Source organism: Cupressus sempervirens, chromosome 9 (genome assembly GCF_028749045.1).
Source record: "Cupressus sempervirens isolate cs-2001-9-10 chromosome 9, ASM2874904v1, whole genome shotgun sequence".
Lineage (NCBI taxonomy): Eukaryota > Viridiplantae > Streptophyta > Pinopsida > Cupressales > Cupressaceae > Cupressus > Cupressus sempervirens.
Window position 1 is genome coordinate 566038553 of NC_143126.1, and position 144179 is coordinate 566182731.

A 144179-nucleotide genomic window follows, 5' to 3' on the forward strand; every position below is an offset into this window, starting at 1 on the left:
TTACCAAAAAAAATTGGAAATTCTTTTTCTGAATACTTCTTTATAAATTCATGTGTGTATAAATGTATTATCATGGATTGAATATAATTTTATGCAAATTATAACGGACGAATATAACATTTTTTTATCAATAAAAGGGAAGCCAATTCTTATATACTGGTGACTAAATAAAATTATCATAAGTTATAGTCAATTGATAATAATAAATGTCTAAAAATTCTGCAAACACTTAACCATATGCTTTAAACTACTTCGTTGTCATACAAAGATCTCAAGTCTATCAAACTGTGCAAATAAATCCCTTCTGAACATAATATATTGAATGAGATACAAATGCGATTATATTATTCATGAATTTATTTTGTCTTGCATGATCTTTGATCTCATCTCTTATATAATAAGCTTTAATAAATCGAGGTTGTTGCAAATTGTCATGATTCATACCAATGGTTATTTTATCAGAGTTCTTTCCGTTTATAGTTTAGTGATGCAAGGCAAAGACGGCGTGGAGAAGGATCTCAAAAATAAATAAATTTAAAGACGTCAAATCTCACTTTTACAATGGAGATTTGCGCCAGTACAAGAACACTTACAGGCATGCACTCATAATTCTGTGTCTGTATTTGTATTTTGATCGATTATTGAATGGAAAACGTTTACTAGCGAATGATGAAAACGTTTACTAGTGAATGATTTTGAAAAAAATTAAAATTTCTTCCTTTTGACTGTGATATGATAATATATGAAAAAGAGTCTTTTAGTTTGTAAAATTTATATATTAATATAGGGAAAAATCAAGTTAAAAAAATATTAATTTTGATTATTTAATACTTTTATATAGAAATCAAGTCTTATGTATAATGTTTAAATCATTTCTCATTAGACAAAACAAACAAATATAAATATTTCTACTTCTCCAACATTTGTTGCTTGTATTCAATTTTGAGTAGATCTCTTGTTACAGTGCCAATTAACAATTAAAATGCGTAAATATTTGATCACAATTCCATCAAAATAAAAATAAAATAGAAAATAAAGTAGCAGAATTCATTTTCTAAAACCCTCTTAACTTCATATTGATACAAAGTTGGGCAAATGGACTAGTGAACTAGAATCTCATTTGAATGGAAACTTTATATTATTCACAAGTTTATTTTATTTCTTAATATAAAAATAAATCTATATGAAAAATATTGTAAAGGAGTGGTGTTAATAAACAAACAAGTGACATGTATTTGTCAGTCTTAAAATTATTAGTCCCGCGAAAACTTATATTTGTTTGAGTGCACTAGAAAAATATTAAGTTATATTTGTAAAGTTTTATAATGTATTATTTTTATTTCTTATTTTGTAAAAATAGTTTCTTGTTTCTTGTTGGCTGGTGATATTTTTGCTAGTGGTTTTTTTCATTTTTCCTTATCAAAAATTTAAAATATTCCTACATTAAACACTTTATATGTTCTCTATGGATTATTTTTCTTGAATACAAAATTTTATGTTTTTATAAAACTTCAATTTAACATACAACTATATTGCGATGTCTATATATCATCAACTATAATAAAATTACACTTTAGAAAATCAACATTTTATTTACTATTTATTGATAAAAATATATCCAAACTTTATATTAAACATTTTATCAAAGTCATAAGAATTTTTTTCATTTCAATCTTAATTTATAATTGCATTAGGCGAGACTCTTATTGTATCACAACTCTTGTTGATAATATAATTGTAGGTTTTATTTGATATAATGAAATTTGTGAGGTTAGAAATAAGAATATTACACATTAATTGTATTCATATAGTTGATAATAATAATATTATTATCTAATTGAATTAGAGACATTTGATTCAATAATAATAGTTTGATTTAATAATAATTTAAATAATTAGATTTAATAGTTGATAATAATGTATACATTTGAATTGATTTAAAATATGATGTGTTAATAGAATTGCAAAATGTCACAATAGTTAGAAAATGAAATTATTGTCATTTATAGGTTAAAATTTGTTTATTTTTATAAATTCAATCTTTCATAAACTCTTTAACTAAAAATATTGCGAAAATAGAAATCAATTATTTGTTGAATCATAAATTAAATATTTATTTGTTCAATCTTAAATATTTATTTTTAACATTTAAAACTAGAAATAATATACCTTTAAGAGGAAATTTAAACATTCAAAATTTAAAAATGATAATTAAAAATTACAATATTTAAAATTCAATTAACTTCAATTTAAATATATGATTATTTCGCATTTGTGAAAGTGGAGAAAATAGTTTTTAAAACCTAATTAATATTAGTTTAAAAGTTAATATTAATATTTTCTAGGATAGCTCCGCTAAAAAAATGTAACATGGAAATAGATTCCACAAAAGAGGTCCTTTTAATATAATTAATTATACAAACATAAACATCTAACTAGCAAGTGCCACATAGTGGCATGTACTTGTCGTTTCATTATAGTTAATAGAATAAATAAATATTATACATAGTACAAGTTATAGAATACATATGTATATGCATTATATGTAGTCATAGATAATATAATAGATTTTTATATTTTACATTTCATGGAGTTATAAGTGAGCTATTGTTGGAAATTTTCAAACTTCATTAATCAATTTGATATTGTGTATTATATAGATAGGTAAATTAATGAAATAGAATTAAGATATAAAAGTTCATAGATATATGATATTAATTAAATAAAATTAAAGGGTGAACTCACAATAATGGATTCCACTTTAGTGGGATGAAGAAACTTGAAAAAAATGGCAAATTTTCGCATCTCAATTTCTCATACGTTCACGCGAACACCCTAGACATGTTCGCGCGAACATGCATTGACCAAATTTCTGGCACCTTAAAACGTCTTTTTCACTTTTCGAAATTCATTTTTACGGCGAGCACTGTTGGTTGAGCGTTCGGGCGAACGTGTGGCTTGAGCAACTTTCGTCCACGTCATCCTCTCGTTTTCGTTCTCATTTTCATTATCAGGTATGTCAAAATAATATTAATTTAATGTTTTCAACGTTTTTGAAGTATTTTTTTATATTATCAAAATAGATTTTAATGTTTCCAATGCATTTTTTTTAATGTTTTTAAAACATATTTGAATGTTATTTATGTTTTTAATAGTTTTGAAAACATATTTGAATGTTATTTATGTTTTTAATAGTTTATAAAACATATCTAAATGTTAATTTAATATTTTTATTGTTTATTTATATTAATTTAGAAAACGGAAAAATATTATATAGAAAACATTAGAAAACATTAGAAAAAATAGTAAAAAATATATAATATAAAATTTAGGAAAAACATTAGAAAACAAATTTAGAAAAAACATTACGAAAACATTAGAGAATTTATAATTTAATATAAAATTTATAAAAAAATTATTAAAAAATATTATAAAAACATTAGAAAATTTATAATTTAATATAAAATTTAGAAAACAAATAGTTAAAAATTAGAAAATTTTTTAAAAATATTTTAAAAAATTGAAAATTTAGAAAAAACATTTTAAAAAATTAGAAAATTTAGGAAAAAAATATTGCAAAAACATTACAAAATTTAGAAAAAAAATTACAAAAATATTAGAGAATTTATAATTTAATATAAAAAAAATTTTAAATATTAAAAATAAATTTTAAAAATATTAGAAAAATTATAATTTAATATAAAATTTAGAAAACAATTTTTAAAAAAAAATTGCAAAAACAATAGAAAATTTAGAATTTAATATAAAATTTAGAAAATAAACTTAGAAAAAACATTACAAAAATATTAGAAAATCTATAATTTAATATAAATTTTAAAAAAAAAATTTAGAAAAAACATTAGAAAAATGTTAGAAAATTTATAATAATATAAATTTTAGAAAACAAATTTAAAAAAAATTAGAAAATTTATAGTTTTCAAATATTTTGAAAATAAATTTAGAAAAACATTAGAAATTTTTTTTTTAAAAAATTTAAAAAAACATTACAAAATTTTAGAAAACAAATTATATATATATATATATATATATATATGTTAAATGTAAATATGTCAAATTCACTTTAATGTCTTAATCTTAGAAGTTTAATTAAATGACATATCTTAAGGGTCTAGATCCTAAATTGTACATGTAAAAATATAGATTAAAATGTATAATTTTTTATTTTGAACATAGATGTACATGTATATTTGTTCATGGTTAAAAGTAGATGTATGTACATATTTTTAATAAATTCACATTTTTATATGTATAATTTGTGTATATGTTTTCAATATACATGTTTAAATGTACATATGTTATTATTTTTAATGTCTTAATAATTAGAAATATATAATTAACTATATAACTCAATGACATGTCTTAAGGGGAGATCCTAAATTATACATATATAAGAATGTAGATTAATTTGCATTTCTACCTGTATGAATATAACATACATGTACATCCAAACCCTAACCCTAACCTAACCAAACCCTAACCTTAACCATTATCCAAACCCTAACCCTAACCTTGACCTTAAAATTTAATTTCTAAACCCAATATTATAAATGATAATAAATACCCTAAATCATAATCTTGAACCAAATCATAAACTTCATATGCTAAGTTCCCTTATCCTAAATTCTTAACCATGGACTTTAATATTAACCCCTAAATTTAATGCTAGAAATTATGTCAGTTCGTGTAAACCCTGGTAGTGTCATAAGGTCTTAAATCTTACCCTAAAATTGAGCCTAATTACACTAAAACCCTATTTGAAAACCTAATTGAAGCCTAATTTACATAAAATTAAAACAAGTTGACCCTAATCCTAAATTGTTAAAAATTACATTTGAGATACATGCACATACATTCAAACACATGTACATACATGAAGTATGACCCTTGTTTTAAATGATATATATATATATATATATATATATATATATATAACCCTTGTTTTAAATGATATATATATATATAACCCTATATATATATATATATATATATATATATATATATATATATATATATATATATATATATATATATATATATATATATATATATATATATATATATATATATATATATATATATATATGTAACCCAACTTGAAACCTAAACCTCAAAACATTATCTTTTTTTAATTTTTTTAAAAAGGGGTAAAAATTTATTCAAATAAAACCATATTACAGAAGGCCTCAGGCCCAACCAACCAAAACACCAACCCAAAACCAATTACATTCTGTCCTTTTCCACTAATTGCTCGAAAGTCCTAGCAAGATCAGCAGGAAGATCATTCCTAACAGAAATATCCCAACCAACACCTTTCTCTGATGCCCATTTTGCCAAGACATCAGCCACTCTATTCCATTCCCTAGGAATATGACAGAAAGAGATCCCATCCACAAAGCTACTCAAGTGGAGAATCTCTCTAACAATAAAGGCAATTTACCAGCTAGATTCATCCACTCTCCAGTTATTTATCATATCCACAACAATCTGAGAGTCAGACTCACACACCATTCTCCTCCAACCAAGAGAACAAGCCCGCTCCATAGCCACCTTAATGGCCAAAGCCTCCATCACGTTATTGGATTGAACTCCTTTGTGAATAGAGAATATGAAAATAACATTGCCATCTACATCTCTCCCAATCCCCCCCACTCCAGCTAGTCCAGGATTCCCACGAGAGGAGCCATCAGTGTTAATCTTTAGGACTGCATCAAGAGGAAAACTCCATCTCCCCACTCTACAAACCTTCCTCTTTCGTGGCTGAGATCTCTTACTACTACTAGTTCCAAATCCTTTATCCATTAATCCTAAATTCTTGACAGTACGAGAATCACCAGGATCCACCGGCTTTGACATATCACATTTAGCAGAGATAGTCTCTTGAAGCCTGGTTAGGATCAATTGCCATAGTTTAGTGGCTCCCAAGCTAGAATTACAGAAGATCCGATAGTTACGCTCCAACCAAAGATTCCACAAAATGAAAGAAGGTCCAATAACTGAGGCCACCTGAAGGAATTAAGTTTTCGTAGGGGGTCTGTCAAGGTTGTCCCAAAATTCAATAAGAGATTCGACATGAATACAGCTATGGCACCACGCCTCCCACCACTTATGCCAGATCTCTCTAGAGAGAGGACATAAGAAGAAAACATGAGAAGCATCTTCCCCATCCAACATACATAGGGGACAGAAAGAGGGTCCCTGAAACCCTCTTCGTTGGAGATTATCCCAAGTAAGACACTTATTTTACGCAACCAACCATAGAAAAAAATTACATTTCGGCAAAGAAAATTTATTCCAGACCTTCCTCCACCAGGGAACCACCTGAACTACATTACATTGGCTATCCAGCCGAGCATATCCCTGGGCCACACTGAACTTACCTTTTGGGCAAGGACCCCAAGCCAGGATGTCTTTGTCTTTAGAAGAGTTGCAAAGCCTAGTAGAGAGAAGATGCGCTAGTTCAACCCGAATCTCTGAGGAGCCCCCTGTGGGCCAAATCTGTGGATCCTTCCAACTAGCCACCTCCATCAATCCACACCTCTGAACAGTCTTGAAGTGAGCTACCGTGGTCCAACCTACAGAAGAAAAAACCTGAAACAAAGGCAAAAGGTGGGGAAAACTGGAGAGAATAGGAAGGTGGCCATCCCAAGAGTCCTGCCAAAATAACACACTTGACCCCTCATTATAGATCTAGAAAAGGCCATCCTTGATAAGAGGAGCACCCCTTTTAAGGGTGTCCCAAATAAAGGACCCCTTACCATCAAGCTCAAGTCTAGGAATATCCTAGACCTCCACTCTTGAGAAATACTTATGGGTCAGAATCTTGGCCCAATCCCGATCTTGATTCTTGCACCATCTCCAATATAACTTTGCAGCAAGAGCTTTAACATCGAGAGCCATACATTTAAGGCCTAGACCCCCAGCAAAATTAGGCAAATAAATGGTGTCCCAGTTGACTAAGCTCCATTTAGAGGATTGGAGATTGCCTGACCAAAGGAATTGTCGTGACAAAGCATCAAAATCTTTCAAAACTCCCACGGGAGGTGTTTGCACTAAACACTTGTAAATAGGAAGAGTCTAAATCACAGTCTTGAGCAAGGTAACCCTCCCAGTAGATGAGAGCCACCAATGAGTCCAGTGACTCACTCTGCTAATAATATCAATCAAGAATTTCAAACTTCGAAACATTATCATTTAAGAGTAATATAAATAATTTAAAAAGGTACCCTTTAATTGAATTCTCTAATAATACCCCCCAAAATATAATAAAATCTTAGAATAAAAAATTAACTCTAACCATAACCAAACTCTCAACTTTAAAGTTATCTTATACTTATATGCAAATTAATCTAGGTCCATGATCTGTGATGTATGTTTAATTACTTGTGTATAATTTTTAATGTTAAAAATAAAAAAGTATGTGCAACAGGCAATTTAGCTCTTCATACATTTTTACGGATATGGCTTCACATGATATGGTTGATGCGGCTTCTAGTGCGACACCTGATGTAGTTCCTACTACGGCTCCTACTATGGCACAGGTTGATGCGGTTCCTGTTGCAACACCTGATGCAGTTCTTGATATGGCTCCTCATGCAGCTCGTGGTGGGGCTCGTGCTATAGCTTCTAGTGGGGCTCCTCATGTACCTCGACGTAGGGCTCATCGTGCAGCTCATGTTCCAGCTCCTGGTGCAGCTCATGTTCTAGGTCAGGCTACACCTATAGCTCCTACTGGAGGTCCTGCTGCACCACCTCCACGCATCGATATCAATGCATTATTTGCATTTTCAGAGCACGAGGTTGCTAGACTGTAGCACTCTATATTGACCTCTGATGATGGTCTTTATAGAGACATATGTACTATGATATGTAGGAGTTTACAAGATTTGACAGCTAGATTTAGAGGTCACCATTCATTTGCTCCTACCATATTAGCTTCCATATCTAGGGAGCTTAGGGCTGAGGTTTCAGGAGATGCATCATTCGATGATGTCAAGAGGTTAGCCCCCAAAGACGTCATCCAGAGAGAGCTATTTCCATCTTATGAGGGGACACAGGGTAGGGTGAGAGGCTATAGAGTCACACAATGCAAAGACCCTATTATTGCTAGCATGATCTATCCACAATTTTTAGTTGCATATGGTCGTTATCCTAATAATGACCAAATACCCCTTTATTTTGCACAACAGTTGTACGTTGAGTTCCGTATAGGGCTCAACGTCAACTACTTGGATATTCTTGATTATTATGGACAGGGGCGTGGTCGAATCGCAGATCGTGACCAGTACCATAGTGTAGATCGTCTGCCACCTGCAAATCTTAGACAGTTTGTTGGACCTAGGATGCCTCCTATGATTCCTACACATGCGCCTATTGCAGATAGAGTCGTCATTGCTTCCCAAAGGGAAGCAATTGACACTATTGGGCACATTGCATCTGCGGCAGCTAGTATCACATCAGATTCTATTGGTCGTTATCTTCATAGTCAACGTCCTCGTCCACTTGGTCGACTATCTTCACAGGCATCTAGTAACACTTCAGGTGCCTCCTCTGATGATGCATATAGAGCTGCTGGGCTACCACTACCGAGTGATATTCGTGGTCTTTCATAACAGCAGACACATATGGATATGGCACTGTATTTTTTGGAGGATATGTTGCACTTTATTAGCTATATTTCTGATACACAGAGGATTCCAGTACACGCGGTGATGGATGTTGTTAGACAGCATTAGAGCCCCGACACAGTTCCACAGACACAGGCCGCCACACCAGTGACAGATGATACACTTGTGCGTAGCTCACATCATTCGGCACCAGACTCATGACACTCTATAGATGACTCGAGCATATGAGTTGGAGATGTCCATATCACAGTTGAGGGCCTTGATGATTTTGGTGAGCAGTTGCGAGGCCTATCTGAGATTGATACTAGTTCGACCCTAGGTCTTTCATCAGACATGGATATTTTATTCGGACCTGGTAGCACTAATTCTACACCAGATGTACCCAGCTAGTTACACAGTCCACTTCACTCAGATTTACTAGCAGTTGGACATGGAGTTTCAGGCTCAGGTGCATCAGTAGATGATATGATGGAGTCTGCTGATCATCCTCCACCTCTGGAGACCCAGGTACATATATAATTTAATTTTAATTTTAAATATATATGAAATTAAAAAATATGTTCATTTATTGAAAAATTTAGTTCAGATATATATGTAGATATTTAATTTAATCTTTAACTCGTAATAAATCATGTAGGCACAGGTCATTGAGCACATGGTTACACATACTATTGGTTCAGGGCATCATATACATGAGAGAGATGATTCTATTGAGGCACCTGGTAGTGCTCAGGTACTTGAGTTTTAAATAGTTTGTTTAAAGTTATTTAAAAATTTTGAAAACTAGATATATATCTATATATGTGCAAATTTGTATTTAATTTGAATGTATATGTACATGATGCACGTATGTATATATATGTTTTAAAGATAGAACTCTAACACATGTATGTATATATGTATATATATTTGCAGGGCTTGGTTGATGCGCCTCGGCGAGAGGATGTATAGGAGACTCGATCAGAGGGTCATTCTGTTCATATGCGTCTTGAGGGGTCCTTCTAGTAGTAGATCAGATTTATATATTTTTTGATGCATATATATTGGAGGTCCAGTTTACATGTACACATGGGTATTTCAGTTCCTTGATGACATCCATGTACTTTCACTATTTATTTGATTATTGAGTATTTCAGTGTTAGATACCATCACATGTACGACGTATATATGACTTTTTATATTTTGCTACATACGTATATTTATTCGAGATTTACAGTTTGCATTTTAGATACATAGAGATATATTAGATCTGTAGATGTTTATTCTTGAGACGTGTATATGTGTACAAGTTGATAAATGAATTTAAATTATTAAATTCATCCATGGTACAATTAATTTAAATTATTAAATTATATAATTTTTTAATAAACTAAATTTGATAATTAAGAACTTATGATCGTACAATTAAAACACATTTAATTCAAGATGAAATTCAATAGTTTGAAAAAAAGTTGATATTTAAGAATTGTAACATAGATAATGAAATTGTGTAAGTTCAAAATTGTAACATAGATAATGAAAGTGTTGAAGTATAAAAAATACATAGAGGGTATGCAAGACAAGCAAGCAATGTTTGAAGTATGTGATGCAATCCCTAATTTGTGTCCCAAGGAACTAATTGGTTTTGGAGTTCCCGAGAAACCTATTGGCCAGCGTTCAAAGGAAATCAATGTGTTCATGCAAGGGCCACCTTTCTTCTACTATGAGAATGATGCTTTTGCATCGAAGGATATTTGCAAGACAATATCCGAACAATTTAATAGTGTTGAACCAGAGTTGGTGGACTCAATGTTCTTTTCAGTTTCTAGAAGAGCAAGAGGGTATGTGCATAACCTTCCAATAGAAGAGCAATTTCAAGCAGAACCACTCCCCCCATGACTATTCAGGAAGCACTTCCACAAATAAAAAAGTATTGGCCTTCATGGGATCAAACAACAAAAAAAAATTCCATAGATTCAAGACGATGTGGCATTGTCCTTATTGATCAACTGAGAGTTATGATTCAGAATGCACGAGGGCAACTGCAAGATAGTGCACAGAAATATATACTTCAAAAGTGTGAAGAGTGGAATTTGGTATGGATGGGGCCAGGTGACCTCATCCCTCTAGAGATCCATGAGATAGAGCTTATATTAAAATTTGATAGAGATCACACTCGTAGAACTTCTTGTCCGATTGACCGCTTGTGTTGTATGGGTAATTCATTCCAAACAAATACAGTTGCATATCATTTATCAGTCTTGAAAGCATTATATCCTGATGGCGTCAGAGTACTTTCTCTGTTTTCTGGTATTGGTGGATTTGGAATACATTTAAGTTGTGTTGTATTTGTTTTAAATTATGAGTTTCCTCGCATTGTGATGGAAGTGAGAGAAATAATGCACTTAAAAACCTCAGCTAGTAATTTTTCCTGATCAATGTGTAGGTTCATTTTTTTTGTAAATAACTCAACATTAATAGACTACCTAAAAAATAGAAAATGATTTTAACCAAAACAAAATGTTCTCTATTGATTTTAAATTGTCAAATCAAAGGATTACATACCCTAACTAAGAATAGTAATTTTTTTTGTTTTCAAATTAATTTTATAAAGCTCTACAATCATAAAATACTTTTTTTTAATGAGAGTTCAATTTATAGTCGTCCAACAAATTTTTTTAAACTGACTCTAAAGTGGTTTGTCGTGGAAGCTTATCGTAATAATAATGTTTCTGATCTTCTTTAACAGATGGTTTTTAATTATAATTTTTGGAGGACCTCCGTGGGCTTAGAAAGTATGCGTTTTGTTTTACAATGATACAAAATCACCATATTTATTGTTTACAACTACTTGAATTTCCTTGGAACTTTTTAAGGTGGAGTATTATTAAATTCATCCATGGTACAATTAATTTAAATTATTAAATTATATAATTTTTTAATAAATTAATGAAAATTAAGAACTTATGATTGTACAATTAATCTAAACACATTTAATTCAAGATGAAATTCAATAGTTTGAAAAGAAGTTGATATTTAAGAATTGTAACATAGATAATGAAATTATGTAAGTTCGAACTAACTTCTAGCCTATTTACATCGAGTTGTTAAATTATTAAATTCATCCATAGTACAATTAATATTATAATTTTTAAATAAACTAATGATAACTGAAACTCAGATATTCAGATTAAAAACACAATTTTACTATAGTACAATTGAAAACACATTTCACCAAAGTTGATATTCAGATTATTATAAAATAAATCTCAAAGGTCTAATAAACCATGATGTACACTTATGACATCCAATATTTTTTCATGATCTTCACTGTCTAGTCTCCACTTGCGACATACACGCTTAAGTTTGACTGGATGCAGACAAAGCCCTGTAGCAACGACTAGGTGGCTATATTGTAAAACTTTGTTGTCAGGTTGATAATCAACAAAGTGTATTCCATGTTGGACTATTTTCTCTTGCTTCAAATATGTTCCCTCTATCACAACAGAACCTATACCACAAATTTAAGTGTTTTAAAATTTGACAGATATGAAGTTACCTAAATATATATATTTATTTAAATATATATGTGCATGTACATGTATATGTATAATTTACCTATGGGGAACAACAGTCCATCACTTTCTTTAGGGTCATATAACTTTGTCCTCTCTGTAGTACATCGCAATAAATAATAACTGACACATTCATGATTTCCAGGCTCAGCAATCACTGCAAAGACATCTCCTGCATAACAAGTATACATGAATGCATGTGTACAATATATATAAGACAATTGAAATTGATAATTAAATAAAAAGTTGAGATTAATTTTTATGATACTCACCCACTTTTACCAATCCAGAGATATGATTATAATCATCAGAAATCAATGGAATATCATCAAAATTTTCATCTTCTTTATCAAAAGTATCGGTAACATCAAGTGGTACCGAAATCCATGCACCTATATATCCATGTGTCTGATTGATGCATTCTTCATAGTTTTCATCAATGCAACTGTCACAAAAACATGAGTATTCTCTTGTCTTTAATGTCCAATTGAAATTATCTGTACTCATGACTAAATGTAAGGAATGTGTCTTTTCTATCCTCTTGCAACCATGCATGTTTTTTCTATTGACACCTAAAAGTTCATTAAATTGAAAATATAGAAAAATTAAATTTAAACTTCAATGAATTCAAAAATAAAACCTAACAATAAAATTTTATAATTTAATTGTGCATAAAAGTTAAATAGACGTACACATCCATACCTGTTATCTCCCATAAGACTCTATATGGTGTCTGTTGACTCATTGTTGATGATGTCCCGACCTCATCTAATGCGAAATGAGTCTTACACCACTCAACAAAATCATGTGCATCATTTACACGAACTCCCTGATAATTCATTTGATACTTTCGCAAAGCACATTTGATGCAAGCTCCAGCACCATCATGTTCACCTTTTCCATGGCCACTCTCAAAGAAATTCCATATGTGTTTTATATTCTCATTGCGATGATATCTACACAATGCATAAAATGGTCTAGATGATTTAAACTGCGCGGCACATCCATCAGACCAAACATAATGTTTATCAACATTTATGTTTCTTTCTTTCAAATAAGAAAAGAACGTATTGAAGCAATGTTCTACATAGTGAATGTCATGTTCTTTATCATCACTTATATAAAAATGATATTCCTTTATAATTACTTGTGCTTGAACTGTACTCTAAACACCATCCAAATCTAACTGTGCATGTCTATAAAAAACATGTACCATAATAGTGACCTTCTTATTAAAGTAATAATCTGATTGAATTGCTTTCTGATGAACAAATGAATAGTTTTCTGCAAAATCAACAACTGATACAATTGTTCCAAGTGGAAAATTATCCCTCGGAGTTTGAAACTGTTGTTCTTGCCACTTTGCAAAAAATGGATGACAAATATAAGGTTGAATCAATTTCTTAAATATGTCCATAAATGTTAGAACAGGCAACTAATCTTCAACATATTCCAACCTTTTTGTTTCTTTCCCCAACTTTGTTTCATTCTTGACATACTTGTAACTTTTGCAATTCAATATTTTTGTTACATCAATATTTTCAGTTTTCGAAGGAAATAGAGCCAATTCACCACATGTTTCACATAATCCTTTGATGCAATTTATTTGACCAGCTGGATCATCTATGTTGTCACACAAAATGGATGATATAAACTCACTTCTCCTACTAGGAGGAGTAGCATGAAAACCATATGTGTCTTCTACAAACTTTCGAAATACCTGATAATGGAGATCAAACTCAATATGATGACGACAACAACACGTTTCAAACACTTTGTTTGACCTCACAAAGTATGGCTTCAATTTTTCAAACAATGTTTGCCCAACTTTTACATTAGGATGTTGACTACAAAACGATACATATAACTCATGTTGTGTTGTGTCCAACTAACGTTTTGTATGATGTTCATATTGACCAGGTGCAATCCTATGCCTGATAACATCTCTACTATTTGATGAAGGACAAGTGTTATCAATCCAAAATGATATGATTCATTTTTTTTATAACTCTTCAATCCTATCAGAACGAGGTGCTCTACACATGATTGCCCAATTGCCCTCCATAGTACTGTCATCCACAATTAATCTTCTCTTAAAATATTCTCTCATTGTTTTCCTACTAAAACCCATTTCAGACGAAATTGAAGATATTTGTCTATTTTGGGTCATATTCTTACTTACAACAGACATCAACATCACTTTTCTTGCCGCAGACTTATCTTTAGTTCGAGAGTATTTTCCTATGTTTCTCAAACCTTGTTTAACGTTTTCAATCAAATCAGTTTGCATGTTAGAAAATCTTCTCTTCTTTGATGTTGTGTTTACACCTAACAATTTCAATGCCTCTTGCAACTTTTTTTGTGTAAGCAAAAGTGAAAGCAACTGAGCTTGTTCAAGTGTTTCAGTATTATCAAATTGAGTCATAATTTCTCTTATCTTCTTCTTCATTGACCTTCTCTTAGACAAACTTAATGGTTGAACACTAGCTGCAAGTTTTCTCAATTTATCTACATCCATTTTAAGTAAATGATCTAAATTCTTATGAGAAATACCATACTTTACAGATTGGACAATGTTTAAGAGTTCATCCATACCAGTTCCTGCACCTGATCTCGACCCTTCTCTGATTTCTGTTACTAGAATTTCTACAGGGACCGATCTTGAGCCTTCTCCAACATCCATTATTTGAGATTCAACAAGGAAATATTCTGACCCTTCTCCGACTTCTGTTATTTGAACCTCTGTAGGGACTGATCTTGAACCTTCTTCAACATTCATTGTTTGAGATTTTGTAGGGAGTGTTCCTGACCTCTCTCCCACAGGCACTACTTCTACTTCTGTTGAGCCTTCTTCAACATTTCCTTCACCTTGTTTAATTCGATGATAACGTGCCGCAGTCTTCTAAATATTTCTTTGTTCTGCTTCATCAGATCTTTTCCTTGCATATTTGTTTTGCCTTCCTCTCTTGTTTCCCATTATAAAATCAAAAAAAAAAAAAATTATCCCTTGCCTCAAGATAAATTTCGCGCAATAACCAGATAAAAAAATCACTGTACGGATTTGTCTGTCGCTGTCAGTACTTTTAAATTATTTGATAGAAATCAATAGAATGCAGTCATCTACAACAAGGCATAAATATTCTTCATTATATGACTAAAATCTGTGAGTCGCATTCTTTACAAGTAGCAAAGCACCAAATCCTTCTTAAGCCATCATTGAATCACAAACAAATAACATGGTATGAATACTAGAATGTTTCTCCTAAAAAATAAATTTTTCTTTCTTATAAAATATATAATTGTTTTGTCTCTTTAATTTTTTCGTTCTTATTGTAGGACTAGAAAAATGGGTTAAATGCATAACATACTATGAGAATCACAAAACTCAATCAACATACATTAGCACCCACTAGTCTACCATGAAAGCCAAACTAATCAAAAGAAGCAAACACAAGGTTAGAAACCCCCTCTTTCATTTGTAGCTCCCATGTCCTTCTTTCTTCTACAAATGATGTAGCTCCAAAGTTTCCTAAAATGCAAATTTTGAGTGTTTTGAGTGATTTAGAGTGTTTCCTAAGGTCTTGGGATGCAATGCAAGGTGTGGAAGTGCAAATTAGGGTTTTGGAACCTAGAATGAAACACTTAATTACCAAGTGCACCCTAAAACTACCAAGTGCACCCTGAAACTACCAACTGCACCCATGAAGTGTGCAATTGGTAAAATAGGGTTGCAGTTGATAAAAGAGGTCAAAACTTGATAATTAAGATGTGGGTATGCAAGATATGAGTGTTTTTTATATTTTTAAGTGTTTAGGGATGTTATGCAATGTGAGAAAATGTTAAATGACCTAGGGTTTTGATATGCAAAGTACAAATTTCCTAGGGATGTTATGCAAGTGCAAATGCAAGGTGTCGTTTTGAAGGTATGCAAGATGAAGATTATGATGTGCAAAATGAAGGTTAGGGTTATGTTTTGGACTTGGTAAGGATGTTAAAGGTAGGTGTACGCAAAGTGGACTATGCAAGCAATGGTTTCCTAGGGTTGATAATGACGTTTAGGCTATGCAAAATGAGGATAGGTGATCAAGAAGACAAGTTGGTTGATGGACAAGTTGATAGGGTTTGATAGTGAAAATGATGCTAGGGTTTGAAAAATGCAATATGAGGGGGATATACCACTAGGGTAAGTCAAAAATGACATTTAGGAATATGATTATGCTAATGATAGCTCGGTATACATAAGGTTTTTTAAACTTAGGTGAAATCTTTACAAGGTATTAACCTAAGAGTTTAATGTTATGACAATAAACTTTGGATCTTGACCAAAAAAATGAAAAAAAAAGATAAGATCAAAATGACAAAGACAAATCTACCTTGACATAGGTAGTAGTTGGGAAGCTAGGCTGAAACTAAGGCAATTCTAAGAGCTATGTTTTCCAAATTTTTTGTTGAAAAATGGGTCAAACTTTACTAGTGCCTCTATAGAGAGATCCGTAAAGGCCCAAATGCTGAAACCTTAGCCTTAAGCTTTTGAGTCACCTATGGAGGTACACCAAAAAATTAACATAATTCAACTTACTATTTAGGAGATCTAGGTACCCGAAGTTAGCCTAAGCGACTACTAGGTCTCTTTCCCAAATTGGTGTCGTTGTTGGTGAATGCATTGATAGGCTCCACGAAAGGACTGAGATTGTTTTGGCCTAGTCATTTGAATTGTTTTTTATTTCAATAAAAATAGCTTTTCACATTTCTAACAAAATAAAAGTTTATCATTTAAATGCATTATTCATCTTCTTCTATTTTAAAATATATTATTTAATATATATTTAACCAAAAAAAAGGTATCTATGTAAATATGTATATGTATCATTATTACTATTTAATATAATTATACCTAATCTATTTAATCTATTATTAATTTTTACTTGAAAATAATAAATAAAATATATTACTCTTAAAATACATCTAAAATAAAACATGTCTTATAATATATTTTTTCTTATTGAAACATAAATATTTTCTTATTATGTTGATATTCACTCAAAAGGAGATTTAAATTTGAAATATTAGTAATATAACAATGTTGTAAAAGCTTCAAAAATAATTGAAATTCTTAAATATAAATTTATTCAATTAAATAGGTTGCATTAATTCTTATGTTTATAATAATTTAATGAAAAAATAATTTACAATTAAAATGTATACTTATTAATTATATTATAATGAATGTAAATATTTACAATAGTTATATATAGATCACTACTCCAAATGATAATTAAAAGATAATATAGATAAAAAAATGTCATCTAACAAACTTAAACTCGTAATATTAAATGATTCATAATAACATATTTTTTAATTTAAATATATAATTATTTGATATGTTATAATTGACATAAAGAAAAAATAATAATTAGAGAGAGAGAGAGAGAGAGAGAGAGAGAGAGAGAGAGAGAGAGAGAGAGAGAGAGAGAGAGAGAGAGAGAGAGAGAGAGATGTGGTTTGGTAGGGTGGGGGGTGGAAAGGAGATAGAAAGAGAGAATATGCAAAGGGAAGAGAAAGAGAGAGTAAGGGATTGAGAAGAAGAGGGATATGGAGATGAAAGGAAGAGATAAACAAAGATAGTGAGAATGAAATATATAACTAAGAGAAGGTAGAGAGGGAGATATAGGGATAGAGATGGATAAAGGGAGAGATGGAGAAGAAATATGGATATAGAGGAGAGGTGTATGTGGAGAAGAAAAGGGATAGGTGATGAGAGAAGTGAAAGGGGTAGACAGAGATGGAGGGATGAATATAAAAATGAGACACAAGTAAATAGTGTTTGTGTGTGTGTGGGAGAGGGAGAGAGCGGTGAGGGAGAGACACATTCAAGGAGATAATTCGAAATGAATGCTCAAAATGATGTGTAGGACATCCGAAATGATGGTTAAAGTAGTCAAGATGAGGGTTGGGTATGCAAAGATGCAAGATGGAAGATGCAAAGTGATAATTTTTGAGGTGAAATGCAAAGGATGCAAGCTTAAATGCTAATGATTGCAATGTGAATATGAGGGATACTAAAAAGGTGCTATATGAAGTCTATATGATGCAAGTATGAGGCTCAAACTATGAAGAATGCAAGTGGATGCTATGCAAGAGTGAAATCTATGTTTTGCCAAGCGCGTTTAGGAGCACAAGTTGCCATGTTTTTCAAGGTTTGAATGTATTGAACCAAAGTTTGTGATGTTTTGACAATGTTTTGACAATGTTTGATATTTTGACAAGGTTTTGCAAGTTTCCAAGGTGTAAATTTGAATGTTGGCTTTTATCTTGATTATGTTTTACACACACGCAAGACACATTAAGACAAGAATAGCTGTTGTTAAAAGTGAACAGTCACACCACAACCTAGGCTTTAGGACTATATCCACTAAATTCCTACTTGAACCAAAGTTCAGCCACACTTATCTAGAGCGGACAACTTAGGACCTTGGCACCATAGGCTCCCCCTTACAACGCACTCACTTCTCGTGGCTACCAAGATCCGCTTCCCAAGGGGCATGACTTCCCAAGGGACTATTGTCTCTACTAAGGACCACAAGAATGTAGGATGTCTTCACGGGCATGGGTGACCCCTTGAGCCAATGGATAGAAAGGATTTTGGCCACTAAAACATGGTTTTTGGTAAGGGCGTTCCGTTTAGCAAGTGAGTGGTAAACTTCCTCAGAAGGTCTCCCAGCCTCGAGAACCGGGGTTTGACGCACCATAAGGGTATTGGAGGAGAGCTATCACTCAGCAATACCGCCGACACGGCTTTCATCGTAATCGAGTTTTATAGAGCGGCTGGAACGTTGACCTGGCTTTTGGCCTGTTACCGCTCTGAGGTCGTCCCCTGGCATACCCAATATCGAGTATCTTGGTCCAAGGCAAGCCTCTTATAGAAGTTACATGGATTTCTCTTACACCCAAGATCCACGAATGGCGAGGGGAGAGGATACGTCCAATGCAACTCCTAGGGATTTAAACACTGTAAACACGCCAGGCAGAAAATTAAAAGTTCATTTTAAGCACCAAACAAACTGTTATTTAATCTAATAAATCCACACACATGGTTTTGACAAACACACAATGGTCTTCGACAACGTCCTGCAAAGCAAACATTAGGAGTTTACAGTTATGATCATGTCTTCATCCCACAATTGCCACATGCTGCAAGGAGACCATTAGTAACACAAAATCATCTAATCTATGTTCTAGAAGGAAATGAAAACCTTAGATTATTTCTTTATAGAAATTGAGAATTCATAAAGAGTTATGGCACATTTATTTTTATTGAATGAATTTGATTTGAAAATAAAATTAAATATTTTTCATTAATTCAAGTTATAAATTAAAAAATTCAATTAAATGTAACTGCCGAGATAATTAAAGTGAGATAAGTAAAACTAACATGTAACCACACTTTAAAAGTATCTAGTTTGAATCTATTTAACTTCAATGTATCATTTAAACAACTTCACTAATGAAAGAAAGAAAGAAATAATTTAGATGTTCAATTTTTTTTAACAAATTTAATATTTTAAAAATGAAAAAATCAATAAGAATATACATTTCTTAACACCATGAATGTGTTACTAATTTTTAATTTAACTTCAATGCATCTGTTAAACAACTTCATTAATGAAAGAAATAAATAAATAATTTAGATATACAATTTTTTTAATCAAATTGTGAACGAAGATACAAAATATTGATGAAAGCATGAACGAAGATAGGAAGAACATTAATTTGCAAATATTGAGAAATCTCTCACCTGCCTTCGATTTATCTGTGGACAAAATTCGTGGCAAAGACAGGCTTGCAATGCACTATCAGGTTGATGTCAAATACAGAGATTGATGGCACAAAATGATGTCTATGATGGAAATTTGCAGTCAATGATTGAAATGCGAGACATGGTGGTTTTTGTTTTGTGGATAGAATGATGTTTCATGCATGTAGACGCAGGTCCCATTTCTGATTTTTTTTGGTTTTTTCGACTGTTCGCACGAACACAAAAAATTTAGGCATGTTCGCACAAACATGGTCACTTAATTTTTTGACCGCTGTGAAATTGCAATGGGCATGTTCGCCTGAACATGTGTTCGTGCGAACATGCTTTCGCTCGAACATGCTTAATATGTTCGGGTGAACACCATGTTCGGGCGAACACCCAAAATTAAGAAAATTTCAACCCATTTTTCATAATTTTTTAAATTTTTTGCTCTTTTGACTCCCATAATTGCAGGAGAATGATCTCCTACTGTAAAATAAAAAATATCAAAATGTGCTTCTCGGAGCAAGCTTTCCAACGACTATAATTTTAATACATATTTTAGTCATTAAGACTTTCAAATATGAGTTTAACTCATTATAGGTTCATTACCGGTTCATTACCGATTGAACATCAACCAACTTCGACACCTCGGGAAAATTAGTAAGTTAGGTAAAAAAAATTTTGAAAAATATGTAGGCACTAGCTTATTGAGATACCTTACTATTCAAAAAAAAAATTAGGTTTATGATAAATTGACTTCAAATTATCTGTGTCAAACAGAACGTATGTCTAAATTACGATTCGTGTCACTTCAAAACTTCATAAACTATACAATATTCAACAAAAATAAATCAAACCAAATGCAGACACTGGATATTGATGTTACAAATCCAACGCCGAAAGAATTACTTCATTATCATTTTTAGAAAAAAAAAGTTATGTGTGTCAAACGGATTGTCACTCTTTAAAATATTGAATTTTATTATGTACCACTTTTTGGAGGAGATAACAAAATTTTATAAAGATTTTTGTTATTCAAAAATAAATAATTAAATAATTAAATATGAAATATATAATTAAATAACAAAATTTTATAAAGATTTTTGTTATTCAAAAATAAATATATTTGATTGGCTAAAACTAATAGAATTTGTGGAGTAACTGAATACAATAGTAGTTGCCTATGGCAAGTACAATAATATAATCCTCAAAAATTAGCAACGATCAATTTACAATTTAGAGGAGCTTCTAAGATAGGAATGGTCTCTACTATAAATCTTGTTGGTTTAGATTAAACCATGCATGCTGAATATCTAGATAGAGATAGATATATCATGATTTACCCATTTAATCCTTGATGCTTTAGATTAAACTAGATATTTAACAATTTTTACAAAATTTTAATGTAACAGAAATAAAATTGCCAATAAAATTATTATTTTCCTAGTTTGAAAAAAATAATTGCCAATAGAAATTTTTTTTTTCCACCTAAAAGAATGTGGGATTTGCCATGATTTTATTTTATTTTTCCAGAGGGGGGTTTCTTAAAGTTATCCTTGGTGCAAAGGGATGGCTATATTAACAATATTGTTAGCATTAGAGTAAGAATAACTGTCTTCTCATTATTACTTCTATATATGTTATAGTCATATTATGGTCTTTTAGAAAATTGATTATTGTAAAAGGAAAACAAAGGCTGACATTGAGGTTCAACCCTTCACATTGTCATAATGAATTTACATGCTTGAGGAATCCAAGTCATTGTTTCATTCAAAACATAAACAAACCACCTTACCTTTCTCTGTTATGCATTGTTAGAGAAGGGTTAAATTGTTCTAACTTTATAATCAATACAACCATATCTACCTTGAAATGTTCAACAACTAGCCATGATTCAAAAGCTGAAAATAGAAGCCAGCCATGACTGAAAGGATGAAAATAGAAGAGATGTAGAAAATCCTCCTAGAATGTGACCAAGCATTATGAATGTGTAATCAGGAAAATACTTTGTAAATCAACCTAAGATATGTGCCTTTCTTGGCTTCCATAGCCTTTATAACAATAAGCCCCAAAGCATGGACTATTTTCTCTTGTTTAAAATTATTTTACTTCATAAAACTTTGCTTCTTTAGACAATGTATTCGTTCTGTGATCAAGGATGTACTCTTTTATTTTTTAACTACATTTCTCCTTAATTTTAAAGTAACACTTAGACACTGTATTCATTTTATACCCCCATGGCTGGCCACTCCAGATTAGTGAGATATTGCACCAAGTTTACTCTTATTCTTCATCGACACCACTCTCGCAATTAGTAGCAACAGATCATAGTTTCTTGTTGCCCAAAATTGTCTCATTCGGTGTTGGATTTCTTTTAGCGGAGGAAGGATCCCTAGTTCTAGCCTCTTTGTTGGCTCCTTTGTTGCTTTGTTTCTTTTGTTTCTTGCTTGCTCTTTCCCAGACACCATTTGGTGTCTTGTTGTCTACTACTTCTTTGGATGTATGCTCTCAGTCCCTTAGACCCTTGGTGGTCTTTTGTTGGGCATTAATAGATTTATCTTATCTTATCTTATCTATGATCAAGGATGCACTCTCTTTTATTTTTGAACTACATTTCTCCTTAATTTTAAAATAACACTTCTCATGTTTTACTATGCCTCCTTCATGGTGTGCATTGGCAATCTGTTGGTGATCTATGCACTCAAGTGCCCACTTTTCCAATGTCATTTGTAGAACTTTATTCATTGTTATTATTCTAAATAGCCACACCCTTTTGGTCAAATAGCTTGGATGCTTACAATCATTTGCTAGTCTCAACCCACTCTTTACTGTTTACATTTCTATAAATTTGTATTACCTGTTTCATTATTTTAGAATGCTTATGTAATTTATTTTCTCACATCTCTTTCACGTAAAAGTTCAGAATAAAAAATGGTCAAGTTTGTTTGGGATTCAACCTATTGGAAAGTCTGCTTCCTTGCTGGTCAAAGACATCTCTATGAAGGATAAAGGTAAGTTTTCTATTGAAATTCTTGATCAGATCATTGATAGAAATATCTCTTGTATGGATTCCACCTTGGTAGGGCGCTTCATTGGAGCGCGACCTAATATTGAAGATGTCCATGCTTTTGTCTGGAGAAAATGGTGTTTGAAGGGTCAAGTGGATATTTTTGCTATGGCTAAAGGCTGTCTTTCTTTTTGTTTCTCTTGTGATGAGGATAAGAGAGATATCCTGTATAGTAGCCCTTGGGTTATGGGGAAGCATACCCTACTGTTACAAAAATGGGCCCCTAATCTTTATTCTTCGAATGATTCAACTATTCAAGTCCCTGCGTAGGTGAAGCTTCATGGTCTCCCTCTTGAGTTTTGGGTGGAAGATGTATTAAAGGGCATTGCCAATACTTTCGGGGAACTCCTCTCTTTAGATCTGGTTACTATTTCTAGGAGGAGACTGAATTGTGCTAGGTTTTGTGTTGGGGTTTCCCGTGGGGTGGATCTTCCAAAATCTATTGCTCTAAAATCTAAACTTGGTGTCTGGGACCAAAGGATGGAGTATGAATCTATCCCTTTTGCATGCTTCCTTTGCAAGAAAGTAGGTCATTGGGCTAAGCAATGTCCGTCTTTGAAAAGAAAAGCTAAGAAGACTGGAAAGAAGAGTAAGAAAATTCGGTTAAAGAAAGACCTATCTAAAGAGGTGGTGGTGACAATTGAGGTGCCTACTCCTCCAAAGGACCAAGTCCAAATCGATAGCAGCCATGTGGATGGAGTGGATGGTGCTCCCTACCGAGATCTTCCAGTACGGAAGGATATCTCAAAGGATGATGGGAAGAATAAAGACTTGAGAAAGAATGTAGGGGAGGATACTGATTTGGCTATTCCCCCAAAGGAGCTTAATACTAACTCACCTTTGATGGTGACTAATGTGGTTTCCCCTTTTCAAGATCCTTTAGTGATTCTTGAGATTGTTTGCATAAAGAGGAATCAAGAGGCTATGGGGAGTCTTTCTATGGAGGATCAGATTTCTGTTACAGATGGATCTCAAAAGGAGACTTTAGCTAGGGTTCCTGTGTTGAAGGACAATTCCTTTGTCAGTGGAGTTGTTGAGGATATTCTCACTATCTCCCATGTTGAGGAACCAATTTTGGAAAAGGAAAGTTCTGAGGCCATTTGGACAATAGTTGGAAAATACTCTAGGGGCAGGAAGAAAAATAATAAAAAAGAAGATGAGGACTCTGCCCCAGTGAAAAATAATAAGAAGGGATCCCAATTAAGGGTAAGTTTGGTTCGTCTAAGAATGGTGGAGCCATTATTGAGAATGGTGATGTTGGGTCTTCTCCATCTTCTGCTGGCAGACCTTCTAATCAACACAAAAGAATAGCTGAGGCTATCAAGAGCATTGCAAATGAAAGTTAGAGAACCATCCTTGAATCTAAAAACTTTGTTAAATTATGAAGATCATTTCATGGAATATATGAGGGTTAAATAACCCTCACAAACACGATATTGTAAAAAATATGATTAGGGATAATAGACCTGACATTTTTGTTATTCAAGAAACTAAGATGCTCAAGGATAAGGTGGACGGTCTTTCTATCTTTAAGGGAGGAAAGATTATTGGAAGTGATTCTGATGTAGCTTCAGGAGGTTTAGCGATTTTTTGGATTAATAAATGGATTCAGGGGGAACTCATATATCAAAGTAGAAATATGATGAATGTGCATTTTGTTAATTCAAAAGACAACTTTAGTTGGGTCCTTACAAATGTTTATGCCCCCAACACCAAGTGGGGGAGGAAGGCTCTGTGGGAACAAATTTCTAATCAGAGAAAGCTTTTTGCTGAGGATAAGTGGCTGGTGATAAGGGATTTTAATACCCCCTTAAAGGATTTTGAAAAATGGGGAGGCAATCAGACCAATCTGGACAATAGATTAGATCTTATGAACCTTATTGACTGTCATATACTACATGATATTGATTTACATGGGATTGATTACACTTGGACGAATAGAAGATCTAGTAAGGATCTAATTCAGGTCAGATTGGATAGTGTTCTTATCAACAACGAGTGGATTTTGAATTATAAATGCTCACTCAATGCTTAGGTTCGGTGGGTTCAGATCACTACCCTATCTTCTTTTTTGCTGACCACTTTAATTTTAAGAAGAATTTTCCTTTCAGATTTGAAAAAATGTGGACCCTTCATCCTAATTTGGAGAGTCTCATTTAGGAGTGGTGGAACATCAATGTTGAGGGTACAACTATGTTTAGAGTGGCAGCTAAATTGAAAAATGTTAAGAAACACAAAAAAATCTGGAATAAAACCACCTTTGATAACATTTTTGAGAACAAAAAAAAGATTGTGGAGGAGCTTAAAGACATTCAAGACATAATTCAAGCTGATGGTTATGAGATGGTTTCCAGGGAAGAGGAGAGTGATAAGCTGGTTGAACTTCATGATCTTATTACTAAGGAGGAAATGTTTTGGAGACATCGATCTTGAAAGGTTTACCTTAAAAAAGGTGACAGGAATACCAAGTTCTTTCATATTACTTCCTTGAAGCATAGGATGGCTAATAGAATCTCCAAAATTAAGATAGTTGATGGTTTGACTGATAATGAAGAAATCATTAAAAGGGTGGCCATGATGTGCTTTGGCAGCTTGCTACAATGTGACCTAGTCTTGAATTTAGAGAAGCAACAAATGTTCCTAGAGAGTATTCCTTCTTGCATCTCTAAAGACCAGAATTATTTCCTTATTTCCATTCCTTCTCTGGATGAGATTTCTAAGGCAATTTTTTCTTTTAAGGGTGATAAGGCCATTGGTCTTGATGGGTTCCCTCTCCTGTTCTTTCATAAATACTGGCATATCATTGGAACAGATGTTTGTAATGGTGTCAAGGATTTTTTTGGTTTGAGAAACCTCCTTAGAGAGTTAAATGGAACCTTTATTGCCCTTATTCCTAAGAAGTTGGGTGCTAATAGTTTGGATTAGTTTAGGCCTATCGGTTTATATAATTCTTTTTATAAGATTATTTCTAAAGTTCTGACTCTTAGAATTCTTTCTATTCTTCCAGCTATCATTTCTAGACAACATAATGGTTTTGTTTCGGGCAGACAGATCTTGGACTCCATTATTACTATTCATGAAAACATTCACTCTCTTGTGATGTCTAAGAAGGAAGGGTTTCTTCTTAAGCTTGACCTTTCTAAAGCTTATGATAGAGTTGACTGGAACTTCCTTCTTCGGGGATTGGAAGCGTTTGGCTTTAACAAGAGATTCAAGGATCTTATCTTTATGTTAATTTCTTCGGCTTCATTTTTAGTGCTTGTTAATGGCTCCCCTTCCTCCTCTTTAAAGGCTTTTAGGGGCCTAAGATAGGGAGACCCAATCTCTCCTATTCTTTTTATTACCTTGGCTGAATGCTTGGCAAGATATGTGAATAATTTGGTTGTAAAAGGAGACTTTGTGGGTCTCAACCCTTATTCCTCAGCTCTTCTGTGCTCGCATCAACAATTTGTGGATGACTCTATTGTCATGGGGGAGGCTTCAGTGAGAAATGCTAGGAATATTAAGAAGGCTTTGATTGGCTACGGGGATGATATTGGTCAAAACATTAATTGGAATAAAAGTGTGATTTACTTTATCAGTGTTAGTGAGGCTAGACAATTGAAGATTAAGAGGATTATTGGGTGTGAGAGTGGTTCCTTGCCAGGGACTTATCTAGGGTTACCTTTGGGTTTATCTTCTCTTGACAGCTTCTGCAACTCTTTGATTGATAAGATCCATGTGAAACTTGCTGGCTGGAAGGGATCTCTCCTAAGTTAGGCTGAGAAGGTTACTGTTTTGAAATCTATCCTTCAAAGTGTTCTACTTTATGCTTTGAGTGTCTTTAAAATCCTGAGAAAGTTTGCACTTGCTATTGAGAAAATACAAAAGACCTTCTTGTGGACTGGTATGGAGACTAAAAAGAGATTTCCTCTTACTGCTTGGGAGAATGTTTGCATTCCTAGGGGGAAGGGAGGGCTTGGGCTATGAAGGATTTCTACTATGAAGGAACTTTTACTGGCTAAACTTCTTTGGAGACGACATAAGGAAGATGGGGAATGGAGGAATATCTGGACTGAGAAATATAATTGGGATAACTTTGATTTTTAGCATTTTCTTTTTTCTTATGTTGATCAAGGGTGATCTTAGATATGGAAGAATGCTCAGAAATCTAAACATATCTTAAGGAAAGGAGTTAAATGGAAGGTAGGAAATGGATCGAAAGTCCTTTTTTGGGAAGATACATGGATTTTAGATTACCCCCTTTTTGAAGACCCAAGGTGGAATGGGTTTATGGAGTAGTGCAAGACTCAGTTTGGTACTCTGGTCAACGATTATTGAAAGGATGATTTGTGGGTAAACCTTCTTAGGGTGGATTTGAATTTGGTGGAGCTTGTTGAATGATTGAATGCTTGCTGTTTGAACCATGAAGAGGATGTTCTAATTTGGAAAGCTAATCCTAGTGGTGTGTACTCTATTTCGTTTGCCTACACTAATTCTTTTTAGGATCATGATGTACTTTGTTGGGCTACGACTTGGGGTGAAAGGTACGATTCCTAAAGTTAATATCTTTTTTTGGATTCTTCTGCAAAATAAAATATTAACTATTGACAATCTTAAGAAGAGGGGGTTTTTCATTGTTAATCGATGTGTTCTTTCCAAGAATGATGGGGAGTCGGTGGATCATGTTATGCTCCATTGTTCCTTTACGAAGCATGTTTGGGATAAATTTTGGATTTTAATGAACATGGACTAGGTCTCTCATGCTACCACCCATCTGTTCTTCTCTTATTGGAAAGTTCCTTCTAAGAATTCTTTGATGACTAAATTGTGGGATTTTATCCTTCTTTATCTTTGCTAGGGTATATGGAAGGAACGTAATGACATGATTTTTAGAGGGGTGGAATCCAATTCAATTCAGGTCTTCCATAAAATCAAGGTTCTTTTGCATGAAAATATCAAAATATGTGGTATGGGACAACAACCTTCTAATGAGTGGGAGGTTGGGGTGATTAATAATTGGAACATCAAGAATTTGATTTTGAACACAATGGATGCTAACCCAAGGGAAAGTGCAAGATGGGATTGTCCTCGACAAATTGGTTTAAGATTAACTTTGATGGGGCCTCGAAAGGGAACCCGAGCATTGTTGGTTGTGGAGTGGTGATTAGAAATTCTAATGGTGACTTGTTTGGTAGTATGGCTATACCTTTGGGGTGTCAAACCAATCACGTGGTTGAAGCCTCTGCTGCACATTATGGTCTTATTTATGCCAAAGATCTAAATTTGAAGAACATTTGGATTGAAGGTGATTCCCTTAATATCATAAAATGCTTAAAGAAAATTAACCCACCCTCATGGACCATTACCAATATTATTTCTAAGGCAGGTTATATTATTAATTCTTTCCAAAATTGCATAATTTCCCATAATTATAGGGAACCCAATGGTTTAGCCAATTGGGCTTCTTATATGGCATGTTGTAATGATCAAAAGATCATATGGGAGTCATATGACACTTTACTTGCTGATGGCCGTGAGTATGTTAAGTATGACAAATGGAAATCCCAACAAATATCCCTTAATAATGATGCTATCAGTGAATTATGATTTTAACTCCTTTGGAGTGAGGTGGGAAATTACTTTTAGAAATGTGGGTAGCTCGCATGGATTATGGGTTGCTTCTTTCTATCCGTGCTTAGGTAGTGGTGATCGCAAAGTGTTTGGGGGTTTTTAGTGCGAGCAAACCAGTGCATCTATAGCGGAGATAATGGGGGGAAAGAGGAAACGGGTCAAACTGCCTAGCTATGCAGAATGGAAGAATAAACCAAAGGTTTGGGACATCCTCAAGTGTGGCAATTTTACTGGTTACATGGAGAGACTCAAAGGTAATAACCCTGCTATCACGCATCAGTTCATTAAATCTTGAAAGGATGGCTCGGTGTTGGTTGGGAAGCAGAGGATGGAGGTCACAGAAGAGATCATTGTGAAGGCTACTGGTTTGGATTTGGACGAGATGAATTTTTATAGGGAAAGGAAGATCTCGGATAAGGCGATTGATGACTTTGTTGAGACTGAACAAGAAAGAAATCATTTGGTTAAGATAGGTAATTCTTATTTTAACCCGACTTCTGTGTCTCATCTGTGGTAGTTTCTATTCTTTGTTATTATGGAATATTTAACTTTGGATGGTAGATATACAAAATTGTATGGTTGCCACTTTGTGTTGGCAAACCATTTTTGACATGATATTAGGGTGAATTTTCCTTCCTATCTGTTGTAATCTCTTTCCATTTCTACCCAAGCTATCCAGTGTGACCTGACTAGAGAACATGTCTACCATGAAGGTTTAATGGTTTCGATTATGAATGTGCTCAAATAAAAAAAAATCCTGAAACCCATAAACCTTAAAGGGGGTGATCAAGATACTGAAGGGAGCATTAAGGAAAAGGGCTATGACTCTGATACGCAGGATGAGATCGAAGGGGGTCTGGTTAGCCAAAAAAAGGTTCGAGTGGTAGCACAAAAAAAGAAAAGAAAAAGAATGTTGAGAAGGAGGATTCTAACCAAAAGAGGGAAAGTGATTATGTTGAAGAAATTGTTAGAGAGCATAACAAAAATAGGGGAGGTAGTAAAGGAAAGGGCAAGGGTTGTCATGATGAGAGGGCTTCTCCTCATTTCGATGATGAGCCCCTGGCTCAACACTTGGAGAGGAGAAGGAAGTTTGTACGGCGACATGATAATAAAAATGTCAATAAGACGAATGAGGATTTTGACTATGCTGATGATGGTGTACAAGGGTCTAAATCTAATGGGGGTGATTTTGTTGGTGGCGGGTTGGGGTCCTCTAGAGGCCTATTTGGTAACCCTGGTTCTATTTAGAAGGACATTAGTATCCTCAAGCATAAAATGGTGCTGTTGAACAAGGAAATGGAACAATTGAGCAAAATGGCCAAAGGGGAAAGAACCTTAGGACAACACATTGATAGGCTTTTAGAGGTCATAGGAAATGTAGAAGAAGTGAAAAATCTAATGCATAAGATCCTTGTGATTGAAGCTAAGCAAAGGGTTACGGACAAAGACATTAGTAGTATCTAGGGGAAGGTGTCAAAACTTGAAACCAGGTTGAGTAACATGGATAAACAACTTAAACAACTGGTGGATAATATGACCAATTTCTTGAAGAAGAATGAGGCAGATAAAGGCCAAGATTTTCCCCTGGGGGCTAATTCTCAAGGACCCAGCAAGTGTACTCAGGCCCATTCAAAGAAGATCGAGAAAACTAGTAAGAAAGACGAGGTGAAAGCTACTGCTAAAATCATGCATTCTCTAGTGGGCCAGGTTGTGAATTTGATTAATACTCCTTAACTGGTTGGTTGTTGTACCTTTGCTGGACTTTTGCTGTCTTTTCCAACATTGTCTTCTGTGACCTCTTTTTTATTTTCTGAGGTCTGTTTCATGTTGTTTTTGGTTTCTTCTACCTGTTGTTCTTTTCTCATGCTACTTTCTAAAACTCTACTGTTGTAAGGTTTCAGGTCCTTTAAAACTTGTTTTTACTTAATCAAAACTATAACAATGGGTGCATGCAGGTTACCCAACATGGCAAATGGAAATGTACCCAACAATACCACTACCATTTCAAGTAGCATTTCAAAGTTAGTTCCCCCCTCTCAATTTCACTTCAGCAAGAGACCTCCATAGCAAGCTCTGCTTCCATAAACTGGATGGGATCAAATGAAAAATATATAAATAACAATTCACCAGAAATATCGCTACTGATAGCCAGGAAATATTAAGGGAGCTCAACTAGGCAAATAACTCTACACAGAGCCTACTGGACGATGAAATAAAGGAAATTGAAACAGTTATCCAACGACTTGACATAGCATATCAGACACTAGAAATATATTGCCTCCTTGAACAAGAAATAATATATGATGAACACTTCAACATGGGAGATTCTGGTGCACTACAATGTACATTCCATAATTTTCTGGAACTTGCATGGAACAACATGTTTGCATATATTAACAAAACTGTTGTATAAATCTAAAACCTACAAAATCTTTTTTGGCCTTAGCTCTTGTAAAAAAAGCGGACATTATGCACTTCTTTCTCATCTAAAAAGATAGAGACTGAATATTTTGGATTCAAATCTTAGCTACTTAGCGACTGCTTTCTCCTTTTTTAGGCATAATCAACTTCAAATATATTTTTTGCCAGTCTACTGTGTTTCTATTATTCTCTCTCTACTATGAATAAATAAAAATGTTCTTATATTTTGTTAAGGTTATTGCAAATTCATGAAAATAAATTATTAAGCTTTAATAAATTGTAAATTAATAACAAATCTATTTATAAAATTAGAATCGAGATTGTCGCATAAAAAATGGGGCGACTCTTGAACCTATGGGGTACAAGTGCTAGTTATAAATTAATAAGAAGAGTGATCGATGGAAATCCCGGAACAGCATTTTTCCGCTGGAACGCAGGACCGCAGACAAATTACCCACCGTTTTCGATCTGAAGGCTTTCCCTTTGAGCAGGAGGGATAAACATATTTGATCAAGAAGCAACAAATCGAGAGCAATAATATTAATCCGAGTCTCTAAATTTGAGTGCAATTCATCTCGGTTAGATCACAATTTCGAGTTCGTACCATTACTAGTCTCTCTCTCATTTGTTTTTGTCATTCAGCATTGAGCTGCTTCAAACAATATTCTACTACTGGTTGGGTGGATGCGATATAGCAGAAGACAAGATGCCGGTGAGAGTGAGAATGAGCGATGATTCGTCGTCCTCCTTCTACACAACGCACATTTCGGGTATGTGTGTAATTAATTTTATAATTCTAAAATGCAGCAATATATCCCAATGTACGTCGTCTGTTAGTCTGTTTTGCGAATCAGTCATTTAGTCTTCTTAGTCCGTTTCTTTATCGGCACAATTTTTCATTCCCCAACTCTTACACGTTTTCATTTGAGACTGCCATAAATTTTGGCGGGGAGCGGTTGGCCTCTTCTTCCTTCACCGATCACTGGGAAAAATTGTATCTTTACATGCACCCGTTAGGGCTCAGACTGAGGAATTTCCCATGTATCCCATGACTTTGTTGTTGTTCGACAGAATAATAATCAGCCCTTTACCGTGTGATGTATCCTTTGTTTTTCGTCAAACACTACTGAGCTTGGAGTTGCAGTTTTATTAAATGGATCAGCTAAAACTTTTAACCTATGATATCCCATGTTCATGCTGGGGCGCTGTTCCACCGTAATACGAGCACTTCGCTTTTACTTGCGCAAGAATATGTTTTTAAACCTCCAAAGTGGATGTCTTAGATGACTATTTTTGAAAGTAATTAAAATCGTGAGGAGAATTTTTCATATTTCACCTGCCGTTCTGATGCAACTCGACCTCGGCTCCTGCTAGTCAGTCTTGGGAAGACATATACTCTCAAGCAAGTTAAGCTCCAAAAGCTATGCTTACTGCTGGAAATGAAATTCCAACAGAAGATTTCTGCAATTCATACTCAAGATTGAATACAGTACCAGAAATGCAGAAAACAAAGAGGAAGTCATCGTGCTCCGGTTATTGCAAAGGAAGATACGGCAAGATTCCCTTTATTCATTGTCAAGAACGTATAAAAAAAATTGAACTCACAGAATAGAAAACATTTGAATAGTCTAAAAAAGAACGATTCCACAGCACCACAATTGTTATCTCTAATTAAATAAATTCCCCTCTGCACAGAAAAGCTCAACCTAAAAAGAATACCAAAAACAAATTCGACAAAATCTCCATTAAATCTGAGTGCTCCGAAATAAACACACAATAGCCACAATTACAAGCTGTTACAAAACTAAATTCCACACAGATAAAATAAAGGGACAGAAAGGAGAGTACAGTACCCCACCATAACGAGGGCAGTCTTGTGCTGTTTATTCACCATCACCCCATTGGATGGGGACCCCCTCTTTCTTGGCAGGCTGAATTCCACACATATAAAATGAAGGGGCAGAAAGGAGAGTAGAGTACTCCAACATAAAGAGGGCGGTGTAGTGGTGCTTATACACCATCACTCCATTGGATGGGGACTCCCTCTTTATTGACAGGCTTTTGCAGTGAAGGAGTGTAGAGTGTTTTATGGAAATAGAGCTTACAATCTAGGTTGGCGGAGATCACAACCAATAGGGGATTCTATTCTCTGTGCTTCCTTATTTCCATGCCCCCCCCACCCTTCATTTGGACGTTATAATATGCATGTTTCAAGTGCCACAATGAAGAGTAAACAATGACATTACTGAATCGATACCATGAGATGAATGTAGAACATGCTAAAGTCATAGTCAATCGTGATGTTTGAGCAAATTTTCGAAAGGGAGAAGCAGTTTTTTTATTGTTGAGGGGATCGAATAATACTCTCTCTTGGTTGGATTCTGCTAGGAGTAGAGGATTCCATCATCTCGCCTACCTAATTTTCTCCACTTCACCAAGGTTTGAATGACATAAGGAGGCGAAAATCAGCATTGTTGGTGGACAAGAGGAGCGAAGGATTGGGTTGCTCTCTCATAGGTCGGATCCTGATGGGGGAGTAGGATTTTGTCCTCTCCCACCTATAATCTTCACTACCTCTTTCATGTGAGCCAACGTGGCAGATGAGGTAAATACCCAAAGGACAATGTCGGCTTGTGCGAACAAAACATTCAGTTAATTTAGATTGGATTTGTTTTGATTGGCCATTACTGTAAACTCATCTCACCTTTGGAAAATTGTACCCCTTTAAACCAAAGAGATCGGCTATATAAAGAAGTGGGCAAGTTCATTTTTTCTCCAAACCTAAGGCAATTTCTTCTTTGTGTACATTAGTAGCGATCCCCATTACATCAAAAGGCAATAAATTGGCCCTTTATATAGGTCGTGATTTCTATAAATCCAAGTTTATTTTGAGGGATCCCACTACATGAAGATATCACGAAATTCACAAATATGATCAAGTCTATAATTTCAAAACACAAGTGCAATCCAGTTTGAGGTTCAAGATAATTCAAGTCAAGGTCACGAGGAAGATAAACAGGGGATGGAGAAGATTCAAAAGATGAAGCAACTTGGGAATATGAAACATCACCTTCATCTTCAAGGGGACTGATAGTTTCAAAAGAGTTCTTCAAAGTTAGAAATGTTGATTATCAAGGGATATTCTCTTTTTATCAAAGGATTAAATAACATGATAAGAATGATGAGGTGGCACTAAGGTGTCTCTTCCAATTAGAAAATTCCCATTTCAAGAGCAATCAATCAAATTATGCCAAGTGTTCAATTTTCTCATTTTAGAAAAATCATTGTAATATTTTTTGTTGGCCCATGAAATGTTGCCCTAATGTGAGTGTTTTGATTTTGGCAACTCTAATTAGGGTTTGTGGGGATCCTTGATCTTCAATTGATCTTGGCCCTTCATTGTAATTGAACATCTATAAGAGGCCAAGGCCTTGCCGTTTGTAATTCACTAGCTTAGGAGATAGGAGGTAGTAGGAAGACTAGAGCAGGTTAACTAAAGGAGAGACTTGATAAAGTTGTTTCTATAATGCTTGTTAACGTAATTGATAATTCATTGTTGGCTCTTTATGGTGGCTGTGGATTACTTAATATTGCTTTCACGTATTGCATGGTTTCCTCAATCTTTCACTTGGAGTAGGTTTCTTTTCATGTTGAAGTAGTTTAGTTGAATGGAAGTTGGGGTGGATGATTACTTGCTTGACTCAAACAAATTCGGGCCACTAGCCTCTTGCTAATGGTAGGAGTGCCTTGTGTGGCAAGCTGATGATTGAATGCACTTAACTTCAATTGGTGTTGAATCTTTAGTTTGCATCCATTTGATGGGATTGGAGAGGAGATATCAATGTGAAAACTATTTGAGTATTCCTCAGAAACTTGCACTAGATGGGTGGAGTCGTTGGCGAGATTACATCTAGTAGAGTCCAAGTCATCCATGATTCCTGTCATTCCTAGTTAGAGGTAAAAGTAGTAGTAAGTTAAATTTCAAGTTGAAGTGAATGTTTGAAGATCAAAATCATAATTGCTTTGCACATTGTGAAGCCAAATCTTTATAAGTGTAAAAGTTGATCTATTGAATGAATAGTGTAAGTCCTGAAGTGATTACTAGCAAATCCCATTATTTCACTGAGCGAATGTCCACAATTGAAGGAACCTTGAAGTCATTTCATGATCTTACTTTGCAATCTTAGCTTGTGAGACGAACTTATATCAAGAGAGGATTGAGTGTTTGCTGTTTCATCCTAAAACATTAAGTATTTGATTCTGCATGTTGTTGTGGAACAAAACTGAAATGTCCCTTTACTGATTTTTTTATGATATTTCCAGCCTCAAATAACTTTAAAATCAAACAACCAATATTACAAAGATCTGCCAATTTCCCAATAAAACCCAAATCGGGTATGTCCAAATTAGTGCCAAAAACTTCACAACTTCACAAATTATTAATAAATCTGAAAATGGACATTTTTACAGAAATTTCAGCAGCATAACAGCCTACAAAATGACATTTCCAGATTTGTATAGCCTTTACACAACAGATCACAAATGTAGGGCAAAACTATGCTCAATCGGGCTCCCGAAATTAACACAAAAATGCCCGGAAACACCACAAAACACTCATAAACTATCTCAGAAGTTTAATCACGACCCAATACATATATTCAGCTCTATTTTAACATCATAAAGTCTGAAATACAGCAGCAAACCAAACTGATATGAAACACTCAACTGAAAACCCAAACTCAAACCAAAAACAACCCCGAAAACACCCAAATCGGCACTATCCAGCACAAAGGCAAACTCTGTATGAGCATGCACATGGAATGGCCTCAAACTCCCGTCCTTAGCCTTCCTAGGAACCTGCAAACTCCCGTTCTTGGGTCTCCTTCTCCACAGGTTTGGCAGCCTCTGAAGAACAACAAGAAAATTAGCAAGAATCAAGATGTAGAATGAGCCCAAAATGCCTCCAAACCCCTTTTAAAGAGGGCATAACCCTAACTCACGTCCAAGAGGGGTTAATAAAATATAATTTAATAATAATTTTTATTTATTAGTCCATTGGTTTCCAAAGATTAACCCCTTTTTCCGAAATTTCACCTTTTTGGAGCCTGCCTGCCTTAACAAAGTTTATTTTTTTTTAATTATTTGAATAGGGGACATGACAAAAACTCACATCAATAGGCGGTTACATCGTGTTCCTAGTATAATTGTTTAGGATAAGCTATATAGAGGCAAACAAATTCTTCCTTACGTTGTAACAACATGTATCCTAGCATGGCTGAAACTAATAGGACATTCTCTCTTCAAAGCATTCAGCAAGTGAGATTCAAAGCATCTTGTAAATTCTGGCAGGATTCTAGAAGTCTTATCCACATCTAATAAACATACCAAGGGCAGCATTTATATAGAGGTGTTAAACCCTTCTTGCCATCTCTTAATGATTAGACGAGTCTTGTCCCATATGCTATCGGCATTCTCAAACGCCGGTTTAGCTCCTAGAACCACTTGAACACATTGATACAATCACTTGACTTGAGGTTTGTAGCTTTGCCTTAGGTTTTTGGAGTTTAGCTAGAACAATAACACATTGACATCATAGTTGAAAAACTCGGTTTCGGCAATATCTCGGCTAGCTCAAAATTTTTGAAAAACTTGGAATCACCAAAAACTCCACAAAAAAATTGGCAATAAATCGGCACTTTTATCGAATATTTGGAAATATATAATTTTTATAGATATATATTAATAAATAATTATGAAAACTATAAATAAATATATTTGTTCTCTATAATGAATTTATAATTTATAAACACTATAAACTTATAAATGCTGTTAATAAACAATGCGTATGCATATTAGCATTAAGAATAAATATACAATATTATAATTTATTAGATATATAGTTATTAATTTATACTAATTCATAATTCTCTATAATGAATTTATTAATATACAATATTATACTACTTTAGTATTAATATATAGTATAATAGTATTATAAATCTGTATTATACAGTATTATAAAATTACAAAACCAGTTCAAATAAATTAAAATTTGTATATTATAAACATATCTATAAACTCATGATCATCAATTCATTACTTATATAAATTTACAACTTATGGCTCTATAAAAATATTAATAGTGATGTTGATGTGTATATAGGAGCATAATAGTGATGTGTATATAAGGAGATTTGACTACTATGCATTGACTTTCCAAATCATTCACTGGGGATAAAATTTAGCATACTTAGACAAACTTACATTAAATTTCGAAAAATGTTTTCTGTAACCTTTTGAAGAGCAAAACCATTATGTGTGTATCCTACAATCAGCACTCCTAGTGATGGCATCTTTGAGGCATATTGTCGAAATAGTTCCTGTGTCTGAATCTGTGCTTCTATGTTTTCTCAGCAGTCTAAATCTGTATGCCTTAATAGTCCTCAGTAATCGCACCTTTCCTCAGAAGCCATCGCAGCCCTTTTGTTAGCCATCACAGCCTGCGGGAAAATGAAAAAACTCTAAACATTTTCTAGAAAACTTTATTATTTTTCAAGTTGACTTAATCAGCGGTTTTTTGACCAAAAAATCATAAAAACCGTGATTTTTTCATCCCAAATGCGGTGCGATTGTTTCAAAATACCATCAACGATTTATTTGGTGATATTATTGGCTCGCAGTTTTGCTTGCAATATCTCATGATTTTAGCGATACATCGCAGTTTGTTTTAACTATGATTGACATCAATAACTGGGAAGTATCCTTTCTTATTAACAGGGGATGTTTGTAGCTTTGCCTTAGGTTTTTGGAGTAATCTTGCTAAGCCTCTCATGGTGAAGGATGTAGTTGGGGAAATTTTTTTTTCCATACAGAGCCTTCGGCCATACCAAATAAGTACCAAATAGTTCCTTTTTCTTGGCTACAAATTGCTCTATGAAAAAAATAGTGTTTTTTCAAAAGGAGCATGCAACTAAAATCACAAAAGCTTGCTAACATTGGTAAAAGCAGAGTAAGCTCTCCTGTATAGAGAAGCTTGTCCACACAAACACTGACATTACAGAGGGAATGTTCAAACTTCTTACGAAGGCACTAGACTAAAATTCTATAAAAGTAAAACAATTTTTACTGCTGGGATCATATGTTTGGAGGCTGCTTCTATGAACTAGTAGATCGCCTGAATAAATTGCACAGCTTAGTGTACTATCTATTTTCTTGAAACAGCTTAACAAATTAATTGAAATGATTGACAGAATCTGGATGATTTGAGAGTGTTAAATATAAGCATCTGCAACACATCACATTGATTAACTGTGAGTAAAAGAGTAAGTTGATGGGAATTCAACCTATAGTTCAAAAGAATTTATTAGTTTTGAATTGTTGACTTTAAATTTTCTTATGGAAATGCTAGCAATCACTTTTGATATGATTTTTTGTTGTTGTTGATATGTCATTTATTTCTATTGCAGACAATCTTATTTCTTTTCATGTTAAGGCTAATTTTTAGTGTTTATATTAATATTTGTATGGGACAGACTTGGACAGTCTAGGAATATCGATTGAGATGTGCATTTCATGCAACCAATGAAAATAGTTTTCCATTTTGCAATGTTATCTTTCATCAAAAGCTTTTGTTCTCACGATTGCCCCAAATCTACAAGATATGAAGTATCAAATAATGATCGTTGAAAGCAAAAAGTTTTCACGATGAGTGTTTTTGGAGTGGATTCCTAGAGTTTTCTGGCAAGTTTTTGATGATTTGTGTCGAGGTTGAGCCCTTGATTTGCACTGCATGTGAAAAAGTCGATTAAAGTTCAAACAGTCCAAAACTACTGTTTTTTGGCTTTATAAGAATTGTTTTTTGCCTTTAATCTTTTTACAAAAATGATATGTGCCACAGAGGTTTTCATTTTGGCTTGGTGGTGGGTGTTGTATGCCTCAAACCTGGAACGCTTTGTGGCTTCTAGACCCCATGAGGGGCAATGCCACCTGACCATTCTGGGGTGTTGACCCCCGACCACCAGCAAAGTCATATGATACATTTTCTAGCTGTATTTTCCATAAAATCTGCAGTTATGAACTTAATTTAAATGTTTTTTAAGTTGCCAAGTTTTTACCTATTTGGAACATTCTGGTATGCTGAGTTCTGAGTTTGTGAGCTATGGTTGAAAGGTTAAATTTTAGTGGCCAAACAAAAGTTGACAGTCATTAAGAACAGAGTAATGGCTGATTTAACTATATTTCAATTTCTAATAAGTAAAAGATCTCCCTGAAGAGCGGCAATATGGCAAGTTGCTTTTTGTCCGAAATTTCTATAAACGAATCACAATTCGAGTGGGCAACGATCTTTCTATTAATGCTCAAATTTGGACACTTCTTCAGGTATGACAGAATACATGTAAACTACATGTTACATTCAAAAGTATGATGAGAAATCTATTGTTAATCTCTTATTTTTATTTCTGTCTTTGGTACGAATCTATAACAGTTTGATACTATCTTTCTGAATTGGATGGCCTTTGTACTTTGAAGGCACCATTGGCTATTAGTTATGCCTTCTATGTGATAGAATTTGATGCCATTATCTGCAATTGATGCATATGTGACTATTTGTCATCCTTGACTATCATATTTTGCTTTTTTTCTTCTTAAGTAATTGATTATACAATTTCATTCTTTTTTGTCACATGCAGGTACAATTCCTGGCCATGCACTCCCATCACCTTGCACACTGTTGAGTGTGGGTCAGGTATGTTGCACCGACATGTAGTCAGATGTTGTAGGGATATCCATATAGAACTAGAGCTATCCTTGAATTCCTAAATGCTAGAAGATAGCTCGATTTTTTTTTATATAAGCTACAGTGAGATTTCATCTTACATTTGCTGTATTTGTACAAATGTTTTGCTACCCTTTCTTCATGGATTATTATGTTTTGATGCTTGGCCTCTTGAATGACATGGCTTGATATATAGAAGTGTATGGTCTGATTTTTTTGCTTGCTCATCCTTTCAATAGCCTTATGGGATATGCTGTTTTGTTTGTTGTTAAGGAGAAACAATCATTACAAGAAGACTATTTTGCTTGCCCTTTCTGTCATATACTTCTTTCTAACACCAGTTCTGTTTTTTGCTGATTACATCATGTTGCATGCTCTATTTATTGTCACTTTACTCATTGAGATTTAAGACCGCCCCGCCCCCCTCACCCCATCTATTTAGGATTGCACTTTGCAATCTACTAAGTAATTTCTAGAAGTAGGCATTGTATTTGGAGGCATAGGAAAGGCAAAAATAGTATCTGCAGAGATGTTCTTGATTTTTGTGCATTGTTTAATGAAATATAAATGCCTGATGGTGTTGTTTTTCCACAACTTTTCTGATTTGCAGGCCTTTGATGGTACACAGAATGTATCAAATTCACAGAAGGATGAAGCCTGGAAGGTGAATGTACGTCTTCAGGGCTGTGATCTTGAACATGGATATCTATGCGGCAGCATGGAAGCTTTGAATGTGCCCTCAGCGGAGACACCTGTAAGACAATGGATTGCCATTCGGTATTGTTTTGAAGATTGGCTTTTCAAATATTGAATCCATTCCCTTAGAACTTATCTTCATATAATATAAAAATTCCAAAGATAAAGCACATGTAGCAATTAGGTAGAAAGTTTTAGCCTTTATTGTACTATTACGCTATTAATGTCAACATGTTAAGATAGATATAGTCTTTCTTGTAAGTTTCCAGCCTTTCTTGAGTAATGGGAACATTTTTGGAGATGAAATGTGTAACTTCTGGAATTGATTCTGTGCATTTTAGCATTATGGATTATGGAAACCATATGTCGATAATTTTTGGAGCTTGAAGATGGGGACAGAACATTCCTGCTCCACCCATCAAAAAGGCAGAAAATGGGACATGCCCATAATACGGGAATGTTTCTGTGGGGACCTCTCCATTATGGAATGCCAAAGGGATGCCTTGGCATTCTGACCCTCCCTCAACCGCACTGGGGTTGCCTGGTATCCCAACGATATTTCCACTGCTCTGGGAATGGGACAGCCAGATGTCTAGAAAAAGAAAAAACTGCTGTCACCTAGATTTAGCAGGGTTCCCCTTCTTGTGGACATGGATAAATTTTGCTTGTTTTTGGCTCAAAAAAGTTGCAGTGAATAGAGTGGTAGCTTATTTTAACAGCAATGCCATTTGTAGCTGCAATGTCTTTGCATCAGTATTATATTTTTTTTCTCACAATCACTCATTTGTTTGATTGTTTGTATATAACATGTCTTTTATGGTGGGATTGAATTACTATTTTAAATAAGGGTAATGATAATTCTTGTTAATTGATATTTGGTGTATGTTACACATACATTTGATGTAATTGTGTGTTTGATGAAATTGTAATGTCCTGATAACCTTGCTTGGCCATGCAACAACTCTCTCTCACCTTGCCTCACGTATGGTCAAGCATTACTCGTATGGCCAATTCCAAGCACCACAAGTTGTCCTCTACATATGGTCAATCACTTCTATGCACTTTCAGTTGCATGATAACCCCTTCGTGGTACAATATACCCCTCTTGAATGCCTCTACAACCACGTACGGTAATCCCGATGTTATCTTCCTTTGGCAACAATGCATATGATGTACCTAATGTGGCTCATACGAGATGTATTGTACGGTGACTAACTTGATCTGTACGATTTATCTACATGATGGAAAGACCTTGGAGGAAATGTTCCACCTGTACGATGAGGGTAATAGGTCCTACAGTATAGTGTTATTTCGAGTTCAAACAAACTTGCTTTGTTCGTATGACAAGTATGGATATGGTGGTGTCCGACGATGGATACTTCGGTAGATGCCTTATGGTTATCTTATCGCAGCTATTATTATTATTCCCAAAGTATATCACAAATCAAACACTAGTGCAATAAGTTGGATAGATCAATAACAATGTGCTTTAAGATAATAATAGATTCGGACTATGGGCAAAATAGGGTGAGGAATTACTCACACCGGAAGTACAAATACATAATAGGGAGCATCTTGCACTTCTGAAACTGCAGCATTGCTCAACATCCAACTGGAGTTTGGAAATACAAATAAAATTTCAAATTCACCATGCTTACAACCATAGATTAAAATCTCACTGAGAAGTAGCAGATATCTCTGCTTCTCGCAAGAAGTTCTACAAAATGAGAAATAACAAGGTTTTCTCGCTGAGAAGTTGGCCACTTCTCTACCACTTCTTGCGAGCTTCTCGCGATAACTAGCATACTTCTCGTAGGTAGCAACAATAAAATTGTAATGATCAACGAGCTGCCTATTTTGTATTCATTTTACATTTTTGAGTGTTTGGAGGAGACTAGAAGGGTTTTGGAGGAGAGAACATGTTTGGAAGCCTTGTAGATCGATTTAAAATTCTTGATATTTTCTCAAGAAGTTATTGATTTATCTCCAATATATGCCGAGAAAATTATTTTTTTGCATTGCCAGTAAGTGGCAGGGAACAAGATTTTTAACTATGGTTACAACAATAACTAACTCAGCCTTATAGATGGGCTCCAAGAAACATCCCAAAGGATTACAAATGAGCTGACACAACCAAAACATAATTAACTAATAAAAAGGGCTCAAAATATATTATTATTAAGTTTCATGGCCATACAGATAATTAATTTAAATTGATGTATTAAATTATATCAGAGACATTACAATGCTCTCGGCCCAAGAATCGCTTGCCCTCAAGCAATTGTAGACTTGGATGCTTCAAAATCTGTTCACTTTCCCATGTGGCATCTTGAATTGACAACTCCTTCCAACGAACTAGGTCCTCCTTGATGGTGTGTGACCTTGTTCTTTTCTCTCTGATGTCAAAAAATCTTCGGGTTCTAGAATAAGTTTCCCTTGTTTGTCAAGGGGTGGAAGTTTAGCCGAAATTGTGACACGATTGATTGCCTTCTAAAGGTAGGAAACATCAAAAACGTTGTGAATCCAAGTACCCTGTAGAAGTTCCAATTCATAGGCAACTTCACCCACTCTCTGAACCACTCTGTATGGTCCATAGAAGCGTGACTTTAACTTCTTGGCATCACTTCTCTTTAAGAACAATTGTCTGTATGGTTGTTGATGGAGGTAGACAAAATCTCCCACCTCAAAGCTCCTCTCTACCTTGTGTCAATCAACATACATCTTATGTTGATTCTAAGCCCTTTGCAGGTTCTCCTTGAGAAACCTCAGGATATCTAGACTTTCTTGCAGCTGAGTTCTTAGCTTTCGATGAACAACTATCGCCTAATGCCAGGTCCACAAATGTCAAAGGTTCGTAACCATAAAGTGCCTTGAATGGTGACATGTCTATTGGCATATGATAGGTAGTGTTGTGACAATGGTCTCCTAAATGAAGCCAATGTACCCACACTTTCTACTACGCTGAAACTTATATCCTAAGATAACTTTCCAACCACTTGTTGACAATTTTTGTATGTCCGTTCGTCTGTGGTTGGTAGTTAGTACTCAATGACAACTTTGTTCCTACCAAGCAAAATAGTTCCACCAAGAAAGTGTTGAGGAAATGATTATCACTGTCACTGATTATGTTCTGCGAAAGGTCATGCAAGCGGAACCCCCCTTGGAAAGACGACCACTTGAGTTGCATGACACCCAGTAGACATGGCAAAGAAATGTGCATATTTGGTGAAATGATCCACCACGAAAAAAATGCAATCCTTCCCTTGCACTTAGGGTAGTCTTGTAATGAAGTCCATCAAGATGCTTTACCACTTTTGATTAGGTATTGGCAAAGGTTGAAGTAGTCTCATCAATAAGATGTGCCTAGATTTGTTTTGTTGGCAAGTGCAACATTCCTATATATATTGTAGTATGCCATCCTTGAGGCCCTTCCATGTGAACCCTTCCAGAATTTGCCTATATGTCTTGAAGTACCCAGGGTGTCCATCAAGAGGTGTGTTATGAACTTCCTTCAAAATCTTCTCCATCCTTGATTCGAGTACCAAGTAAACTTGGTCCTTGTAGTAAATGATGTCATTCACTACATTGCACCTATCATTTTGTATATGGTCATCCATCAATTGATGCACAAATGAGTTCTTTGTGTACTCAACCAACAGATGGGCCTTTCAGTTTGTTGAAATCTCTGACAATGATCATATGATGGGCTTGCTTGATAGGGTGTTAGAAACCACATTATTCTTCCCCTTCACGTACTCTATGTCGAAATCGTATGCTTGGATTTCGATCACCCATTTTTGTTGCTGCTTGTTTGAATCCTTTGGCTTTAGAAAATATTTCAGGTTGTTGCGGTTTCTGTGCACAACCAATTTTTCCCCAATGAGGTATTGCTGAAATTTGGCCAGTGCTTGCGAGTGACGAGCATCTCCTTATCATATATCAAATACTATTGTTCAACAATTGAGAGCTTCCCACTCTCGAATGCGATGGTGTGATGATCTTGCATTAACATTGCTCTAGTGCCTTCAATAGATGCATTGCACTCCAAGATGAATGGTCGATTGAAGTCTAGAAGTACAAGTATTGAACTTGTACTCATAACTTTTTTCAACTTGTTGGTGTGTTGTGCCTACTCATCCCAATAGAAGGATCCTCTTTTTGTTAGGTTTGTTAGTGGTATTCCCAACTGTGAAATAACCTTTCATGAACCTTTTGTAATAATTGCATAGTCTAAAGAATCTACGCAGCTCTGAGAGTGTCTTGGGTGGGGGTCAATCCAAAATTGCCTAAATCTTCTCTTGGTGCACATGTACCCCTCAAGCATTGATGACTTGACCGAAGTACAAGACTCGGTCATTCCAAACTCACATTTGGACATACTTACAAACAAAGAATGCGACTACACAATTCCCAATATTTCTTCCAAATGTCTTAGATGTTCTTCCCATGTCTTGGTGTAAATGAGTGTCATCGAAGAATACCGTCAAAAACTTGCGGAGTTGCTTGTTGAAAATGTGGTTCATGGAGGATTGGAATGTGGCTAGAGCATTCTCAACCCAAATGACATGACCAAAACTCGTAGTGTTTGTGGTGGTAATATAAAGTATTCTTCTCAACATCTTGCTCCCTCATGTGAATTTGGTAGTAGCTGGAGCAAAAATCTATTCTGGAGAAATAGACTGCTCCATGCAGTTCATTTAACAAATCATTGATTGTAGGAATGGAGTATCTATTCTTGATATCTTCTTGTTCAATATGCAGTTGTTGACACACATCCCAAGGGTTCCATCCTTTACCAATATCATTGAGGATGCAAAGGGACTAGAGGTGGGCCCGATCCACCTTTTGGTCTGCTTACCCAATATTGCTTGAAGCTCTTCATCTCAGTAATAAGCTTGTTGTCCCCTCACAAGTTCCATCAAGACCAATCAGTGTGTTGCTCAAACAACATCATGTCTGAAAATAGCTTCCATTTGTTTGAAGGTCTACATTCATTGAATGCCCAATATTATATCCGTATCATTTAGATCTACCACAAAGAAATCATCTGTTATTGTGTAGTTTTCTATGGTGATGCTCAGTTGTGGAATTAAATGGGTGCATGACAAGATTTCCCTTGCTACCTTGATTCCAAACCCTTCATGTTCTTTTGTACACAATCTCCTTCAAGTCACGAGTTGATGAAGTTGAGCGAGGCCCCATTGTTGAGGATAACTACAACTTGTCCTTGGAGTGTACCATGTACCCTAAATACATTGCACCTTGGGGTGCTAGCTATTGTAGCAATGATGCCTCCCCTGCGTATTAGTGTGAAAATTCTCTTCGCATGATTTATTTCTTGTGTAGGCTCCTCTTTTGGTTGCTTAGAATTGCCATAATCTTCTAAACCATCAGGCATCACCTCAATGTAGTGGATCTTTCCTTTGCCTAAGCATTGGTGCGCTAGTTTCCATGACTCATTGTAGGTGTAACAAAATTTCCTCCTCTTGAGATCCTGCCTTGTGGCCTCATCCAATGATGACTTCTTCGAGAAGGGTTTGTTGTCTTCCCCTTCGGAGCAAGGGGTGGTTTGACAAGTGAGTAACCCTTAGAGGAAGAAGAAAAAGAGGTTGCCATGTCACGTGCTTTCTTAATCACTCCGGTGAGTGTTTTGGGGTTGAATCCTTTGACCCAACCCTTCCGTGGTTTCATTAGCCCATCCATGAACACCATCACCAGTCTTTGCTCCGAGATACCTGTCACTAATACTGTTTGTCTCCAAAAATCTTATAATGTAAGTGTACACCATCCCAAATTGCTTCATTTTAGCCAACTCCTTGAAATTGAGTTCTAGATCCTTTCTTTTAATGTGGTCTACAAGTCTCTTTGTGAATTCAGCATACGAAGTTCACTTGATCGTGTCCAAGAGTGACATTCAACGATGTCAACATTTGTGTGCGATTCTTTCTAGGTGAATCACTACAAATATAATTGCCTCATCCTCAGGCATTGAGTTAAGTTGGAAGTAGGTATCTACCTTTTCTACCCATGCTTGTGTTGATGTTGTCCAAGATCCATCAAAGGATGATAAATTTATTTTTCTTATCTTTCATTTGTTGTCACCGTTATAGTAGCCACGACTATTGATGCCAGAGTATCTCATTTGGAGATCTATACAATCCTTCAAGGATACGTCTCCTTCGAGATCCATATCCCTCTGGTCTTGCCTTAACTGCTCTTGTATTTCCTAGAAAGTGGGCTTTCATTCTTTGCGAGGCGCTTCTACTTTTCATGGAAATGTCAACATCTATGGTCGAGAATGTGAATGAGGAATGTTTGACCTTCTTGCGACAAAATTATCGCCATGTCCCTGGTGATCTCCATTTGTTTTACTTTCTACCAACTTCTGCAATGTTTCCAGTTGTCGTTGTTACCCTTTGACTAGGGCTTCATTAAGTTGCCTTAACAATCTTGTAATTGTAGCATTAGGCTCTTGTGGGTCTTCCATTTTGTGGATTTTGTCCACTGAATAGGATGACAGTATCATTGGCTCTGATGCTACTGTAATGTCTCGATGGCACTGCTTGGCAACACTACATCTCCTTTTTCTCACCTTGGCTCATGTATGATCAAGCCTTACCTATATTGCCAATTTCGAGTATAACAATCTGTCCTCTACATATGCCCAATCACTTTCCTGTAGTTTTAGTTGTGCATCACAATACACCCTTCTTGCTTGCCTCTACAACCACTTATAAAAACCCTGGTGTTATCTTCCTTCTCCAACAAACCATACATCGTGTCTGATGTGGCTTCTATGACAGTTGTTGTATGGTGACTAACGTGATCCAAATAGTTTACTCGTATGATGGAAAGACCTTAGTGGAAATGTTCCACCCGTACGACAAGATTAATGGGTCCTATGTATAGTTTTGTTATGGGATCAAACAAACTTGCTTTGTTTGTACAAGTATGGAAATGACGATGTCCGATGATGGATACTTTGGTAGGTGCCTTACAATTATCTTGATGCAGTTACTATTATTGTTACCAAAGTATAACATAGATCAAACACTAGGGCAATAAGTTGGATAAAGCAATAGTTACGTGCTTTAAGATAATAAAACATTTGGACAATGGGCGTAATAGGGTGAGGAATTACTTCCAAAACTGCAAATACACAATAGGGAGGATCTTGCACCTCCGAAATTGCAACAATGTTGAACTTCTAACTAGAGTTCGCAATTAGAGATAAAATTTCAAATTCACCATGCCTACAACAATAAATGACTCGACCTCATATCTAGGCTGTAAGAAACTTCCCGAAGTATTAAAAATAAGCCAACATGGCCAAAACACACCTAACTAATAAAAAGGGCTCAAAAGATATTATTAAGTTTTGGGGCCATATAGATAACTAATTTTAATTGAACTATTTAATCATAAGGGGGACATTATAGAAATCAAAGGATAATTTGTTGACTAGGAATCTCAAATCCTTGTTGTGACTTGGCATATGGCTAAACCAGAAATTGGCATTTGCTATAACTTGTTGTATTTTAGTGGAAAGAAATAATTTTAATAGGTTTTGAGATGAGCTGATTGGTTGAATGTGATGTCCCCTTCTTATTTTGCCCTAGAATTCACCATAAAAGCACAATTACAACAAATTAGAGTTACATCGTCCCAAATAATCCTTCCTCAATAGTATGATCCTAGTACTAGATTTCGATTTTTTAATCATAACATGAAAGAAATGTGCAATGCACACACACACACACAGAGTTAATCATTATGATTAGCCAACCCACATTATATTCATGGATTGTAACACATTGGGGGAAGAGACATGATGGGTCCGCCCAAAGCCATTTTTACACCAAGAGTAGATTTCCATTACAACCCTCTTGCTTGGTGGCCTATACTTGCTTTCCCCAACCATGTCTTGTCTCCCTGCAAGCAGTTGCCGTCTTGTGGATCTGGACAAAGTTTGTAAGGGGTTACTTGACTTTGTAAGTTCCCTCTTTGTCCTAGGTCACAATTGTCCTCTAGGACAGCCTACTTATGAGTTTACTTGCCACCCTTCTCTTACACCTCAGACCCCTTCTTTTGCAAGGTGTATTATAGACAACATGTATATCTATAATCTATTGCCATCCTCTGGGAGTGAGTGGAGGTTGTAAGGGGTTACTTGACTTAGTAACTGTCCTCTTTGTCCTAGGTTGAAACGGTCCTTCTAGGATGGCCTACTTAAGAGCCTGTTCGCCCCCCTTCTCTTACACTTTAAGCCCCCTCTCTCGCAAGCGTTTCATACAGTATGTATATCTGTATTCTGTCATAGAAGCTTACACTTAAGCATTAATCTTACACACAAGATGCATATATGTATAAGTATTTATATATAGAATTGACAAATAGGATTAGCTATACTGAGATGTTGTATATTAATCTTACACACAAGATGCATATATGTATAAGTATTTATATATAGAATTGACAAATATGATTAGTTATACTTAGATGTTGTATTGCAATTCTTCATAGCTGTGGATTGATGGACTGTATTCTCTTGTCTGATCTGAGCTGGTGCTTAATGCTATGCTGGTAGTTTGATCTTGTTATCTATAAATGCTTAATCTGTGGGTGGTCACTTATATTTCTGCAGATGAAATGAATTTGTGAATATTTTCGAAGGTTTGGATTATGCTGCTGTGTGTATCAGATTGTTGGTTGATAGAGAGTACTGAATATTCTATGGTCTGCTTGATTGATGGTCGAGGATATGGCCTACTTGATTGGTGGCCAGCTTGATTGATGGCCAAGGATATAGATGAGCATGTATATTTGTTTCTTCTGCTGCTGCTGATCGATTTTGACTCTCCTCTCCCTATTCAATCTGAATGCTTGAATTGGATATTAATATCTTTCTATCATGTGCTTACAACTGTTTATATGAGAGGTGACTCTTCCTAGCTAATTCCTCCAATCACATCTTAACGATATACTTGATTGGTGGTTTATCTGTGTTTTGGAAAATGCTATCGGAAGGGAGGGACAGTTAATCATCCTTAAGACCACAACTTTACAAAGAATATGATTGCCGCTTAATGAGATGCCTTCGCTGCTCTAATCATCAACCAGATTGATACTCTTATTTGTAATCACATCTGGAAGGTATTAATGTTTGGCTTAAATATTATTTGATGCTGGTGTCATAGGGGGAACATGACAGTCGACCTTGCTGAATTTGCTTTCCCTCAAGTAAAATGTTTGAGTTGGGATGATTAGTTGACTTCTCAACAGGGAATAGCTAGGTCCCCACACCATAACCTTTTTGGGAATGGCATTTTCAAGGTCTGTTATCCTGACATTACTGCAATTAGTAGATTGGATCAAGACGTATATTTCTTTAATTCAAATGTGAGTTATCCCAGTGACATAATCCAATAAGGCTGGTAAACTTAAGACAAGTTTTTTCTTATTGTATTTTGGATTGACTCACGCTTGCACAGTAGCATGACTCACATCAAATGTAGTATGTCTTTTGATTTACTCTAGTTATTGTCATATTAACTAAAAGCATAGAGCAAACACTTGAGAACACAGAGTATACACATGAATGTTTGAAGAAATGGAGCATACACAAAGTATACACATGAATATATGCCAGCACAAAGCATACATTCGAATACACACATTATTAGACCCTTCTTATTGTCTAGAATGCATTTATTGATTCATTTTTACCCTTGTGTTATCATATATGATTTACATCTCTGCAATGTTTTATGAAGCTGCTTCCCAAGGAACCTTATCGTGATTTTGATTTAACATATTACTATTTCTTTGTGGAGAGTTTGGAGAATATGTTCCTAGATTTTGGCATTCTAATTGCTAGAGCTGCTCCTCCATAGAGCTCCATTGGTTTACTGCCCTCCTGTTCTTTGATTGGATGATTTTGAGTGTAACAAGCATTTTAGTTAGAACAAAAGAAACAGCTACTTTTAAGATTTACCAAAGTTTTGAAATTTAAATAAATAGGAAAGGAACAGATCTAAGATGCTTTTTTTTTTTAAAGCAATAAGATAACCATTACAAGAAGATATCATCAGGGTGTTTGTCCAATCAACCATGGACCGTAACTTGAACCTCCCTTGCTTACTTTTTACTGAACTGGGCTTGACACTCCACAAGGGGTAGGTATGTAGTCAGGTCAAGTCATCTAGAACTGGTGTTAGGCCCTACACTCTTGATCAGTGATGCAGGAGCAGGGTACATTCAAGCAGAAACAATCAAACTTAAACATGCAACAATCCCTGCTCAGAGTTGCACACGGAAGCAATACAGGTAACACATGAAAACCATGGAACTAGAACCATATAATGCTAGGCAATTGGCAGCCACACTGATGTAATAATTAAAAGAAGTCTGTCAACATCCCTGGCTGTGAGGCCATCTGGGTTTTGGCCATATATAATGAAATTTTGAAATTAGAATCTAAGTTTGCATCTATCCTGCTTCTTAGCATCTCATATCATCCTCTGCTCTTCTCTTCTATCTCTAACCAAGCTTCTTATATAGCCAGCTAAGCCACAAGTTGGCTAGTCAAGCATTTAATTACATTATAGGTCTAACCTAGGAAGAGTAATCCAAAACCGACGCTAAATGAAACATGAGGCTTTGCACACTTGAAGGCGGATCCACACATGTCTTAGGAGTCGGCTCCTAACTTTGCAACACGTCACGTTAACATAAGAAACTGCACCAAAAGAAACAACACACCTCGCTAGAAGGAAACGTGTCAAAACAGAGACCACAAAGAACGGTTCATAACTCGAGAAATACAAATGATCAAAGCTTGTGCTCTTAGGAGGAGCATCAAGGATAGGTCCTCATCAATATGTTAACCGCGCATAACACTCCACCAACAACAACAACGACTACCTCACAAACAACAGACTGAAACAAAAAACAAGAAATATTTTTGGTTGATGCAAGATTGCTCAAAGACCCAAGATGCTCTTGCATTAGACACCTGGGGTTAATAAAGAACTGATGCATACATTAGGATTGCTCCTATTCTGATCCGAATCATAAAGATCCAACTCAGCTTGTGTAATCCATGAACTATAGTCAACTAGTTTGTCTTTCCACTGAACTAGGTATTCCATGTAATCCTTTCCGTCGGTACTCTTGCTTACTCTGCTATTAACAATCTTTTCAGTGTCTTCTTTCGGTTTTTTAGGATAATACAGGTTACTGTCATTCTCATCTTTTGATTCATAATACTCAAAGATATCTGCAATGTGGAATATAGGCGATATATCCATATCCTCTGGTAATTCCACTTCATAGGCATTTCCACTGTCAAACTTCTTCAAAATCTTTCAAGGTCCAAACTTCTTTATTTTCAGTTTACTGTAGGTACCTATTGGAAATTTGTTCTTCAAATGAATCATAACCTCTTACCAACTTCAAAAGATCTTTGTCTCTTCCTTTTATCAACACTCTGTTTATACTTATGATTATCGTCTTCCAAATTTCTTTTAACTTCCTCATGTAAAGTCTTCATGAAAACTGTAAAGTCCTCAGCTTCAACACTCCTTGTCTTAATAGGCAATTCTCGTAACTCTGTAGTTCCTTTAGGATAAAATCCAGTAACAGTCTCACAAGGTGTTTTCTTAGTGCTTCTATTCACAGAATTGTTGTATGCAAACTTTGCTTGTGCTAAGACTAAATCCCAATTAGTAGGCTTATCTCCAACCAAACATCTTAGTAAGTTAACCAAACTTCTATTTGCTACTTCAATTTATCCATTTGTCTGAGGGTGAATGTAGAACTGAACTTCAATTATGTATTCATCTTCTTCCAAAGTGTTCTTCAGAAATAGCCAGTAAACTTAGTGTCTCTATTTGAAAGAATAGTCTTAGGCAAACCATGCAATCTAACTACTTCTTTGAAAAATAACTCAGCTACATGCAATGCATTAGAGGTCTTCCTACAAGGTATAAAATGTGCCATTTTTGAAAATCTGTCAACCATTACCAAAATAGAAACATTACCTCTCTGAGTTCTAGGCAACCCAAGAACAAAATCCATTCACATCTTCCCAAGGTCTATCACGTATAGGTAAAGGTGAATACAATCCCACATTCTGACTAGTACCTTTTGCTACTTGACAAATTCTGCAACCTCTAACCATTCGTTGTACATCCCTGTAAATCTATGGTCAAAAGTATCTCTCAGAAATCAGTTTAACAACTTTATCAATTCCAAAATGTCTAGTAAGTCCACCACTATGTTTCTCTTTTATTATGTTCTCTCTCATAGATCCTTTAGGTATTCATAATTGAATTCCTCTGAACAACATATCTTCTTGAATGAAATAATCAGTCTACTTGTCACTCATTGATTGTTCCTTACAAACTTTCCAAGGTTTTGCAAAATTCAGTTCAGTCTCATACAAACACTTCTCTGTCAGCAAATTTCTTCTTCGACTCAATGCATCAACAACTTTGTTTTACTGTCCACTCTTATGCTTCAATGAAAAGGAAAAACTCTGCAAGAACTCAACCCACTTCATATCTGATTCAACTTATTATGACTTCCCAAATACTGTAAAGCTTTATAGTCAGTGTACAATACAAAATCCTTAGGCATCAGATAATGTTTCCATTTCTTCAAAGCTTGAACAATAGCAAAGAATTCTTGATTATAAACTGAATATTTTCTCTTAGCATCATTCAACTTCTCACTAAAGAAAGCTACATGTCTTCCTTCTTGACTCAAAACAACTCCAATTGGACTTTCACTAGTATCACATTCAACTTTAAAAACTTTATTGAAATCAGGCAAAGCAAGTGTAGGTAATTCTACAATCTTCTGCTTCAATGTTTCAAAACTCTTTTGTGCTCATGTGTCCATTTGAAATCCCTTTTATCTCCTCTCATAGTCTCAATCATAGCATTCCAAATAGAACTGAAATTCCTGATAAAATTTCTATAAAAACTTGCCAATCCATGAAATGATCTTACCTCTCCAATATTCTCAGGTGTAGGCCAATCAAAAATTAGTCTCACCTTCTCAAGGTACATCTTCAAACCATCAGCTAAAATTACAAAACCAAGGTACACTATCTCCTCTTTCATAAATGAACATTTTTTCAAGCGAATCAATAAATTTTCCTCTTTCAGTCTCTGCAATACTTGTCTGACATGTTCAAGGTGCCCTTTCTTACTTTTACTGAATGTCAAAATGTCATTAAGGTATACAATCACAAACTTACTCTAGAAACTTTTCAAAACTTCATTCATTAGCCTCATGAAAGTACTAGGTGCATTAGTCAGACCAAAGGGCATAACCAACCATTCATACAAACCTTCAATAGTCTTAAAAGCAGCCTTCCATTCATCTCCTTTTTTGATTCTAATCTAGTGATATCCACTTTTCAAATCAATCTTTGTAAAATATTTTGCTCCACTCAAACTATTCATTATGTCATCCATCCTAGTCAAAGGAAATCTGTATTTCATTGTTATCTTATTTATAGCTCTAGAATCAGTGCACATTCTCCATTCCCCATTCTTCTTAGGTGCCAATACCATAGGTACAACACATGGACTCAAACTTTCTTTGATCAACCCTTTCTCCAACAATTCTTGCACTTGTTTATTCAACTCAATCTTCTCGTTAGGTGTTAACCTATGTGGTGCTTTATTAGGTAAACTAGTTCCAGGTATAAAATCCATATAATGACTAATACATCTCATAGGAGGCAAACCATTAGGTACAATGGTACATTACAGAAATGATGTCATGAAATTCTGTCGGCAAAGGTTCAATCTCAGGTGCATGTTCTAATTCATCTCGTTTCTCAGTTTTACTAGGAATCAAAGCATAGCAAACATTCTGCTTTTTTATCTCTCTTGTAAACTTATTACTTTCAACTAAACATACTTCGATTGTAGTAGAGTGATTTTCACTCAACTTTTCCACCAAAGGTAACAATATTTGTTTCTTTCCATTCACCCAAATGTAAAGCTTGTCTATCATATTGCCAAGGTCTACCCAAAAGAATATGACAACAATCCATAGTCATAATATCACACAAGACTTCATCATGATAATTCCCAATTTTAAATTTGACAAGGCATTGTTCACTTACAAGTAATTTATGCTCCTTCTGGATCCAAGCAGCATGGTAAGGCTTAGGATGTCTCAATCTCTGCAACTGTAATTTGTTAACCAACTCTTCAAATGCCAAATTATCAGAACTTCCATTATCAATGATTACCTTGCAACATTTTCCAGTGATCTTACATCTGGTTTTGAATAAACTTCTTCTTAGAATAGGTTTTTCATCAATTTCTTCATTCCACATGACCCTTCTCACCATCAAGTTTTCACCCTTCTCATGTTCATTAGATGTTTCATCAACTTCTTCACAAGCCAAAGTATTTCTGCTATTACCTCCATCTTTCTTTCCACAGTTAGTACATTCAAAAGCTCTGTGACCTTCTCCACATTTGTAACAAGTACCCTTAAACCAAGATCTTTCTTCCCTTTTTCCATTATTGTTATTCCTAGAGTAATCAATATAGTTTCCTCTAGAGTAATTACCTCTTTTACCAGCAGGTTCATCCTTCCATCCTTTATCTTGCATTGTAGTGTCAGCTCTACTACCTTCTCCATAAGTTCTGCTTCTGCTTCTCTGAAATCTACCACCTCTTCCTCTCTGTCTTTGATCATGTTTTGTTGTCAATCTTTCTTCAGCCTTCAGAGCAAATTGATATGCTTCCTCCACACTATCCATCTTAACATAGCTGATCTCATCTTGAATTGATATTCTCAAGCCATTTAGGTATCTAGCCACCTTTTCCACTTCATTGTCCACATGTCCCGATTTGATATCTAGTTTGTAGAATTCCTTAGTATATTCCTTCACACTTACGTCCTTTTGCCTAAAATTTTACATCTTCCTCAACAAACTAACCTGGTAATTTGCAAGGAGAAACTTCTTCTTCATCTTTCCAAGCATTTTCATCCATGTCTTGATCTTTTCCTTCCCTCTCTCCTGTCTATCAACTTGCAAATGATCCCACCAAAGAGATGGATGACCCTTCAACTTTGTAACTGCTATATTGACCTTCTTATTATCAGGAGTGCCTTCATATTCAAAATACTTTTCTATTTTAGAGATCCAATCCAAGACCACATTAGTTTCAAGTTTTCTATCATAGCAAGCAACTTCAACAACAGGTCTAGCATTTGCTCTAGAAAAAACTCTCAGAAGCCTTTCTTCATCTTGTTCAACTTCAGGTTCAGGATTAGGGTTAGGTACTGCCTCTTCCTCATCACTAATATCTTCAAGATGTACTACTCTTCTTTGGGCTGTCTCCATAGCTTCAAGTTTGGTTGCAATCTGCCTCAACATATCTATTATAGCATTGTCAACATTTCCTCTACCACGAACCATCTTGACTATAGTTCCCACAAGATTGTGACCTTCTACAAGTTATAGGTTAGATCTCAGATTTGCCACCCTACAACCAATCCAGTAAGGTTCCCCACGATCAAATCCACAAGAAAGAACTCGCTCTGATACCACTTGACGTAGGGGTAGGGTACATTCAAGTAGAAACAATCAAACTTAAACATACAAAAAACTTTGCTTAGAGTTACACACGGAAGCAATATAGGTAACACATGAAAACCATGGAACTAGAACCATATAATGCTTGGTAATTGGTAGCCACACTAATGCAATAATTAAAAGAAGTCAGTCAACATGCTTGACTCTGAGGCCATCCAGGTTTCAGCCATATACAATGAAATTACGAAGTTAGAATCTAAGCTTGCATCTATCTTGCTTCTCAACATCTCATATCATCCTCTGCTCTCCTCTTCTATCTCTAACCAAGCTTCTTATATAGCTAGCTAAGCCATAAGTCGGCTAGTCAAGCATTTAATTACATTATAGGTCCAACCTAGAAAGAGTAAACCAAAACTAATGCTAAATGAAACATAAGGCATTGTGCACTTGAAGGTTTATCCACACGTGTCCTAGGAGTTGGCTCCTAACTTCGCAACATGTCACATTAACATAAGAAACCACGCCAAAAGAAACAACATGCCTTGCTAGAAGGAAATATGCCAAAAGAGAGACCACAAAGAACAATTCACAACTCGAGAAATACAAATGATCAAAGCTTGTGCTCTTAAGAGGAGGATCAAGGATAGTTCCTCATCAACATGTTAATTGCGCATAACACGACACCAATAGTAGCAACGGCTACCTCATGAACAACAGATTGAAACAAAAAATAAGAAATATTTTTGGTTGATGCAAGATTGCTCAAAGACCCAAGATGCTCCTACATCAATCATTTATACCTCATAGCTACTGCTAATTTGGTATAACACCTGACTGAGACTGTATCCGAGAACTTATGAATTGACATGCACTAATGTCGGGTTAGTGCACCTTGGCCAAGGTTTCACTGCACATAATCAACATGATGGCAGGTTCACACCCTATTTAACTTGGTGCCAATTCTTAAAGGATGTGTTTGATATTTTAATTGGGGGTACATCTCTCTAACCATCCTTGTTAGGCTTACTTAAATGGTTGCTCTTATTGTGTTTTTATAATCACTTCCTTTGGTTTGAATTCTTAGTTCAAGCAAAAGGAGGAAGGCTTCAATAGTTACTACATTAATTGGCTTAGGTATGAAGTGGTAAGGACTTGTCTTCATTTAAACTTGAGATTCCCTAGCTCACATAAAATTTTGAGAAGCTTTTCAGATGGAATATTTCCATCTTGTATCTCTAAAAGGAAGTTAACCAGTAGTGGAATTCTTCTTTCAAGCCAAATGTATAATTGTTATTTCTGTTGAAGAGAATTTTCTAATTTGTATTATTCCTTTACTTGTGTGCTTGTTTTAAAGACAATGAGAGTACATAAAGTATTGTCGAGAAAGCTAATGGTTGGAACCTATAATAATTATGAAATGAACTATATTTGGTGGAACTATGGATAGCCTGTTACAGGCATGTCAGTTATATGGTAGATTCTTAGCCCACTTGCTAGGATGAGTAGTGTTAGGACCTATTCATACATTGCTCATCAAAAATGGGTTCCCCTCACTTTTTCTTGCTTGGTCCTTTTGGTTTCGTTGTCTTGGTAGTTTCTACGTCTGATCTCCTCAGAATTGCTCTTGTTCCAATTGAGAATTGATGAATTTTGACCAAAGTCTTGAGTCAAGTTTTGTTCCCTATCATTCAAGGTATAAATTTTGGGGTAGGATTGTAAAGTTGAGTGTAGTATTGAGCTTTGAATCCTTTGAAAAGGTAAGTTTTGTGTAGGCCATGTGGACACTTTTAGAGCTCCAACATCAATACGGATTCAAGATGACTTGTTAAATGAGATGGAATAATTAGGTGTGGGCAGGGCTAGCATAGGTAAGCATGAGTAAACACCAATGAAGGCCTTGGTTCAAATTGAGAAAAGGAATTCCCTGGCATTTCAAAGTGAAGTCCCTAGGTGAGGTACTGTGTGCAAGAGAACACAAAAGTCCATGCAATCCATATTTTGTTGGACAATGAAAGTCTCAAGTAAATGTCATGTTGATGTTTGGTAGCTTCAGTTGGATAAACCTATATATAATTATATATGAGATATAATTTATATATATAAGTTTATTGTTTGATGATATATATATATATATATATATATATATAACTATATATATAACTATATATATATAACTATATATAACAATGATTAAATTTTAATTATATTAATTATCTAATTAACGAATAGACATGTACCATCTCATGCGACATATTTCTTCATGGCTTATTCTCAATTTAAATAAGAGGTCGCTGCCAAAACACATACCAAGAACATGGTAGTGCAATTACATTTGCAGTGATCTCAGAAATTCAACATGGTATCAAAGCCAATTGCAAATGTAAAAAAGAAAAATTGTACGTAGCATCTAGAAGAATAGAATTATACTAGTGTCACCTGGGGATGTGTCCCTATTATATTTTCAGCCGTCCCGTCTCGGAAACGTCTCAGAGACTTGGGGACACCTATGGGACTTTGACTTTGACTCTTAAAGTAACACAAACTTGGCATATGAATTCTGCCGATTCTTATATTTTAAGGTTCTAGTATGTATAAGTACATGCTTTATCCATGTTTTCATATAAATATTTTAAATATTTTAATATATTTTAATTTTTCCTATTGTTATATAGTGTCCCCCTTCGTCCCCGAAGTCGGCAAAACTTTTTGTCATCTTGGAAACCTGTCCCACTCTCCCTTGCTGTCCCTGTCCCAAAAATTGGGACGACATAGAATTATGCACACTATGAAATTATTAACATGCTATCACAAAAAAAGAACATTAGGTCCTTGTAGAAGAACATTAGGTTTACCAAATGACAAGATTATACTTGAATCGATTTGACATCCTTTCAGAAAGTCTTGGAGCTACTAAATGAACTACATCTACTCAGGGGGCTTAAACAAACTACATCACAGTTGGGTACTTGTCTAATTTATTGGAGAGAAATTTGGATAAAAAGTGGAGAGTACTTGTACAAATCGAAGCACGCATGAATAAACATCCCATATTATCTCAGGAGATCAGCGACATACAGAGACAAAGCTATGTTAGTTATCCTTTAGTGGAAGGCATGTGTGAACTTTGGGCCAGCGGATGGCGATATAACCAAATAGCGATGGTTATTCCTAGTTTTTGTGTGAATTTTCTCCAACTTCCATGGGCATGAGGGATGAAATATTTTTGGGATACATGAATTGATGTAGATCTAGAGCTTGATATTCTTAGACAACTGTATATCTACCTTTTTGTGTGGATATTTTGCAACCGACAGTTTTGAGTAAAAATCCAGTCGCAAAATAGGATGACCAGCCACAGCGTGTGAGACAGAGTCTTTCCTACCTTAAAGGGAAGACTCACCATTCCTTGGATCAACTCAAGGTAAGCAAGAAGTCGAGAGATTTTATAAAAAGTGTGTTACCAATATCCTTTCTTCTTATCTTTCAAGAAAGAATCCACTTACTCGTGGAATGAGTAATGGGCAAGGTGAATCTCTAACTACACTTCTATCAAGAGTTGGAAATAGTGATCCTGATAAAACTTCACTAACTCAAAGGCTAGCTGAAAATGTATCAGTTTAGTAACATACCAATTTTCATAACCAAATTTTAATCTCAATTCAAACTAATTTCACAAGTAACTGATTCCATTTCACATGACATTGATTTCTACCAACTAATTATAACTGAAAGAAAAACTCTTTTCAATCTATCTTACATATTTAGCTAAATTTTCAAGAGACAAAATGAGATATATATTGCTAACAATTTGACTAATTCTATATATTCATTTGAAAATAAAGTAACGACTAATCATTTCCTCTGAAACAAAATACTAATTAAGATAAAGTAAATGTTTTCTCCATCTTGAAATAGAAATAATATTTATCTATTCTTTCAGAGATTAAAAGTCAAAGAACATACAGTATAAACAGAAGAATCTCTTTAACTCGTTGTCCAAGCCTCGGCATTGGTGAGAGGGGAAGCATTGACATAGGCTTAACCTCCCAACCGTGGACCATTACTTATCCCCACACATTCTAAATTAATAGAACGACCCTCCCTACCTCGGGGTCGGGCTTGGGATGTTCATAAGTCCAGTTATTAGAGTAATTAGGTGTGTTGAAGACCCAACAGTTATTCTCCAAAATAAGTGAAGCGTCTGGACAATCAACATAGATCACATGTTCGACATATCTGCCTAAATTCTACCCTAGCCAAGGATTTCAAATTAGGTCTACAAACCTGATCTCCACCACTCAACAACTTTTTACATAACTGGAACATGCATGGGCAACTTTAGTTTTTAACTTATTATTTATTAAATCTGATGCCATTTTTGTTGTGCAGATTCTCTACACCTCCTCACCTTTTTCAGGCTACCAAGCCGGTGATTCCTAGGTGCTTTCAAGTTTATAATCACAACATTGCTTTACACCTTCACCTATATTGGCATCATTGCTTGGTGAATTCCTCGGCATTCTGATTTCATAATATCATTTTCACCTCTGTGAGATATAAATGGATGTAATGATTGATTTTACATGATTGATATACTTTAATGGCAAAGAAAACATCAATATTATATATTGCAGAATAAATCTATTTATTATCCCTTGAATTCGGTTTGGAACAATAGACATCAAGTTATGGATTTTATGATTCGATGGCACAATTGCTATACTACTGGTGCTATACGAAGGAAAGAAAATGCAAAAGGAACCTGTGGTATATGAGTTATACTCTATTCAAAATGCATTAGACTTAGCATAAAAAGAACATAAAATAAGTTCATGTTATGGCAGATGCCTTACGTGACTCCTTTAATGAAATCCGGAATGCTTTGCACTTGCGAGGAAGGACTTCAATTCATGTTATGAAACTTGCGACAAGGTATGAAAGAAACAATGGTATGGGCAGTATATCAATCGAAAATTGAGCTCTATTGCTTGAAAGACACCGGTGCAGAGAGTTCGAAGGAAGAATGAATACGTTTGATACGATTATGGGGTTCTATTAAAAGGAAGATGCTTGACTCTACGGCTCCCTTCGGTTATAAGAATTCATTCGAAACCATTCCAATCAATAAAAGAGGAAAGAAAAGGAAGGAAGAAAAAGAAAGAAAAATAAGAAGTTAAAGGGTTATTATTATTATTATTTTATTATTATATATTCTTATCTACATTCATGTGTACGTATTGATAAGGTGGCATCATTAGATTATTATTTATAATGTATTGGTGTCACCTTATTTTTATATACATATGTTCGTATTTAAGAATGTATAATAATGATTAAATAATAAATTCTTTGATAATTATTTAAAGGTAAGAATTTATATTATTTATTATAATGTTCCTTTTATAGCTCATGCGGTTCCACCATGTAACATGTTGTCAAGTCCTAGAAACCTTGCCAAGATAGTCTTAGGTCAAACCTGTCGATTTTGATGACTGGATCATTTGACCATCCCCTTCCAATGACCTCGTTTAGCAATGCTTCCCCTCTCTTCAGTCTTCTTTCTGTAATTACTCAAACATACATTCTTGCCAAGACATTAATTCAAGATATATTAATTGTTAATTCAAAACCATTGCCGATCATCTAGTGATCTTTAGATATTTCATCAACGTCTAAATAACTAACTCATTTCACATGAAAATATCTCATTATCAAATACCACATGTATGCTTCACATGATCAGGAAGAAAAAAATTATATAACGGATATAATTAACTAACTCGCTTCACATGATTAGGAAGAAATAAATTGATACAACGGCTATAATTAACTAACTCGCTTCACATGATTAGGAAGAAATAAATTGATACAATGGGTATAATTAACTAATTCACTTCACCTGATAAAAATTCGTTAAACCAGCGGCTATGTACAATTTAAAATTTAGGGCAAAAATTGGGATGTAACATACCCACCCCCTTAGACTTTTCATCGTCCTCGATGAAAATAATAGCAAATTTAAGTAGTACTTTGTCAGTTATATGAAAAGAAAAGAAATATTCAGTTTTTAATCTTAGAGAAAAGATAGGGATATTTTTGAAAAATATCATGATAATCCTCCTAGGTGGCATTATCTTCAGTATACTGGTCCCATTGGACCTTGCACTGCATTACTTCTCGATTTCGTAAGCATAGCTTACGTACCTTGAGTATTCTGAGCGGTCTTACCTTTACCACTCGTGGCTTTCGCACCTACAGTAATTTTCAATCAATCATATGTTCATGGTGGGTAATATGCTTTTTAAGATAAGACACATGGAAGACGTCATGCATCCTGGGAAGGGTTGGTGGTAAGGCAATCCTGTATGCCACTAGGTTGACTACCTCCAAAACTTCAAAGGGTCCTACATATCTCGGGTCTAACTTAGCATTCTTGCCAAACTTGATAGTATTTTTTTGAGGTTTAACCCTTAGTAACACTTTGTCCCCTACTGAGAATTCTCTAGGTGTTCTTTTAGCATTAGCATAACTCTTTTGTCTGTCATTTTCTTCCTTCAACCTCTAACGAATCTGGAGTACCTATTCTTCCATCTCCTGAAGCATTTCAGGCCCAACAATGATTCTATCTTCCAATCGATTCCAACTTACTAGAGTTCTGAACTTATGACCATACAAAGCGACAAAAGGAGCCATTCTAATGGTGGACCGATAAGAGTTATTATATGCAAATTTTACGAGGGGTAAGTATGTTTACCATTGGTACTGTCGGTCCATATAGTATACTCTTAGGAGATCCTTTAATACTTGATTTACTCGTTCGGTCTAACCATCTGTCTCAGGATGATAGGCTGAACTAATGTTCAATTTGGTGCCCAAAGCTGTAAACAATGTTTGCTAGAATCTGGAAGTTATCCTAGCATCCCTATCTGAAATAATTTTTTCTAGAATTCCGTGCAACCTGAAAATCTCTTTTATGAACTTATGAGCAATTTTAAGTGCTCTATCAGATAAATTCCTTGGTATGAAATGAGCAACCTTAGTCAATCTGTCAACCACGACCAAGATAGTGTTGTGTCGATTCCGGGTCATAGGTAATCCTTTGACAAAATCCATGGATATTACGGGTACTTCATTTGGGTGTAACAGACTTGCTGGGTACCAATGTTTTGCCTTTACTCTCTGACATTCTAAGCATCCTGCTACAAACTTGATTATTTCCCTTTTCATCCCTTTCTAAAAATATAAAGGTTTTATATCGGATAACATTTTTGTTACTCCCGAATGTCTTGAATATGTAGCTGAAAGATATTCACTTAAAATCAATCTTCGTAGTTCATGGTCGTTAGGCACATAGATTTTGTGGTGGTATCTTAATAATCCATCTTCTTCTAGGCTAAACTCTGAATACTTAGGATCTTGTAGGTCTCTGATAAGAGCCAAGCTGATTTCTTTGTAAAACTTATCATGCTCCAGACGTTGTAAAATTTGGTCTCTCAACCTGAAGTTTACTGTAGTCATTGTTGAGATGTGCCTTCTCCGGCTTAGGGCATCAACCACCTTGTTTTCTTTACCTTTAATGTAGCTTATGTTGAACTCATAATCTGCTAAAAATTCCAGCCATCTCCTTTGTTTAGCATTAAGGTTCTGTTGGGTGAAAATATATTTCAAACTTTGGTGATCTGATCTAAACTCAAAAGGTTTTCCAATTAAGTAATGTCTCCACATTTGTAAGGCATGCACAATTGTTGCTAATTCAAGATCATGAGGTGCGTAATTTTGTTCATAATTTTTCAGTTTCCTAAACTCATAAGCAATGACTTGTTCATCCTGCATTAACACACCCTGTAAACCTTTTCCGGATGCATCGGTTATAACTACGAACTGTTTTTGTGGATCAGGTACCCTCAGAATAGATGCAGTTGTCAATTTTTCTTTCAGAAACTCGAAAGCTGATTGACACTTTTGTATCCAAATAGATTTCTTTCCCTTTCTCTGAAGTGAAGTGATCGGATAGGCTATCCTCGAAAAATCTCTGACAAACTTTTTGTAGAACCCAACTAACCCCATGAAGCTCCTAACTTCGGATACATTTCTAGGTATGGGCCATTCCTTAACCGCTTTTAGCTTAGATGGATCTACTGCTATACCCTGAGCTGATATAATGTGCCCTAGATACTGAATTTCCTTTTGGTAAAAAGCACACTTAGATAGTTTCCCATATAACTTGTGTTCTCTTAGTCTTTGCAAAACTATTTCTAAATGCCTCTGATGTTCTTCTTCATTCTTAGAGTATATTAAAATGGCATCTATAAAGACTACTACAAACTTGTCTAAACAATCCTGAAATATACTGTTCATTAAATTCATGAAGGCTGCTGGGGCATTGGTTAATTTGAAAGGCAGTACTGTAAACTCATAATGTCCATACCTTGTTTTGAATGCAGTTTTATGTATATCCTCATCTTTAATTTGCAGCTGATGATATCCTGACCTTAAATCAATTTTTGAAAATACTGTCGCACCTTTCATTTGATCAAAAAGATCATCTATTCTCGACAATGGGTACTGGTTTTTGATGGTGACTTTATTAAGCATCCTATAATCTATACATAGTCTCATGTTTCTTTCTTTCTTCCTTACAAATAGCACTGGGGCTCCCCATGGTGAGACACTAGGTCGAATCATCTTCTTATCTAGCATATCCTGCAGTCGGATCTGTAACTCCAGTAACTTTGTGGTGGTCATTCTATATGGGGCTCTGGATATGGGTTCCACTCCTAGTATCAAATCTATGGTAAAATCAAATTCTTGGGAAGAGGGTAGTCCAGGAAGTTCCTCAAGAAATACGTCTTGATAATTCTTCAAATAGGGGTATTTTTCTTTGAAGGATTCTTTTAACTTTTACTTGAATTCTCCATCTTCATAAATGTAATCATTCCCGTATGTGGTTGTTTTAGACTCCCTTGTATCCTCAATTCTAACTGCGAAAATTTCACAGCCTTTCCTCCCATATCTCTTAAGTTGCATTGTAGAAATCTGTTTTGATCTAATCTCATGTTTAATCCCTGAAATGCTTGTTGGTCTGCCCTGATCATCCACACAGTTTACAGTTTTGGCAAGACAATCTACTATGGCCTTATGTTCATTGAGCTAATTAATTCCTATGATAATGTTGTATGACCCCAATAGTGCTACATATAAGTTTAATTCCGTAGAGAAATTTGGAAAGTCAACCCAAGCTTCAAACAGGCATTGCTCCACCTTGGCCCTTGATTGGTTAGCATACTTGACTATCCACGGTTTTTCCATAAAACTAGATCTTTTCGTGAACCTACTTAACAACCTAGGTGATATAAAACATTTAGATGTTCCAATATCAATTAATATGGACACAGGGTTCCCATAAATCTTACCCTAAGTTTCAATGGGGCCTACCTGCTGCTTTGCTTGCCTATTATCCAGTGCTGTGTGAATCTTCTGCTGAAAGGCTTGTTGTTGCTGCGACAAAGGTGGATGTTGTGGTTGGCTGATGTTGGGTTTATTGGGGCACTGCCTCATATAATGATTCCCTCCGCAATTAAAACATCCTCCTAGTGGTCCCTTCTTCTCATTATTCCTATTGTTCTTATTCACATAAAAATTGCCTTTGACATCCCTTGCTCCACCGCTTTTAAATTCAGGTTTATTATTCTTATAATCCTAAAATTGCTTTTTCTGTGGTCCATAGTCAGCACCTTTTAAATTCTAGGTAGTTTTCCTTTTGCTGTCTCGGATGGAATCGTCCTTTTTGATCTTGTGTTCTTGTCGAATAGTTTTTTCTAGGGCCTCCTCTATGGTTCGGAGAGCAAGAACATCAACAACTCCTATCCTATTATTCAACCCCATGATAAATTTTCTCACATTCAGATTGGTGTCTTGGTGATAAGGTGGCATGTATTTGAGCAATCGTGTAAACTTCTCCCAATACTTATGTACTGACAAGTCTCCTTGTTTTAAGTTTTGAAAATCTAAAGAGCTTCTAATCATAAAAGGTCTGAGGCAACCAACGTCTCTAAAATATGCTCACAAATTTCTCCCAGGTGATTTCAGTGGTTCTAATGTTTTGCTCGACCTTAGTGTTTCCCCACCAGGTTGCAGTTTCTCCGATGAAATGATATATCCCCTAGACTGCCTTTGAGGTCTCAAAGAAATTTCTAATCTCAAAATATTGCTCCATCTCGGTGAACCATGCTTCTGTTTCTTCTCCGGACTTAGAACCGAAAAACTTACGTGGTTTGATCTTCTTTATGTCTGCTGATAAATCAGTCACTATCTCCTTCTTTTGTTTTTTTGACTGCTTGGGAGAGGGGGTTTTGTTACGTTCAGAGACTTCTGTCTCTGCGCTAAAAGTGGATGTGGTTTGCACTTCTTCACGGTCCAGTCCTATCCAGGCTGCCATTTCACTCATCCTTCTTTCCATGGTTTCTAACTTTAATTGTGTTTCTTGCAAGATTTGGAGTAACAGTTCATTGGAAGATTGAGAGTTCTCGCGTATTGTATCTTGGTTTTCTGTATTCCCATTGTTATTCATTTTTATGTTTTAGGTTTCCCACCTGTTAAGTTACAATTGTGTTATTATGCGGAAAGAAGAAATCTAATAGAGAAAAAGTCTTACAACACATATTCTCAAATAACTTAATTTTATTTTGATTGCTCAACTAAGCAATCTTATTTACAAAATTTCCTTTATTGAGGAAGTCTACATTCACATAGCATTTTTAATCTTGCTTTGCAGCATTATATTTTGGTTCAGACTAGTACATATCTCGTACCATCCAGGATCTATGAAATTGTGAAAGGGGGTTGCTGTGCTGAGCATTCCAACTTTGTATCAACTTGTTTCTATATGCAGGAGTCCACTTGACTCTTTCCTTCTTCATCCGTTGAATTCCTTGATTCAGGGTTCCATTATCTCGGGGTACAGAACAACAAGTGTAGTCATATTTAGTCATATTTCTAATGAGATGGGATGCCAAGTTTTCTTACGGGGGGTTTTACATACTGACATCTTGTAGTCAATTCAAATTTCTATTAGATTTCAAGAAGGTAGGGTGCCCTAGGTTTAGTGTCGAACCCAACGCTCTGATACCATATGTAACATACCAATTTTCATAACCAAATTTTAATCTCAATTCAAACTAATTTCACAAGTAACTAATTCCATTTCACATGACATTGCTTTCTACCAATTGATCATAACTGAAAGAAAAACTCTTTTCAATCTATCTTACATATTCAGCTAAATTTTCAAGAGACAAAATGAGATATTTATATATTGCTAACAGTTTGACTAATTCTATATATTCATCTAAAAATAAAGTAACGGCTAATCTTTATTTTTGAAACAAAATACTTTTAAAGTAAATGTTTTCTCCATCTTGAAATAAAAATAATATTTATCTATTCTTTCAGAGATTAAAAGTGAAAGAACATATAGTATAAATAGAAGAATCTCTTTAACTTGTTGTCCAAGCCTCGACATTGGTGAGAGGGGAAGCATTGATATAGGCTTAACCTCTCAACCATGGACCATTACTTATCGCCACACATTCTAAATTAATAGAACGACCCTCTCCCTACCTCGGGGTCAGGCTTGGGATGTTCATAAATCCAACCATCAGAGTAATCAGGTGGGTCGAAGTCCCAACAGTTATTCTGCAAAATACCTAAAGCGTTTGGACAATCAATATAGATCACATGTTCGGCATATCTGCCTAAATTCTACCTTGGCCAAGGATTTCAAATCAGGTCTACAAACCTGATCTCCACCATTGGACAACTTTTTACATAACTGAAACATGCATGAGCAATTGTAGTTTTTAACTTATTATATATTAAATCTGATGCCATTCTTGTTGTGCAGATTCACTACACCTCCTCACCTTTTTCAGGCTACCAAGCCGGTGATTCCTAGGTGCTTTAAAGTTTATAATCACAACATTGCTTTACACCTTCTTCACCTATACTGGCATCATTACCGGGTGAATTCTTTGGTGTTCTGATTTTATGATATCATTTTCACCTCTATGAGATATAAATGGATGTAATGATTGATTTTACATGATTGATATACTTTCATGGCAAAGAAAACATCAATATTATATATTGTAGAATAAATCTATTTATTATCCCTTGAATTCGGTTTGGAACAATAGACATCAAGTTATGGATTTTATGATTCGATGACATAATTGCTATACTACTGGTGCTATACAAAGGAAAGAAAATGTAGAAGGAACTGGCAGTATATGAGTTATATTCTATTCGAAATGCATTAGACTTAGCATAAAAAGAACATAAAATAAGTTCATGTTACGGCAGATGCCTTATGTGACTCCTCTAATGAAATCCGGAATGCTTTGCACTCGGGAGGAAGGACTTCAATTCCTATTCTGAAACCCGCGGCAAGGTATGAAAGAAAGAACGGTATGGGTAGTATATCAATCAAAAATTGAGCTCTGTTGTTTGAGAGACACTGGTAGCAGAGAGTTCGAAAGAAGAATGAATACGTTTGACATGATTATGGGGTTCTATTAAAAGGAAGATGCTTGCCTCTACAGCTCTCTACAATTAAAAGAATTCATTTGAAACCATTCAAATCAATAAAGGAGGAAAGAAAAGGAGGGAAGAAAAAGAAGAAAAATAAGAAGTCAAAGGGTTATTATTATTATTTTATTATTATATATTCTTATCTACGTTCTTGTGTACGTGTTGATAAGGTGGCATCATTAGATTATTATTTATAATGTATTGCTGTCACCTTATTTTTATATACATATGTTCGTATTTAAGAATGTATAATAATGATTAAATAATAAATTCTTTGATAATTATTTAAAGGTAAGAATTTATGTTTATTTTATATTATTTATTATAATGTTCCTTTTATAGCTCATGCGGTTCCACCATGTAACATGTGGTCAAGTCCTAGTAACCTTGCCAAGATAGTCTTAGGTCAAACCTGTCGATTTTGATGACTGGACCATTCAACCATCCCCTTCTGATGACCCCATTTAGCAATGCTTCCCCTCTCTTCAGTCCTCTTCTTGTAATCAATCAAACATACATTCTTGCCAAGACATTAATTCAAGATATATTAATTTTTTAATTCAAAACCATTGCCAATCATCTAGTGACCTTTAGATATTTCATCATCTAAATAACTAATTCATTTCACATGAAAATATCTCATTATCACTTAATACCACATGTATGCTTCACATGATCATGAAGAAATAAATTGATACAACGACTATAATTAACTAACTCGCTTCACATGATTAGGAAGAAATAAATTGATACAACGGCTATAATTAACTAACTTGCTTCATATGATTAGGAAGAAATAAATTGAGACAACGCTATAATTAACTAACTCACTTCACATGATAAAAATTCGTTAAACCAATGGCTATGTGCAATTTAAAATTTAGGGCAAAAATTGGGATGTAACAGGTTTGGCTCTAAGTCCGTCGTACTTCTATATGGAAAAGTTTTACAATTAGGGCACAAAGACTCCTAAAAGTAAGAATAACAATTTTGCGAATTACGAAAGAAGTATAAACTACAGACAAAGTTTCTAGCTATATATTTCCACAATTGCTTCCAGTCAAAGCTTCGGCTTCGATTGCTTCTTAAGTCACTATGCTCTTTTATTGAACACACAATAATAACATGAATCAAGACAATAGGCACAAATTACACTCAAAGCTTCTAATCTGCTCTATCACAATTGCTTCTAGTCAAAGCTTCGAATCCAATTGCTTCTTTTATTCATTTTTCTCCCAAATCAATACTACACAATCAAAGTTATGCTTGCACAAATGTGGTAGAGCTTTCTTGCATACAACAAAAGATGATTTTTACAATGAGGGGGCACTCCTTTATATGGCACAGGAGTTGAGAAAAAGGTGGAGGAAAAAGTGTGAGCAAGTAAACCAACTTTGACCTAGTCTAACTAAAACAAAAAATATAGGGTTACATGCAACTGCACATGCAACTCGCATTACATCTTTTACATACACATGTAACTCGCATTACATGTAATAACACATCTTCATGTAATACATCTTCTTCAGTTACAAATATGAAAGAAAAAGAAGACGGAAAAGAAGGAAACAATCCTAGGGATTGTTTTGAAAAGGCCTTGTACTTGACGATGCAATCTCAGATGATAACAAGATTGGTAGTTCCTGTATTTTATACTGTTGCATTCACCTTGATAACCATGGTCTTGTGTCTTTTGATAACCCCTGACTTTGATGAATTGTTCGTTGTCATGTGGAAACTTGATGTGATCTAGCTTTTCTCATTCAAGTTGTCGTGAATCCTCCTTTGTAGATTAGCACATTTTGGATTCTCTGACACTTTGAAAACCTTCTCGATGGTGTCCGGATGTAAACTCGGAACAACTTTCCATCCGCACCTTTACCTCTTTTTTTTTTTTTTTTTTTTGAAGTAAAGTGTTTAGTACATGGGAATGTCTGCAAATGGAGATTGCTGATTTCCAAAATGCAACTTGGGCTTTCAAGATGTCATTACACGGAAAATGGATTACATGTAAATGCAACATGCAACAAGGGATGAAGGATGAGATGGAAAGCGAAAGTGAATAGTGGACGGGCTTTTACACGTAAATGCAAATGGAAGAGATGCAAAGCATGTGTTTGCTTATGGAGGCGTGAATGCATATGGAGAGGCGAGAATGAAAATGGAAGCGGAAAATGAGATTACATGCATGTGCGGATGGTGAATGAGATGGAAAATATGTAATCGCATTTGTCGGATGAGATGTGAAGTGTTGTGGCATAGAAACGGAATATGGAACGTGATGAGTTGCATATGGAGGGATGGAAATGAAAGTGGAGTGAAGTGAAACATGCTCAAGTTCTTGGGAAAGAACTTGCAATTTCTTCCAAAATGGAGAAAAAACCGAAATGCAAATCAGCAAAACACCAAAACAAGCACACAACAAACACATGCCTTTGGTAAAAGACTCAAACATGTCAAGATGCAATGCACTTCAACACTTAAATTCGAATTTGGAGTTTGGGGAAATTCCAAAAGTGTGAAAATGAGAGTTTTCATCATTTTTAAAGGCAAAATACACTTTTCATGGCATATATATGGACAAATGTGCAATTTCAAGCTAAAATATGCACGGAAATAGCAAGATAATAATGAATTGATGAGTAAGTTTGAAAATGTCCACTTACTTTGAGGTTAAAGAGCCAAAATAACAAGTTTTATAGACTTAAGACCAATTCTCCCTTAAATCTGGATTTTCAAACAAATTTTTGACTTTTTCCTTACTTGCATTTAACAAAAATTAATGAGCAATGAAGGGTCGAATTTGACATGAGAAGGCCAAAAATGTGGTCTCCAAAGATAAGAGCATGCATTTAAAACTCAAAAACAATCCCTCTTGATCAAAGCTATGGGCTGGAAATGCATTTTTTTGAGTTTTCCGAACAAAAACATGACTTTTTAATGCAAAAATCTGAGCTGTTTTTGCAAAAACGTGGCAAAAAAAATGCATGTTTTTGAGTCATTTTTGACTTGTGAATGCAAAAATGACTTCCCTAGCTGCATACACATGGATGAAAATGCAAAAAAGTGGCTTCAAAACACATAAAAGTGGATTCAAACCCCAATTTTCCAAGCGTTTTTAGCAAAAACGTGATTCATAAAAGGCATGAAATAAATTTGTTTTTGGCTTCTAAGTGCAAAAAAGTGAGCCAAGATGTATTGCAAATGATTGAATATGCCAAAACTCCTCCTATCCTTGCAAAAACATGATTTAAATCACTCAAAATGGATTTATTTGAAGATTTTTCCAAAAACGTGCTCTTGGAAAGAGTTTGAAAAATTATTTTTTATCAAGATAAATCCATTTTCAATATTGGAAAATCCATGGCCAAGCAAAGACGACCCTATTGGAAAAGATTTCATGCAAATCCATTGAGAAAATTTCAAGTTATGATCAAACTCGGGTTTTTGGAGGGCAAGAGCATGTTCTTCAAAAACGGGCTTTTGGAGGGTCAATGCATATATTAAAACATGTCTTTTGATTAAATTGGGCCTTTTGGAGTCACTTACATATTTTAAAATGTGCATCTCATCAAACTCACACTTTTTTGGCACTTTTTGGGTGCCATTACATGTTTTAAAATATGTGCATAAGCAAAAACGAACCTTTTGGGGGAGGAAGCATATTTTAAAATGCAACTCACCTTTTAGATGTTTAAGCATGAGAACTTCACTTTTGATGCAATAAGGTCCATTTATGATGAACTTTTGATGTAATGACATCAAAAAGGTCCACCAAAGCAAACTTTATATGCAGTGACATGTAAAATGTCCACTTTTGATGGATTTTACATGTTATTGCATATAAAATGTCTACTTTTGAAAACTTTAGTCATTTAATTCACTTAAATTTAAAAAAATGTTAGTAAATGGGTCATAAACAATATTTATTTATCATATTCAGAAATATAACATATAAACATCATTTAAAAATAACATTTAAATAAACATTTGATTTTTAAAACAAAAAATTAAACTGAAGCTATATAGTTATAGTTACTTTAAGTGAAAAATTTAAAAGTAACTCAACTTAAAATTATAACATAAAGTGCACTATAGTCACTTTAAGTTAAAAATTTAAAGTTAAAGTAACTTAAAAAAATAATAAAAAGTGAATATAAGTTATATTTTTCAAAAAGTTAAATTGAAAATATAACATCATATTTTTAAGTCGTGTTGTTGCACCTAAAATGTCCACTTTTGAGGCACTAAAATGGGCATAACTCTTGACTAACAACTACGATTGACCTATAGGTTAGACCGAATCAAAGGGTAAAATGAAAGGCATGACATGAGCAAAACCAAAGGACTAAAAACAAACAAACGCAAACTAAAAAACAAAGAACGGATGATGAAGGCTTCAAAAATCAAACATAGGCTCGATAGAAAGCAAAACGAAAAAGACTTGATGAAGGCCTTCAATAAAAAGATTCATTATATCAATTGGTACAAATTTGTTGATCAATACTAACCAATTAAATAATGAACTCAACTCAGAGAAATGCGAAACTAATCTTGAAAAAGTTTCGTACTGTTACCTACATTTTGTGGTGTGACAGAATGCATGACAACACACCTCACCTAATAGCCATGAATTGGATCACATAGATTAGTCGAAGTGTTGGGTTACGTGCTTAATCTCGATGGAAATCATATATGTCAACGGTTTCTTGCATTGGCGAGAATGTGCAAAGATTGACACAACAATATTGGAGGTGGAACCATTGTGGGCCAAAAATATTGTTGACAGCCATTTCGCAAAAGGTGTTGATTATCATCAGAGCAAGGTTGCTAAGCTGTTGTGTTTTGTGGGTTCCAAAATTACATTTGGGTGACTTGTTATTAAGTCTATCAATTTCTACAAATTTATATTTGGAAGTTGTAGTTTATAGGAGTATCATTCACATGAATTTTTGAACATTACATTCGTCGTTGATTATTTCCTTGGCCACGAAATTGTATATACTGATTTGCTGACACAATGAAATGGAATATATTTTGAGTAGTCATACATTGATTTAAACCGTAGAAGCCGATTGGTGTATCCAAGTCTTAAAGGTCGTGTTCCACCAGTCAAGCATTTTGAGGTACACACTTTTATTAGTTGCTAAGGAAGGTATGAACTATTATTTATGAATAACTTATCAAGATTGGGGATGATACTCAAAGTAAGACGAAACGAGGTCAGTTCACAATTATTATTGTTTTGATATATATATATGGTGGAGAATTATTGAATACATATAAACTGAAGAGTTTGCTTATGATGTTATATATATAAAGAAAATACATATATTTGTTATTAAATTAATAACATTAAATTTCTAAGTATCGTATACTTAATGTAATAAATCTCTCTTGCATTTATTATATTTCTATACATAAGAGCTATTTGACTTGATCTTTTTCCGAGGATGTTATTGTAGGAAAAAATGGCGATTGATATCAAATTAAGAGTGAGTTTGACACATTTGTCTGAAGGAGCGAATAGAGGATATGCTCCAGTTGATCTTTGATCATATCGGATTCAGAGGGAGTATGACAGTTCATTAAAGGCAGCTTTGGTTGAGGAGCTCAAATGATTGATTTTCAAAGGGAGTTCGAAAGCCCTTGTGTGTAACTGTATGATTCTAATGGGCCTACCCCCTGTGGACATTGTGAGGAAGTGACGATTTCCAAATGATGTCACTTGTAATTGCAGAAGTTATTGAAAGGTGGCGATCTTACAATAACTGAATTTTCTATACGATGGATAGCTTACAATGTCTATGCAAATCATAATAGATTATACTTTGCATGGTGGATGTTTATATGGTAAGCATTATGAAAATGTGTGTGCACATACCTTATAAACATTTTTTGAGTACATGGTGAATGTTTTGTAAATTGATATTTTGGAAGGCCATTACATAGAGTACTTGGTGAATATCACACATCTTGGTGTATCCAAGTCTTAAAGGTTGTGTCCCACCAGCCAAGCATTTTGAGGTACACACTTTTATTAGTTGCTAAGGAAGGTATGAACTATTATTTATGAATAACTTATCAAGATTGGGGATGATACTCAAAGTAAGACGAAACGAGGTCAGTTCACAATTATTATTGTTTTGATATATATATATGGTGGAGAATTATTGAATACATATAAAATGAAGAGTTTTCTTATGATGTTATATATATAAAGAAAATACATATATTTGTTATTAAATTAATAACATTAAATTTCTAAGTATTGTATATCTAATGTAATAAATCTCTCTTGCATTTATTATATTTCTATACATAGTAGCTATTTGACTTGATCATTTTCTGAGGATCTTATTGCAGGAAAAAATGGCAATTGATATCAAATTAAGAGTGAGTTTGAGACATCTGTTTGAAGGAGCGAATAGAGCATATGCTCTAGTTGATCTTTGAAGATCTTGATCATATCAGATTCAGAGGGAGTATGATAGTTCATTGAAGGCAACTTTGGTTGAGGAGCTCAAATGATTGATTTTCAAAGGGAGTTTGAAAGCCCTTGTGTGTGATTGTATGATTCTAATGGGCCTACCCCCTATGGACATCATGAGGAACTGACGACTTCCAAATGATGTCACATGTAATTGCAGAAGTTATTGAAAGGTGGCGATCTTACAATAACTTAATTTTCTATACGATGGATAGCTTACAATGTCTATGCAAATCATAATAGATTATACTTTGCATGGTGGATGTTTATATGGTAAGCATAATGAGAATGTGTGTGCACATACCTTATAAACATTTTTTGAGTACATGGTGAATGTTTTGTAAATTGATATTTTGGAAGGCCATTACATAGAGTACTTGGTGAATATCACACATCTTGGTGTTCTAGAAGGCCATTACTCACAAAGTACTTGGTGAATACTATGCGACTTGATGTCCTGAAAGGTCATTATTCACAATATTTGGTGAATATCTTGCATCTCAACATTCTAGAAGACCGTTACTCAAAGAATATTTGGTGAATATCATTGATATATTGGCAGACTAATACTCATGATATCAAACCTTATTGAGTATTTGGTGAATATCATATGTTGATATTCTGGGAGACCAATACTCTTGATATCAAATGTGATATCAAAATGATGGATATCTTCTGATCAAAGATATTCTTAATCTTGCTAGCTTGATAGTACTTTGAGGTAATACGTGTGTTTATCCTCCCTAGTTAAGAGGGAGTTTTGATGTTTGGTAGCTTCTGTTGGATAAACCTATATATAATTATATATGAGATATAATTATATATATAAGTTTATTGTTATATGATATATATATATCATATTAACAAGAATCGGGGCAATTCATGCGATTTGACGATTCAATTCAAGCAAAATGATTCTTTGTGAATCCGTGAATCGAATCAGCGATAAAGGGTTTATGAAATAAGTTACTAAATTTCAAGAGTTTTTTAATTTGCCGATTTGTAGCTGATTCGCGATGCGATTCAGCGTTGGTGATTCTGATCCAATTCCAATTCTCGTTACTTTGATACACACACACACATAGATAACAATGATTACATTTTTATTATATTAATTATCTAATTAATGAATAGACATGTCCCACTCATGGGACATATCTCTTCATGGCTTATTCTCAATTTAAATAAGATGGCACTGTCATTTGGAAAACAGATACCAAGAACATGGCAGTGCAATATCTCTTCATAGCTTATTCTTAATTCATATAAGATGGCACTACCATTTGGAAAACACATACCAAGAACATGGCAGTGCAATTACATTTGCAGCGATCTCGAAAATTCAACATGTCAGATGATGTAAAACATATGCACTTTGGATGAACTATATGAAATGCAAATATTTGATATGAATTGTATGCATTGAATATTCTCATAAAGGTTTGTCCTCATGAATTGTCCGACAAGACTAAGAGAATGTGGACCATAAAAGACCTTGCTCAAGCCGACATTTACTAAAACACAACTTGAGAGGGCGGAAGGAGGTATCCTCATTGCAAAGATGTTCCCACATGAATTACAACTCCAACATAAATGTAAGTCAACCAAAGCCTACAAAGATTATCAAAGAAACTCTATCCACATTGACTATTTAGCAACACTTGAGAAGAGCTTCAAGATAAATAATGGAAGGCATAAACTATGAATGAAGAGTTACTATTAACAACAAAAGGGGTGGATATTGTTGACCCTATGGCAAGACATATTATCAATTAGTGACAAAACACTTAAGTCATATAGGAAGGTCGGTTAATACTACAACCAAGCTTTCCTTCAGTTAGCATGTTTTAATGTAGCCCAAGTAAGCAAGTATCCTAGTTCACAATATTAACCAAGCACCATCATATGGTATAGGCATCACAGTGTAAACCGAGTCAACAATGTTTGCCAAGTTCTCAATGTAAATCGAGCATCCAGTACAAGCAAGGCATCACAGTGTCACTTGAGTGCATAGTATCACCCAAGCATCTAGTGTTACCTGAGTGCCAGATTATCACCCGAGTTCACTAAATTGTCCGAGCATCAACATAACACGTGAGTGTACAGTGTGACCCGAGCATCAACATCAACCGACCTAAAGATGTAACTTGATTATTTTTAAGGCACCTCTTGTTCTGAAGCCGACATGGAATGAAAATATTGTTTGATGGATATATAAGAAAGGTGAATTGTTTTGGCTAATATGAGAGAGAGATGTAAGCAAGTGGAGCAAGCAAATATGGAATACAAGAAGAAGATAGAGTAGATTGATTAGCAGGCTACCAAGCAGTATAAAGGGCAGAGTAGAGATTCATCTATCACAGTCAGGTGATTACAATCTTGAAAGGAACTATATCAGCAAAATCAAGTTGCAAACAAGGATCATCCTACTGATTGCATCCTAACAAGGGCATCAGGTAAATCCTCTAACAAGGTGGACCTAGCAATTTTTTGTAAGATCTCTTAACAAAGTACATACTTCATTGTATTGTAAAATCCTTTCACAAGGTGGACCTAACAGTCCTTCATACTCCTAATAGAGTAGATCACCATAAGTGATCAATTGTAAGCCCTAACAGACTAACTTTATTATTGCAGCAGTGAAGCATTGTGGGTGTCATCTCCACCTCAGTCTTACCTTCTCCTTGGAGGGTTTCTAGGCTACCAAATATTGTGTCAAAGTGTTATGGTGTTGATTTCTTTATTGCTTTATGTTCCATGCATGATAGTAGATTAGACAATCTAATAAAGAAAAGCAAAAGTATTCTAAGTAATTTTATGCCAAGGATAATTTTGTTAGAGTGAACGATGCTTTTGGAATGCACATTGCGAGGATTCTACAAAAGAGATTACATGTGAGATTGTCAACCGGGGCAATGAAATTGGTTGAGTATGGAGCATGGTTCATCCAGATCCCTACCTTCTACATCAGAGTTAGGGGTTTTCTGAATAGCCGTATAAACTCTCGAGATGTCCCACTGATAAAATGGTTTTGTTGGAGGTCATTCGACAATTGATAATTTATGACAAAATTCAAAAAAGAAAGAGAAATTTGTGACTTGAATTCCCAATCTTCATAGAAGACAAAGTTGAGATGTGTCCTTGTTTGTAGGTGGCTGAAAGGTCATCAAAGGAGCTCCATTTCTATCATTTGTCACTTTTTTCAGTAAGGCCAATTTATGATCCTTACAACAAAATTACAATGGTGGCAAGGGTGAATTATCATATGAGTTGCTCCTCGAGGATTTCTAGGCCAATGTTGCCAATGAAAATGAGATTAAAAGGAGGATGTATTCCAGGTTGCCACTCAATATGATCAGAGCATGCAAGATCATCTAGGTACATGATCAAGTAGAAGATGATATGAATATGATCCAAATGGATACAACCTGAAAAGGAAAGGACCATCCATCCTTATGATGGGTCCACAAAGTATCAAACATTAATGCATTATTTGCATGGTGGGTTGAGCAAAAAATCTATAGGTTGAAGGTACCATATAGCTTCACTTACAAATTGTTGGGTTATCGATTGTTGCAGGATGAGAGATCAATGCAACCTTTAGTTGTGAGAATTGAAGATGGAGAAATCCCACCAAAGAGTTCTCAATGAAAGAAAGGAAAGAGTATTGCTCAGGAAGTGCACCCAAAAGGTAGGCTAGAATTTCACATGGAAGAACCCCAACATAAAAGGAAGATACTACTCCATCATCACCTATTTGAACTCTAGGAGATGGATTCTTTCACCAGAGGAGAAGTAGAAACCAGCAAAAGAAGAATAGAAAAGGAACATCAAATGAACATGCTAGTGCAAGACAGAGAAAGAATCAATGGCTATCAAAAGTTTTGCCAAGGAAGAAACAGAGAGCAAGATGTTGCCACCAAGAAAAGTCTTAGCGTTATCTTAGTACGAGAAATGATGGAAACACATGTTCCTATAGCAGATTCAAAAATTCCTAAAATAGAGGTGGCGGCTTGTAAGACAGTGACTTGTAAGGCAACAACAAAATGTCCTATAGCCGAGGAAGAGATTGATGTAAGGGCTGTACAAAGACAGGAATAATTGCTAGTCTGGGATGGTTAGAATGTTGACTTTCCAAATTGGTGAAGGAAAAGGCTGCAAAAATGTTAAGAGAAATAGGTTCATATGACATTCGAGTTGTAGGAAATTCTTAACCGAATAAACAAACTAGAGGAGAAGGGAAAGGCCAAGAAATTTGCAAGGGTCATGAGAGGAGAATCTAGATCTAGAACTCTACAATTTGTAGTGCCTGTAGGTGACAAAAAAAGATTAGATTATACAGATGAATACAATATGTTGGATTTCAATCTGCGATATGCCTTTTGAAAATAGGTTATTGAAGAGTATGATGATTCCGCACAAGTGATGAAAGAAAATATTAGCAAACTGGAAGAGAAATATAAAAAATAAAAGGTGAGAACAAGGCCTTGTGTGAATATTTGAACAACCTATCCCATCCAATGAGAGAAGAGAGCCAAGCCTTTGTTCCTCCAACAGTTCTGTTGGCAGAGTCAGTGGAGGGTATTGAAAGAATCAGACAAATTTCTCCAAATGCAGAGGCTTGGGTAGAAGGAATCTCAAGTGAGGCATACATACATGCTGAAGACTTGGTGCAAATTCATGAAAGGGCATTGGCCGCCCTTTCGAGGATACAATGCACAAACCAATTGTGGGAGGATGCACATATTTTCGAGATGAAGTAATCTCACACTTGCAAGATTTAACGAAGACTTCCAGACAAATGTCGGCTGACAGTGGAGTGGTCAAGTATGGAGAAGCATACATTGCAAAGGAAATGTTTGAGCATTTTAGTAAAGATTAAAAGGGTAGTTGAGAATATTCAACAAGTAATCTCCACCACAGTTGCCTCATTGTTATTGTTGAGATTGGTTGTCAAAGAAAGAATCTTTGACAACCTAAAAGGTAGATCGAAAGAGTATTTTTGGTTGACTTACTTCCGAAGGATGACTTTAAGAACTCTATTTTCTCAAATGTCATGCAGATAACCCAAGACTTGTTGTCGGATTGGGAAACCACTTTGAACAAGTCTGAGCGTGAGATGATAGTCTTGGAATTCAAACTCAAATGTGAATCCACGCCAAGGGTTAGTGTGGATGAGTTGGAGATTGTGTTGAACAAACTACATGCATTCAAAGTGTGAGTTCAAATATAGGCTATTCTAGGCAGAGGTGTATTTAATGCATAGTAGGGATTCATGTCGCCCCACTCTCTGGCTGAATGAGAATGGGTGGTGGGCTTTTATTACCCACTAAGATGGTGGTCTCTCTTCTGGTTGGTCCATCTGGGCGTTAGATTTCTTTTCAGTCCGGGCCTCGTCGTAATCAAGGACCTATATAAAGGTCAAACTTCACATTTGTAAGGGACAGAATTTTGAGATTTTCACTGAGAGCTACCGAGTTAACAAAGTTATCATTGAAGTTTGGTGATCTCTTGATGTGTTGTAGTGCTTGCATGCTCTCTTATTCCCTCATTTAGATTAGATTTGTTAGATAAAGTGCTTTGATTTCAATGGAGAATGTAATGATGTTTGATGAATTCCATGGCTCAAACTTGTGATGGTTTGCTGATCGTAAGTTGTGTAAAGTTAGCCCAAGCCGTCACTTTTATGGATTCTTAATTTCTATCATTGAATGTACATTGTTTGTTTTGATGGTGTTCATTGTGATATTAAAATCTTTTGCAAAGCTGCTGAAGATTGCACTGGTTCTTGCATAGTTGTAGTTAATCTTGGCCAAGCAGAACTTGGTAAGTTTGGAATTTGTCCATCAAAATAGTATCTATTGTTGTCATTACCCTTAGGAATAGAAGAGAATTCCTAAACCTTATTCCCTTTTCTTCTTGCATATTCGTAAAACCACAAAAGAAGTATTCTATTGCAACATCCTTTGGCAGATGTCACATCTAGTAGCATCTGAAATCAACATATCACATTTACCAATGAGCTTATCCACAGTCAAGAGTTGACATAAAAGGAACCTTGGAATCCATTGTATGATCTTTTGCAATCTTTGCATACATATGATTTTGATCAACAAAGGATAACATATCTCAATATTTTGTTCTACTGTAGGTAGGTCATAAAATGAACCATCAATAAGTACCATTATACATTCCGAACAATTGAACCAAAGCACAATTTACCACTTCATTTTGGCCATTAAATTTAAGGATGGAATACTATTTTGAGCTTCTCTGAAAGATTTTGATCCGAAAATCTGGTCAAACTAAGCCAAAACTGGGGCCATGGACAACCACCTTGATCAAGAAGGTGACTAATGACTTGGAAAGATGAAACTGATGTAAAACCACTCTTTTATTGTACAAGAAAGGCTGTAAACATGTCAAGTTGGTGTTTGAGGTTATCCAAAGCTCCCAACAGTCTCCGTAGCAAGTTGCAGATATCAATCCTACTTGTAAGGGAAAGGAGGACAAATTACCTGATAAGAACACAATCATGCAGAAATGTGTAAGTGACAGTTTGTTAGAAATTGCAAAAATACAACAGTAGGAACAAAATGGAATTTGAAGGGTTTGACATTTGATTTGATTCTTTTCACACTTGTTCTTTAGTTTTAATGCCATGGGAGGATAGAGGAGTAGAATATATGGTTTAACCATAGATCCAGGACTCGGACTCTATGCGGACACAACAAAGCTAAACTGACTCGAGACTTGGCAAAAACTTGGCAAAGCGAGAAAAAAGTTAAAACCCAAGAAATCTAGAGATTTTTAAGGATTTAGAACTTGTTTCATGCACCCTTTATTAAATAAACCTTAAAGATACAATAACATTATCAAATAGAATATAATTTGATCCCATGCACAAGTTTACATATTTTTTGGATAGATATGCACAAGTAGACATTAATGACACAAGTATAAACACAAATTATAGCTTCAAGAAATAGCACACTTGATATATAAATATATTCAAACATATATAAATGCATGGATTTCAAATCCATGACATCAAATGTACCAAACAATATCAAAACAAAAACTTCAAATCTATGGCTCAATCGCTTAAAGGAGCAAGAATCCTTACCACGAAGGCATCTAATGTAGGTCAAGAATGATATAGCATCCGTTATATTATTTTAACTACAAATATGCAAAGATTTGCAACAAGGGAGTATGCATTATGTATGTTTTATGATCACAATTCATCACTGACCTTTTACTTGCTTAGACTGATAGCTTGATGGGGGTTTGAGGGAACACCAAAACAAGGTTGACGGTAGCAACCTTTGTGGGGGTTTGAGGGTTTGAGGGAGAGATAGAGAGACAGGTCTAGATCTTGGAGGAGAGAGGAGAGGGTGAGATAAAGAGAGGCATAGAGAGGGGATGGAGGAAGTGTGACAGGGAGAGAGATAGGTCTAGAGCTCAAGACAAATAAAATGAGCTAGAGAATGTTGATAGGAGCTTGCTGCTTACTGAAATTAGACTGATTTTGAAAAGTTATAGGATCTTCTAAAATGCAATTTGCAATGTAATTCCTAGAAATCAGCCACTCTCAAACATTCTGACGATATATACATGAAATATAACTTTAAGTCCCTTCTTATACTTAAATGTTATATTTCATGTGTAAAATGAGACTGACTTGAAGGCAAAGATGGGGAGTTAAATGTTACATTTCTTGTATATTCTGGAGTCGTAAACAAAAATAAAAAATTTCAGACTTAAAACTGAGAAAATATCAGTTTTGGCCGAGTTTGAGCATCCAGATTTGCTTGGACTCGACGACTATGGTGAGACTCGGTGAGTTTTGGCTAAGACTGCCAAGGGTGCTTGGGACTCACTAAGTCGTGGAAAGTCTCGGCAAATCTTGGATCTTTAAACACAGATAGAAAGGTTAACTCTTCATGTAAACTCCACTTTAATGCTGACATTCTGCAAGTTCTCTCTGTGCCCAGGCAATGTGACTTTGATGCTAACATTGTGCAGAGGAACTTCCTAGGGTTATTGATAACTGTCATGTCCACTACCATTATGATGTTTGGGTCTGTAGGACTGCTTAGACTGGGGATATATCGTGTAATTCGTAAACAATGAGATCTGTCAGATTAGGCCTGGTTTTCACCTTGAAAGCTGGTATTCAAAAAATCAGTTTAGGAAATAAAATATGATGTGTATAGATTAAATGTTTAGTGTAGTTTCTGTTTGGTTTGTAACTAATACATGCAATTCTTATGCTGTGAAGAAATCTCAGCTTTATGTGGGGTAAGAATGTCCAACTGTTTGGACTTTAGTCCTTTGATGTTTGCAATAGAAACATCCATCATTCTGCATTATTTCTTAAAGCACTAAACTTGAGTTTGTCATCTTCCAGGTAGTGACATTTTGGGAAGGTGAAATTGTAGACAACAGGAACTACACATTTTTCACTGGCAAATGGGAGGCAAAGTATGTCACGTTTTACTTTATGAGCTTTCCCATGCTATTAGAGTTAGATACTTGTGAAACTTTTCGGTAATTGTCGAAAGTCTTTATAAATTATGTTCTTTCAAAATTATGGGCTATCTTACAAAAAACATTCTATCTATTTCAGCTAAACTTATCCTTTTCTTATTAACAGTCAGGAGACAGACATGAGACATTGGTCAAAATTTCAGTGCTTTGAACCACTCCTTGTAAGCCTTTATTAATTGACAACTTTGATTATAAATCTTTTTTGTTGACTTGTTTTTTTGTGTAATTTTCTCTTTATAATCCTTTTTTAATGGTTTTCCTATTAACCTTTTGTTCTCTTTCTGATACACTACAATGTCAGTCTAAAGTACAAAATAATGGAGGCAGATCAGAGGATCTTTGCAATTATCCTTATATTTTCATGGTAAGATGAATATATATAGATTGGTCTCAGCTGCATTAATAGCTTAGTAGTTTTATTGTTAAGTTTGTTTTTTTGTTTCAGCTTATTTCCTTAGAATTCTGTTAATCATAAATTAGGTACCATTAGTAATTCAAAAAATTGTCCAATATTACATGTTTGGAAAATGCTGGATGTGTAATGGAATGGTTTGGAGAAAACCTGAGATGATGAGATACCTGTCAGTGTAACGCTTCAGTAGCCTTCTGCTCTCAATTCTCAACTTATGCAACAGTTTTTCTGTGTTTACATCACAAGATATAAAAATAGATAATTTTTCGTCTGCAGGATGACATTTCCTTTGGTTGGTGATTTAATATGCCAAACTGGTAAATGTAACTATTAAAGAAAAGGTTCTGTTATTTGTTTCTATTGTTTTGTGCTGTTTCTGGTGCTACTGGTGCTGCTACTTTCACAGTCATTTGCATTGGCTCCATCTTAAGTTCTATAGTGACCATTGACTGGTGTCTCTAAATGCAATAGATTGGTGCGGACAACTCAATGCACATGCATAATAAGACAACTAATCATTCACTAAGTAATCCATTGTCCTAGAGAGGATCATTAAATTATCGACCATGGAACGTGAATTTGTGACAGGTCTACACTGTATGTGCACTATGGGAGACTCTAAGCTATGCTATCAATTGCATAAAGGAAGTAAAACTAAAAGTAATAACTTCATTGAAAAGTTAGCAGGGGTGGAAACGAAACTAGGTACATAGAAGTGGCTGTGGGCTGACTGGTTAATCGTTACAGCAGTGGCTGCGGATGATGCAGAACTACTGGAACTTTGCTGTAACCAACTTATTATCAACTTACATTACTGATTACTACACATCTAAACAATAATCTAAACTACTGTTTACCTCAAATGGCTCTCACTTAGTGGCTAAAATCTTAGTTACTAGCATCCAATCTTCAATATACAAGCTTAATTGACGAAATCATCTTCTTATTGCAACTCAAAGGGATAAGATAAAACTACTATCAGACTTGCTGATAGAACAAAGACACTACTAACAAAGCTTAGCACAAATTAGATACTCTCTCTCTCTCTCTCTCAACTCAAACAAGCTCATACATATACACTAGACTTGATAGTTGGATTAATTACAAACTTAACAACCTGTAACAAATGCCATTTCTCCTATAACATCAAGGAGATGACTTATTCCTCAACAAACTAAAAATAAAGACCAAACTAAAATGAATTGAGAGTTCTAATCTTTCCTCAAGGCACTTAAATCAGAATATCTCTACTTGTTTCATGATAGAGAGTATTTGATTGGGCATGTAGAGAGGTTCTACAGGGCATCTACCCAATCAGCTGTTCAGGGTCAGAGTTTGGAGCCATCTATTGATACTCGGGTTGTTAGTGATGAGCCATCGATAGAGAGGATCAAGTCTTTTACATAACTATATAGTGAGGAGCACTCATCATTTCTCTTTTGATCCACAGGTAGAGGACTTGGTTATGCGTCAATGTGGATGGGTATACACCATCTTCATTTGATAGGGTTGGTGACTGCAAGTTAGTGGGAGACTCCTTGCAGAGTCAGTGTATCCATCATAGTTTAGCAAAAGATGGATATTATGGTTGTGATATAGACACCCTTGGGAGTTATTATCTTTGTTGGGGGATTGATGGAATGTAGAGGGGGATTTGGACTACCTGATGTGTCCATATATCCTTACTTCCTCATGTTGGATGGATGTGACATCTGTTTACTTTGGGACCTAGGTGGTGATAGGGTTAGTGCTGCAGATTGGATGGGTCCCATCAAGTTACTACACGATTTGCAGCATGGTGGCATTGGGATTAGATTAGTGAGGCCAGAAATGAGGTTTGTTTTTTTTGGCTGACTTTGCTTTAGTATTCGAGATCCATTCATATTTAGCTGGACACTCACGAGTGTGTTATGGGGTCCTCCCCCCGCATCAGGATTCTAGGTTGGGTTCACTTGGAAGTATTGTAGTGTGTATACGGTGTGGATTATTTGCAGTTTTATTGATGATTCTCATGTATATTATTGGTTTTAGATGCACAGTACCATGGCATAGGGATGGGACAGTTGATTTGTCCATTTTTGTGTAGATGTGCTTATGTCGACGATTTAACAGTGCTATTGCTATGTGGGATGTTTCATAGTCTTCCTCTGGACTTTCCTTGTAGTGGAATTTCTTTGCAATTGTGATTGTTTGAGGACAAGCAATCTTAGGGAGGGCGGACTGTAATGTTCCCATTTTCATGAGCATCAAAGTTCGAGGGATTAGCCTATTATTGTGACCCTTGTAGGCTTAATTATTGTGGATAGAGGGTCTTTTGAGGCAAAGGCTTGGTTAATGGAGGTTCTTACCTTCTCCAGAATTGAAGTTATAACCCATTGGGATTATTGTAGTGGTATTAGAGCTTACATGCAAAGTCTTTGACAAAATGTCGAACATCCAAAATTGAGTTTTAAAATTAGAGTTCATAAGGGGTTCTTTTACTGCATCTGCTCTAAAAGTGTTGGAGTAAGTAAAACTTGAGGTTCTAATAGGCAATAACATGAATATGTTGCTGAAGTTGTCAGTTCCACCTATTATCGATTATGTTCCTTATGGGTCTATATTTGGTCTCATTTGACCTATACAAGTGTTGAATGATCTCTTTGGCCCTATCCATGATCTCATATAGATATCCCATGGGATTTTTATTCACATCCACCATTTGTAGAACCCTCACCAATGTTTCTGACACTTGGACATAAAAAACTATACAAAAATCAGCAAATTGCAATATTTAAAAATTAAATAATAAATCATCAATCAAGGTTTGAAAACCTACATTGGTCCATGAGCTTGCCAAATCTAACATCAAACACAACCTTCACAACCTTCTCTACATTAGGCTTCTTGGCATAAGGACTCTCCAACCATTTCTCACTCACAAAGATCCGCCACAGGTTGGTCAATGTGGCTAATATGCTTTGCATGGTGAGAAAAGAACCCTCTCCAACGTTTCTAACACTTGGACATAAAAAACTATACAAAAATCAGCAAATTGCAATATTTAAAAATTAAATAATAAATCATCAATCAAGGTTTGAAAACCTACATTGGTCCATGAGCTTGCCAAATCTAACATCAAACACAACCTTCACAACCTTCTCTGCATCAGACTTCTTGGCATAAGGACTCTCCCACCATTTCTCACTCACAAAGATCTGCCACAGGTTGGTCAATGTGGCTAATATGCTCTGCATGGTGAGAAAATTAGTAGCGAAGCGCTTGACCCCCGATCACATGAGATCCTTACCATCAGCCTGCCTTCTCATAAAACGCAGGGCCCATGTGTGGTTATAGATGTACTTTGGATTCCAAATACTAGATAATTAAAAAAAATCTCTAACTTGGGATGTGCAATTTTTTTGCATTTGAGGTAGTTGCTCTGCTCTTGTCTTTGCTCAGCCATTTTTTTTTTTTTTTTTGTGTTTGAAGCTGCTCTGCTTTGCTTTTGTTTTTGCTAACGTGGCATTTTTGGCCTTTGAATTACCTTCTTGTTGTGGCTAAGTATCGTCATTGAGTTTTGTGGTCCCAATCGTCGTTGAGTTTTGTGGTCCTAGATGACACGAAGATGAGTATAACAAAAGCCCTAAAGAATGTTATAAGTCATTGCCGAAACCCTACTTTATTTGTTATTTTTTAATCTACTTTTTGTCTCTTTGCCTGCTGCTATTATCCTCATTTAAGTGTGCGGTTTCGGTAATATTTAGTAGTTTATATCGCCGCCCAGTAAGCATTTACATGGCCTCGAGATTTTGGGAAATTAAATCGTCGCTCCTAATCAAACACGATACACCGCACAATATATGGTAGTGTAGTTATTTTGAACCATGGTTTCATCTATGGACCCAGGAAGGAGATTGAATATACTAAGTTTGTATGGGGTCTTAATCATGCTATTCCTTTAATGCAAATGACACTTGTGATGACCCTATTTTCTTAGAATATAATTTAATGATAATAGTGTCAAAATATAATATTAAATTAATAATAAAATATAAAAATAAGTAATAATAATTAAAAAGTATATAATGAATTAATAATAATAAATCTATCATTAATATAATAATATTAATCTCGTAACAAGAAGACCTATGGACAAAATGTGTTATCAATCAATTAAATGATAAGCTTTAAAAAGAGACTAGTTGTTGACGTTGGATTCACTTTATAACTTGGCATACTACGGTTGGGAGAATTGATACTAATAATTAATTGCAAATATGACTTAATGAGTAGGCATGAAGTAATTACCAGCAGAAAGAAGCAAAGATGTATTACACTAGGCATGTATTATTCTACATGTCTTGTCACCTAGGTGCATAGTATAAAAGGAACATCTACACAAAGACGAGGAGGAGAATGAATGAGATGATATGTAGGAGATATTTTCTACATCGAGTTAAATTGTAATATTGCTATCAGGATTCAACTATGTAGTATTTTGAGTCAAACTCATTGACCTATGGTTCATGAGTATTGGTTTACAAGAACCCATCTTGCATGAGAATGAATGGAACACTTAGAACTCATTGGATCTTGGTGATGCTCATAGAGGTAAACCACTCAGAGTTCTCGGGAGCTCATCCATCCCAGTACTGCTCCATCTCGAGCATGCTTAGCTACGAAGTTTCCTCCATGGTTAACCCACTCTGCTTGCAACCCCATTTGCAAAACCATCTGCAAGTGTTGTCTTATGTACCATTCATTAAAAAGTCTCTTAAGCTTATCAATTTGTAAGTAGGAGATATTTTCCACAAAAAGTCAAATTGTGGTATTGCTATTTTGAGTGACATTTCAAATTTAATGACGACCTCATTTAATTGCGATATTGCTATTAGGACTCAAATATATAGTTTTTTGAATCAAACTCATTGGCTTATGTTTCATGAGTAGTGGTTCACAGCATCCCATCTCTTATGACAATGAATAGAACACTTAGCACTCATTGCATCTAGGTGATGCTCATAGAGGTGAAGTACCACGGCTTCTCGGGAGGAAACCCATCTCGGTACTACTCTAGCTGAGAGGCACTTAATTACGAAGTTTCTTCCATGGTTAAGGCCACTTTGCTTACAACTTTATTTGTAGAACCTTCAACAAATATGTGCCTTATGAACCATGCATATAAAGCCCCTTGAGTTCATCAATTGATAAGTAGGAGATATTTTCTACAAGTCAAATTGTGATATTGCTATCGAGATTCAACTGTGTAGTTTTTTGAGTCAAACTTATTTAACCATTTTTCATGAGTTGTGGTTCACAAGGATCACTTTCTCATGAGAATGAATGGAACACTTAACACTCATTGCATCTAGGTGATGTTCATAATGGCAAAGCAATGAGACTTCCTAGGAGATCACCCATTCTAGTACTATTGCATCTTGAACACACTTGACTATGAAGTTTCCACCATGTTTAAGCCCACTCTGCTTGCAACTGCATTTGCAAAACATTCAACAAGTGTTGCACCTTATGAACCACTCATTAGAAAGCTTCTTAGGCTCATCAATTGATAAGTAAGAGATATTTTCCACAAGTCACATTGTGATATTGCTATCAAAAATCAACTGTGTAGTTTTTTGAGTCAAACTCGTTGAGCCATGTTTTTATGAGTAGTGTTTCACAAGAACCCATCTCTCATGAGAATGAATGGAACCATTAGTACTCATTACATCTAGGTGTTGTCACAAAGGTGAAGCATTGAGAGTTCCTAGGAGGTCACCCATCTTAGTTCTGCCCCAGCTCGAGCTCGCTTAGCTACAAAGTTTTCTTCATGGTGAAGCCCATTTTGCTTGCAAAAGTCTCAACAAGTGTTGTGCTGTATGAACCATTCATTAGAAAGCCCCTTAATCTCATCAATTGATAAGTAGGTGATATTTCCCACAACAAGTCAAATTGTGATATTGCTATCAAGATTCAATTGTGTAGTTTTTTAATTTAAGACTCATTCGCCCATGTTTTATGAGTGCTGGTGCACAGAAGAACTCATCTTTCATGAGAATGAATGGAACACTTAACACTTATTGCATCTAGGTGATTCTCACAGAGTTGAAGCATTGGGACTTCTTGAACGACACCCATCCCAGTGCTAAGACTGTCAAGAATAATAGCTTGATATTTTGATATCCAAATAAGTGCAATAGACCCATTGATATATAATAGTAGTAAGATTTTGCATATTCCTAGTTATGAAGCTTAGGAGGACAAAATATTTTTGCATTGGTTTATTCACAACAAGTGTTTACATAGTCAACCTCTATTGGAGCATTGATAGTGTGGATACATTGGAGCGTGCCAATAATGCACTGCCATCAGTTCAAAGTGTTTGGGTTGTATAATAGCATTTGTATCATGTGATTATAGAGGAAAGAGATTAGTCATCGTAACTTATCTATTTTGAATCAATGAAATGAGAAATAAAAATAGAGTAGTTTCAAGGTGACACGAGTGCTCACTTAACTATAGTTGTGTTTTGAATTTCATAGAGATTTCATTCCTACACATTTATTTGTTGGTTGTGTATTTCACAATTATCTTGTATATGTGTGGGATGTTACATGCTAGTATTGACATTCTTGGATTATGAACCAGCATTTTTTTTTTCAAAATGTCACATCTGAATACCAGATAGTATTTGAGACCAGGTTAAGTAGCCTTTTTTTAACTAGATAAAGAGTTGGTTGGATGCCATTCAATGTTTGTGTCAACACTAATTAGAATACATAAACAACCAAGCACTTTTCACATCGCTGATTTATGTTGTCTTTTGATAGGAAGCTACTTTATTTGCTTTGTCTAGGACTTCCTCTTGTTGCTAGGAGGCAACCTAAGCCATTTTGGCAAGACCTTCTTGATAAGTTGCATCGGAAGGTTAATCATTGGACTCGTCAATAGCTTACTGCTGCTAGGGTGACTCTTCTTCAATCATTGTTTTAGACTCTTCCTATTTATAGATGTTTTGTTTAGGCAGCTTCTGCGTATTTTCTTAAGGAAGTTGATGCTCTTTTGCAAAAAAAATCTTTGGAGGGGTAATTTGCAAACTTTCAAGTGAAGCTTAGTTAAGTGGGAGGTTTTGTGTTGGCCAAAGGAGGAAGGAGGTCTTGGTCTTTGCTCCACTATCTTGAATGGGCAGTTTCTTGCAGACAAATTATATTGGCATTGGTGTACAACTCAGAATAAGCTTTGGGCTTGTATTCTTACTCATAAGTATTTAATAGTTGTTAACATTTGGGAGGTTTCTTTCTATCCTTTGGAGGGAAGGGGCTCTATTATTTGGCACACTTTGCAAATGAGAGATGATCATCCTTCTCTCCTTTTGACGTAGTCCCAAGTTGGAGAAACCTCAAGGAGATCAATCTGACTGTGGAGCAAGAGTAAACACAACCTAAACAACAAGAATAAGGAGAGACAATCGAGATAAACATTCATTTGCAGTAAATTAGAGGTACATAGGTTTGACAATTGCCCTTCTTACATGCTAGGCACATTCATACCTTCTTGCTTACAATCTTCAATCAAAAACCTGAAATCTAATTCTATAGATTCAAATTTGTCTAATGACTAACTGATACCTCATGTTACAATATTTAGGCATTGCGACTCACATGTTAGCCTCAAGATCCATAATATTCCCCGAGAACATGAAACGTATTACAACAAATAGGTCCGGTCCCAAATCATAAGGAACAGGTGACAACTGCTAGAGTAAATAATTAATTAATTAATAATTATTTATTCTATTTACTTAAGCTTACTTAGGTTAATGCATTTATTTAATATTTAGTATTTAACAGTTGTAGTGGTTAGTTGTTGACAACACGGGAGTTTGTTCCCTTCTAGCATGTTCCACCTTTTTGTGGATGCTTGGTTGTCAACCTTATCTTCTACCACTTTCTAGCTTGTTCTACAAGCTTCCATGAGGCCTTTATATTTGGTCTCTCTCTCATTGTAAATTCATCATTCACATAGCAATTTCATTTTTCCTATTGTGAAATATTTTCTCTTGCTTTGTTTCCTTCAAGCTCTTGCTCCTTAGGTTTCTCTTTGGCAAGCTATTTGCACTGCTAGTGATCTTGGCGACTGCGGAGTTGGATCATCAACTCCTACAACAACATGCTTGAAAGCTTGCGGTTTCATATTTAGGTCCTCATATGATCCAAGATCATCGTTGACTGCACCATCGAAGATTCCTGATCGTAGATTTCCATCGCAAGATTGATATTTGTTGAAGTTTGTAGTGATAGAGATCTTTATCTCTAATCTTATATGTTTGTTATGACCGTTATGGTCATCTTCAGCTGAAAGGGATATTTGTGATTATATTTATGCTAATATTATGCAAAAAGACGTGTCATATGTCATGTGAAGAGGCATGTTTATGGAAATGTGAAGTGCTGAATATGTGGAAATACAAAGAGTTTTATTTTTGGGACTCAAAGAGACATTCATGCGAAAGATGCAGTCTTGTATTTTGGATTCAAAGAGACATTCGTGTGAAAGATGAAGAGTCTTATGCAATCTATTTATGTGATTGCTTAGTATATTGTAATCCAATTAAGTGAAAGCTTTGCACTTGGAACTTTTTCTCTATCAATAAAAGATGTACTTTGCTGGTGTGGCTGGGTTTTTCCCTTAGTTGGAGGGTTTTCCTAGGATAAACGTATTGAGTTTTGTGTCTTGTTTATTCACTTCTTTGTTGTTGTTTATCTAATTTCTAGGTATAAAACTTAACATGGTATAAGAGCCTAGTTAGATTTCAGCAATGAAGAAGTTTGTTCTACATCTGTTGTTTAAGGCATCATCTATGTATTGATGTTTTTTGAATATATATTGCAAAGTTAATTCACATGTATGTTTTTAAGAAGCCGTGTTCTTCATTTGGTCTATGTATTGCATATGTGCATGCATGTAGTAGACATTCTTGCAACTCTCAGGCTGTAATAAGGCCAGAGATCGACCTCTTATCTTTTCAAGCACTCTCTCTGGCTTCACCATTGTCTTCACTTGCACTTTAGGGATGTGAAGGATGCTCTCAGGGTTGTAGGAGTCTGAAAGAATTATCTCCAACCTTATTGCATAGGAGTTAGAGAATGTCAATATGTAGTTTTTCAAGGAAAGCGTGAAGGTTTCTCTAAATATATTTGAGGCAGCTATGAAAGATCTGGGCAAGGCTATCAAGTTTGCTCTACAATTCCTTGTTTTGTTTCCCATTCGTGCCATTGAATACAAGATCTTTCCTGTCTTGATCAACTCCCCAAAAACTCAAGCGACTTTAGGTGCAATGTATTGAGTTGGGATGTAGAACTTGTTGGACATTGATATTGTTCTCACTACGAGCATATTGATATTTGCAAGCTCGTTTGAGATGAAAACCTCAGTCATAAGTATTGATTGGTAATGTTGTTGCATGGCTCAGAGATGGCTCAAAGATAGGGAAGAGTGATTGGTATTGGTCAAAATAGGTAGAGTTTTTCAAAAACAACTTCGTAAACAGTGTCGAGTTGAAAAATCTATTAGAGGACCTTTTGAGATGCTCTATACCGGAGGCCCTTTCGAGTGCCTTTCTGCCAATATTTTTTAGTCACTCCATGCTCTTGACTATCGAGGAGTCTTTGTAAGCAAGAAGGAGTTTTGTGGTATTATTTTCAAGATGGTCGGTTCAATTTTTTTAAAGCCGCCGCCTCTCATATTAAGATAATTGGTAATCCTACTAGAGACACCTAATCCATATTGGCCAAGAGAGATTGATTATGTGTTGTTCAACGAATTGCCAGAATAGAATTTGCTAAAAGTCGACCCTTCAACAATGATCCACGTGGTAGTAAGAAGTTGGAAGCTCTCCGCTTTGTATCCGCACATTATTGTGCTTTTCGTTGAATAGTCTTCCTAGTCATCTTTCTTTGCATGATTTTTTCTTACAGATGAATGGTATGTTCGCGTGATATAGTAGAAGGATCCGTGCTTTAATATCTCAAAGATGAGTTTGTGCGGGATAGATATAGAGAAGTGTTCATAGAGGCATTTGTATTTTATAGAAGTGTTTTTGGTATTTGAATTTTATTGGAGTGTGGTTGTTTACAGAAGTATTCGGCTGTGCGGAAGTATTCGTGATTTATAGTAGAGTTCATGTTTTGCGAAGTATCTGTTGTTGACTTACTTGTAGAAGGAGATTGAGAATCAATTTGTGTTTTATATGTGCTATTTTTCGATGAAGTCAAAATCGTGGTTGGTTGAAGCTATCTTGGGCATAGTAATGATATTACCGTGTGCTGCTTAGACTTGGAGATGAAATTATTCTTTATCATTGCTGAAGAGAGAGAGGGAGTCAGTCTACTTTGCCAAAAAGGAGTTATTTTTGCTGTAATAGCCGAGTCATAGAGTACTCTCTCATGCATCTGACTTACCAAACCCAGATAGTATGTATCCTGCATTATTCAGTCTACTAGACTTTGTACGACTGCCTTGATTCAGCGCTTGTGGGTGTGAGATGTATTTCGACAGATAAGTTTTGCTACTTGTCTCATCATTGGTTTGATGTTTTTATAGATGCTCATCATTTTTTTAATGTGTCACTTTCTGTTTGATTATATCTCGACAGATATGAGATGAATTTGATGTGTTGGGTGGATATTTTGCAACCGACAGTTTTGGGTAAAAATCCAGTCGCAAAATAGGATGACCAGCCATAGCGTGTGAGACAGAGTCTCTCCTACCTTAAAGAGAGGGCTCCCCCTTTTCATTGTTCCTTGGATCAACTCAAGGTAAGCAAGAAGTTGAGAGATTTTGTAAAATGGGTGTTACCAATATCCTTTCTTCTTAACTTTCAAGAAAGAGTCCACTTACTTGTGGAGCGAGTAATGGGCAGGGTGAATCTCTAGCTACACTTCTATCAAGAGCTGGAAACAGTGATACCAATAAACCTTCACTAACTCAAAGGCTAGCTAAAACCGGTTTGGCTCTAAGTCCAGTCGTATTTCTATATGAAAAGTTTTACAATTAGGGCACAAAGATTCCTAATTGTAAGAATAACTTAACTATTTTGTGAATTAAGAAAGAAGTATAAGCTACGAACAAAGCTTCTAGCTATACACTTCCACAATTGCTCTGGACAAAGCTCTGGCTCCAATTGCTTCTTAACTCATTTATATTCAATTCATAAGATACAATTACACGAAACACAAGATAACATGAATCAAAGATAACTTAGATGAATTATAGACAAAGCTTATAATTGACACAAGTAATAATCTCTCTTAATCAAAATTAAGTCTGAAATGCCCTTTTGTATTCACTTTCTCTCAAAATAGTGCATACACAAACAAAGTTCTGCTGGCACAATTTCTCTAGAGCTCTCTTGCATAAAGATAAAAATGATTTTACAATGAGGGGGCACTCCTTTATATAGGCACAAGAGTTGAGAAAAGATGGAGGAAAAGGTGGGAGCTACTCAACTAACTTTGACCTACTCTAACTACAATAGAAAATATAGTGTTACATGCAACTCGCATTACATGTAATTACACTTTTTCATGTAATGCATCCTCTTAAACCTACAAACATGGAATAAAAACAAAAACAACAATCTTAAAGATTGTTTCTTAGTGCCTTGAATTTGATGATGATATCACGCATTGTAGGAAGAACAACAATTGCCATGGTCTTTGATATGGCTTTGATCCTCACTGCATCTTCATATGCTGATTGCACAACTTTGGAATTTGTTGCCATAGTATCTAACAAGTGTTTTGTCGAGGATTTATATAAGATAAACTTGTTCATTGTGTGCGAACCAAAGTCTTCAGAATCTACATCAGCATTGATCCTGATTGTATATTCCGAGCTTACTCTTTCAACCGTAATGAGATTATTGAAATCATTAATAACATGTCATCCCATCTATTCCAAATCACAAGTAACACCTATTTCAACTGCTTGACAATCTCCAAGTGCCACCTGCAACTTTGTGATTAGCTTCCTCAATGTTTCCTCTTTGTAACCAATAAGTCCTTGATATCTGAAGAACATTTCACATGACGGAAGAATGTCACATGAGACCAAGGCATCTAGATCAAAACTTTCCATTTCATCCCAATCATTGAGGATTTCCTTCAAATTATCTGCTTCTTGAGTCAAAGAAGAGATCAAGTTTTGCTCTATTTCTTTGACGTGCCTAAGAACTGCAAATCTCTTCGTGATGGCTCAGACTCCTTAAGAGATGATCTCTCCTATCCAAGACTTGGCGGCTTCAATCTACTTTCTCTCCTTGGATGTTTGAGACATAGCAACAACACTTTGAGAAGATTGTTGTTGGATGACCTTGTTCAGGCGTGAAACCTCCTATTTCAGTTGATTTTTCTTCTCCCATAGCTCATGATTGTTCTTTGATACATTTGCCAATGCATCTTGAGCATCTTGTAAACAACTCAAACATGACTGTATTCCGATTTCTACCTTAGTGAACTTATAATCAGAATGAGTAAGTTCCTTCATAGGTTTGTCCACCAAGGGCTCAACAACTTCAACAAACTTGGTTTTATTTGAATCAACCAAAATCCTTGAAACAATCTTATCTTTCAAAGATTTGGATTTGGTCTTCTTAAAAGGAAGATTATCTGGTGGTACAACCACTTTTCTTCTCTTTGTTGTGATTCTGCTCAACCATGCAGGCAAACTGAAACCTTCATCCATAGAAGCAAATACGGTAGAGACCATTGGCATTGATCCAGATTGTATTTCCGTTGTAACAAAACAAGATTCAGTCTGCACAGCTGAAGGCATAGAAACATGTTGAGAAGATTCTATCATAAAAAGCTCAAAACCTGTCAAAGACGTATGAAGTTGGGAAACTTGACCATTTGTGAGAGTTGGAAAATCCTCAAACACATTTGCCAAATGCTCATATTGTTCATTTGCAGGGATGAGAGGAGCAACAAAAGTAATAAGAAGGGCCATTGCATTAATTTCCGAGATTGGAATAGGAGTGAAAATTGTGGAGAGTGAATCCACATTGTCATCTACCTCATCCAGAAAAGGTGCTTCACAAATAGATGGTGCATGAGTTTGTCCAGGCTTTGGGGGAGATATGATCATGACTTCCCCTTCTTCATCAGTATCTTCCTTATCTGATTCTGTCTCTAATCCCTCTTATGATTCTTCCTCTAACTCTTCAACTGGTTCAAAGATCTGAGAAGACTTGGAACTTTTTCCACCCTTCAATTTGAATTTGAGGGAACCCTTAGCATCAGAAGATGAGGCACCATCTTTCCTTGTAAGCCAAAGCTTCCACAGTCCAATCCCATCCTAAGATTAACTCTTTTAAGGCCTTTATTTTTCAGCCATTTGTTAGTGTTTACCAAAATGGATTGAAATCTATCCATGATAGATGTTCCCTCCTTCTGCTGCCACTAAAGAGGAAAAGAGCACTTCTTATCAATGTCGGCTTGATGAAGCTCCAGATCAAGAATTTTGCCGTCATCTTCAACTTGGAAATCTAAAAAGGTCTCCAACATGTTGAGATCAATTATCTGCTGCAGGGTTAATCTATAGTAGTCCATCTTCATGATGTCAAGCTCTGTTTTCATATCAATCCAAATGTCCTTGATGCGATGAACATATGTAAAAGCTCTTTTCATTTGAGAATTCATCTCTTGGTAATCAAAGTCAATTTTGGCCTTGAACTTCTTCAAGGTGATCAATTGCAACTCTACTTCCATGTTCTTCGCTTTGGCATATAATTGATTGAATAGTTGCCAATAGCCAAGGGTTTCGCTGAGGTAATACCGAAACTAGGCGTATACATAGCATGCTGATCCCTCTGCACGTCCATGAGCTGTCTAGCTAGCTTCATCAAGATGATTCGATCTGTAGCATACCTAGATAAAATATATGGCTCGCCTTTGAAATATCAAACTCTCAAGTATGTAAAAGTTGGAAATTGAATGAAAATACAGCCGTATTGATTCACTTTTTCTCATGTTGCATCAAATACTCTTTTGACAGATATTGAACAAGCACTGGAAATGCCCAAAGAAGGCATCTTGGACTCTTCTATAATGAAATTTACTATTTGCCAAAGTGATTTGGTCATAGTAATCCCAAATAGGACCCTGAAGATGATCTCCCTTGGTTGAGAAACCAGAGAAAGATCCCATGACAACAACAATGTACACAAGGTAAGAGTTCATGTAGAAGGGCGTTGAAGCTCTCACATTACCTATCTCTTGGCAAAGTGCAGTTCCAATGAGCTCTTTCCAAAAGATGTGTTCTTTGTTTTCCATGATTTGAAAGATAAACTTATACATCCATGGCTCGAAATCAGTAGAATCTTTAAGACTGCAAAATCTGCTGAGAAGGATGATGAGATCCTTATATTCTTGTTTGAAGTTAGACCAATGAACGGTCTTTGGCCATTTGGAGAAGTTGTTCCTTTTATTGTTTAACTAGTATAGGTTGACAAACTTCGAATAATTACCCTTTTGCCCATTCCAACATGCCAAAGATGATTCCTTAGTTAAATCTACACATTCTACTTTAAAGATCTGCTCAATAACTTTTGGATCAAGGCTAATGATAACCTTGCTGTTAGCATCCTTGATAGTCTTCGTCTTTGGAGTAAAACACCGTGCACATCCAAGAACAAAATCAAGTTCTACGGCTGCCATAGGAAATGTAGACACCAAGTGAATGTTACTTCTTTTGATGCGCTTCATCTCATGACCAATAGGATTTTCAACTCTTCGTAAAAAATCAGCCATGTCCACATGACCGATCATCGTGTCCATTACATTGTTAAGAACAAATGTAACTAATGATGGAGTTGCATGAGCCAACTCTTTATCTTATTGATATTTCACCTTTCCTTTGGGTTTAGATGATAAGGGTATCTCTTACATTTGCCCTGCAACACAAAAATCCCAAAACATAAACACATCGTCAGAAGGAATCGCCACACAAGTTGATTTGTGATCAGCAACAAAGGTTCGGAAACGGATTGGAAACTTTGTAGATCCGATGAAATGATCTAAAAAAGAAATCATCATGCATATGCAGTGAATGAAAATGAAATGAATGGAATGTGGAATGAAGTGTTATGAAGGTGGAAAATGGAAGATGGAATGAAATGAAAATGTGTGAAGGTGGAATGCGAATGAAGATTGTTGATTTCGAAAGTGACTTAGGGCTTTCAAGGCATTATTGCATGAAAAATGAGTACATGTGAGTGCAAAATGTAATGGGAGATGAAAGGTGAGATGAGATGCGAATGTAGATGGAGGATGTGCTTTACATGCAAGTGTGAATGAAAGATGAGGTGCAAAGCATAAAAAGATGTGGAAACATGTATTTGCTCATGAAGGTGTGAATGCATATGGAGAGATGGAAATGGAAAATGGAAGAGGGATAATGAGCTATATGGTCACCTTCGGTGAAAAGATGAAGTCAAAGTATATGAAAGATGAAAATGACATCTTTTTGACTTTTCAAAAAGTGACTTTTTAACCAAAATCAGACCTTTTGGATGCAATTACACGTAAGGCTTTTCGTGTAATCGTGTCGTGCGAGTGGATGCGGAAAGTGAGATGAATGAAAATGGAAGCGGAAAATGGGATCACATGCATGTGTGGATGGTGAATGAGATGGAAAACATGTAATCGCATTTGTCGGATGAGATGTGAAGTGTTGTGACATGGAAGATGGAATTGAAACATGACGATGCTTTCACATGAAGTGAAACAACAAGTTCTTGGGAAAGAACTTATGAGAAAATCGGCTAGCAAGCACAAAGCACAAAAACGCAAAAGAAAAACGTACCTTTGGAGAGTGACTCAAACATGTCAAGATGCAATGGACTTCAACGTACAAATTCGAATTTGAGAATTGGGGAAAAACCAAAAACAAGAAAATGAAAAATTTCTTTATTTTTAAAGGAAAAATGCACTTTCTATGGCATTGATTTCAGCAAGTGGCAATCATCAAGCAATAATGTGCATAAAATCAGAAAGATAAGCACAAATTAAATAGCAAGAAAGAATAAGTTCACTTACATGAAGATTAAGTGCCAAACATGAAGGAAAAAAATGCTCCAGTGTTGAAAATGTCTTAAAAAACGTTTGAATCTTTCAAACTCTTGCAAATTCGAATGGGAGAAGGCAGAAATCAAGGAGTATTTGTTAAAAGATGCCAAAATGTGTCCTAATAATACTCCAAGATCCAATGTTTTGCATATGCATGCTCATGGGACGTTTTTGGTGAAAAATGTGTTTCACCAAGGAGCATGATCAAATCGATTTGGAGTTTAAAGGTCAAAATGTGTATAACAATACAATGCAATCACCATAAAACACCAAATTGATTCATCCTTGTGCAAAAACATTGATTAAAAATGGATTTATTTGAAGTTATTTCCAAAAATGTGCCCTATGATAGAGCTTCCAAAAATGATTTTCAGCATGTTAAATTCATTCTTGATGCAAGAAAAGTCATTGCCAAGCAAAAATGCCTTCAATTGAAAAGATCTCATGCAAATCCATCAAGAAAATCTCTCACAATGAGCAAAATCGGGTTCTTGGAGAGCAAATGCATGCATTCTTTCAAAATCGAGCCTTTTGGAGGGCAATACACATTTTAAAACATGCCTTCGGTTAAAATCACACCTTTTGGGGTGATAAGCACATTTTAAAAACTTGCAACAAGGCAAATCAGACCTTTTGGATGCAATGACATGTTTTAAAATATGCAAGTGATCAAAATCGCACCTTTTGGAGGGACATGCATGTTTTAAGTCTCACATTTTGGATGCAAAGAGATAAAAACTTACCTTTTCATGTAATGACATAAAAAAAGTCCACTTATGATAGTCTTTTGATGTAATGACATAAAAAAGGTCCACTTATGATTTCAAATGGAACTTTATATGCAGTGACATGTAAAATCTCCAATGTTGATGGATTTTACATGTAATTGCATATAAAATGTCCACTTTTGATAACTTTAAGTCATTTAATCAACTTAATTTTATAAAAATGTTACTTAATGGGAGATAAACAGCTTTATCTAGCATATTAAAAAATACAACACATAAATATCATTTAAAAATTAACATTAATATGAGCATTTGATTAAAAAATAAAAAATTAAACTGAAATTATATAGTTTATATAGTCATTTTAAGTGAAAAATCAAAAAGTAACTGTAACTTAAAATTATAATATAAAGGGCACTATAGTTCGTTTAAGTTAAAATTTAAATGATAAAGTAACTTAAAAACATAACATAAAGTGAATTTAAGTTATATTTTTCAAAAAGTGAATGTCAAATTGAAAATATAATATGATATTTTAAATTTGTGTTGTTGCACCAAAAAAGTCCACTTTTGAGGCACTAAAACGACCATATCTGTTGACTGACAACTCCAATTGAGCTCTAGGTTGGACCAAATCAAAGGGAAAACCGAAAGCCATGACATGAGCAAAACCAAAGACTAAAAACCAACAAACGCAAACTCAAAAGCAAGGAGAAGGACGATGAAGGCTTCAAAAATCAAGCAGAACGAAAAAGATTTCATGAAAATCTTCAGTAAAACGACTTGATATACGAATTCAAATTGATCGATCGATCAACATTAAGCAATTGAATATCAAATTCAAACTTAGAGATACGTGAAACTAACTTAAAAAAATTTCATGTTACCAACATTTTGTGGTGACAAAATGCAGGACAATAATATGGAAGCTGTCCTTTAAGATGTCATGTGTATTGGCTTGTTTCTATGGAGTTTTCTAATCCTCAGCTAGAAATGTCATTGGCAAGAAGTCTTGGATTGTGGGTTGCTTACTCTAAGAATTGCAATGGTTTCTTTAGATCACTTTTGAGCTGAATTATGAGTTTGACTCATTGTAAATGCATGGCATGCTATAGTAGAGAGTATGAGTCAAATTATTTCCTATGATGCTTCAGATTAATATCAGTAGTTTTTATTTAATGCTGCCTTGACTTTATGCAAATTTCTGCGATTAGAGGGGCATTTTACACTGGAAGATGTTGATTCTCATTATGAATGCAATGGGATGGTGAGAGATTATGCAGCATTGTTTGCAGTCTTGATACTAAATTGGTAGCATGTTATTAAAAGGGGAATATCATATTTAGAGAGAGACTATTTAGCTTCAGAGGGAGATGTCCAACCCTCTGCAAGTTATGCAATAGTCAACTATCTTATTGTAATGATTAAAAATTGTCCCTTCCAAGAGGGAGTCTTTATTAAGAGAAAATCTCAATTATTAATGCATTCTTCTCTAAGAGAAGTTTGAGGTGAAAGCCCTCATTCCACCCGCTGTAAGTAGGTATTGTGAACCACCCTCTGCAAGTAGGCATGGTGGAAATACATTCTTCTCTAAGAGAAGTTTGAGGTGAAAGCCCTTATTCTACCAGCTGTGAGTAGGGATGGTGGACCACCCTCAGCAAGTAGGCATGGTAGAAATGCATTCTTCTCTCGGAGAAATTTGAGGTGAAAGCCCTCGTTTCATCCGTTGCGAGTAGGTATGGTGGACCACCCTCTGCAAGTTGGCATGGTGGAAATGCATTTTCTCTCGGAGAAGTTTGAGGTGAAAGCGCTCGCTCCACCCTCTATGAGTAGGTATAGTGGACCACCCTTTGCGAGTAGGCATGGTGGAAATGTATCCTTTTCTAAAAGAAGTTTTGAGATAAGAGTCTTCGCTCTACCCTCTGCGAGTAGGCACGGTGAAAGTCATTTGTGTGACTCCATTCTACATGCTTATGAAGTAACTATGGCTGATTATGTATGCTGAGATAACATATGTTATGTGAATTTGTCATATGAAGAGTCTCTTCTATTGTTATATATTTGCATCATGCGATAAGCATTGTACACTTGAACATTTCATTATCAATAAAGATATTTTGTGTTGTATGGCTGGGTTTTTCGCTTCATTCTCAAAGGGTTTTCCCAAGATATTTCTGGTGTTCTTTATTTCAATTTTTGTCTCTTTCTTATGTCTGATTATTTTCATAGAATTCTGGACTCTAGTTTCAACATGGTATCAGAGCCTAGTTCTTTTGATAATCAGCATCAAGGAATTATTCTCTTATATTGCGGTTCAATCTTGGTCATGATCTATTTTTAACTTTTGGTTCTGTGTGTGATCCATGCTCTATTTTCTGGGCTTCATGATTGCCAATGCATGCTGGATTTGTTTGTATCAAAAATCTCTTGGCAACATGGAAGAATGTGTATCTTCAATGTTAGAAGACCTTGCTCGGGATAGTTTTTTAATCACATGTTTAGAGGGTGATCAAATCTCCAAACAACAGAACTTTACAGAGATTCATTTTATCACTGAGGTGAATATGGAGACTTTGCAAGATGCGGTACAATGGAAGCTTTGTCTAGAGCATAGTGAACCTGTGAGGAAGCAAAGTCGTGGGTTGATAGAAAGATTGAGGTGCGGAAATAGAACTTGAAATTCTATTAAAGTATAGGTCGAAGGTTTCATAGAGGAAGCATTTGAATAATGGAGACATGTCAGAGATAAGTATTTACCTCGTCTTTTAAAGTAAGATATGCTTATTGTGTATTTTTCATATCATAGTAAAAGATAGTATTTCTCGTCTGGTAATTCACCTATTGAATTCACTGTGACATATTTATGCATAAGTTTCGAGTAAAGGTGTGGCTGCTGCGATTTGAATTTCTAACATTAAGAGCTTGGAGCAGTTATAGTCTGTGCTCCACGGAGTTTTCGGGACGAGGATGTTTTAGGGGACGGGAACATGTTTTCGGTACAGGTACGAGTCGAAGCCAAAATTTAGGGGACGGGACCTCAGGGGACAGCTATAAAATATAGGGGATTTTAAATTTTTTATATATGGACAATTAGACCTCTTTAGAGATATATTTCTGATATGCATACCATAACAATGATAAATCATAACATTGATAAACCATTCACCATAGAATAGATGGAAATTGAAAACTCTTAAGATTAAAATCAAAATGAGAATATGATATGATGATACATCCGAATATCGCATACAATTAGCAAAAATGCCCAAAGGCTCCAAGTATCAATCTATCATCATCATGCATGAAATGAAAATCAAAATGACATAATGAAAGCGAATACTAAGAGTGTAAATGAGATGTCTAACTCCATAATAATCAAAAGCAATAATGTATCTGAGTATCTGAAAATCGAAAAGCCAAATATATGGCTGTCCTCTAGGAATCTAAATCTCTATCTAAATCAAGATCATCATCAATCTCATCCTCTGAATCACTGGTAGGGGTAGGCAGAGGGTCCTCATCCAATGGAACACCAAGCAGCCCTGGGGGTGTGTTATCCTCATCAATCTGCAATGCATCCGCAGGATTAACATCCCAACGTAGTGCTGGAGTTTGTCAATACTCAAGACTCTGTCGCTCCTGTAGTCGCAATACACTATGAACAGCCACAAGCTTCTCCGATCGTCTAGAGGTAAGGTTGTTCCTCTTGACCGATTGAATGAAGCTATATGTAGACCAATTCCTCCCTGCAGCAGAGGAACTTGCAACCTGTGAGAGAAGACGGGTGGCAAGTGTTTTCAGCTCAGGTGCGTCTCTACCATGCCATGTCCACCATCCAATCGGGTCCTTTTGAGCTAATGTAGCTCTATCAGTCCTTGCCTCTGGTCTACCAAATGTTGGACCACAAAGACTAGCAAAGTCAAGCCATTGCCCTCGAATTTTTGCAGCATCCTCTACACTACATTTTTGAAAGGGCCTTGAAGAAGCCTCCTTCACCTATATTGAACAAACAAAAATTAAGAAGTGAGAACTTAGAGTTTATAAACTTTACAAATAAAATAAAATTTTTAAAAACGTATTATAAAATCAGAATTCTTTAATAAATTAAACTCACCTCCTCATCATTAGATGGAGGCACTCTCCCAAGCCTTGGTGCATACCATTTTGGATTGACTGCATAGGCTGCCATATGAAGTGGGGTGTTCATAGTGTTCCACATTTTCATTACAATGGGCTTAAGATGCTCCTCATAGAACTCCAAAGTAGGTTCTTTATCTTTAACAACTTGTTTGATCTGCCCAAGCATGCTATCAAAGGTCTCATAAATCTCTCCAAGGCTAGGAGAGTTAGTATCAGCATATCTAATGGCCTGCACAATAGGGTCAATGAAGGAGCAAATGTATCTGCAAATGAAAGAAAATTGCAAGTGAGAAACATCATATGTTAAAAAAATCAGCAAGTGCTTAAATCATAAATGTTTTTTTTATTAAATCAGCAATAATAACAATTATGATGTCCACCAATTCTTAAGTTTCTTACCTCATTGTGGTCCACCAATTCTCATCCAGGATTCTTTGTTGGACAAGTCTTCCATCTGGGGTGTTTGATTCATGCCATCTATTCCACTCTGCATTGACCACCATGGATTGTAAGGTCTTTTGGACCTCAAGCATTCTTTCCAACAAAATGAAGTAGCTAGCATATCGAGTCTCCACAGGCTTGAGGAATTCTTTTTTGGAAAATGTCCTAAATAATGCAAGAGATGTGTGATGATTGCAAATAAACATTTGCACGTCTCTAGCCTCAGACACCATAATCTTTATCTAATCAATTTTCCCAAAATCTTTCAAGGTGTTATTCAATGCATGTACACAACATAGGGTCCAAAAAATGTGTCTATAGGTGCTCTCTACTATCAATCTAGCTGATTTACACACCTGGGCTGAATCAGTGACTACTTGCACAACATTTGAAGCCCCTACCTCTTCTATAGCATCCTTCAAAATCTGAAATTGGAAGGATGCATCCTTCTTTTTTCCCGAACAATCAACGGCTCTAAGAAAATAGGCCCTTGCTATACTAGTGACAATAAGATTGATGAGTGGCTGATGTTTGATATTGGTCCAACCATCCATGATAATAGAACATCCATCACTCATCCATGTTTGCCTCATATCGTCCATCAAAATGTTTACTTTTGAGTACTCTTTATCAAGGATAGTGGTGCGTAATTTAGTCTCTCCTGGTGGTACAAATGAGGGACCAGCAGCATAAATATCTTTGCACATTTGTTTATAGAATGAGGAACGAGAAACATGGTATGGTATGCCATGAGCAACAAGAAATCTGCCAATGGACTCTTCAGCTCTCTCTTTTGCTTGTATGTTAAATAAATCAGCCACATTGGTATTTCTCTTAGTCTTGGCCTTACCCTTCCCTTTACTAGCAGTGCTAGTGGGAGTCAATGAGGGTGTGGGTGTGCTACTCGTAGGACCCCCGGATTTCAATAACTCCCCCTCCACATACAACCTATTGGCCTCAAGTTTTTCTTCCTCCGTAATTTTTTTGCAACCTTTCACCCCTTGCCCACCTATCCATAAAAGATGGCAATACACTCTTGTGTAACTCCCACAATAATGCTTCTTACATATATGACACTCCCATTCCCTACTACCCCCCAAATTTTTCTTTTTATTTTTGTCTACTTTTGTGGCAAATTGTAGGAGAGGTTTCTTAGGGTTGAATGGGCCTTTGGAATATTGTTTTAGGGCTTTGGAAGGACACTCAAATGGATTAGGCATTGCATCTTCCATAGGGACATCTACATTAGGCTCATCAATGGCTGCCCTAGGTCTTTCTCTTGGTCTTTGTAATTGTGACCCTTGAGTTTCTTGCATGGCAACTTCCATGCTCTCACTACTTCCCTCACTCTCATTGCTGCTCATGTTTTTGCCTTTGGATTTTACAATGATTTATAGTATATTGCTGCAAGTTATAGAAAATAAAATAAAATTCAATGTTCCATTAACATGCCCTCTCTATATCATTGAAAAAAATGAAAATGACAACAAACAACAATGAAGTTTGAATCGAAGGCAAAATCTCCTCTTCCACCTTCAAAACACACTCCTCTTTTGTTGTTGTTGAATGTTTTCTTCTTCCTCTTCCCAACTTGCAAATAACTCCAAATGAGCAATGAACTCCAACTTTAACTATTTAAGAAGACACATTAGGGTTAACATCCATGTGGACCTCGGGGGGAATAGAAAAGACTAATTTTTTTTTAACTCACTGGCAGCCGGCTGGAAAATAGGGGACGGCATGGGCAAAAGGCTACCAGCGAGGGACGGGAACACCATCCCCGATACAAAAATCCGTACCCAAGTTTCCTATAAAAAAAATGTTGGCGTTCTTTCGGGGACCGTCCCCTTTTCACTCAAAAAGGGACATCGCAGGGTACAAAATCCGTACCTGCATCCTCGTTTCGTACCTAGTACGGGTACTAGGGTACAGAGGCAGAGGACGCGTCCTCGTGGAGCATAGGTTATAGTATGCATGATTTGTTGGCATAAATATATTCTTGTTTTCTTGTTTTTTAACTAGCGTATTCATTGCAACATGTTTTGGCATGAGTTTTGAGCAAAGCATCATGGAATCTCTCAATGTTTGCATGTTTCTAGGAAAGCTTGGCTTCTACGGTTATAGATCTAAGTCATTTTTCTATCTATGGCAATGATATTCATGTCTACGAAAATCTTTTCAGGCGACAAGTATTCCTCAATAAGGCAGAGATTTTGTAATGCCAGCGCAGATTGAATATTTAATGTTTAACACACCCGTCAATAGCTTGAGAACTCTTTTCTGTTCACAACGTGTGTCTAAGGTGTATTCTGAGGTGTCTTATTCAAAGGAGTAAAGAAACCATTTGCACAATGCCAGTTCATGGTTATTGCACGACGCCAGTTCATGTTTATTGCATGAAATATTCTTTCTTTCTCATTCTTTTCTAGTGATTTTTTCTTTCGCATCTTGTGCGTTGTACGTTATTAACATTTATCAGGCATCATTATCAGTGAGTGTTTCTTGTGAATGTGGATGTATGTCCCGTGTTTAAGAACAACTTTCATTTTTATCGAGCAAGGGCTTTTAGATTTTGTTGTGACTGCAGTTCAGGCACTTAATTTTTTGGAGAAAAATCATGGAAGTCTCAGCAGGTGATCCGTTGAAAGGGAGGATGTTTTCCATAAGAGCTTTCTAGCGATGGGGTAGCCAAAGGCGAGGATACTAAAGAACATAATATTGGGTGTTGTAATGCTTCTAGGGTTTGTAACAGATCGACTCTTAAAATAATTGTTGCAGTTGTTGTTAGTGTGAATCTTTTTCTTGAAAAGCACAATGGAGGGAATATGGGAGAAAATTTGGAAGAAACGTTAAGCAGGTTTCTATAAAGTAGTTTCTGAGAACTAGATATCTGAATCAAATAGAGCATGTAGTTTGGTTAGAGGAGCAATTTTTATATTGTTCAAAAGTAAAAGTGAGAAAGAGTCTTGTATCGGCTTATTCTCAACAGTAGAGATTTAGAACGAAAGGAGCAAAAGGGCTATGATAATGAGTGAACTTGATCTTGATGTGTATAAACTCTGTATGGGTACAGGTTGCAGAGATAAGTATTACATGAATTGCTATAATTTTAAAGTTCTATTATAGTCAAAAACTAGAATGATTACCATTCAGTGTTTATGTTGATTATAAATAGTGATTGATCTTTTATCTCTCATTGTTGCAGAATGCAACAAGAAAAAAAACAATAGGTTGAGATGGAGATATTTTCAAATATATATTATTACATTCAGATACAAAGCTCGGAGGGAGCTTGTGCTTCAGAGGGAGGCTTCATAGTTAAGAGGTAGTGTCTATGGAATCCCCTTTATTCTCATTTATGATTGTGATATTTGTGATATCTGTAAAATTTGAGACTTAAATGGAACTAAGTCTTGTCTTATGCATGTTTCTATTCTTGTGTGAATAAATGAGATTGTAAGATCAGCTATGACAACTCTTTCACTATGCGATAGTGAACATCATGTTGAGAGAGTCCATGATGTCATCACGTTGAGAGATTTCGTGATGGGAGTTGATGTCATGTTGAGAGATTCCATGACAGTTCACGTTGAGAGAGTCCGTGAGCAAAGGCTTAGCTGTGAGTCTTGCAAATCTTTTCATGTTGAGTGATTCCATGAATGTGATTAAATGATATAAGGTTTCATGTTGAGCGATTCCATGAATAATTTGATTGGTATAGTTTTTCATGATTCTAATAGGATATATGGGATAAAATTTCATCATTAACATTTTGGTTGCAGTCTTGTGTGATTGTTCAGCTAAAGATCTCTCTCTGGCTAAGAGGGAGTGTTGAAGATAGTAGCTGCGATAGAGATCTTTATCTCTGGAAATATGAACGTTATTACTATTATTGTCATCTTCAGCAAAAAAGGACACTTAAAGTTTAATTTGTAATATTATAAATGTAAATGACATGTGTCATTCACATGCATTGAGGCATGAATATTCGAAGAGTCTTATTTAATTATAGGAGTTATGAGAAACCCAAGAGACCTTCGGTTAGAATATGAGGAGTCTTTTCTAGTGTTATATATTCACATCATGCGATAAGCATTGTACACTTGAAAATTTTATTATCAATAAAGATATTTCGTGTTGTGTGGCTGGGTTTTTCCCTTCATTCTCAAATGGTTTTCTGAGGATATTTTTGGTGTTCTTTATTTTAGTTTTTGTCTCTTTCTTATGTCTAGTTATTTTCATGGAATTTTGGACTCTATTTTCAACAATTGTTAAATGTATTGCATCAATTGTCTTCTTACAAGGAATGAAATGTGACATTTCAGAGAATCTATCTATCGCCACAAATATAGAATCATTACTTCTATGTCTTTTGTAATCCCAAAAGAAAATCCATGCTAATATCTACCCAAGGTTTACTAGGTATAGGCAGTGGTGTATACAATCTCATATTTTGACTACTACCTTTAGCAACTTGACAAATTCTGCAACTTTGAAAGAATCTCCTCACATCCTTACAAATTTTTGGCTAATAATATCTTTCACTTACCAAACTTACTGTCTTGTAAGAACTTAACCTATATCACATTTCTTTGATTTAACTTCCTTTGATTACTCAAATATTGAATGCTTTGTGACCAATACACAAGACAAATTCCTCTGGAAACAAGTTATGTCTCCACTTCTTCAAAGCTTGAAATATGGCATAGAACTCTTGATCATAAATTGAATATCTTCTCTTGACATCATTCAACTTTTCACTGTCAAAAGCAACAGGTCTACCTTCTTGGCTTAACACAATTCCAATTGCATTTCCACTTGCATCACAATCCGCTTGAAATATTTTATTGAAATTTGGTAACACCAAAACTGATTGTTCAACAACTTTTTGCTTCAATAACTCAAAATTTTGGTGCGTTCCATGCGTCCATTTGAAATTCTTTCAATCACCTCTCACAATCTCCATAGGGTTACAAACTAAACTAAAATCTCTAATAAACTTACGGTAGAAACTAGAAAATCTATGAAATGTTCAAACTTCTCCAACATTCTTTGGTGTAGGCCATTCCAAAATTACTTAAAACTTTTCAGGGTCCATCTTCAAACCTTCAACTAAACTCACAATTCTAGATACACTATGTCCTCCCTCATAAACTGACATTTCTTTATATTGATCAACAACTTCTCTTCCTTCAATCTCTGTAATACTTGTCTCAGATGCAACAAATGTTCATGCTTATTCTTACTAAAAACCATAATATCATCTAGGTACACAATTATAAATTTACTCTAGAATTTCTTTAATACCTTGTTCATCAATCTTATGAAAGTACTAGTGGCTTTAGTTAAACCAAAAGACAACCAATCATAAATAAAAACCTTCGTTAGTATTAAATGTAGTATTCCACTCATCTCTCTCTAATTTTGATATGATTATAACCACTCTTCAATTCAATCTTGGTAAAATACTTTGCTCCGCTCAAACAATCCATTATGTCATCTATCCTAGGCAAATGAAATCTAGATCTCATTGTGCTCTTATTGATAGCTTTGAAATAAGTATACATTTACCATTCTTCATTCTTCTTAGGTGCCAATACTGCACGTACTGCACAAGGACTCAAACTTTCTCTGATTAGACCTTTCCTTAACAATTTTGCACATGTTTATCCAATTCTTCATTCTCTGCCATTGGCATCCGGTGTGGTGCATTGGCTGGTAAATTTGCTCCCAGAACTAGATCCATACAATGACTAATACTTATAATAGGCAGTAATCCATTTGACACATTATCTGAGATGATGTCTTCAAATCTTGTCGATAACTTTGTTCTTTCCTTAGGATGTCCCTTTGTCATACCCAAATCAGGTTTCTTTGGAATCAATGCATAACACCTAGTTTCCTTCTTCATACCATCCTAGAATTTCCTATCTTCAACCAAACATATCCTCACTGTGGTGCATTATCACTCCTCGGACCTCCTACGAAAGGTAATAATAATTGATTCACCCCATTCACCACTATAGTATATCCATTCAATCTATCAGCTTGTCTATCATGCTACCAATGTCTACCAAATAAGATATGACAACAATCCATCAGCACGATATCACAAAGACTTCATCATGATAAGATCCAATCTTAAATTTCACAAGACATTGCTCACTTACTAGTGCCTTATGATCTTCCCTAATCCATGCAATTCAAGGTGGCTTCTAATGCTTTATCCTTGGTAACTTCAACTTAGTAACCAATTCTTTGGATGCTAGATTATTTGAACTTCCACTATCAATGATGACCTTGCAACATTTTACAGCAACTTTACATATGGTTTTGAACAAATTTTTCCTCAGTACTGATTCTTGATTAGGTTCCTTATTATATAGGGCTTTTCTAATCATCTGATCTTTTCCATCTTCCGGTTGATTCAAAGATTCAGGTGATTCTTTTTCCATAAATGTATTTCTGTTGCTACCAGTCTTCTTGCTTGAATTTCCATGTGTACATTCAAATTCTCTATGTCCTCCACATTTGAAACAATTGCTTTTGAACAAACTCCTATCCTCTCTTTTATAATTGTTACCTCTAGGATAATCACCTCTTCCTCAGTATGCATTCTCTTCTTTTCATTTTGATTTGTCTTAAATCGGATCTCAATAAGATCTCCCTTCTCTGATAACTGTCTTACCTTTTTGAAATCTGCCACCTCTTCCTCTTTGTCTAGGTTCTTGTGTTTTCTTCAATTTCTCCTCATCCTTTAGGGTAAACTAATAAGCTTCCTCAATACTTCCATCTTAACCAAACTAATCTCATCCTGAATAGATGTCCTCAAGCCATTAAGATACCTTGCAATTCTTTACACTTCATCATCCATATGTCTAGATCTGATATCCAACCAATAGAATTCTTTTGTATACTCCCTTATAGAAGAGTCCTTTTGCTATAAATAGTGCATCCTCCTTAACAAACTAACTTGGTAGTCACTAGGCAAGAGCTTAATCTATTCACTATTTTATCCCAAGACTTAATGTTTTATTTTCCTCTCATTTGTCTGTTTGTTTGCAAATGTTCCCACTACAATGATGCTTGTCCTTTCAATTTAGTACTAGCAATTTTCACCTTCTTAGCTACATTTTTACTTTCATACTTGAAATGCTTTTCAATCTCAGTAATCCAATCAAACAATCCATTTGAATCTAGCTTACAACATAATCTGGTAAGCTGAAGTGTGGTCTCGCATTAACTCAGGTCTCTTATAAATCTCTCATCTCCTTGTAGAATTGCAGGTTTTGCATCTCCTGCAATACCTTCCTCAGTTTCCTCATCACTCACATCTTTAAAGGTCTTCCTCTTCTTCGGGCAGTTTCTATTACTTCAACTCTAGATCTGTATTTCTCCTTCCTTGAACCATCCTTGCGACCCTCTGCAATTGTAGGTCAGTTCTCAACTCTACCACCCTACAACCAAAATCAGTTGGGGCTTCGCAACTTTGGATTCACAAGTTCACAAGGAACTCAACCTTTGCTTTGACACCACTTGACACAGTCCCCGATTGGAGAAACCTCAAGGAGATCAGTCTGACCATGCAGCAAGAGTAAACACAGCGAAAACAACAAGAATATGGAGAGAACCAAGCACGACTAACGTTCATTCATAGTAAATCAGATGTACAAAGGTTTGAAAATTGGCCTTCTTACATGCCAGATTTATACATGCTTGTTTGCTTATAATCTTTGGCCAGAAACCTTAGATCTAATTCTAAAGACTCAAATCTGTCTAATCACTAACTGATACCTCTCGAGCTACATTATGTTACAAAATATAGGCATATTGACGTACAGGTCGACCTCAAGATCCAAAACGTTTCCCAAAAGCAAGAAACATATTACAACAAATAAGTCTAGTCCCAAATCATAAGGAACAAGTGACATAACACGTTTGAAAGCTCGCAGTTCTAGATTTAGGTCCACACACAATCCAATATAATTGCCGAATACACCACCGAAGATTCTCGATTGTAGATTTCCATCACAAGATCGAGATCCACCAATGGTCATGCAAACTGACAAGAACACGCTACCACAGAGAGAACAAATCACAACGTGAGCAACAAAGAACCAAACGAGTTGCGATCCTAGGAATAGGAACCAAACTAGGTCTAGATCATACTCAGCACATTGCAAATGTCAAGGATTGCTGAAACAATCTCTGGAAAACTGGAAAAATGAACACAAAATATTTTTGGTTGATGCAAGATTTCTCCAAATCCAAGAGGCTTCTGCATCACCTTTCCATGTATCCACACTTGCAACCTCTTTGTGATAATTTTATAGCAGTAGGTTGGCATAAGGTTGTGCATAATAAGACTGGTTGGAATTTAGGCTTGGCTGTGGGTTTTTGTTGGAAGGACTTTGGTGGATGTCTGCCAGGTGGCTTGAAGGAAGTAAGGAATGAGCTGACTTAAATTCTCGGGTGTGCAATTCTTGGTTGAGTGGGATGTTTTGGCTTGGGGTAGTGACTCATCTGATAAGTACTCAATTTTTGCAGGGTACTAGGAACTTGACAAACAATTGTTTGAGGGTATTGAAGCGTTTTGTTGGAAATAGGCATGGAACTAGTTTTCTTAGCCCCAATGCAATTTTTTCTTATGATTGGTGGTTCAAAACCAATGTCTTACTTGGGTAATTTTAATGTCTTACTTGGGTAATTTTCAATTTTGCCGGATTCGTCCCCTGCTGCTCAGATTCGGGTCCAGGTCCACATGGGTCCGGATTCGTCCCTGGGTTCACTGCGGGTCCGGGCAGGGTCCTTAGTTTTGACTGTGGATTCGTCTGAGTCCTTGCTCGAGCGAACCCAGACGAAGCGAACCCAGACGAACCCACAGTGAACCCGGGGCTAAAACAACTTTAAAGAGTGTTTTTTTAATTGTTTTCTTGTGTAACTCTCAAAGGAACCTAATAAAAAAACATTTCACTCATCTAATCCCTTATGTCAAGGAGGACGACGATGATATAGCAGCATATGGGACTAGTGGAACCAGTTTGGGTTCCAATGATGAAGATCTAGATATAGTTGCAGTTAGGGATGAAGCCATTGATCCCTTATTTTATGATGATCCATTTGACCCTTGAAGGGCATTTCACACTATGATTATTGATAAACTACTAAACATTTGTCATCTATCATCATGTTTCAAACTTTATTATTTGGTGAGCTAGTCTTTGTTTTGCAATTTAGTAATTCAATGTATTATTTGATGAACTGGTCTATGTTTTGCAATTTAGTAATTCAATGTATAATTTTCTTTACAATCATGAAGATAGATTAGTGAGCGAGTATTTAATGTTTTTAGATTTAGGTAAAAACAGGTTTTGAAGGGACCCGAAACCCTTTGGCATTTGGCATTGATCTATGATCAAGCAACAATTGTTCATATTGTGAAAAAAAAATTTGCCCGAACCCATGAACTCGAACCCCGAATCCGAATCGGCAACTTAGGTAATTTGTGCAAGTGGGGCTTCCAACGGCCCTTGGTATGCATCTTGAGCTGTAATAGTGTGGAGTTTTATTCTCATTTTTTCTTTTAGTGTTCCTTTGCCAAGGAGATGTAGCAATTTTTGTGGGGTATTTGGGGTCAGGAGTGTTGGTATGCCTGCCCTTTGGAGGAGTTTTGGACCTGCTGGGTAAGCTTCCATTAGAAACTTTTTTCTTTAGGTTGTCTAAGCTCTAGGACCTATTTTTATGATTTGGTATATTTGGTTGAAGAGGAATTGTAGGATTTTTAGGGTGCTGTGGTGTTGGTTCAATCCCTGTGGTGGAAAATTATTTGTTCTATTCAGGAGACTGTCTTGGCCAAGTATAGTGGACCTGGAGTATGGTGGATAGGAGGCAATTGCTGCTAGATATATCTTATGTTAACTCATCTAGTGGATAGTGGCAGGGCTCTGAATTGCTCTTTTTGAGGAGCTTTCTGCCCTCTCGTCCTTGCATCTCTTTAGTGTTTGAATAAACTTTCACCCCCTCTTTTTAGTTTAAGGGAAAATAAATTATGCTTGGTGTGGCATGCCAAATTGAGAGCTTTTCACTATGAAATTATTTAGTATTTCATATTTGGAAGTATTATGTGCGTCTTTGAGATCGCTCCAGTGGCAAGTGCTGGAGCATAACGAGGGAGAGTATTTTTTTGATAATTTACATTTTTGGCAACTATATTTTTATAAGCAAAAAGTAAATGCAACAGATATGACATCTGCATGTGATGATCTAATTTTCAATTCAACAATGATTGGACACTTCAAATTGAAAAAGTAGATGCAAAAGTTTTCTTGCCTACTAGGTGATTATCTCTCTATAAAATTGTTTTGGTGAGTGACTCATAGTTTATGGTTGACAGCGATGGAAAGAGAAGTTCTTTGTCAATGTTGGTACAGATTGTGGCCTCACTATTGCAGGATTCTATTATGTATGTTTTTCTCGTAGTGATGGCTCGGTTAATGGTTTCTACTATGATCCAAACAGCAGGTACGTAACTCTTTCATGGCTTCATTTTATGATTAAATCATTGCTTGGCTACCATTTAGTCACATTCAATAGTCCTGTCTTTTGAGAAACACTGAGCTAGCACATTGACTGCTAAAATTTCAGTCCATTCCAGAAGTTGGAGCTAAAGGCAACAAATGAAGGTCGAGCTGGTTACAGTTTTGCTTCATACGAGTTTCAATAAAAGATGTGTAACTTATTTGGTGTTTTTAATATATACAATAAAATTTGTAATTAATCTTATGAAGGAAAAAACTAAGAATCAATTTGTACACTAGTCTCAATACTTGAAAAGCAGGTAGCATGAATGCATATATACAGACTGCTTCATATCATGGCTGACCTGACTTGTAACATGGTTGCTGAATCTTTCATTTCCAAACAGCTATTTTGTTGCTGAAGGTCTTCATGTTAGAGATATCTTGCATGGTCAGAATTTTGAGGAGCCAACACAATGTTTTGCTCCAGTCTGAAATTTAATGCCATTGATTGATAAAAACTGGAGCTTGTTTTAAAGTTTTTGGCATGCCTATCATAACTAGATGGACTGTTCTTCAGTATTCCATAGGCAATGTTCCTAGCCCTCTGGGTCCCCTGGGGACATTCCTGACATATTAAAGACTTGGGGATGGATCAAATGGTCTCTTCAGACTCTGGATTGTTTTTGTGTTTTTAGTATGTCGGTGACATCTCAGTATCTTGGACTGCGTGCAAAAACTTGTGGAAAATGCAGGATAGCTAAAAGTCCCAAGGATAAAGTAAAGGGCTGGGGATTGTGTCTGATTATTGTGTTTCTTACACCATGCTTGCAACTTGGCTATTTGTTATGGGTTATAACAGATTGTTGTATTTTCTGATTTTTCATGGAAATCTTATTTACCAGTATTCAAAGTGTTGAGAGGATTTTGTCCAGGGTAGACCGTGCTAACTTAGGTGGGGGGGCTTATGAGGGGAGCTTGAGCTCTATTTTTTAGGGAAGAGAGGTCTTATGAGAATATTTTGGAGGGTGAAAGGATTATTTAGAATCATTTCCTCCAAAATAGGAGCCCCTGTTTTTTAGCCTTTTTAATTTGATCAGACAAAGGGGTGGGACTGGAAATAGCTCCACTAACATGGGGAAATGTTCTGCCACATGTCAATGATTGCTCATTTTTAACTACCAAAAAACTAAAATTTAGAAGGAAAACAAAGTTGACTCTTTTTAATAGTTAAAAAGATTTATATCTCCCCAACTTCCAAAATTTCAGAAGCTGAAATTTTTAAGCTACAACACGAGACCACCCATCTTTAAACATTCCAAAAATTCTGAACAGCTATTTGCACTATTTTGATGGAAGCCCCCCCTCCATGGGACCCCAACTTTATCACGACATTACTTTTATTAGTTCCTACCAAAGGCAAGATTCTATTAGATCCTTAAATAATCAATCATATCTATTTTTAATTTCTCGTGATTGTATAAATCTCATTTTTGTTTGGTTTAATTGGTCTAGAAATATTTTTTTTATAACAAAATTAATAACGTCATTATCATTTGTACTAAATGTACAAAACATTATTTAATAAATAGGTATGTCACTATAGACATATTAATGAATTGCACAAGATTTGAAGAACATTATTACAATAATAATAATAGCAAGAGCTCTGGTGGAGCTGGCCTTTTGTCTAAATTGTAAAACAGATTTGCTCAATAGTCAAAGCATAATAGTAATGCATATTTCCCTCTACAACCAACCGTTTAGTAATAGAATTTTTTTTGTGTAAAACTTTCTACAACTATTAAAAAATAAATATAATATTAAAGATTTAATAGTTAACTAATTTGAAGATTTGAAGATTCAAAAGCATATATTATGAATTAATGCTCCATGTATTATCCACTAATATTATGGATCAATGCTCCACATGTTATAAGGTAAAATATTTATGTAAATTTTAGATTGATTGCCATTTGAGTTCTACATATAAATTTGTCAATATAATCAATAGTTTTAATATAGAAAGATGTAATTCTGCTTGTAGACAGAAACTTTTTTTAAAATGCAATTGCACAGGTATGAATGGTTTAAAAGATAGTAATTTTTTCTTGAAAAAAATTTAATAAAAGTACAATAAACAGGAAAGATAATGATGTGGAGTGAAATAAATGAGTTTTTTTCTCTATATATAAAAATGAAAATATTTTGCCTTTTAAAGTTACGAGTAAATAGCTTACAATTTCTATTTTAACTACCAAAATGAAATCCCAAATGTTTGACAATAGAAGATAAAAGAAAATTGTTTTGTTGTCATGGAGACTAATGATGAAGAGTTAGACAAGGAACATTTGTATAGTTACAAAGACATGAAACTTTTCAATAGTTGTTTAGTTATATTTTGAAGGCTCAAGGACAAGCAAGCACCTCTTGCATGCTAGTCGAGATGTGCACTCAACCATTAGAATTATTTGTATGGAACTATATAGTTGTTGACATGTTGGGTAATTCACTAGTGTGTGGCTAAGTTGGACGATACAAGCCTTTGAACCTTAGCATCCTTCTACTAGGTAGAGTGCAATATATAAAACTCAAAAAGGTATTAAAAGTGGCAATGAAATTGACATCAAATATGAATTTTTTAGAGACCATTAAAAAGGGTTTTGTTTGGGTGTTAAAACAATTAGTCTGTCCTGAAGCATATCAGACAGGTGAAATAAGAAATAACAAAAATATCAGGACTTGAAAACCATCACTTTTGTTATGTTAATGATTATATGGATTAAGTTGAAAATTCAAGTAGCAAGAGCTTAAGAGCTAAAACAACCACCTCATTAATAAAATTTAAAGAAAAAAATCTAAGAAAGCCCAAAATCCCTATTTTGAGAACAACAAATGTCGTGCCTTTCAAGGTTACGACAGTAGGAATTGAAAAAGTGATTGATAAAATAATGCCCTATTGTATGAGGGATAAATGTGCCATGTTTATTTGGCTATATTGTAATGTAATCTTGAAGCGCAAGGTAACTCCCCTACATGCACAATGACACAATTTTTAAAAACTAATAAGAAATAAAAACAAAACACTACTTTCAAATGTTTGAATTATAGAGAAAGACATTGAATAAATCAAATATCTTCATAAGACCATAAATTGAATGGCTTCATGTCAAAACTAGTAACAATGCCCTTGCTATACTCCCTAACAGGAACTAAAAACCATAACAAAAAGTCCTTGCTAAAAATGCATCTCCTAAACTACATTCCAGAAACCATGGCAAAGCATATTCATACACCATTCAAACATACTCTTGTGCACAACATAACAAAGTTTAATATTTATGGCGGCCACTCTGGCTTCCAGTCCTATTCTAGCTTCTGTTGCTTTTTGGGCTAGGGCTTCTCCAGATCCTGGTGGGGATATTCGTTCCCTCGAAATTGTGGGTGGTTAAGCCATTTCCTATGCTGATGTGGCCGCTTATGAGGCTAGTCTTGGTGGTCAAGCTGTGCGTCCAGGGCCTCGTGCTGTTGTATCTGCTACAGTAAATAACCCTATTCTGATCAATCTATAGTTTGATATGGTTGATGAGATTTCTACTCAAGCGGAGGACTTCTCCTCTACTGCTACCATTTTTTGTTTTAGGGGTTTTTGGTCCTTTATTAGATTTGCATGCCTGGATTTCCAAATTTTGGGAGCCTATAGTTTCAAATATTGTCCAGATTTTTCCTGTGGCAAAGGGTTTTTTCATTGTGAAATTTGCTTCTAAGGAGGATCGAAATGCCATCCTTTGACGTGGTTTCTCTTGGGAGGAGAGGTTTCACTTGATGGCCAAACCATGGTATGCGGGTTTTGATTCGTTTATTGAATCCTTTAACAAGATTCCTCTGTGGGTAAGGTTGCCTAATCTTCCCCTTCACTTATGACTGGATTCAGTCCTGGAGACCATGGGGGAGGCCATCAGGGATTTTTTATTGGTTGACTCTGCATCTTCCAATGTGTTTCGAACGATGTATGCTCGCATTCTTGTGGAGATAGATGTCTCTAAGGGGCTTCCATAAATGATTAAATTGGCCACTCCCAAAGGCTCTTGGATTCAACTTCTTGATTATGAGGGCATTCCTTTTAGATGTCAAAAATGCCAAAAGACCAACCACCTTGCAACTCGATGATCCTCTGGAAAGGTTAGATTGAAAAAGTCACCATGGTGGAAGGGAGTTTTGGATGATCATTACACTGTTCAAAAAGCTCCCTCTATTGGGGGTAGGTTGGTTGATTCTTCTCAGGATTCTTTTGAGGTGGATTATGTTGTTGCTTCACATGATTTAAATGTTTCCCCTATGGTGGTGGCCAATACTGTTGTCCCTCCTTTGAATGCTGCTATTTCTGATTTGTCTGATGATCCTCATGTGACTCTGGCTCCGGGGGATCTGTTGCCCCTCTTTCGTGTGGTGTTGGTACTTCATCCCTGGCTGGTAGGGATTTGGGGGATGCTTGTTGTTTGGATGACTTTGCTTGGCAGAAGGCTGCTAGGATGGTGGAGGATGGATGGAGAAAAGTAAAACAAAAAAAGGTCAAGCCCTCTTTTCCATCATTTGATATGTCTTTACATTCTCAAAAGATGGGATCTAAAAGTAAATCTTGAGGCTCGAATTTCTTTTCCAGCTGCTCACCTGGTCTTTTTTGAGGCTCTTCCTTCTTGTTTTGGTTATCTTGGTCTCTTTGGCCTTTTTTTTTTTTTTTTTGTAGTTTGACATGGTTCGGAATTAAATGTCTTCTTTTGTAACCATGGGGTTTCGGCATCCCATTTAAAACCTATGCAGGTGATAATAGAGCACTGTGTTATCTGTGAGGCCACCTAGGTCACCTTGTTTTGTTAGGCGACCTGTTTCATCTAAGGTTTGTTGTTTTTAAGTTGGGCTTCATTGAAAATCATAAGATTTGTAAAGGGTTTTAGGCACCCTTCAAAACTTGTTTTCCTTAACCAAAAGCATAGTTTAATATTGAAGTGGGACTTGCGTATGGAGGTTTGTTGTTGGGAGTAGAAGCAATGATCGCTTTAGGTGTCAATGTTGCTGAGAATGTTTAGTTGCAGTAGGTGTTGATGCAATAGGTTTTAAGGAAACAAGTCTGTTAAAATTACACGCACAAAAATCTATATGATTGGGGCCATAGCTAAAATAGAGTTTTGTTTTCATCTACAAACTATTCAAGCATATTTAAAAGCCTCTTTACTTGCAAATTTACAATTGCTTTGGCTCTAGATTTATAACTATCCTGAAGCATTTGAAGGAAGAGGCTTCTCCAAACAAACTCCATTATTTATATACAATATATATTAATATTATGTTTCATTGGTTTGTTAGTTTTTCAAAATGTTTTGTAGAAGTGTTATATAAATTTAAAAAATAGTTGGTGTTAAATAATAGAAAAGAAAATTAAATTAAATTATCAATACAAGTAAGTTGTATATGGAGTGAACTTATTCATAATCTATAGGGTAAACAATTTAGATGAGTGAATTTTCTCTTTGTGTGAGGTTCGTGTGAATATCTTTACAATACAAAAATAAGAGGTGTGTGCAACTACTGTCCAACTACTGTCCTTGCCTTAGGGGAGTAGCAAGAAGGGTTTGTTTAGCTTAGATTTTACATCTTGAACAAAAACTTGAATCAACAACATAAAATATCATATTCTAATCTTAAAGCTTTTATAACTTTCTAGCTATGCTGGAACCTCTAAAAGATCCAATAGAATAAAGAAAGTTACACAATGCATGAAATACTAGTCAAAACAATAGACACAACATGTTTACATATAATAGGGACTAAGTTACTTTTGTAAAAGAATAGAATGATAAATCAACATAAATTGGCTATGCTTTAAGTTTAAAGTGATTCTAACTTTCTAGTTGTGTTGGAACATCTAAAAGATCCAATAGAATCAAGAAAGTTCCACAATGCATGAAAGAACACTAAATACAAAACACAATAGATTTACATATAATAGATACTAAGATACATACCGTGAAAGAGTAGAATGATTTAAGTCAAATAATTTATCTTCCAACATCAGCCATCCTTAAATATCACACACTAATGAGAAAATTAAGCTTAGAAAAAATAAGTCAACTTTGACTATTGAACACTTTTCGTGTTAGAATGAAGCTTAGTGTGTGATGTTTAAGCCATTCGTCCAATGTCAATACTCATGCTCAAGTAGTTTAAGGTTAGTGAGTGGCTTGGTTAATCCGAATTTTGAAGGAACAAAAGAACTTGGAGGAGATAGCTAGCTTAGTGAAAAATTGCCCCAGGGCTTGATTCTTCCTAATCCATGCTATGTTTTGCATAATCCACTTTTAAAAGTTTCCTACTCTAATAAGGCTTGCTAGTTTTCATGGGTATCACTATTCCATCATATAGCTTGCATAAAACTTAATGACAATTCATTTGCTGTCTAGAATTAATAGAAAATATGAAACTTGATCACTATTCACATATTGAAATGATAAATTATTTATATAACATATCTATACATTCATAAAAATTATGTTATGCATACAAAGACAAACCTTTAAAAAAATTAATTGCACAAAAATAATAAAATTAGCCTAACCATTACCTTGTTGTAGATTGTTGTGTTCCTAGCACAATCATTACATTGATTTGCATCCAAAGGATAATGTTCTGAGGTGTGACAATTGAGAGGTGTTATGTATGTGAGGGCAATATTAAACAACTCAAATGATAATATTAAAGAAACTTGCATAAAAAAGGTAATATAACAAAGAATTAAAATTTACATTAGTTGTGTGTTTTATGCATGTTGCATACCATCAAGAGAGATTTATGGTTGCCATCAAAGTTTAAAAGGTTAAAAAGTAATGAATGCCAAATACTATCATCAAAGTTGAAGTATTTAATCTCTCACATGCGTATCTCCTCACCTTCTGAAATAATATAAATACATAGAAATGGAGTGGTTGCCTAAATGAAATACTGAAAACCTAATCACTAACACAACTTCCACACATTGCCTTGAGGCTTAAGAACATGGGTTTTAGAAAACTTGATTTCAAAGCCTAAGACCTTGTGATTATATCCATATGTGCATCTCTTATGCATTAGTGAATACTAACATAACAATTAGCATTTATAATAAACATGACCAACTTTTGACGAGTTAAATTAACTATTTTGTTTTATATCCATGTCTACCAATTTATACCATGCAACATTAGCAGGTCATCCACATAAATAAAGAACACAAGTCCGTAATGTTTTGAATCCAATGTATTGTAATTGTAAGTGTGTTGCCTTGCATCTAAAACACATTAGCCTTATCTATGGAAAATAAATGATTACCAAATTGGCAAGGCACTTTGAAAAGTCATGATCAATTAAATTTAATAAACTAAGGTAGCTAGGAATATATACCTCACTTTATATGGCTAAGAATGACTTGAATAGAAATCAACTTGGGGGGAGAACTTGAAGCAATATTCACAAAGGGATTAAAGTGAGAAAACCTTAAGAGATTGAAACTAAGGGAGAGAAACCTGTTGTTTAGATAGGATTATAGTGTTAACTAGAGAGTGGAGAAAACAAAAAGTTAATAGATTAAATAGAATATTATTAGATATGTTTTTTTTTAAAAAGAACTTAAATTATAATGGTAGTTTTAGACTAGATAAGATATGATAAGATAAGATAAATCTATTAATGTCCAACAAAAGACTAGCAAGGGTCTATGGGATTGAAAGCATACAAGCAAGGAAGCAGCGAGCTACAAGACACCAAACGATGTCTAGGAAAGAGCAAGCGAGATCAAAATAAATAAAACACCAAAGGCGCTAGCAAGGAGGCAAGAACTAGGGATCCTTCTTCCACTAAAAGAACTCCAACACCAAATGAGATGAATGTGGGTATGAAGGGCCTCTGGTCTATTGTTGTGACTTGCTGGACTGGTGCCGCTGAGGAGTGAGAGTAGTAAACCTGGTCTAGGGTCTCATAGAACAAGAGTGGCCAGCCACAGGGGTAGTGCTAGTGTTGGAGGTCTGCTTCACCCCCCTCGTCGGAGACAAGGGGAAGAAGAAGAAGATGGTGATGAGGGGATGATCTGTGATCTTCTGGGGGGTCTCCCTAAGATAGAGTATCGTGTTGGAAATATTCAATGTATGATAAGTTGCTGAGAGGGGAGGGGTGAATCAGTAACTTTAAATTCTTCTTTGAGTTAGTCACAAACCAATCTATGCTACTATATGCATTAATACTGGAAGTTAAAACATTCATCACACAAAAGAACACAATATTTTGGTGACCCAGAAACCTTCCAAATAGAAAGTAAAACTAGGGTGGGGATGATACCCACAAAATTTCAATACTGCAGCATAAAGTTGGCTTGTTAAGGCTTACGTTGACCACTTCTAGTGATCTGCCCTGTTAGGAGCACAAAGGACTACTAGGTCCACCTTGTTAGAGGATTTACAAATATACAATGAAGTATGCACTTGGTTAAGAGATTTGTACAAAGACTGTCAAGTCTACCTTGTTAGAGGATTTAGAAAACTGATTCACCTGTTAAGATGAAGCAATGGATCTACTTACAACTGATTGCTGATAAGATCCTTTATGCACTAATCACCTTATGTGATAGATATAACTTTTCTACCTCTGTATTGACCTTGATGTATCCTTTGAATTGCTGTTGATAATCTTTCTCATATATTTCTCATTACTTTGCTATTGCTTCCATGCATCTAATATCTTACAATACCCCTTACATATATATCTTTCAAATTTAAAAAACTGCAAGCTCGGCCAAAACATAAGTGAACAAATACATTACAAAGTCGGCCCAATAATAAATAACTTGGGTTCACTAAACTGACTTGGTGACCTTCTGATACACGGTGTTCACTGCATTACTCAACATCATCATGCACTCGGTAGAAGTGAAGACTCGGTCCATACTAATCACTCGATGTAGTTCTGAACTTGGTGACCACTGGTGACTCGGTAAATGTAGTGTTACTCGGTAGATGCTAAGTTTACGTTGCTTCACTTGGTAAACACTAATTGTTCCAATGTTCGGTTTACACAGAATCTGCATGACACAAACTTACTGCTCGGTAGACATTGTGAAGCTCGATAGACACTACTGATCTAGTATTCACTTGGTAGCCACTATCTGCTCTTCATATTGCCTATATTCGCTCGATAGCCATCGTCTGCTCGGTGTAAACTACTGAACTCTTTCAAAGCTTGGTTAACACTGGAATGCTCGATGAGAGTAGAGAATTAAGTGCTGAGCTCGGTAGCTATACTGATATGGATAAGTGTTGTCACTAATGGCAATACTAACTTAATGCCAACACATCAAGAATCTCTAATTTGTATACATGAAGAAAGTTATGAGGGGACTACACTCTTTGAATAGGCATTAGAACCTTCCTCTGATCTCATCGTATGACGGGCAGTGGAAGATGAAATGTGTCTCTGTCTTGACCTCAGCGAAGGAGCATAAACGAAAAATCCAATCCTCTCTGCTCATATGATGATGAGTTTGTATTTGTAACTGGTGGGAGCCGACTTTGAAAGATCCAAGGGAGATGCGTAAGGCATGGTGCCAATGTCATGATAAGTAGCTAGGTCATGTAATAACCCCATCAATGATAACCAAGAAGTGCTCAGCATAAAAGGCCATCTTAGGACCTAACCCCCCAGTCAAGTTACTCTAGGTTGTGGTGATGTATTGTCTATATATACCTGTCCTGACATGCCCATTCAACTCCTATGGTGATAGGAGGAGATGGGCATGAGCATCCAATGAAAACTAGAAGGGAGGGAGCTGGTCAATATTAATCCCAATAGAGCTCAACAAAGAGGTCACCTAAGTGTACTAGCATCGACCTCTAGGGGAGGGATCTGAGGTAGTAATGACAACAAAGGAGCAACAGGTCAAGTAAGAATATCAGTGATGACCAGCCATTGAGTTTGTAAAGCCATGAAGATGATGAAAAAACCAAACTAGATCAGAATGGCACTAAGTCTGAAAGGATGAGCTCTGAATTCTGCCAAAATAATCTCATGGGGGATGAATCTATGGCATCTGACAACGCGTTTGAGAAGCAAAGTCTGAACATGGTCAATTGAGGCCTAGTCAGAGTCAAGAAGAGATGGTCCCTAAACCACTTAACCATAAAGCATTGTCAATCTAACCAAGGATTCTAGAAGGGACAACTTGGACATCATTTCCTAGAAGTGGTTTCTGAAGCATTGTCTCTCTATCATAGCAAGGGAGCACATCCCCTTGTTAACTCTAGGTTGGATGGTTGGTCTCATACTGAAGCGATGTCCTAAAAACTTGACACCGAGATGTGTAAGAAGAGGAAGTCTCAATCTCTTGTCCCTGAAAATAAAAGTGCAGACCAGAGCTCCTCAAATAGTTGAATACCATAACCTGAGTCTTACTCAGGTTCACAGTCAACCATTGTAAGTCACAGAAGGAGCCCAGGCCATCAAGGAGCCTTTGAAGACTCTCGGGAGGAGATGCTAAAAGCACCACATTGTTAGCATATAGGAGAATGGAGATCAATACTTGGTGTAAGTAGCAACCATCACCTGGGAGCGAAGACACTCAAAGGAAGGTCTTGAGCTCATCAATATAAATGCCAAATAGTGTGGGGGAAAGAGGGCAGCCTTGTTTCACCCCAATAGTGCTCTGGATAGGAGTAGAGAAACCCTCATGGGTCTTGAATCTACCTACACCATTCTCATATAACCTCATAATAGTCGTCAATAAGATCCCTGAAATCTCGATGTCTCTGAGCTACTAGAAAAGAGTCCCCCACGAGATGGTGTCAAAGGCTTTACGAAAGTCTATGAAACAATAGTAGACTTCTGTAGAGTGATTTTGAGCCTCCTCAATAATAGCCCACAAGGTCATGATGTGGTCCATGGTCTGGTAACCTGCACAGGAACCTCGCCTGGCCTCTAGCCCTACAATCTCTCATGTCGAACTCTCTAGTAAGAGTAGTGTTCAGTGTTGTGGCATAGAATTTGGCAAAGGTGTGTCCAATCATGATAGTCCTGTAGTTGTTGGGGTTTGAAGTCATCCCAGAGTTGTGGACCGGGTAGATAACATGTCTAGAGAATAATTTATGAATTGAAATAACATTATTCAAATTGATTTTACTTTCAAAAGAAATATTATTGCTTGTGATTTTTTTGTGGTTGTAAAGGAACTTGATCATGGGTGTAACAAAATTTCCTCTTTGATTGATGGCTATAATCTATGAGCCCATGTTGAAACAATTATAATCTAGAGGCCATGTAATGTTAAAATCATAATGATTTCACAACTCCCATTTAAAAAAATGTAAATTCATGCAATATAATACATATTCACCCAAAAAAATCAGACTCAACAATTAAGAATCAATCTTATTTACTGTATCTTAAAAATCTCCTCTTAAAATCCCTAAATAAAACAACTCGACTTCCACATAGTATAACTCATTAACAATTTTTTTAAAACTCATAACATATATTGTCCAATTTAAGTTAAATAGATAAATCTAATCTTGCAATAAAAAATAGTATAATAAGCATGATAAGCATAAAAAAGGAGTTTTGGTGAAACTTTGCAATTTAAATTTTTTTTGGCAAAAGGCAGATTAAATACAATAGAAAGACCATAAAGTTAAGATTGAAAAAAAAAATTTAAAAATTAAATGCGACATATTAAACTTTGAAAATGCTATTCTCCAAACAAATAATCATATTGGAGATTTAATAAACAAATAATAATATGGACAGAAAGGAATATAAATGATAATTTGAAAAAAGAAAGATTCTAATGACCTTAAAATATCAAGAAAACAATGAATTGCTTCTTTTGATGCAGAGCATGCACCCGTCCATGAATAGGCACTGGTGTTGAAACTCTTGCTACACTCACTATTTGTATTGCATCTTCTATGCTACTCCTAGATAGAACATCCTGATGCACTAGAGCTAGATTTTGAATCATTTTTTAATAAAATTTATAAACAAAATAATAACACGATTCATATAGTTGATTAAACCCAACAAGATTTTGTGCGTATTGAATTGCTTATGTGAAGATGGGAGGACAAACAACAAAATCTAATTAAAAGTAGAAGAAAAGAAAATTTTAATATTATGAGAAGCATTATAATCTATGGGATAGGACATCTAGTTGAAATGACATTCAATCTTCTTTTTCCTATAGAGAGTGATGTATGTCCCTAATTTCTCAATGGTCTTCTTGTTAAATAGATATACTGTTGTGATGTGGAGTCTTATCAGATTCAGACGTTAATTTCTCACTTTATTACTATGGGGATTTGAGGGCAACACCCCAAGGCAAGGTCCTGGGGTAGTGCGCCAGGTGTGCTCCTTGTCGCAATACAAGGTGGGGTCAAGAGACAATGCCCCTATAAGAGTTTTTGGGGGCAACACCCTTGAAGCCAAAAATGAATTAACTATTGCAAAAGGTGTCCGCTGTTAGTTTTTTCTATTGGATGACTTATTCTAGCCCTAATTTTTTAAGTGGAAAAAAACTTGTATAAAATGACTTAGGGTTAGAGATTTTATAATGTATGATGAGATTGTTGCTTCTAGTGGTAGTATTAAGTTGTAAGGGATTGTGAATTCTAAGCACTGGATAATAATAATATTGGACTTGCTCTTGGTGGATGTAGCCCAGGGATTTGGGTGAACCGCGATAAATCTTTGTGTCTTGTGTTCTCTTCTGTGTGATTTATTATTTTTTGATATTGGTTATATTTGCATGTAATTGTTATTTATGTCTGTGATTAATCCTAACATATACCAAAAGATTGTTGATAAGATATTTAGATGCCTATTCAAGACATCATTTCCTTTGGAGAAGAGTAAAGTTGTTTAACTGATTTCATTTTCTACGAGATTCAATTTGTTTTCCTTCTTTAATTGCTTATATCTACATTTGGATTTCTCCCATATTTTTAGTTGATCAAAACATGTCTCCTCTTAAACGTAAAAATGCTTAGAAAGAATCGATTATTTGAATATGATTTTAGCAACATTCAAAGTGAATATGATTTTATGAATAATACCAAAAAAAAATATTACATCAATACCTACAAAATTGTCAATTGATCTCATAGTAGATAGAAGTAAGAAGCAAGGGTATAAAATTGACTAAACAAAAGACAACCCAAATACAAAAGAGGAACAATGAAACAAGAGGAAAATTGATGATTTGCATATAGGACAAATAACCATGTGAGAGAATTAATAGTCAAGTTGATGACTAATGCATAGCCATGGAAAGAAGGAGCACTTCCATGGGCACCTGTAAAAATAAATCCTGGTATTGAAACAAAGCAAGTCCTTCCTTTGCAGCTTTTTTAATCACATATTTCAACATAGACAAGAAGCAACAAAAACTCCAACAAAATTGTAAGGAGAAAATAGAAATTGAGCAGGATAATAAGAAGAAAAGATAATATCAAGAGAAGCTACTTGATGTCATCTTCGTTGTATAGTGGTTGAGGGTCGTTGCAAGCAAAATACATGTTACAACTAGAGCGCATAGACGACTAGCCTTTTCCCCCCAATTTTTTCAGAAAATAATTAGAAAAACTATTCGAAAAAGTGATAAGTGCCAATGAGAACATAAATTAAAATTTGAAAATTCAATTTTAATAAGGAATATTGATGGACCATAGGATTAAAGAGATTTGGTTGCAAATAATTTCTAAAAAGCACTCAAAAACATAAGACCACGCTTTATAAGGGAAGGACTAATAAAAATAATAATGAAGTATATACATTTTTTGAAAAATTATTATATAAAATAAAAGATTGTTTGTGTGTGATATTAGAGATATATTTGTCATCATACAAATTCTATAGTTTGAACTATACAAAAAAAATTCCATTAGAACAATTTAGAGAATAATTTTCAATAAGAATAATTTAGAAATTATTATGTACAATAAAAGACTCTTGATAGGTGATTAGAAATTTATTTGTAGTCATTCATTTTTAACAATATAAATAATAGAAATAATATAATAAGTTGTTAATATTTTTATTTTATTTTAAATTACATATTTGATAACTAAATATATTAATATATTTTTTATTTAACTTTTAGAAGTACATAGTAATTTTTCTTTAGTAAATATTTTTATTATAGTTAATATATCTTTAATAAATATATAATCTATTATTAAAAAATGAAAATATATAGTTAAATAATTTTTAAAAGTTAAATAATAGTAATATTAATACTAGGGGAGATGATTTATTGTTGAGCACCCTATTTTTGTGCTTGAATTTAAAATGACTCTCCAAGTTTTACAACATATTACTCGGCAAATCTATATATAACTAATGTTTCAAGGTCGCATCAATACGTTTTTGCACTAAGTTAATGTTTTATTGGTATTTGACGCGTCATCACACAATTTGTTAGTTTTTAGAACTAAGAGATACATTTCATTCAATTATGAGGTGCCTCTCATCATTAAATATCAACTTTAAGAGTCAAAACTATTAGGTTATCATAATAATTATATTTTTTTCAAATAAAATTATTGATTTTAAGTTTATAATTTTATCATACAAATGAATAATTCATTATGATTTAAGTGAAAAAGTTGCAGTTGTTATTTACATATCTTAAAATGACAAATATTTTTACTCTTTAAAGTTTTATAGTTTTATAGCATTGCATATAAAATATAATACTAGAAATAAGCAATGAGAAAAATAAAATGTAAAATGATTTTCTCTATCCCATAAAAAGTGACCCTATATGACACATTTATTTCAACCAATGAAAATAGAGATATGTAAGATTTTTAAAATAGGAAAATAAATAATTATTAGCTTTAAGTTTTGTTACAAATAGTTTATTTTGAAAATATTAATAATAAACTAAATTGATTAGTGGAAATTGATTAATTAATAGAGTACAAGTCAATACAATAGTATTTCCTTATGACAAGTATTAATAAAATAAATAATTTTTTATGGTGTTGTATATGTAACACACTAAAACACATGAAACAATATTTATTATGGGATTAGATTAAACATCCTTTCATTATGATAAGATTTAAGGGTACATTCAACACACACAATCGCCTCTAGCTTTAATGGATATAAACTATCTAAAAAGTGTCCAAGACTAGATATTAAAAAGTAATGCTAAACAAAAATGTCAAAAATGTGCTAAGAATATGGTGTTGGAAGATTTGTGAAAACCATTCGGTGGCTGAAAACTTATTTCAACTCAATTTATGGAGGTATTATGAAAGGGTCTAGCCAGTTTGTGAAGGGAATAAATGTAATTGTCCAAACTGTAAGGAAACTTAGGTGCGGAAACAGCTTCCTACACTAATCTCATAAGGAAAGTATGATGCAAATCCTATTAAAAATCTTCTACACTTACAGATTCAATATCATGTAAACAACAATATTGCAGCCAACCATGCATACAGAAAATAGACAGAGAAAGGAACACATAACACAAGGATTTGCCAGTGGGGAAAAACCTTTCGGTAAAAATAACCCCACCCCTTCAGAACTTGCACAATGTATTATCTTCAACACGAGGTTACAATACACTTGCAATGCAAGTTCAACATCAACAACAAAAGACTCCAGTAGCTACTCGCAGTACCAACAATACACTCTCACACATGGCTACTCTTTGCAACCCTAAGAAATGCTTATATCATATGCTTCACTTTAGGGCTACTCCTAAAAAATGCTTATATCATACGCTTCACTTTAGGGCTACTCCGAGAAAATAGGAACCCCAACTATTGGGGTAGAGTGTATAGTACTCAAATATCTTAGTTGCCACATGTCTTCACCTGTCATTGAATCTTCCTAACATAGCTCTTATGTGTCATAGGAATCCGTCATAACCGTTTTAGTCATGATCTCCTTACACACAATTCAAGATGTCGACACATCAACATTATTTGCAAGAAATACATTTTACAAAACAAATAATAAGAATAGGAATTATACAAGGTTGAGACACCTTATTCCTAACATAAACATCTACATGAAACACTAATATATTATCTAAGAAATATGACATCATCACTATAATATTTTCATTTATGTTTGTGATATTATGATCTCCAACAACTTTTAGAAATATTTTTAAAGAATCTAGGTAATTCCACTTAAGAATGTGTTGTTTCAAGATGGAGACATGATGAGAATGCTTGTCTTCCTAAGAAGGTAATAACACAAGAAAACTTCAAAGAGATGTTCAACATGACATGATAGCACTGCCAAGTCCTTATCGAATAATTTTCATAGGGTTTCTTCTTCTTTTGAATCGTTTTAGGAACACACATATTCTTACAGGAAAACATCAATCATTGTATAGTTAATCTAGGATTTCCTATGGCCTATGTAGTTGGTGCCTTAGTATTGTATTTCATTTATATAGTTGATCATAATGCATTCCAATCTTTTAAGGCTAATTGCAATCATATATACTTGTATATGATATAACATGAATACTTTCGTTACTATTTTTTATTAAGGAAAAATGGGTTTTGAAGGGACTCGGAAACCTTCACAAACATATTTTGAATAAATTTGGAACCCTCAACCAAGACGTTGTCAAAAGATAGGAAGTTGGAAACACCAAACATCCAAAAGAAAAAGAACCCACAAAACAACCAATGGAAAAACCAACTAGCTCCCACAAACTAAAACAAGACCCAAAAAACTACAACTTGGGTGTAGTCCACAAAGTGCCTTCAAGATTTACCTTTACTACTACCCCTGTTGGATCAAAGAGTTATGTCAAAAGAGGGCTTAGAAGACTTAACCTTCTTACCTTTGAAAGCAATCCAATCCTCTCCCACTCTTGCAACTACAACTTGCCATGCCAAAACCTAACACAAAGCTACCATCAACTCAACAGACAATGTTAACAATTTCTTCTTCTCTATAATAGGTGAAGCTAATGCAAGAGCATCCTAGGTATAATGGCAATCTTGCATCACCCAAAAATATCTAGTTTCTTTTCAATCAGGGTTGTTTCAGTGTACAGTTCAGTACAAAGTTGTTGTTTGTGAAAAATTTACGATTCTTAATATGTTGGTCATGTGTTCTCAAAATGTTCTAATTTCATAGGTGGGGGTTCATCTTAGATATATAAGTATGCCATATGAGTTTCATTTCCATATGATATGTATTGGTGAAGTTATTATATATTTTCAGTATAAAAAGTCCAAGTTCAATTTTGAAGGCCTAAATGGCTCTGAAACGAGGTTGAACCTTGACTGATGGATGCTTGTGCATTTATAGATGTAGAATAGGAGTTGGCATTTCCAAAAAGTGGTTGTGATAGCCAATCAGAGTTTATTTGCAAAAGTTATGGCCTCCAGAAGTTGGGATACCTAAACTTATAATTTGTAATTATTTTGAGCTGACTCTATGTAATAAATATGAAAATAATAGTTATTTGGGGGTTGGTTAACCTCAAGGGTTAGGGCTAAAATGTCTATGTAATTGTCAAGCAAACTTATGATCAGATTGGTAAAGTAATGTCAATTTTTCAGATTTGAGGGATGTTAATATTTAATTTTCTTACAGATGATAATGAGATTAGTGTGGATCTTAATTACAACAATGCTAAAGACTATATGTCAAGTCTTTGTGTGTGTGTGTGTGTGTGTGTGTGTGTGTATTCTAAATTCGTTGATGTGAAGAGAGAATGTATTTATGAATTTCAATGCACATCTCTTGGTTTTGGTCTATATTTATAATATTCTAAGGGACATGTCTTGAGCGAACATATCCGCTTCTTACGAAGAGACACAAAGGTATAATGAATTTTGTAATAGACATGACACTAATAGGGTATGATTAAGCAACAAAAAAAATCCATATATGATATAAGAGGCCTTCAATCTGCATGTTCTATAATGGATCATTTTCTTGATCTAATTTATGAAGAATGTGTTTCATCAACACTTGATCGATACTATACAATAGATCATTTACTCAATCACCAAGAGATAATATATAATTTGAAAGTGCATATTTATGTATACTTAGATGGTATGAATAATTTTAATTGAATGTGAGGCTAATTTCTATTAGAGTTCAAGGAATGATAATTTAGCACAAGGACTATGTGAGTGTGTATGCATGCATGTATGTAAGCTCACATAGTGAACTGATCTACATACATACATGCACATTTGCATATAGTCGCCATAATTAGTTATCCTTGTATCAAATCAAAGCTATTATCATTATGTTAGATAATTAAGATTTTCTTCAATTTTATAGTTTGTTTATATAAGTTCATGTGGATTTAAGTAATCCTTTGTTGTAGGAATATATGACACACTCATGATTATAGTTTCTTTTTGTTCCATTGTAAAATGAGTTATTATATCCTAGGAAAGCTTTTTTGTGAGTTTCTGAAGTTTCCTTGAAAATTTCATAAACTTGTATAACATTTCAAACATAATGTTTGGTCATAATTTGTGGAGGATGTGTAGCAGACTATCTTTTTGTCTTTAATAAATTATGACAACAAATATGGTGCATTTACATATTAGAGTTCAAGGAATGATAATTTAGCACAAGGACTATGTGAGTGTGCATGCATGCATGTATGTAAGCTCACATTGTGAACTGATCTACATACATACATGCACATTTGCATATAGTTGCCATAATTAGTTATCCTTGTATCAAATCGAAGCTATTATCATTATGTTAGATAATTAAGATTTTCTTCAGTTTTATAGTTTGTTTATATAAGTTCATGTGGATTTAAGTAATCCTTTGTTGTAGGAATATATGACATACTCATGATTATAGTTTCTTTTTGTTCCATTGTAAAATGAGTTATTATATCCTAGGAAAGCTTTTTTGTGAGTTTCTGAAGTTTCCTTGAAAATTTCATAAACTTGTATAACATTTCAAACATAATGTTTGGTCATAATTTGTGGAGGATGTGTAGCAGACTATCTTTTTGTCTTTAATAAATTATGACAACAAATATGGTGCATTTACAAAGAAATTAGTATTCCATATATATTAGCTCCATGAAATATGTTATGACCTTGGTGTGTTTTGGTGCTCATTCATAGAAGTCAATTTGGTTATTTCAATTGATTAGCAAAGTTTAAAAATAATAATTTTTAAAAAGTCTCAAGTTTGATCATTTTATTTGGAAAGGAGCATTACGAGCTACTATATTTTAGTTATGACTATGGCAAAAAATTATTGTCATAACTATGGATGATAAAACCAACCATTCTAAATTAATTAGAACAAGATTTATCAACTAAGATAGTAATTGGTTTGTAAGACTATGAAGTTGGCACTTCAAAATCAATTAGAAGATAATTGACTAAGATATTTCTTAGATGTGTTAAAAAAAAAATTCAAAATAGTTATTGCAATTCGGTGTAGGGCTACTAATGAAGGGCTAAGGGGTTGTTGATAGCCACCAACATGTAAAGCCATGCCTATTGAATCATATATTTAAGACATCATACAAGTGGGTCACCTAAGTCTTTTCAAAAACTCTTATGTATGATGTAATAAATAAATGATTGGATAGCCACCAACACAACATTAGTGGATATCTAGACCTGACGATTGTGGCTATTTCGGATAATGCTAGGGAATCTGGGCTGAACCTCTTGAATAATGCCCACAACAGTATGATTGATAACTTCAGATCAATCAAATGACTTTTCCATGAGCTGGAGGAGGTCAAAGAGCAGGTGGGTCATATGAAGGATAACTGGAATGGAGCGGATTCTGATAACAGAGATGACAATGGTGAGAGGCTCAGTCTGGCGGAGAGAAGGATTAACAACCTCAAAATCTACAATCATAATCTCTCGAACCAGATGATATCGCTGCTAAGCTCCATTAACAACAACATTATTTCTTTAACTGGCTAGATCAAAGATAGAGTTATGAAGGAAGAAGAGGATGGAAAAGACAGGGAAAAAGCCAAACTGGTGATTGACACTGCAAAGGACAACATAAACAATGGTCAGGACCAAGAGGATCAAAGGGAGCTCCAGCAAGAGGCTGAGGAGAACCAGATGGCCTATGAGGCTACTCAGGCCATGCAAGACCTGGAGAGAAAGAACGAGGACTAATCCACTGCTTGTTCTTTTGTCTCAATCTATTTTTTGGATTTTTGTCAGGGCTTTTGCCTTTGTCATTTCTATGTAGTTTCTGTTCCTAGTCTTTTCTTTGTTCTTTGTTTCTAGGCTGGGCCTTGGGCTTATTATCAGCTTTTGAATTTGAACTCTTTTGGCTGGGCTTTTCACGCTTATTATCAGCCTTGTTATTGTTTTAACTCTTGGGTTTCAGGGTCCCTGTAAAACCTATTTATCTAATCAAAAACATTAGTGGATATCTAGCCATATATTTAGTACATCATACTACTACCACCTTATACCAAAGTGACAAATTTAGAGGAAGAAGCCACCATGGTCAATCACATTAAGCAATTGATTGATCAAGTAACCATTTTTTCCATGTATGTCCATGTTGTTGAACCCCACATACAAATATTTCCTTGGCAACTATAAAACACATTGTTCATAAAGCGATTTCAACATAGTGACTTGGGAGCGAACATGTATAAAGATACTCTAATTCTTTGATATTTTCTTCGTTGGGCTAGTTGAAATATTCACACACCAATTTAAAAAATAGTCATTATATAAGCAATGATGACTATAAAAACGTGGGATCTTTGTGTTAGCAATATGGTGTCTCAACCTTGCAATAATAGAAGGTTACAATTGATAAATTCCCAATTTGGGGTTCACAAGGAAGGTACCATTTATAATTGTAAATCTTGACCATTATTAGGTAACATATGTAATTGTGGAATTTTGTATGCTTTGTTTTTCTAAAAGGAATCCTATTTAATGAGGGCATTCCAGTGTGACTATGTATTGTGATGTATTCTAAGAGTAGGATAGTTGCTGACTTACCCTTGGTTCTTCATTGGTGATACTCTTGTGAGATGCTTTCTTTACAAGTATATAATATCTTGTTGATTTTTTGTTAATATAGTGGACAACTTTTGGAGTGTGGTTTTTTTTTTTTTTGAAAGGATTTTTCCAATGCAAATCATTTGTTGTTGTATATATTTCATCATATTTATTTATGGTAAATTTTTGTAATTTTTATAATGATATTTTTTACACATAACCCTCCTCTCAACATTAGTGTAGGAAGTTGTTCCACTACCTCAAGTTCTTTTTACTTTGTGCATTGCAATATTACCTTCCCACAACTAGTAGAAAATGATGTCATCCTCATTATTTTCAGTGTTTGCAATTTTTTAACATTCTAGATTGATTATCTATCTCCTTGACATCACTCTACTCTGCCTCCACAACTCTAAAATATGCAAAAGTATGCAAGCTTCAAAGCTTCCTTTGTATGTATACCAATGACAACTTATGTTGGGTAGTAGATAAAACACATAGAGATGGAGAATATATGGGCATGAATTCAAGCTAAGGTTATATATACACCAAATATATAACAACTAATAGTCACATCAATTATAGTAAAATGATCATATTATTTTGTGAACCCCACCTTTAAAATGTGTAATTAATTAAATTAAATGCATATTTTTAATAACATCCTTGATGCCAAATAATATAGACTAGCACTTGCATTGGAAGGTGTTAGATTATGCAATATAAAATTATGTATACACAAAAATATATTAATTTAATTTATTGTATTATATGTATAGAATTCTATACACTAGTATGGTTAATGTACATTAATTTTACTTCATACTTAATTTGAAAATTGTTCATCCTGATTGTAAAACATTTAATATTGTATATTTTTTTCAATAAGTATTATTATATATGCATATTTATGAGAGTGCATAATGTTTTTTTAGCTATGTCATGCTTTATAGAAATTCAACTATTTTATCTTTAAAAAAATTCGTTCGCATCATCTTTCTCATAGTTTTTTTGAGTTGTGAACTCATCTTTCCACTATATTTATCACATACACTTTAAAATAAAAATTAATAAATAAATGGTAAATCCAAGAATGTAGATTGTATGTATATATTACCTATTTTTTGTAATTTTAAAATATCTCCAAATAGAAAATTCAACAAATTTAGCTAAGTAAATAGATAATTCATTTTTATAAATTCAAAAGTGTAGATTGTATATAATATATATTTTACCTACTTTTAATGATTTAAATTTTTTTAACTAATTGATTTAGCATAAGCTAAATTAGAAATTCAATAAATTATTTGAGACTTTTAAAATTATTTCATTAGAAAAAAAAATTATCATTTTTTAGCAGTAATAGGTTAAAGCTTAGATTAGTTGTTATTATTTACTCTAATTAATTACTTTTATGTGTTAAGTGAGTAGAATCGAACTCAAGACCTCTCACATGAGAGGTTCAAGTTACCGTTGTGTTGTAGGCTCTTGCCTAAAAAATTTCTTATCAATTAAAATAAGTAAATTGACTCAAAAAAAAATCATATAATTGATATATGGAATATTATAATTATTGTTTTCATAAAATACACCATATGTGTTGTCATAATTTATTATAAAAAACAAGATACATATGGTTTAATTAATCCAAAAATCACAAGCAACCATGAAACTAAGTTTACAAAAGTTTCACAAAAACTTTACAAACTCGCACAAGTTACGTATGATTTAATGATCAATTTTACAATGGAATAACAAGAAGCTACAATCAAGAGTATGTGATAAAATTTTGCAACAAATGAATGCTTCAATCCTAAGGGAATTCTATAGACAACCTACGAAACTGAAGAAAATCTTAATTTTATTAACATAATAATAATTTTAAATGAGATTGTACTATGGTAATCATTAAATCCTTTCCTTCATCACGTACTAATACTATGACTCCTAGTATTATATCACTTGGGTGACCCCACAATAGTGGGTTATACTTTTTTGGACATATTGATTTGTGTTGAATCATTAAATCCTTTCCTTAAGTCACATATTAATACTATGACTCCTAGTATTATATCACTTGGGTGACCGGGCCAGAATAGTGAATTATACTTTTTTGGACACATTGATTTGTGTTGAAATAACATAATTTTAAGAAAATATGATGATTTAAGCCTTGAGAGGTCCCACTTGAAGAAATTAATAAAAATTGGTTAGATTAAAACTTCTTAGATAAAAAAATATTTTCTTTAGCCCCTCTGCTCTTCCATATAATCTCCAATGGAGTCTCTTTTACACCTATTAAAATGTCGAGAAACAATCAATTGAATTTATCTTTTGGAGGATCAATGAATGCATTTCACAAACCTATCTATTTAGTATGGCACAACTCAAAAACATCCTTCCAATGATTGCAAATTTAGTATAAATTAATTTTATTATGATTTTTTGTTTTGTTTTACGAAACATAGATATTTACAAAAGTCCCTAATCACTACACATAGATATTTACAAAGCTCCCTAACCCCTATTTACAAAACATAGATATTTACAAAGATTTTTTTTTTATTAATTAATCACTACACTGTTTAGAAAGCTCCCTTTGTTGGGGGTGGGTTGGTTGATTCTTCTCAAGATTCTTTGGAGGCGGATTCTCCTCATGATTTAAATGTTTCCCCATCAATGGTGGCCAATACTATTGTCCCTCCTTTGAATGATGCTATTTTTGATTCGATTGTTGTTCCTCATGTGGATTTGGCTCCAGGGAGAGCTGTGGCCCCTCTTTCCTGTAATGGTGGTACTTCTTCCCTGGCTGAGAGGGCTTTGGGGGATGCTTGTGGCTTGGATGACTTTGCTTGGCAAAAGGTTGCTAGGATGGTGGAGGATGGATGTACAAAAGTAAAAGGAAAAAAGGTCAAGCCCTCTTTTCCATATTTTGATATGTCTTTACTTTCTCAAAAGAGGAGATCTAAAAGTAAATCTTGAGGCTCGAATTTCTTTTCCAGCTGCTCGCCTAGTCTTTTTTGAGGTTGTCCCTTCTTGTTTTGGTTAGCCTGGTCTCTTTGGCTTGTTGTCTTGTAGTTTGACATGGTTCGGGATTAAATGTCTTCTTTTGTAACCATGGGGTTTCAGGTTCTTGTTTAAAACCTGTTTAGGTGGTAGTAGAGCACTGTGTTATCTGGAAGGCCACCCGAGTCACCTTGTTTTGTCGAGCAACCTGTTTCATCTAAGGTTTGTTGTTTTTAAGTTTGGGCTTCTTTAAAAATTATAAGATCTGTAACGGGTTTCAGGCACCCTTCGAAACATGTTTTCCTTAATAAAAAAACATAGATATTTCACCACATATCAACCTCTATGTTTAACTTTCATGGAAAAATAGCAAATGAGAGAACACATTTTGAAAAATATCTATGCATTATGTATTGAAGTCTTCTTTTTGTAAAAAATAAATAAAATTGAATTAAACAAATACACAACAAATTACGAGCTACGAAGCAAATGCATGTCAAAATTATAGTTAGCTTAAATTCAAACATTAATAAAATATCAAATGCCAAGGTTAGAGTTATGAAACCAATTCCAATCAATAGATGTGAATGTTATAAAACTAAGCTCAAAAGAATCAACTTGATATATATTTCAGAAAAAAATAAATGTTATGCTTCATGAAGTCAATGTCACTCTTTAAAAATATTGCTTTCAACAGCATACTAGTTTTCATGGCAGAAAGAAAACTTGATTCAAATCAATTTCGAAAGAATTTAAAAAAACTTAAAATCTAGACAGAAAATCCTAACATATTTTAATTTATTTCATCTTCCAATTTGTAATGGTTTATCAGCAATATGCGTTTGAAAGTGATGATTTTTTAAATATGTAAAATTTAGTGTCTTTTTAGGCAAAAAGATAAAAACCCACTTTTGTGGGTTCACCCAACTTAAAAACTTTCAACATCTCATCCAAGAATCTCATTCTCCACTAGTTTATTAGCCATTAAAGAAAAACAAAAGCTTTATTAGAAAACTCTAAATGAATCCTCAAGTTTTGAGGCCCAAACCCTTATTTAATAAATTCCATTGCAAGCTTATATTGGGAGATAAAATTTCACACCTATAAAAAGTCACAATTCTAACTCCTAGTATATGTCTATTTAGCACCTTTGTGAAAAAATAATATTTTACAACCTCTTTGTAAAGGTCAAGTGTCTACAAGATTCACTATATAAATCAAAATTGTCGTTTCATGATTCCTAAGCAAAAGAGGTGAATATTAAATAGATATATCTTGAATTAATTTAACGCCTTTCATGAAAAGTGATGTCAAAAATAATAAATATTTCTTGAACTATAAAATGGGTTGATGGGTTGTCTTTTTGCAACTAGCTTATTGTATCGAGCAAGTGGATGCTCTTTAAAAGTTTCGATGACAAGTCCTCCCTTTTCAAAATTCCTTGTACTCAAGCAATCACAGTCATTCCAAGATCTTGATGTTAATATAGTCAATCTGATCAAACTACATACCCAATTGTGAGCCTGTAGCAATGATGTTATATTTTCCTCCTAATTTTTTTTTAAAAATTCCCTAGAAAGAGTAGCCATATTATGTCTCTATTTGTGACACTTTTGATGCATATCTAATTTTCTTGTTCCAACATTCTCCAATTTCCCTCCTTTAGAAACTTATCTTTTGTAGCCCGACTCCCAAACTATAAAGCTAGACAAACATTGGGGAACTAGTACAAAAATTCATACATATTTTGATGGTCTTGCATATCTGATTTTGTTAATACATTGACTTTTGTAACAATCATTGAATCCCCTACTACCAGTATGATTTTTGGAAGCAACTATTTGTTTTACCTCTATTTTAGTTTTAAAAAAATTATAAAAATGGACAATAGTAGTTCCATACACCACCTCAATATGTGTACTTCAATTGTTGTCTTTATGGACTATTTTGCAACAACAAAAAAGTTAACAATGGAGTAACACATAATGACACAATAGAAATATTCATGCCATGAAAGTCTTGCTACCCAAATCATAAGTAATAATTTATTTTGACAAAAGATGATATAATCTCTAAAATTTTCATTGACACATGTTTGAAACCTTTCGCATATAGATTGTCAAGATTTCTCCACACAATTGACTTCAACCTGGAAAGTCAAGGTTTTTTGTGATTTACTTATGACTGGATAGCCACCAATGTAGTTTAATTTTGTTGTTTTATGGTTGGTGAGGAAAAAGAGGAGTTGTTATTTATTTAGAAAATAGGTTTTGAAGGGGCCCTGAAACCCAAATACAATGTAGGTGTCAAACCAAACCACCAACCGAAAGATGTACAATACACTATTCAAAGATAAACAGGGTATGGATACAATAGACAGAAGTCAAAAAAATGGACGGGGAACCAAATAACACAAAACCTCACCCACATAATCAAGTGGTCAATAAAAGAAAAAAACCTTAATAAGAACTAACCACCATACAAAAAGAAGAGGACAACATAATTATGATTTCCCCTTCATGACCTTCAACTTGTGGACATTAGGAGAAGAATGAGATGGAAACTTCTTTGAATGTTTACCTTTTACCATTATCCATCCCTCCTCAATCTTTGATGTCACTGAATGGTAGGCCAATAAATCAGTTGAGATGATAGAATCATTAACCCCAACACCACCTAAAATAGGTCTAACAGAACCAAAGCCAACTTTAGGCTCAACAACATCATGTTGATCAGGGACATCAACAACCGTAACACCAACAACCTACTGAATTTAATCAATAGCAACAAAAATTGTAACACCAATAACCTCCCGAACAAAGTCAACCATAGGAGGGACCACAACAACAAAATTCTTCTAACCTGGACCATGTACCAACAAATGATCAAAAGAAGAGACATCATCACCAACATAGTGGACTGCAATAGCCTCATAGGGAGCTTCCCCATCAGATGAAGGCATCTTGGACACCATATAATGTCGTAGCATAGCACCCTTCCACTATGAGGAGGGTCTCTTAGATTTGAATTTCTCACACACAACATGCCTAATATTGAAGCAAATCTTGCATCTAATTGGAAGACCTTCATAATCAAGAGACTAGATCCAAAAACCAATAGGACTACATAGCTTAATCTTTATCGGAAGGCCTTTTGAAGCATCAATATCAACAAGAATGAGCATAGGTAGAATGCAATATATTAGAGGATTTTGAGTCCACCATTAGAAAATTGCCTAAAGCCTCACTAACTTCCTCAAGAACCAAATCATGCAAAAGATGAATTGGGGGGTTAGGAAGTCGTACTCAGATAAGGCTCCCAGTGCTTAGCAATCCAAGCATGAAGCTCCTTAAGTGAAAGCCAAAAATTCCTCAATGGACAAATAACCACATCCACCTCAAGGGCCACAGTCCTTTGCACAATCCCTAAAACTTTATCTTCCTCCGAATCAATTGTAATAGATTTACGAGTCAGGAAGGGATTTGAAACAAACGTAGCTCTCAAACCCCCATCTTTAATAGATTGGGTGTAAGAGGGCCCCTTCTTATTCTCCACCCCACGATAGCCTCCTATGCCACAGCCTCCTATAGCATCGCTTCATCAACAACATAATGAAACAATGGTGACACGTTCAAAGATCCCCCTCAGTTGAAAAAGAGTTGTTAATTTCTATAATTAATTAAATTAGCCATGTGTTGGATTTATCTAATTAAATAAATTATATAATCAATTAATTAGATCAATTACATAGTTTTTTATCACTAGAGTTATATTTAATCCAAATAACATAGATTCAATTAACTAAAGGTTTTAAAGTTTGATTGATAGCTTTGACTTGATTTGACCACTTTGATTTTGATTGACCAATTTAGAGTCTACTCTAGTAATTTTAATTGTCTAGTCATAATTAGAACATTATATTAGGATTCTCTTTCACGAAGTTTACTATTTATGTTTTCAAAATGAAAGAATCCTCTTATTATTTTCTAGGAATGAGTTTGTTCATACCCCATTTT

General features: G+C 35.0%; 1 protein-coding gene across 1 annotated transcript; it reads left to right on the forward strand.

Moving 5' to 3' along the window:
• Window positions 1-31489: 31489 nt before the first annotated feature.
• LOC149539919 (glucose-induced degradation-like protein) lies at window positions 31490-116795 on the forward strand. Its single transcript, XM_089801134.1, has 8 exons — window positions 31490-31868; window positions 39789-39844; window positions 40485-40628; window positions 83633-83706; window positions 83879-83933; window positions 84074-84136; window positions 115996-116123; window positions 116247-116795. The coding sequence occupies exons 1-8, from the start codon at window positions 31805-31807 to the stop codon at window positions 116323-116325; spliced, it is 663 nt and encodes a 220-aa protein (XP_089657260.1). The 5' UTR covers window positions 31490-31804; the 3' UTR covers window positions 116326-116795.
• Window positions 116796-144179: the final 27384 nt, after the last annotated feature.

Excerpts from the sequence above, each read along its gene's own strand:
- LOC149539919 (XM_089801134.1), top strand. The coding sequence starts at position 31,805 with ATGCCGGTGAGAGTGAGAATGAGCGATGATTCGTCGTCCTCCTTCTAC. Across the intron at positions 84,137-115,995 it reads ATTATCCTTATATTTTCATG|CGATGGAAAGAGAAGTTCTT; the intron begins GTAAGATGAATA and ends TATGGTTGACAG. Across the intron at positions 116,124-116,246 it reads TACTATGATCCAAACAGCAG|TCCATTCCAGAAGTTGGAGC; the intron begins GTACGTAACTCT and ends CTAAAATTTCAG.